Source organism: Pelophylax lessonae (genome assembly GCF_965119305.1).
Source record: "Pelophylax lessonae genome assembly, chromosome: 11".
Taxonomy (NCBI): Eukaryota; Metazoa; Chordata; class Amphibia; order Anura; family Ranidae; genus Pelophylax; species Pelophylax lessonae.
In genome coordinates, this window is record NC_138778.1 from 98,996,938 (window position 1) to 99,141,116 (window position 144,179).

Sequence of the window (144,179 nt, forward strand, 5' to 3'; positions counted from 1 at the left end):
GATCAAATGCGTTTTCTAATTTTTCATTTTTTTTCTTTGCAGCCTCCTAGGCTCTGATTTTGCTCCTCCACCACCAAATACAGTCTGTTTGTGCTGTTTGTGCCGTTAAGTAAGTGTTGGGAGGGCCTTGTGTGATGTTTGACCATATGCGTTTTCTAATTTTTTATTTGTTTCTTTGCAGCCTCTTAGACCCTTATTTTGATCCTCCACCACCACCACCAAATAGTCTGTTCCGTTAGTTAAGTGTTTTGAGGGCCTTGTGTGATGTTTTATCAAATGCATATTCTAATTTTTTATTTTTTTTCTTTGCAGCCTCCTAGGCTCTGATTTTGCTCCTTCACCACCAAATACAGTTTGTGCCGTTAGGTAAGTGTTTGGAGGGCCTCGTGTGATGTTTGACCATATGCGTTTTAAAATTTTTTATTTTTTTCTTTGCAGCCTCCTATGCTCTGATTTTGCTCCTCCACTCCTGCCACCACCACCACCAAATACAGTCTGTGCCGTTAGGTAAGTGTTTGTGGAGGGCCTCGTGTGATGTTTGATCAAATTAGTTTTCTAATTTTTTTCTTTGCAGCCTCCTAGGCTCTGATTTTCTCCTCCACCACCACCACTAAATACAGTCTGTGCCGTTAGGTAAGTGTTTGGAGGGCCTCGTGTGATGTTTGAAAATATGCGTTTTCATATTTTCTATTTGTTTGCAGCCTCCTAGGCTCTGAGTTTGCTCCTCCACCACCACCAAATACAGTCTGTGCCGTTAGGTAAGTGTTTGGAGGGCCTTGTGTGATTGATCAAATTCGTTTTCTAATTTTTTTTTCTTTGCAGCCTCCTAGGCTCTGATTTTGCTCCTCCACCACCACCACTAAATATAGTCTGTGCCGTTAGGTAAGTGTTTGTGGAGGGCCTCGTGTGATGTTTAACCATATGCGTTTTCTAATTTTTTATTTGTTTCTTTGCAGCCTCCTAGGCTCTGATTTTGATCCTCCACCACCACCCCCACAACCACCACCACCAAATACAGTCTGTTTGTGCTGTTGGGTAAGTGTTTGGAGGGCCTCGTGTGATGTTTGACCATATGCATTTTCTAATTTTTTATTTGTTTCTTTTCAGCCTCCTAGGCTCTGATTTTGCTCCTCCACCACCACCAAATACAGTCTGTTTGTGCCATTAGGTAAGTGTTTGGAGGGCCTCGTGTGCAGGTCCGGTGCAAGGATTTTTGACGCCCTAGGCGAAACCTCATTTTGCCGCCCCCTTGGCACTGCCCTGGCTCTGCCCCCTTGACTACACTCAGGGCCGGTACTAGACAAGAAAAAAAACAGTAAAACTAAATTATCTAAATTATCTAAATTAGGCATAAATGGGGAGGTCAACCTGTTAGTCCGTCAGTGTTTTTGTAGTATTTTACTGTGTGCCATCAGAAAGAGGGGGGTGAGACTTGGTGAGGACAGCCAGTCAGTGTGAGCAGTGTACGGGGAGGACAGCCAGTCAGTGAGCATTGTATGGTGAGGACAGCCAGTCAGTGAGCATTGTATGGTAAGGACAGCAAGTCAGTGAGCATTGTATGGTGAGGACAGTCAGTGAATGGTAATAAGTCAGCCAGTCAATGAGCAGTCTGCGGTGAGGACAGTCATTCAGTGAGCATTGTACGGGGAGGACAGTCAGTCAGTGAGCATTGTACGGGGAGGACAGCCAGTCAGTGAGCATTGTATGGTGAGGACAGCCAGTCAGTGAGCATTGTATGGTGAGGACAGCCAGTCAGTGAGCATTGTATGGTAAGGACAGCAAGTCAGTGAGCATTGTATGGTGAGGACAGTCAGTCAGTGAACGGTAAGAACAGTCAGCCAGTCGATGAGTAGTCTGCGGTGAGAACAGCCAGTCAGTGAGCAGTGTACGGTGGTGAGTCAGTCATGTGCAGGCGTGACATCATTGCTGTGCAGCCAATCAGGTGGCTGCAGCATGTGAACCTGAAAAGAACACTGGCAGAAGAGCTTTGTTCTAAGGTAAGTATATCATAATGTGCTAGTATGCAATGCATACTAGCACATTATGCATGGTCTTGCAGGGGGATTTAAAAAAAAGTGTTGTTTAGTAATGCTTTAAGACTTCAGAAAAGGTAAGCACTAAAAAAAAAAAAAAAAAAAAAACATCCTAACATGCATCAAGGGATTGCTGGGTGAATGGAACAGACCTCTACATTAAGTGGAGTGTTGGATATCACTGGAGCTCCTTACTTTACAAGAGCATCTGAAGTTCTAACACTTTGTCTACTGGAAGAACTGGACTATATCTTCAGGCAGCAATTCTGCAGCCTCCTGAACTTTCTTGTACCGAACAGCAGCCTGCTCTGTGTGTCTCCCCATCTGCTGTCACAAGGAGGGAGATCGGGTTGGGAGCAGAGGAGACACAGCCCCCACCAGGCAGAGAGGCGGGACTCTGCGATCACCAATAGGCTAGCCCCACTGCCTGCACATGACCACTACCATATGACCATAAATCATGATGATCACAGGACGCTCGCCGAGTCGCCACCCATTGCTGAGCTCAGACAACCGAGCCATCTCAGAGAGCGGCGATCGGAGCACAGAGGAGATGGTGTCATGTCCTGTGTGTATATAAGAACGGGCAGACGGGCGGCCAATTAGCCGCCCCTGCCTGATGGGTGCTCTAGGCAGGTGCCTACCTCGCCTATAGGTAGCGCCGGCCCTGCTTGTGTGATGTTTGACCATATGAGTTTTCTAATTTTTTATTTGTTTCTTTGCAGCCTCCTAGGCTCTGATTTTGATCCTCAAAAACCACCAAATACCGTCTGTTTGTGCCGTTAGGTAAGTGTTTGGAGGGCCTCGTGTGATGTTTGATCAAATGCGTTTTCTAATTTTTTATGTTTGTTTGCTTTCAACCACCTAGGCTCTGATTTTGCTCCTCCACCACCACCAAATACAGTCTAGGTGGTTTTTGAGGATTCTAGGCCCCGATACCATTTTTTCCAGAGAGGATGTAGATTTGGATGCTTTGCGCCAAGGTAGGATATTAACTTGGATGTCAATTGTGTGAGTTGTTGTGAAAACATGAACTACTATCCTATATGTGACATGAATAGACTTTTATACTTGGCCTTCCAATTGTCCTTTTTTCTTTTCCCCCAACCTGCAATTTGTTCATCTGTAGCACGGAACTCAGCCCCTCCACAGCCCATGCAGCTTGGCGACCCAGACGGACTCACGGGTGCTGACATCAGTGATGACCCTCCTCCTGGTAGGTCCCATATCGTACTGTGCCAAACAATGTAGATGTACATTTTATCCTTTCCAAGATAGCCCATATTGCTATGTCCTCTTTACAGAAGATCAGCAGCAGGGAACCCCCCAGTGCAGCAAGGCCTGGAGGAAGGTGTTGGTATGTATAGCAAATGTATCTTTTTAGGAATCTTATTAACCCAGTTAACGCACATGTCTTTTCTTTAGAAAGAGTATTGCCTTTTAGATGTTTACCCTGCAAAACACCATTGTCAGCATTAATGGGTGCCGTAATTAGTATTCAGACCATGCCTTCTTAACCTTTTGGGAGGGTTTTAGCAAGTGTCCTATGAACCCAGGAAAGCACTTTTGAATGTTTGGCCTCAATGCTTAATTCCTGAAGCTAGGAGGGAAATCTGGCCCTAATCATTACTGCCTAAGGTTATGTACTAAACCTGTATTCTTTGAAAAAAAAAAGTACATCAGGCCCCTCTTGAAGTAGCAGCTGGAGTTGGAGACAATTCTGCATCCAATGCTGGGGTATGTGATATAAGGGAACAAGGTGCACATGTAACATTTCAATGGTAGTAATGTTTTTGGGCTAGATGTGGCTTACATTGTCTGTGTTAAATTTGTGCAAGGACATTCTGACGATGCACCAGCACAACAAGAGTTAGATCTTGAACGTCAGGGAATTATTTTATAATTTGGGGTGCCACAAACGTGGCAAAAACATCTAGGACCTTTAAAGTCCGGGCAGTCTTCGATTTTCCAGGTCCAAATTCATGTGTGTCGTTTTGTTGGGTTGTCCTGTAGCCGATTGATGGCGAGATTTTAGACAACATATGTAGATGTTGAAAGTCATTGGTGTAGTAACAGACTTACCAAAACCAGAAGCAACCTACCACACCAGGGTTAATTAGGAACAGCTTCATGTCGAAATGGTTTTGCCTTTGTCATATTAGTCATACCAACATAATATGTACCCATTATCAGAAGTGTTGCTAGCTTGGATAATATTACAATGAACAAGTACTTATTAGAAGCACATCCAACTTAGAAAAGTTGGATGTGCTTCTAAGTTCTGCTTGGGGTGTTAAGTTGTCAAACTAATCTGAACTATTTAGTAATGATGTTTTATAAAGATTTGGTGTATTTCTTCTGATTTCAGGCAGCCACAACCTCAAACAATCCAGCACAAGTCACCACATATCTTCACAACCCTTGACCCACCACCAGCAGCATCAAGTAGCCTGGGTGCAGCAGCCAGAGCAGCAGCAGCAGCAACACCATCTTCTAATGGCACAATGTACCCAAAGTCTGAGGCTGGCACCGGAGCAGACTGTCCTTTTGGCCCAACAGTTGATGTCAGGAACTTTTCCAGGGTCCACTACACTGCATCAACCACCACCACCTTAATTTTATCTTTGTTTTATTGATTTGTGATATTTTTGTTAGTGATTGATACATGTGACCATTGGCCAATTTGTGGGGGCATTTTTTTGTTTAATTTGAGGGTGGTAGGATATGATTTCTTATTGTGATTTTTCAGTGATGCAATACAATTATTGGTTAATGTAGGTGTTTCTACACACGTGCTTCTCTATCTCCAAACATATGGTTACATTTCCATTTTCTAAACTCAATGTTCACATAATGACCCAAGAAAAGGTCTACCTTCACATCCAGCCTCAAAACAAGTCTCATGGATAACATAAACCAATTACTACATGCTAACAATTACAGACCACACCACTCAGAATCAACTAAACAACTACAACACACAAGAGATTATGTTTTATGACAAAATTAGTTTGTTTGGTGTACACATCTAAAGATTTTATATTCCTACATTTTGGAGTACAATAAATATTTTAGTTTAAAAATATATTATTTAAATATCTCAACTGCCAGAAACATTAGTTGCAACATCAAACCAAAACATGGCCCAAACTTCACTCCAATGGGGTGCAATTGTGAACAAAGGGCTCTTCGGGGTCAGGATCATCCCCCCACCGCCGCTCCAAGAGGGCTGTCTGAGCCGCACACCACCTCAGATGCCTACTGGCCACCTCCATGGTGAGGTGGGTGTGCCCTGGGTAGAAAAAAAAAATAATTTTGATGCAAAATGACCCTAACAAGGATTGTAATTAATGTGCCTCAACAAATATGCTTTTTAGTCTATTGGGTGGCTTTTCTCAACACTCTGAGGTCAAGGTTTACAACAGCAATTTATCATATTTGCTCCAAACTTCCACAGCAAATTGTTCAAAAGGTTACAGAAGATGGCTTGGAATATTATTAGCAGTTCCACCAAAGCTAAGCAAAAGGCTTTTCATGTCAACATAACCAATCATTTTGAAGAATGTAAGGTGTTGTGTTCAATTGATCAACACGAAACATGTGCACACAGCTATCTCTATCACCATTGGAATTTGTGTAGAGTTCTTTCCCTCTTACTGTCTATAGATTGAAACAGACACATAGTAGAGACTCACCACTTGGAATTTTTACAACGATTTGTGGCAGGGGTTGATCCTTCTTTGCCTCAGATGCCCTTTGCTCCATCACAGCTGTGTTGAGAGAAGAAAAAGTTTCTCAAGGAATGGACTCACACTAACTGTAGGTTAGGCAGTCACGAAAACACTCTAACACCCACTCCTTCCCCCTCCACACTTCCCTGAAAGTTTTATTTAGACATTGATACGGTGGTGATGCAGATTTGTACAGTGCAAGCTTCATTCTTCTGGGTGAAGCTTGTAGCCTTAAGGTTACGTACGCCATGCTTTTGTGCTGATTGTGTTTCTCAGATGTTTTTTTGTGCCTCAGCCCTGCCTGTTCAAAGTGTTGGGAACATCTCCTTTTTGGATGGCTGGGCAAAACTAATCAGGTTAGACTTACCCGCTCTAGCTTTTTTGGGACGAGAGAAGTCATGATCCTCCTCTTAAAATGGCCCCTCTAGGCACCTCCCTCCTGTTGATTGACCCCACAGCAGGCAGCTTGCTATGGAGGCATATGAGATGAAGCCAAGCACCCTGTGCCTGTGAACCAGCCTGGCCCCCCTCCCTTCCGATGGTCTCAATGATTTGGAGTGACAGCATCAGGAGGCAATCTTGGCATGCTGTCACCTCAGCTAAGGAGGAGGGGGGGAGTCCAGACCGGACAAGTGTTTGGGCGAAAATATGTCCAGTAAGAAAATGGTCCTGGTAAGTCTAAGGGGGAATATGCACACCTATCACTTGGAATACTAATGCATAGAATGCATTCACATAAAGAACCTGCTGCCTTTAGAACTACTTGAAGCCTGATTGGGGACATACACATGTAGCATTTCTCCACTTACTAAGTAGACACATTACAGCAAAAGCACAATTAACTTACCAACACCACGTTTTTTTGGGCCCACAGAGCCAGATGGCATTTGGTCATGAGAAGCTGCACCAAAATAACTCAAATTGTGAACTGGAATGTGTGACATTACCGGGGAAGAGCATTTCTTAACGGTTGTGAAACACACAATGCGTGTGGCTTGGCTTGTTGACTAAATCAGGACATTGAATTCTTTAGGGCCATGTTAAAGAACTTGAGGTCCAAAGCACTCCATTTCCTTTGTAGGGAAACTAACACAAATTTAGAGGAGGGGGGCTTGATAAAGCTTAGAAATACTAACATGTCCAGTAATGCTCCCCAATACTACCTTCCAAACAGGAAGGTTGGTCAGGAAACACTTGCTTAACCTTTATGTCACATGTAGCAAAACTGCACTTGCTTTGACTACAACTTAGATTATCACAGATACACATCATCCTAGCACACACAATACATGTGATAATCACATTTAATGTACTTACAGTCTAGTTCTGGGGAGACACACAACTGTGGAGTAAGCAGCCTCCACCCCTGGAGTGGGGGAGGATGAGGGAGATCCATCATAGGGTGATGGTGTTGGAGATCCTAGAAACACAAAGACAAGAATACAATCCTTGAACAACAGCTATTTTATAAAGGCACACAGAAAGTAGCCCGTAAACCTTGAAGGTAGTAGTTACAGTGGACTGGGTAAGCAGCGGCCCCTCTTCCCCAGTCCTCCACAACAAACATCCTCCATGTCAGCTGCTACATAACCCCAATGGCAAAATATATATATTACAGCCCTTATATTTACCAGGACACATTGAACACACAAACACATGTAGAATACTTACTTCCCATTTGAGGAGTGCTGATGTCCTCATGGAACGATTCCGCCTGGTCCTGCCCCGGTGCCAACCTACTTGGGCCTGCCTGCTCAGGCTCCTCTGTTGTGTTTTGTGGTTGATGTAGCTTCAGCGACAAACAATCATTCCTCTAATGCCCCATACACACGTGCAGATTATCTGCAGACTTTTGTCTGCAGACTTACCAAAACCATATAATATGAGGTCAAACCTAAACACTTTCAATTTGTATGCAATCCGGCAGGCCCTTGCACTACATAGAAAAGGTAAGTCTGCAGACAATCTGCACGTGTGTATGGGGCATAAGTTAGACCTAATACACAACACACCAGCACATCCACATTACTTACAGTGGGCCAGAGAAGGCTGAGCCTCCAGCTTCTCGTCACTGGTTTCTAAAAAAAAAAAAAAAACATCACAATTTACACACTTTTTATGGACACAAATAGGCACCAACCTCTCATCATGCTAGCACCATACTCAATGCCCCTACAGTTCAGAACATAGAAGTGCACTTACACCTATGAGATGCATTGACCATGTTTAGTAACAGGAGGCCAACATCCATTCACAATGGGTCCCCCCCCCCCCCAATATCATATGTTCACTCTGCAGTCACATTAGTCTGAGTTCCAGAAAGCGGATGATAAAGTTTGTTAATCTGCCCTTGATTGTACACATTGACCATGTAAAGTTTCATTTATGAACATCTAGCTAATTCACCATGGACACATCTACACACTTCTCAAGTATTCTACAATGACTTTAATTTGTCAATATTGCTTAGACACCTCCACTCCTGTCCTGAGTAGTTTGCTGTTACCATGCTACTCTAACACAGTTCCGCAGGGCCGCCATCAGACATTTTGGGGTCCCTTACACAGTTTTAGGCCTGGGCCCCCTGGTCCCCCCATCTCCCCCATCCCTAGACCTGACCATCTACATTCCCCTGGGCCCGGCCACTGGCAGTCCCACTGAGTCCAATTCCATGTCCTCCTCCTCCAGTCTCAGCTCCCCGATCCCATGTCCTTCTCCTCCTCCACCCCATGTGCTCTATCCCATGTCCTTCTCCTCCAGTCACTCCTCCAGTCACATGTCCTCTTCCTCCTCCAGTCCCATCCCCCCATCCCATGTCCTCCTCTTGCAGGAATTCCGAATCCAGGATAATTCAGCACAGACACAATGAACAGACACATTCAGCAGTGTATGAGCACAGCGTCATCCCAGGATCACACTATGGGGTTTTAACTCCTCCATAATTTAGCCACTTTGGAAACAAAGTGCTTACTTTATGTATACTTTTTATACGGAAGTAGAAATTCTAATAGGGTTATATCATTGCATGAGATTTCCCCTCACTTCCTGTCTTAGTGTCACCAGAACAGGAAGTGGGGGAATATTACTGTGGGGAAATAGCTTGCAATTGTTGCCTTATAATGTCCATATTATATATAAAAGGAAACAATTGCTGGCTATATCCCCACTGGGAGATTCCCTCACTTCCTGTCCCGGTGACACCAAGACAGGAAGTGAGGGGAAATCTCCTGCAATGATATAACCCTGTTAGATGTTCTAGTTATGTATAAAACTTAAGAATATGCAAAGCAAACATCTTTTTTTCCCATTTTGGCGAAATTATGGAATAATTAAAGAAACATAATTTTTTTGTCCCATGGCTTGCAGGAAAAACATTTTTGCTTGATTCCCCCATCAACACAGACAGGGAAACCCTCCTGCGGAGCCATTGTGTTCTCCCGGTGCCGCCCCTGCCAGGAAAACACAGTGATTATTGCTAGCGGGTACAAGAGCTGCTAGCGATAAGCATATGTAAAATCTGACAGACTGATCGATCAACTTGAGTACAACGTACAACCAATCAACTTGGGTACCTTCAGCCTGCCCATACATAGTTTAAATCTGCATTTCAAATGAATCAATCCCATTTACATCTAACACTCCATAAAGGAGAATGGAGGGTCTGATCAGGTCTGCGTGAAAAATGAACAGCCAGACCCAATCAGACGGCTCATGTTAAAAGGGACCTGAAAAGCAATCTGCAAGGATTGCTTTTCAGAGCATTGGCTAGTTTAGTGAACCTGGACTAATAACAGTCACTGTAATGCTACCCATACTGCTGTCCTTTTAACATGGTGACAAAAGCTGATACCAATGCTACACGTGTGTAAAGTTACTTTCACCCTGCTAAATGTACAAGTTCATAGCCCTTGCCCTGTTAATTACAGTCACTGTATTTACAACCTTATTGCTGTCTGTCTTCTAGCTAAATCTAGCAGCTTCAGTAGGAAACATTTCTTTTTAATCTCTCTTACCTCGATCTCTGCAGCAGGTTTTTTTTTTGCAGAGGAATTCAATCCCATCAGCAGAGGAAGCACCAGGCTGTGCAGTGATGGACAGTGCACCCTGTGTACCCATTGGCTAAGCAGGCAGCAGGAGGCGGATCAGCCTGCCTCCTGTTACCTCCTCAGCCAATGAGTAGCTGAAAGGCTCTTAAGTCCCTCCCTCATAACATCTCCCGAGTCCCAGCCCTGCCAGCTAGTTTACTATGCTTACTATGCATTTATCCTTCGGCGCTTCTCCTGCCTTATGTGTCACCTGGCTACTGTCTCCTGCACACTTCATGGATGCTGGGTCCGGGCCCCTACAGGCACTCGGGCCTCCTACATGTGTATGGGCTGCCCCCCCCCCCCCTGATGGAGGCCCTGCAGTTCAGCATGAAGTGTTAGATAACTACATACAAATACATAGTTGAAAACAAATGCAACCACATTATTAGTCCTGATCACTATTCACTAACCCCCATAAATTAGAAACATTTTAATTGTAGAAATGTCAAATATCTACTTACCATCCACAATTCTCAGCTGCTGTAGCGGCTAGCTTCCAGGTACCACGTACTGCAGTGTGGCCGTCCTCCTCCCCTTCTTCACCAAAAACACCACCGGGTGTCGTCTGTCCGCTTTGGCTAGAAGCAGAGGATAAATAGGAACCAAATTAAAGACTAATGTACATAGTAGTAATAAAGGTTGTGAAGAGACACTTACCCCTGCCTTTCCCACCTCCATTAGAGGGGGGGGGGGAATTGTTGCATACCTAAACACAGGCCCACCTATCCAAAAATTAGTCACCTATCTGGTCACAGGGACCAGCATTGCTGGAGCAGAGTGACGCCCCTAGCTGCCAGGGGAAGAACTCCTCCAGTGAGGCCGGGAGAAAGGGAAAGGAAAGACAGGTGCTGGTGGTAGGGGACTCAATTATTAGAAGGACAGACAGTGTAATCTGTGACAAAGACCGTGTGAGCCGAACAGTCTGTTGTTTGCCGGGCGCTCGGGTTCGGCACATCGCTGATCGGGTGAACAGATTATTGGGTGGGGCTGGGGAAGACCCAGCTGTCATGGTACACGTGGGTACCAATGACATAGGCAGAGGAAGACGGAGAGTCCTAAACGATTTCAGGGACTTAGGCGCTAAGTTGAGGACTAGGACCTCCAAGGTAGTATTTTCCGAAATGCTACCTGTACCTCGAGCCACACCAGAGAGGCAGCGGGAGATTAGGGAAGTTAACGAGTGGCTGAGGAGCTGGTGTAGTAAGGAGGGATTCGGGTTCCTGGAGAACTGGGCCGACTTCTAAGTCGGCCACCGGCTCTTTGGTAGGGACGGATTACACCTAAATGGGGTGGGTGCAGCCGTACTGGGTGAGAGGATGGCCAAAAAGTTAGAGGGGCTTTTAAACTAGGGAATGGGGGGGAGGGTACAGATGTAGAATTAGCCAGTGGAAAGCAAGTTTCAGAGGGCAGAAATGGGGGCATTAGCGGTAGGGTGTTCGGAGCTCCTATACCCAGGGTGGGTATGGGGAAAAATCAAGAGAGCAGCCTAAAAACATCAAAAGAGGTTATAGGTAACCGGTCAAAATTAAGAGGTTTGTATACCAATGCCAATAGCCTGGCCAACAAGATGGGAGAGCTGGAGCTGCTGATGTTTGAGGAGGACTTAGATTTTGTGGGGGTAACTGAGACTTGGTTTGACAGCTCCCATGACTGGATGGCGACCATTCAGGGGTATTCCCTTTATCGCAGAGATAGAGAAGGTAAAAAAGGGGGAGGGGTATGTTTGTATATTAAGAACAGTATACAGGTAAATATGAGGGATGATATTAATAATGGAGCTAAGGACGAGGCAGAATCCCTATGGGTAGAGCTTCAAAGGGAAGGCACAGTGGGGAAGGTAATATTGGGCGTATGCTATAGGCCCCCCAACCAGAGGGAGGAGGGTGAGGCGGACCTAATGTTACAGATAGGATTGGCAGCAAGGATGGGAAATGTCATTATAATGGGGGACTTTAATTATCCAGATATAGACTGGGCAGAAGGAACTGCGCACTCAGCCAAGGCTAGGCAGTTCCTAAATGTTTTGCAGGACAATTTCATGGGTCAGATGGTGAATGCACCGACAAGAAACAATGCGGTACTTGACCTACTGATTACCAACAATACAGACCTGCTCAAGGATATAGAAACACGAGACAACTTAGGAAACAGTGACCATAGGTCAATTGGTTTCAGTATTAATTACAGTAATAGGAAGCACAAGGGTAATATAAGGACACTGAATTTCAAAAGAGCCAATTTCCCTAAACTGCGCTCGCTGCTAGAAAATATCAAATGGAATAGAACCCTGGGAAGAAAGAACACAGAGGAAAAATGGGAGTGCTTCAAGAGCATACTTAACAAGGGGATTGGCCAGTGCATTCCAAAGGGAAATAAATTTAAAAGAGCAAAACTAAACCCTGGGTGGCTAAACTCCAACATAAAAATGTATATTAGTGCTAAAGAAAAGGCCTTCAAAAAATACAAGACTGAGGGGTCATTGGCAGCATTTAAGCATTACAAAGAGTGTAATAAGAAATGTAAAGATGAAATCAGGGCGGCTAAAATAGAACACGAGAGACATATAGCGGAGGAAAAAAATGAGCAGCAGTTCAGAAAGTGGGACTTTAAATGAGGCTCTGCCCAATGGGGCTAGGCACCTCCATCCCTATTCATAAGAATATGGGGGGATAGGGTAAAAAAGGATAATGAAAACGGGTACGTAAGGCAGTGGGCTTATATAAGGGTTATAAAGTAGATACATAATATAGTAGATACATAATAATATGCCAGTAATCATTGTACATTAGTAGAATATAACCGATTACCTAAAGGGGGTAATAAACAGGGGGAACGGTAAAAAAGGGGGGGAATTGGGACTTTAAATGAAGTGTGTGAGCAAGTGGTGGGTAATAAAAAAGTGTAAAGTCACTGGTAGAAAAAAACACATAGGTTTAATAATACATATAAATTGTATAACATTGCATTGATTGCATGGTACGTACATATAATGCTCAAAACTATAATACAATACAGGACATGATAAAGGCACATTAAGATAGTAAACAATGTACCTAAAATAAAAAATAGTCTATGTAAGCAATTGTAGAGTCCATATAGAGGGTATAGTAGATGCATCGATAATATGCTTGACGCGTTTCGTGGGCAATTCCACTTTATCAAGAGCAAGTGCATCATGGATATATATAATGGTAGATCAATACAAATGGTAAAATTTAAAAACATCCTGAAGTAGAGGTCCAGAGGGCTAGGACATCCCCGCCGGGAGCTGAGGGAGCCCCCCCAGTATCCAACATAGGGCACATCAATTGAACATCCCAGAAGGCAGAGAAATAAAGCCAAGATAAGTCATAGCGGAGGAGAGTAAAAAGAACCCCAAGAAGTTCTTTAAGTATATAAACAGTAAGAAAGCGAGGCCAGAACACATTGGCCCCATAAAAGATGACAAAGGAAATATGGCCACTGAGGACAGAGAAAAGGCGGAAGTGTTAAATAATTCCTTCTCTTCAGTCTTCACAAAAGAATCGGGGGGCTACACGAACCTTGCTTGTAAGGCCGAACTAAATAATACACCTCAGGAAGCGCTGCCATGGCTAACAGAAGATAGACTTAGCGCTAAGCTAGAGAAACTTAACATAAATAAATCCCCGGGACCGGATGGCTTGCACCCGAGGGTTCTTAATGAGCTCAGGCAGGTGATTGCCAGACCATTATTCTTGATCTTTAAGGATAGTTTACAGACGGGTATGGTGCCAGCTGATTGGAAAAAGCCAACGTGGTACCAATATTTAAAAAGGGGCCGAGATGTATCCCGGGTAACTATAGGCCGGTCAGCCTAACATCAGTAGTCTGCAAAATTTTGTAGGGGATGTTAAGGGACCACATACAAGACTTTAGCAATGAAAATGGTATTATAAGTAGTAATCAGCATGGATTCATGAAAAATCGTTCTTGCCAAACCAATCTATTAACCTTCTACATTTAAGTGAGCTGCCACCTAGATAAGGGAAAGCCTGTGGATGTGGTGTATCTGGACTTTGCAAAGGCCTTTGACACCGTTCCCCACAAACGCTTACTGTACAAACTAAGGAAGGTAGGTATGGACCATAAGGTGAGTACCTGGATAGAGAACTGGCTCCAGGGGAGAGTCCAGAGGGTGGTGATTAATGGGGAGTACTCGGATTGGGCAGGTGTGGAAAGTGGGGTCCCCCAGGGTTCTGTCCTGGGACCAATCCTGTTTAATTTATTCATAAATGATCTAGAGGAGGGGATATCTAGTACAATCTCAGTACTTGCAGATGATACTAAACTAGGCATGCCAATATCTTCTATGCAGGATGTGGAAACCTTGCAAGCGGACCTGAACAAAATAACGGGGTGGGCAACTACATGGCAGATGAGGTTTAATGTTGAAAAATGTAAAGTAATGCACCTGGGGGCCAGAAACCAGAAAGCAAGCTACTCACTAGGGGGGAACCTCTGGGTGAGTCTAAGATGGAAAAGGACTTGGGGGTACTGGTAGACAACAGGCTTGGCAGTGGCATGCAATGCCAAGCCGCTGTAAGCAAAGCCAACAGAATACTGGGATGTATAAAAAAGGGGATTCACTCCAGAATTAAAGAGATTATTCTCCCGCTCTACAAGACTCTGGTCCGGCCACATCTGGAGTATGCTGTCCAGTTCTGGTCACCGGTCCTCAGGAAGAATGTGCTGGAACTGGAGAAAGTCCAGAGAAGGGCAACAAAAATGATTAGGGGAATGGAGGACATCAGCTATGAGGATAGGCTACAAGCACTGAACCTATTCTCTCTGGAGAAGAGACGATTGAGGGGGGATATGATATCAATGTACAAATACTGTACTGGCGACCCTAGCATAAGGAACAAACTATTCAGAGAAAGGAGATACAATAAGACACGTGGCCACTCACTAAAACTAGAGGAAAGGCGGTTTAACCTTAAAGTGCGTAAGGGGTTCTTCACTGTTAGAGGAAAGGCGGTTTAACCTTAAAGTGCGTAAGGGGTTCTTCACTGTGAGAGCGGTAAGGATGTGGAATTCTCTTCCACAAGCAGTCGTATCAGCAGGAAGCATTGATAGTTTCAAAAAACTAGTAGATGGGCACCTTAGAGACAACAACATACAGGGGTATACGATGTACGGTTAAAAGCAAACACACACATCATAGGTTGAACTGGATGGACTGATGTCTTTTTTCAACCTCACTAACTATGTAACTATGTAACATGTAATGTATATTTTTACTTACCGGAGATTAGCTCCATAGCTTTTTGCAGAAGCCTGGGTGAGTGCCTCTTGGCATCACTCCAGGCCCGCTGCAGATCCACCAAAAGGGGCCGGAACTGGAATCCCCGCCGCAGCCTCATCCGGACACGACACATGATGGTGTGTTTTTGGTGAAGATGCATGTTCATCTTGTCATAACCCCAGAGGAGGAGGAGCTGTGGAAAGAGCAATGTATGTTTGAGTCAAACTATGTCCAAAAAAGTAAATTCTTCCAAAAACATGCTAGATCGTCTTTGAAATATTGTAGAACAAAGAATCCCATTTCGGGTGATACATATACATTGATGTCCAAATCTAGCTCCATGACATAGGTTTACCCACACTGGTGATTACCTCAACATGATGTTGCCATTGTCTCAATTGTCCATTCAATACCCACCTCAAAGTATCATAACAACATGTGGAGGCTAATGCCCCATACACACGTACCGATCGGCCGTCTTTTGTCCAGGGCTGTCGTGTCTGTTGAAAAATGCAAAAGACTGCACACGAATTTTGTCGGCCAACAACAGCCGACTGCAGAAGTGATGTCATGTGATGGTTAACTTTCCTTGTCTTTTTTCTTTTCTGAGCATGCCCAGTCTTGCAAATCTGCTGTCTGTCGGCCAAAATCTGTACTGACTGGCGAACAATCGGCCGTTCTGGTGTTGGCCAACAAAAATTTTAATGCTTGCGTGACAGATTCTGTTCGGCCGAAAATGCGCTGTCGGAAGCATCATACTAACAAGCCTACAATCGGCCGATCGGTCGTCGGCCGAATATTTACGACCGACAATCGGTACGTGCGTACGGGGCATTAGACACATCACCATGGCTAGTGTTTGGGGAGGGGGGGGGTGTTTTTTGGTAGCACATAGGCAGAAGCCACATTACTAATCTGACAAGCAGTAGAGTTTTGTTTGTGGGGGGTGTGGACAGGATCTAAGTACTTTAGTTATGTCTTACTTAAAGAGGAAGTAAACCCCGCTGATTGCCAACATCAAGGATGACGCGGGGTGCTGCCACTCGGATCCCTCTGCCATCAATGCCCAATTTGCGAGTTACTATGAGGACCTCTATCGCTCCCAGGTGGTTTACCCCCCGGAGCGCCTCGCGGCCTATCTTGACACCCTGGATTTTCCGCAACTGTCGGAGGCGGGTAGGGTCAAATTAGATGGCCCAATTTCCCTCACAGAACTGTCCAAGGCTATTGCGGCCCTGCAATCCGGTAAGGCCCCGGGCCCGGACGGGCTACCGGTGGAATTTTACAAGTCCAACTTGGACTTGGTGGCCTCGCGCCTTCATTCCCTGCTGCAAGGGGCCTTGGACTCGAATAGCTTACCCTGTTCTATGTCGGAGGCAGTCATTGTCGTTATACCCAAACCCGGAAAGGACCCCGAACGTTGTGCGTCGTATAGGCCGATTTCCCTCCTCAATGTGGATGCCAAGATTCTGGCGAAGGTTATGGCGCGACGCTTGAACTTGGTTATTCTGTCACTGATCCATGGGGACCAAACTGGTTTTATGCCGGGCAATGGGACAGACATCAACATACGTCGCCTTTATACCCACGTCTCTCATGCAGTGTTGTCGGACTCGGGTGGGGTCGTGGCCTCTCTGGACGCGGAGAAGGCCTTCGACTCTGTCGAGTGGGGTTATCTTTGGGAAGTCCTACGTCGCTTTGGCATTGGCCCGAAATTCATCTCCTGGGTGAGACTGCTCTATGCAGCCCCGCGCGCTAGGGTTCGCACTAATAGTTCCCTCTCCCCTCCATTTTTACTACATAGGGGGACTAGACAGGGCTGTCCGCTGTCCCCGGGTCTCTTTGCCCTGGCGATGGAGCCCCTGGCTATCCTCTTACAGTCCACCCCCGCTTTGGGGGGCTGCAGGCGGGCCCCCTAGTTGAACGGATTTCACTGTACGCTGACGATGCCCTTCTCTATCTCGGCGTTACAGATTTTTGAGCTGTTTGGCTCGTTCTCTGGGATACGCATTAACTGGGACAAATCCCTACTATTTTCCTTGTCGGCGGTTCCCCCTCCCTCCTCCCCTGATCTGCCTCTACAGTGGGTTACGAAATTTCGCTACTTGGGTATCGAAATACAGCGGGATGTCGCTAAATACTTGGAAGACAATGTTACTCCTATTTTGCAGCAACTGCAGCTCCGCTGCCAGACTTGGCGGTCGTTGCCTTTGACACCGGTGGGAAGGATTAATTTACTTAAAATTATTTTTCTACCTAAATTTCTTGAGAGGGAGGGTGATGGGAACCCTCCCAATTATATTGTGCCTTTATTGCAGATGTGGGAGATCTTCTGTTACTATGTACGTATGTTGTACCTTGCCCTTTTATTTGCCTATGATTTTGTCCACTGTGAACACAGCTCTGTACTTTTTTTGTAACTTGTTTTTGGAATTAATAAAAACGTTTCTGTTAAAAAAAAAAAGAGGAAGTAAACCCTCCTCTACAGTACCTATAGGTAAGGCTTACCTATAGGTACTGTAAATATCTCCTAAACATGCACCGTTTAGGAGTTATTTACCTTACATGCAGCCAGTGACGTCACTGGTGCATGCGCTCTGAAGGAACGGCCGCTCGTGCCGTTCCTTCAGAGCCCCGTGCCGTGACCGTCGGCTCCTGCGCGGGAATGACGTCACCGCGGCTCTGGCCAATCAGATGGCCGGATGCCGGGAGAAGGGTGACTGGACATGTCGCCCGTCATAGAACGAGCTCCTGCCGTCCCGCTCGCTTACCTCTAAGGTAAGTATTTGATAATGAGCTAGTATGCTATGCATACTAGCTCATTATGTCTTTCTCTTTCAGGATGGAAAGGAAAACAAAAAATTTTTGTTCGGTTTCCAACCTCTTTAACACAATACATACTCATTGACAGGAGGGAGGGACATTTGAAATGTTGAGGGCCAATGATAGGTGAACACACTTTTTTCAAAGATAAATCTTACATCTCAAAGTCTCAGAGACACAGAGATGAGTAAAGCCTTTAGGGGACTTCCCTGGAAAGTCTCAGAGACACAGAGATGAGTAAAGCCTTTAGGGGACTTCCCTGGAAAGTCTCAGAGACACAGAGATGAGTAAAGCCTTTAGGGGACTTCCCTGGAAGAATGCCCATGTCCAAGATATGGACACGCTTATTTAGGTTAGTAGGGACAAGGCGCCTAGAGATGTTAGGCTAACAGTTGGGATCAGGGAATCTCAGAGCTCCCCTCTAATCTATTTATTTAATTCCCAAAAGCAAAACAAGCAAGAAAGAGCACAATCTCTCTTGTTGCTTTCGAATGATGTTTAATTTTTGAGGTGTTTTATCATGTACATGCTAAAGTGCCTCTTGACACATCTTGGAATCTGTACCAATTTAATTTGTGGGATCACATGTTAGAGCTAACATTGAAGTCTCGAAACAAACATACGTTATTGATCAAGCTAATGATGTGTTGACACCCTTTTCCCACTGGGATGACTTGTGTGATTACTTAGGCCAATTATATTCAAATTGTATTGTGTATGGCCAGCCTAACAAATTTGGATCAATTTAATGTGGCAGAATTATCCACACTATCACAGTCTAATCACACATAATCCTTTTTTAAGGTCCACAGCAGAATTAGATGGCATAGTGGTTCACAGCAGTGCCATCTGATTCCAGTTCGATCTGTCAATTCCCAAAGCAATCTGATCTGGGGGTGTATTTAACTTGCAATGGACACCCCCATGGATTCACATATGGCAGTGTGAGATGCGTGTGCTAGGAATGTGATGCATTAACACGCTGGCAAATCACAGTGTTATCACATCAGTATCAGTTGCCGTTAGAGGTGATTTGTCCAATGCAATCCTTGAAATGAGTGATCACAAAAATCTGGACTGGTCATGTCTTCAATCTCAGGTGAACAAATTAGCTGCTGTCTGCACATCCATCTTATGATAGTGACTCTCAGACAAACCTGTGGACGGTGAGCTTGCAGTGTGTATGTATTTCTCCCCAACAAGATTTTCTAAATGTATTTAGGGAATATAATGTTTATAATCTTACATATATGAAAAGGGGCAATACATTTGTCTTTATCTAGACAGATTCCAAAGCGTCATGTCAATATGTAAATGATAATTGTGTAACATTTTGTCCAAAAGTAGAAACTAATATATATATATATATCTAAATATATCTAAAAATATATATATATATATTTATATTTATATATATATATATATATATATATATATATATATATATTTATATATATATATTTATATATATATATATATATATATATATATATATATATATATATATATATATATTTATTTATATATTTATATATATATTTTTATATATATATATATATATATATATTTATATTAAACAAAAAAGAAAGGAGGGAAATATCCATGTTGTGGGATAGAAAACATCAGGTGAAATTTCCCATTTATGGGAGGACTTTACTGGGCTAGTAGAGCATTGAGTGAGCAACAACGTAGTTTTAAAAAAAATTAGATTTTTATAAATGTAAAAAAGGGGGAAAAAAAACAGACACAATGCAAAAAGACACATAAAGACACATATAGCAGCATGTGGATTCATACATGAGAACATGAATCAATAATGGCAAGACTATCCATATTATTATACAGTTGCTTGGTTCGACGCGTTTCGCCAGAGAGATACACTGGCTTCTTCAGGAACAAGTATAATTAGGACAGAAAAACCTCTGATTAAAAAAGTTTAAGAGGGAGAAAAAAGAGAAAAACAATATGAGAACAGATATCAGTGTCCATCGTATATAAACTGTGTATTTTAGTATAAGTATACACAATATATCTCTTATGCCATTAAAACACAAAAAGGCGTTATATGAACTAGGTGAGCAAGTTGACAGTACACTTATCTATATTTGGTCAACTCGATAGGACCCATGGTGCCAGGTAAATCGACGGGAGCTGGGATGGGAACCCCTCCAAATGATCCTATTGAAAGGATCCACATATACCTCATCCGAGGTTAGGTAGATTGGACCTCTTCCATAGCTTCCCGGTGATACAAACTTATCACCAAGTACATATATTATGTTCCCTCATGAGGCACATGAGGGTACAGGTATCCAATATGATGACTTTAAGGGAGAATGCTGACAATTGCCCAGAGAACTCTGCAATGATATTAGGCAAATGGAAGGGAAGGGAGGAGAAGATAAAGGGAGAAAAGGGGGAAAAGGAACAAAGAAAAATAGGGCTTAATATATATATAGAGATATACCCCCAAAGTTATCTGATAATAAAGCCAGTATATACACCCCTAAAATCTCATATATGAGGCATAGGTAGTGTAACTGGATACATCCCATGTTATTTGGGGCAGCTGACTATACATAAATACCAAAGGGTATATTTAAAAAAATCATCAAGGTTAAGAGTAATCTGAATGTGGCCATAAAATTTAGATAGTCAAGTTCGCAAAAATAGAATTGAGCCCCAAAGACTGCTTACCTTCCCTGTATCTTTAATAGAGGTTCGGACGCCGGTCCCACGGCAGACCCTGCCGCTGCTGCCGGCGTCCTTGCCTCGTGGGCTATCAATGGGGAGAGGTCCCGCCGGAAGTGCGACGCTAGAAGCGTCACAACGTCACTTCTGGTGCGGGCGCATTACAGGTGCGTCACTTCCGGTGCGGCCGAAGATGGAATTGCAGCCGCCCGTGAGACGCACAAAGTATCCCATCACTGGGGGAGGACTGGGTGCAGAGAACCGCACCTTTCCTCTGCTTTGCGCCTGAATCTACCTGGAAGGAGGGGTTTGGAACCAACATAGCCCCACATCAGAAACTGGCACCATGGGTCCTAAAGCACAAGAACAGAGAGAAACAGAAAAGCAGATAATCAATTAATTACGATTAATATCCCACAAATATGATATATTGTAAGATGCCAAAAAACATATAATACAAATAAATACTTTTACAGAGAGAGCCCCAGAATTAGGGACTCGCAAAAAACATCTCACATTGGCATACAGCACCATTTAACATGCTTCAATTAAAGCAATAAAGTGGCCAATGATTTATTACAGTCTCAATTTGCAGAAGTACATATATAGTTGGGAAGCAGGAAGGATAGACTCTAGATTTGACATCTACCAAACAAAGGGGGGAAGGGAGGGGGGGAAAAGAAGAAAAAAAAAGAGGGGGAGGGGGGGAAGAAGAAAAAAAAAGAGATAAATAGAATAGTTTAAAGAAATGGTTTATAGGATATTGCTGTGTTCAAGCCTGGCCACTTTGTGGCTTGTTGGTTGAAGATCCATTTGGCTTCTTTTTGAAGAATAATTTTATCGGTGTTCCCACCCCGTGGGTTTGTGGTCACCACCTCCAATACTGAGAAAGAGACCATTTGTGGGTCAAAGCTATGGTTCAAGCCAACAGGTTTACATATAGGTGTATAAATGAGTCCCACCTCTAAATAATAAAAGTGGTCATTAATTCTTTGCCAGAATTTTCTTTTTGTCTTACCTATGTAAAACGCTCCACATTTACATGTGGCCAAGTACACAACTCCCTCAGTTTGGCAAGTAGCCGAGAATTTTGGTCAGAGAATTCCTCCTCTTGGTAGAGGGAGAGTGGTGCCCTCCCTTACCCACGGACATTGGTCACAGGATCCACATCTGTGAGTACCCAGTTCACTATCGGCCTCCGAAAGAGTCGGAGGCCGGTAGTGACTATGAACCAGGGAGTCACCTAATGATCTGGCCTTCCTGAAGACCAGTTCCGGTCTGGCTTGGACATACCTGGATATTGTGGGGTCTTCAGTTAAAAAGTGCCAATTTTTGGCCAGAATAGATCAAATCTCTTGGTGGTGAGAGTTAAAGGTGGTGATCATTTTTGTAGTTGCGGAGGGTTCCTGTCTCCTTGGAATGAAGATCAGGTCCTCCCTTTTCTGTAGTTTGGCTTTCTTATACGCGTTTTTGAGAACCCTCCCACTATACCCCCTCAACTTCAGACGGTCCTGTAGGGCTTTGGCTTCCCTTTCAAAGTCCTCCTCCTTGCCGCAATTGCGGCGGATCCTAAGATACTGGCAATAAGGAATATTCCGTACTAATGATCTCGGATGGCCGCTTTGATAATGGAGGATAGTGTTACCAGCTGTATTTTTGCGATACAGGGAAGAATACAGAGTACCATCCGGGGATAGGTGAATGTAGGTGTCAAGGAAGGGGATCACCATATTGCTGTGCTGCATTGTGAATTTTAGATTGAACTGATTGCTGGATATAAATTCCATGAATTCCATCAGCTGTTCACAAGAGCCAGTCCACACCACCAGGACGTCATCGATGTATCTTTTCCAAATCAGGACATGCTCAAACAGGGGTGACGCCTTCTCGTCCGAGAACAGGTAGCGCTCCCATCCCCCCAGGTACAGGTTGGCATTCGATGGGGCACAGGCAGTCCCCATCGCTACCCCCTGTACCTGGAGGAATGTCTCGTCATTGAAGATGAAAACATTTGAATGTAGAATGAATTCCAGAAGTTGTATAACAAAATCAGTTTGTGCCCAACTGGAGCGCTCCTGTTCTCGAAGGAACAAAGACGCCACCACTAGACCTTTGGCATGTGGCATTGAGGAATATAGTGCCTCAATATCAATTGCCACTAGCAATGACTGAGGGGGCACAGTGAGCCCCTCTATAACCTTCAGTAGTTCCACTGTGTCCTTCAAGTAAGAGGGCAAACTAGCCACCAGTGGGCGCAGCTGGCTACCGACATATCGGCTTGCCATCTCCGATATACTGCCGATACCAGATATAAATCGGACGTCCTGGTGGTGGGTTGGTTTTCTTGTGAATTTTAGGTATGGAATAAAAAAGTGGGTGTTATGGGCCACTTCACATATAGTTATTCGAATAATTCCTTATTGATAATGTTGTCACGAGCAGCATTGGAAATTAATGTATTAAATTCAGCATTTTTATTTGTAATCAGCGTCTCAGACACCTTGCAATACCACTCCTCATTGGAGAGGATGGCCCTGCACATATTCACATATTGATTGCGATCCAATGACGACCACATTGCCCCCATTATCAGAGGGTTTGATGACAATGTGGTCGTCATGGATCAAGAGCCTGCCTAAGTGGTGGGGACAAATTTGGTCTGATGGGGGAGGTTCTCAAAATCTTTAGCCGTTTGCTTCAAAAAAGCCCATACAGCTGGGCACGTTTGTAACTTTGGAAAATTCGTGGATTTTGCCCTGAACTGAGGTTCAGGGGCAGATACAGATTCCTCGTCGGAAGAGGACGACGAATCAGGATCATCTATTGGTCCTCCACTTTCATCGAGGAGCTGAATGAGTATTTTCAACATCTTGAAGTCATTTATTTTGAAACCTTTGTATGCATCCTCATGTGTTCCATCATTTGTACATTTACTTTTGTTTTTATCAAAAAGATACTTATACGTCAGGTTTCTGGGGAAAAGATGGAGATCTTTTGTTAATTCAAACTTGTTAAACCTCTCGAGTGGACAGAAGCCTAGCCCTAGTCTAAGGACGTTTAATTCGTCGTCAGTCAACTGACGTGAAGAAAGATTTACGACGTCTAGTCAGAGAGGGGAGGAGTTGGTTTTACCATGTAGGTGTCCAGCGTGCCCGTTTTCTTCTCTCCCAACACCTGCTGTCCATTCGGTACAGCCGGTGTTGGGATTGAGCCTAAAGGGGCATTATGAGATGCATATAGTTGTTTAGTTTTTGGTTTGGTCCCTGTATTCATGGACGGATGAGCAGGGTCTAATTCCATGTTAAACATAGAAATGAGCAGAGTCAATGTTCCAAGTCCATGCATATTTGGTTGACTCCTGTCTATATGGGAAAGCTGTTTCGGTTTTGGTGTTGTCTAATGAGGTGATACCGATCTCTTTTGGGCTTTCTCTTGTTGAAAATCCATTTGGTTTGATCCACCCCTAAGGGATGGTCTACCTTGTCTAGGTTTGCCCCTTTGTGCTTGATTCGCACTTTTATAGGAGGATGCTGAGGATGATAAGGAGGCCTCGGACTCTGTTCTAGTGATATTATTGTAGTGGTTAAAGCCACTCAAAAAATTCGGCCTGTTCTTTTTTTGCCAAGTATTTTTACTCCATTTATAGGCTGTACCACTTGCAAAAGCTAGTCTGTCTTTCATATATTTGAAATCCTTTTTGCCGATGATTTCCTTGTTAAACCGCTCTAAGAACTGAGTAAGTTCTTGTTCTTTTTTAATAAAGTCGGCATTTTGTGGTGATGGTTTATTAGTTTGGAGTAGGCTAATCTCCTTATCAACCTCTTCTAGATCCTTGAGGTATTTCCCTCTCAACAACTGCATCATTCTTGCTGAACAAGCAGTTAAATTTGTTTCCCATTGTTCACGGAAAACAGGGTCAGGAACTTCAAAGGAGGGAAAAACCTGGATGCGCAAACCAATTGGGTTGACTTCATCCCTTAGGTACTTGTCGAAATACCTGATGTGCTAACCCAAGTTGGACTTGCGCTCCATTAGTTTTTTAAGTTTTTGAAAGTATACCTCTATACTTATGATATATTGTAAGATGCCAAAAATTTTCTGGATTCTATCCAGCAGACATGTATAACATATGCCCCCATATTTGTGGGATATTAATCGTAATTCATTGATTATCTGCTTTTCTGTTTCTCTCTGTTCTTGTGCTTTAGGACCCATGGTGCCAGTTTCTGATGTGGGGCTATGTTGGTTCCAAACCCCTCCTTCCAGGTAGATTCGGGCGCAAAGCAGAGGAAAGGTGTGGTTCTCTGCACCCAGTCCTCTCCCAGTGATGGGATACTTCGTGCATCTCACGGGCAGCTGCAATTCCATCTTCGGCCGCACCGGAAGTGACGCACCTGTAATGCTCCTGCGCCGGAAGTGACGTTGTGACGCTTCTAGCATCGCACTTCCGGCGGGACCTCTCCCCATTTATAGCCCATGAGGCAAGGACGCCGGCAGCAGCGGCAGGGTCTGCCGTGGGACCGGCGTCCAAACCTCTATTAAAGATACAGGGAAGGTAAGCAGTCTTGGGGGCTCAATTCTATTTTTGCGAACTTGACTATCTAAATTTTATGGCCACATACAGATTACGCTTAACCTTGATGATTTTTTTTAAATATACCCTTTGGTATTTATGTATAGTCAGCTGCCCCAAATAACATGGAATGTATCCAGTTACACTACCTATGCCTCATATATGAGACTTTAGGGGTGTATATACTGGCTTTATTATCAGATAACTTTGGGGGTATATCTCTATATATACTAAGCCCTATTTTTCTTTGTTCCTTTTCCCCCTTTTCTCCCTTTATCTTCTCCTCCCTTCCCTTCCATTTGCCTAATATCATTGCAGAGTTCTCTGGGCAATTGTCAGCATTCCCCCTTAAAGTCATTATATTGGATACCTGCACCCTCATGTGCCGCATGAGGGAACATAATATATGTACTTGGTGATAAGTTTGTATCATCGGGGAAGCTATGGAAGAAGTTCAATCTACCTAACCTCGGATGAGGTATATGTGATCCTTTCAATAGGATCATTTGGAGGGGTTCCCATCCCAGCTCCCGTCGATTTACCTGGCACCATGGGTCCTATTGAGTTGACCAAATATAGATAAGTGTACTGTCAACTTGCTCACCTAGTTCATATAATGCCTTTTTGTGTTTTAATGGCGTAAGAGATATATTGTGTATACTTATACTAAAATACACAGTTTATATACGATGGATACTGATATCTGTTCTCATATTGTTTTTCTCTTTTTTCTCCCTCTTAAACTTTTTTAATCAGAGGTTTTTCTGTCCTAATTATACTGGTTCCTGAAGAAGCCAATGTATCTCTCTGGCGAAACGCGTCGAACCAAGCAACTGTATAATAATATGGATAGTCTTGCCATTATTGATTCATGTTCTCATGTATGAATCCACATGCTGCTATATGTGTCTTTATGTGTCTTTTTGCATTGTCTTTGTTTTTTTTTCCCCCCTTTTTTACATTAATAAAAATGAATTTTTTTTAAAACTACGTTGTTGCTCACTCAATGCTCTACTAGCCCAGTAAAGTCCTCCCATAAATGGGAAATTTCACCTGATGTTTTCTATCCCACAAACTCGGTGAACATGGATATTTCCCTCCTTTCTTTTTTGTTTAATGTTTTACTAATGAATGTGGGCTTGGTTGAGCAGTTCTATGACTGACTGTAGATCTTTTACTAAAATATATATATATCTAAATATATATATATCTAAAAATAGTGTCGTTTCCGGTTGCATTTAGCTATGTGAGCAAACGCTGTTTTTAATGTTAACGAATTCGAGGAAAATAGTCACCATACACAACCATTTAGCATGTCAAACAAACATAGCAAAAATAAATCAAAACATACATTTGTGGACACCAGAAAACTATAATAAACATTGATGGTGGTGTTCATGTGTATAAATAAATAAAAACAGGATACACAGCTCAAACATTTAACATGACATATTTTTGGCACAGCCTCCGCCGTATCCCACTGAAGCAACAGAATTGTAAAATTTTTGCAAAAACAAACTTTGTCGATGCATATGGTATAAATGTTGTACAAAGAACCAATAATCTTCAGATACATGTGCTGATTGACAAAACAATACACAATTATGTTAACACCAATAAATACTTACAGAGAGTCCAGTGGGCTATGTGTCTTTGTTATTTATGGAGGTGGGATTTTCTGTGTTGTCTATGTCATGTCCAAAGGCCCCCAAATGTTAAACATAAAGCATGTCCCACACACAAGATCTTTGACCTGTTGTCAGGCCAAATCTTTGCTCCTGTCTGAGTGGTCTTGCTCCTGTCTGAGTGGTCTTGATATAATCAAGGGAAACACACACCCAGTAATGGTAACTCCCATGCGAAAAATTAACTGTGTGTCCTGTGTGTTTTGGAGCATGCTCTGTTCAACAAAAAAGGGAAATAGAAACAAAGAGAGAGGAGAGAGAGAGACCTACAAAAAACCACATACATGTATGTATATGTGTATATATGTGATTTGAGAAATTTTTAGTTTCCATTTTACTCAACATTATTTCTAATGATTATATACAGGAGAGAGACAGAGAGAGAGAGAGACAGAGAGAGACTGAGAGAGAGAGAGATTAGGCTACGTTCACATCTTGGTGTGGTTGCTATTACAGGCATTATTTCTATGCGTTTTTGCAGGCGTTTGACAGGCATTTTCCTGGCCCACCTCACGTCAGCACACAACGGGTTAACACCTCCTCTGGAGCCCACAGGACCACCTCTTCCTAGCTAAATAAAAGACAGCCCCTCCCCCAGCTGAAGTGTTCTTCTTTTTTGGTCATGCTCCAGGCCACCTGTGGATTGCGGTTGGTAAGTGCTTTTCTGCAAGGATATCCCCCCCCTGCCGAACCTACCCCTCCATGTTCAGCCTCTCATGGTGCTGGGAGACCCAGAATGTTGAAAGTAAATCTTTCTAAAAACTGGGTGCCCTGTGTGCCGGGCTGCGGGCAAAATGATGCTTAAAGAGCATTGATATTGTACAGGTAGGGTATTATAAAAGCTCTGCAATGTCATCATTACCTCTCCCTTGAGTTTTTATTTTTCTTTCCTGTCTTGTATATGTAGTGCACCGCACTGCTCTCCCGGCTTTATTTTCAGTCTGAGAGCGGCTGTGAATGATGCCACAGCGAGCAGGGAGATGGGCAGCACAGGATGGTATCCGCCAGGCGCCAAACAATGGCGTAAACACTCTTGGAGGTCTGCAGAGGAAAGGATTTCTCTCCCTCTCCCTCTCTCTCTGCAGTCCTGCCAGGTAAGGACTTACTTGCTCACTGCTGCAGTATGTTCCAAGAGATGGGACGGTCTGACTGGTTTTGTCTCAGATCCTGTCTGCCTCTGGCTGTGCTGTACTATGCTGTGTATACCAGTGGGTTTGACGGTCTGACTGTTTTTGTCTCAGATCCGGTCTGGCTGTGCTATGCTGTGTATTCCGGTGGGTTTGACGGTCTGACTGGTTTTGTCTCAGATCCTGTCTCCCTCTGACTGTGCTGTCCTGGCTCCTGTGTTATGCTGTTTACCCCTGTGGGTTTGACGGTCTGACTGGTTTTGTCTTAAGCTGGATACACACTGTACAACTTTTTGGATTTCCTTTAGATTTACCTTCAACTATGTAGTGCATGGGCCTGCCTGATTGCAAATTGAAAGTGTTTAGATTTGATCTCATATTATATGGTTTTGGTAAATCTGGGGGGAAAAAATCTAGGGACAATTTGTATAGTGTGTATGGCCCATTAGACTCTGACTATGTCTGCTGTCTGCCTTGGGAAGTGTTGCTTGGGCTCACCTGCTGCTGCTTCTGAAGTAAGTGGATGAAGGCAAATGAGTCTTAAAGAAACAGCGTACATGTTTTTGGTGAGAGGTAATATATGATTTTGCTCTATATATTTTGTGCAAATATGAGCTTGCCACACCTGTTAGTGGCACCGAAGACTAGCAAAGGTAGGAGGGGGCAACGTGGGACATATTTTTAAAAGAGTGCTCAAGGACTGCAAAGAAAGAAGTTTTGCATGATTGTGGGAGCAGAGACCCTGAAAGCAAATGCTCCAAAAAACATAAGACCCGCCAACGATCTTCTCCTGCCCAGGACAAGCCATATCCAATGGAGTCCTCCACAGGGCGGCTTTCATGCTCCCCAAGCACCCCATGTGGCAATGGCTCCCATGCGTTTGGCAGCATGATAGAAAATGTCTTAGCCAGCTCAGGGTGCTTTGTGGGCCTGCATGCAGCTGCAGTGGCAGAAAAATGAGAATGCAGAGATGTGCAAACTTCTAAGCCCTTCTACCCCTAAACTTCTAAGCCCTGAGCTATAGCAGAAAGTACGCTGCAGATGCCTTACAACTACAAAAGCATGCAGATATTTCCAAGGGCCTTCTTTTCTTATGACACAGCGTAAAACGCTCATTAAGGAAGGATGGCAGAGACCTCTCCAGAAGACCAACTTACAGTAACAGGTTCTCTAAGCTTTATCCAAATAGGATGGCTGATGCATGTTTATGCACTGCGCTTCCAGGAGTGGATGCTGCCTTCTAACGTCTGGCACATCAAGTGTTTTTGCCTTTTTATAACTCAGTTGCCTTTATAGAAGACTTTAATCCCAGAGAGAAATTAGGAAATTATTGAAGATCCTATGGATGGCAAAGTGGACTTGTTCATATCAGATGCAATCCAGTACATTTTTATTCTGCTGCAAGAAGGCATGGACAGTGTTTAATTTCCTAGTTCACACCAGTGCAGTGCATTCTAGTGCAGGCAACAAAGTAAAAAATGTTACATTGTTTCTGTATTGAACACATCTGGAAAGTGGCAAAACGCATTGAGAATGCATTGGACTGCATCAAAAACACTTATGCAGAAACATATCTGGAACGCAGAAGTTGTGGTGATCTGGCAATCATGCTTGTAGAGATTCTATACAGTGACCGTTTTTCCTGTCAACCAGCAAGGTTTGGCACGGTTTCTGGAGGAGTTGAACCTGGCAGATAGCTTCTGGTTGATGCGTGGATAGACTTAGTACAAGCCTGGCACACTCTGCCACACCCATGAGAGCATTGTGATTACCTCACTGGAGGGCAGATATAAAGTCCACACAAGCCTTCAACACATTCTATAGTGGGAGGTTGTTTGGTCAAACACTGAACAACGCAATTAAAGTGAGTGACCGGAAGAAAAGATGGGAATGTGGCCGCATACTAGTATGAGAAGGCAGCCATCTTTGACTCAAGCCTATTGAACTTCAGAAGGGTGCAGGAGGCCAAGTCTTATAGGACAGGCCATAGATTTAACAGATCACATTGGAGGTGTCTCAGTTACTCTTAACATGAAAGTCCAGAGCAAGTTGCTAAGATGGCTGAAATGCCTTTTTGAAGGTGGGCTCAGATAGTCTTTCCCAGTATGGGCCATGAGGCCTGAGTGAAGTTGATGATTGTAGCTTCCTTCTGGAGGGTTTGGACAACAATCCTTAAAGACCAGTGGGTCCAGAAGACAGTTAAGTGGGAGTACAAGGGAAGATCCCAACGTTGACCACTGAATCAATTTCATTTATGACCAACAGATCTCAGAAGAGAGAATGTTTGGTTTGCAAGATTGTGTTTAAGAATTTATACTGCTACAAGACCATCATGCCAGGGATGCCCAAGACATAGAATCCTTTGGGTGCTTTTCTCCTTGGTTTTTCTAGTACTTAAGGCAGGAGCCTTCTGGTCGTTTTCAATTTCAAGGAATCGAATGTGTACACACACACACACACACACCAAGAGGTTCAAGATGGAGGCCATGCAGACAGTCACAGGGATAGTTCAGCTGGAAGACCAGTTAGTGTTAATTGACCTGCCGACTCGTACTCTCAGGTGCAGATCAAGGCCGCGCTCCAGAGGCATGTGGGAATTGCGGTGGCCAGATGTTCCTTCCAGTTCAGGTCTTTGCCCTTTACAGAAGTGGCACAGCCCCAGGAATCGTTTGAAAATCTTGTTGGCAGCGGTGGTACCTTGGGCCAGGTGGCACATGAGGTCATTTTTAATTTACCTTCTTTAGTCTATAAGCTGGGCTGTCTATGGATCAGAAAATCTTTGTGCCTATACAAATTCAGCAAGAACTGAAAATTTGGACATCGCTACTGTACTTTCAGGGCATGCCTCTCAGTCCAGGAGATATGATGATTCTGATGGTAGATCCCAGACTTTGGGGCTGAGGAGTACACAATCTGAAGAAACCAATGGAATGCAGACTCCCCAATTATCTGGAACTGAAGGTAACCTTTTCTAGCATTGCAAGCCTTTCAGTATCTACTTTAAAGGGGCCTGAGTGACGATGGTTGACAACAAGACAGCAGTAGCCTAGATTTCTTCACAGGGGACGCCAGAAGCCTTTTCCTGTTACATCTTGCAAACAGAATAATTTTGCTGGGCAGAGAGCCACTTACAGTTCGTTAACGGTGGCCTTCTTGCCAGGAAAGCAAAATCAACCAGTGGTTTGGTTAGGCAAAAGATTTTTCAACAAGTGCCTCAAACCAATATTGGCAAATAAGGCTTTCCAGCAGTAGTTCACAGGGAGACTACATTGAACATGCAGCTTCGGACATTTGCAACAGGATACCAATGCCAAGGCTCTGTCATATAAGATAGGTTCACAGTGCCATGGAATTTTGTGTTTGATCTTTGTCTCTTGCCGATGTCCTTGAATATAAAGATGCTTCTGAAAATTTGGACAGGACAAGTCCATGCCATATAAGTCACTTCCACCTACCGAGAAGGCCTTGACTTAGACTGCTCCCCAGATGTCGTCAGCACCACCAAACCCATTTCTGGTCAAATAAAATCTTTTTGGCAAGGTCAGTGACAGCACCCTAATCCAATGAGACTACTTTAACAGCCTGGCTATGGAATAGGCCAGACTAGAGGTGCAGGGATTCTCATCCAAGCTTGCTCAGACCTTGGTGTCCAGAGTACTGACCCTAAATACTACATATGAGAGGATATGAAATGTTTGTTTTGTTTGCTCAGCAAAAGCTTTCTCTCCTGTGTTCCCTGCTCTAACCAATATCCTGGACATTTTACAGTCAGCACTAGAGGTTGGTCTGGCATACAACTCCATTTAAGGTACAATTCTTCACCTCATCTTTCACAGGCTTCAAACTGGTGGAAGAGCCAGTTACCAGATGCTTTTTGCAGGCGACAATCTACAGTATACATGACCTTGAAGGAGATCCTTGTTCCATCTGTAGGACTTAGGCTTGGATCTGAGAGCACTAGGGCACCCTTTGCTCCAATAATTTAAATTCCATCAAAATTCCTCACAGAAAAACAAGTTCTTCTGCCAGTAACTACTTCAGACAGAAGGTTTGACAATTGCAACACTTTTCCTGCAGGGACCCTTTGTGTTCTTCCTTTTTTTCCAGAAAGAGTGATACTATGTTTATCTCCAGAGTTCAATTTTAAAGTGATATCCAGTTTCCAGCAAAACTGGGAAGAAGTCCCTCTGAGTTTCACACAAGAGTCACTGGATGCACAGCAGAAAGACTTCAGTTCCTTACACATGGGCAAGTTGCTGTGTACTTGGTCAAAGAGGAAAGTGGACAATTCTTCTCATTTAGCCATCAGGTCCTCAAGAGTCATCCACTGATGGACTTCTAGGGTGACTACATTGGCATGCTGGAAGTACGCTTTTCTGCACTGAAATAGTTGCAAGCTTATTTGACAAGAGGGGCGGTAGCCTTTGGGGCAATTGTGCCAGGATTTCTTGGAAGGTCATTGTAAGGCGGCTAGCTTGAAATTCTTGTGCGGCCTTCAACCCTACAAACGAGATGTGCAATCAGCAAGTTTGGGACTAGAGGGATTCATTCTTTTTGGCTTTAACAACTTTTCTTTGAGTGTCTCTTTTCAGGTGTTCTCTCCCGCCCTACATTCAGCTAGGGTATATCCCGTTGTGTGCTGACGTGAGGTGGGCCAGGAAAATGGAAAATTGTTATCATACTTACCGTAATCCTCACGTCAGCACAGGACTCCCTCCCTAGTGGCCTGTCGCAGGCTAGGTTATCAAACACTTCAGCTGGGGGAGGGGCTGTCTTTTATTTAGCTAGGAAGAGGTGGTCCTGTGGGCTCCAGAGGAGATGTTAACCCATTGTGTGCTGACGTGAGGATAGGCCAGGAAAGGAAAATTACGGTAAGTATGATAACAATTTTCCATTATCTTCAGGCGCATATATTAACCATATTATGGTGCATTTAGTGGGGAATGGCAGTTATGAGCTGGCAAGAGTATTATAAGAGTCATACATGCCATATTGAGTCTTTTCAAACGTGTTGTGGTACACGAACCACAGTAACAATACTGATATTTTCCCACCTATGGTAACAGGGTATGGGACTAGGCATATATGTGTGGATGTTTTGTGACAACATAAGCTATGAATCAGTGTGTGTGTATATATATATATATATATATAGAGATGAGATGAATCCAGCCTTTTTTGCTTATATATATATATATATATATATATATATATATATATATATATATATATATAAGCAAAAAAGGCTGGATTCATCTCTTTTTCATGGATAGTGTAGGACCCACTGATAATGGGGTACTTTGATGTAGTGGTGGGCTTGAGCACTATATGGCCATATGGTGGGACCAAATCCCCATTTTTATTTATGGATTGTCTTCAAATTTGGTAATTTCTTTTGCATGTGTGCGCTATTCTTTTTTAATATACATGTCTTTTGGTTCATAGCTGCACCAGCTTTAGAAATACATGGGTAGCAATTTGTTTTGCATAAAGATGTAAGGAGCGGTGGCTGGGACACAATATGTTAAAACGTTGTCTCCACTGTCCGCAGGGACGGTCATGAAGCCGGCTGTATCTGCACTTCCAGCTTCTGTCGAGGGGCGGGATTGAGCGTAGTGTTTCCGGTGTTTCCAGGCGTTCTGACGGACGGGTATGGAGACCAGCTACGTCAGCGCTTCCTGCTTCTGCCGAGGGGCGGTGTTGAGCGTAGTGTTTCCGGTGTCTCCAGCGCTCTGCCGGACGAGTATGGAGACCAGCGGAGGTTTGACTTCCGGCCGGCGCTAATTGATTGAACGATGGTACCGCCCAGTTCATCTTCCCAGAAGAGTATATATAGAAGAGGTGACGGTGCTGCGTGTTCACGCCCTCAGTTGAAGTCCGTGTCAACGAAACGTGTCAGGGCGTGAGCGCGCGGCTACCCTGGTAACCCCGTAGATCGTTTGGAGTCCCTACGTCACGCTATGTGAGTCTTGGCGCGAACCGGGAAGTCGGTGGCTGGATCACCTGGACAGTGCGGCTTAGTGGAGACAGCGTTGTCAGTAGAAAGATTGGGATATTACCTTCGGTGTACCATTCTGCTTAACAACATTTTATCCCATGTGAGTGCGATTTTAATTTTAATAAAAGTTTTGGTGTGTACATATTACGCTATGGGTCCCTGTCATTCTCTTTACATGTGAGAGAAGAGGAGGAGGCGCTGATTACTAATCTACCAGCTGGAGCTGAGGACAAACGTGGATCGCCATTATAGAGTGGAGGATCACTGATGTAAACAAAGCGCTTACCCCAAGTGTTAAGGGTACGTGTTCACTACATAGAGGGGGCACAGCGGTGTGGTGGAGGATCTGGGTGGCTGTTATAGGAACGACAAAGAAGATTTTCTGTCTTTATACAGCACCATGTTTATCTAGTTCCATCTAGTTCCATCAGGATATAACATTTTCTCTTCACCCCTGGTTCTGCATGACTTAGCCTTTATGAACTTTATGAACTTTGATGAACAATATATATGAAAGATCGACTTGCTAACTATATAGCTATATATTCACTGCCCTTATTATAAGGACTGTGTTTAGCGCTGCTAGTGCATATACGGGCTTCGCTCTTGTACGCACCCCTTTTTTTTTTTAAATCCTTCTTAGTGATACCTTTTTGTCAAACTGTAGATCCCTGAATAAATTTGAACGCTAATGTTGTGGCCAACCTTACCCCCCCCCCTTTTTTTTTCCTCTTTCAGTCCTTCTCTTTTTTCACCCACTTCTCTGTTTTCTCTCTCTTTTGCTTCCTTCTAGTTTACCTTCTCTGTTTTCTCTCTCTTTTGCTTCCTTCTAGTTTACCTTCCAGACTGTCTACCTTATGGGAACCCGGAAGGCACGTTATAGTTCCTCCTTGGGGTTTTACGTGTTTATTACATTCTATTTAGTTAAAGCAGTTACCATCATTGGTTTTATCTTAACCAAGCTGACTTTTCTTCTTGGTATTATCTACATGTTCTGCTGTTACGTAACTCAGTGATTGTTGAGTAAACACTCCCAAACTTGTTTATGACTATGTTACGTGATTTATCAATGTTGTATGTTCCTTTTATGTTATTACTGAGTATGTAACCTTATTTACTCAATAAAGCACCTTATTGTGGAAAAAAAAAAAAGTTTGCATATCTTTCATAAATTTAGGCCAGAATGTATGTTCCTACATTTCTTTTGGTAAAAATAGTAACACAAAAAAAGGGGGGCAGCCTGGTGGTCCAAAATAAAACCGACTACCTCAGCGAAGCCAGCCGTCTATTGGCGGATACAGAGACCTATATGAAACTAACCGGTGATCCGCTTCCTGCATACCAACAGGAACTTAAATCCCTGGTTGAGAACGCATGGCACCAAGGCGTTATTAATGACAAAGAAAATACATTTCTACTCCCAGGAGAATGTAGCACCCCTTATTTTTATCACCTTCCAAAGGTACATAAGTCACTTGTACAACCACCAGGGAGACCAATTGTGGCTAGTACTAACAGCTTTACTAGTGGAGTCTCCAAATACATTGACTTTTTTCTCCAGCCTTTGGTTTGCCAGTTACCCTCATACATCAGAGATTCCTCCCAAGTGCTTGACGCCTTGAAGTCCTACATGTGGGCTTCCCTCGATGTAACGTCACTATATACATCTATACCCCATGAAGTGGGACTCCAAGCCACAACACACTTTCTAACCCAATCAGGTTCCTTTAATTCAGTACAGTCTATCTTTTTAGTGGACTGCACTGAATTTTGTCTACGACATAATTACTTCTCCTATTTGGATCAATTCTATTTACAGATCAAGGGCACTGCCATGGGTGCCAACTTTGCCCCAGTGTATGCTAACTTGACAATGGGCCTATGGGAAGAACACTCCATCTGGAACAACAACCCTTTCGCTCGGTATATCGTCTACTATGTTCTTATTTGGAGTGGTGGTACAGACACTTTTGAGGCATTTGTGGCCCATTGTAACGCCAACCCGTTGGGGTTATCTTTCACATCAGTGATTGATTCCAGCGAGTTGGTGTTTCTGGACCTAGTGCTCTCCCATGAAGGCCCCACAATTACCAGTAAGAACCATATCAAACCCACCAGTGGTAATTCGTACTTGCATTTTGCAAGCTGTCACCATCCGGCATGGAAACGGAACATTCCGGGGGGCCAGTTTCACAGACTCCGGCGCAATTGCTCCAGGAAGGCATATTACTGTGATCAAGGTGCCAGGATGAGGGAGTGTTTCTTAGACAAGGGGTTTCCTTTGCCCCTCGTCGAGGAAGCATTCCAAACACACTTGGAGCCTGTAAAAACTCAAAAACGTAACAAAGCCGAAAACGTTAACGCGGTAAGATTCATAACTAGTTTCAATGATCAATATAGGGCTATATCACGGATCATTAAGAGACAATTTAACATCCTCCACCTTGACAACAGATTGGCCTCCGTTTTACCTCCCATGCCACAAGTTACTTACAAATGGGCACGTACAATTAAAAATATATTAGCCCCAAGTAAATTAAAATCTCAGGCTCGTGCCCCCTATGACATTAGGTTCTACTTTTATAATCGCACAGGAATTTTTCAGTGCAAGAAACGTGGGTGTTTGACGTGCCAATCAATAGTCCATGCTTGTACCTCTATAAATAACAGAGATAACACCTTTTCTGTCAAACAATTTATTACATGTTCTACTGAATATGTAATCTATGTGTTGAGGTGTCCGTGTGGGTTGGTTTACGTGGGACGCACCATGCAGACCCTACGTAAATGGATGGGGGAACACCGTCGACTTATCCAAAAGGGGTGCGACAAGCACAGCGTCCCACGTAATTTCTTGAAATTGCACAATAAGGATTTCAGAAAACTCGAAGTCATGGCAATTGAGAGTATCCCCAAGGGTACTTTGACTGAGAATGAACGTTTCTCTCTCCTATGCAAGAGAGAAACGTATTGGATCTACAAATTCAATTGCTTGACGCCTAATGGTCTCGATGAGGAGTTGGAGGTCAATTGTCTTGTCTGATTCTAATTCTGACACTGTTTCTGTTTTGCGTCTTCTGCCCCTTCTCTTCGCCCAAGAGAATTTTATTAGGGCATAATTTGATGGATTGATGTCTATATTTTACATATATGCTCAACAAGCTGGCTTGAGGCGTGTGAGTGTAGTTATTAACAATTTTTAGTATGATCATTTTATCAATTTTCTTATATATAAACTTCATGCTTTTATGTATGGAATTATGATGGACTGTTAAATTATTTATTTAATAATTCTTACTGCATTAATAATTTTTACTGCATTTCTATCGCCACCATGAAGCACTCTGGATCTCCCAGCATGGTCAGGGAATTTTAGATATTTGGGATTGCTTACATATTACATATACATTTGTGAATAGATCCCACCAATGTGTTAATATATATAATTATTATTATTTTTTATCATTTTTTTATTTTTTCACATTACTCAAAAATATTTATCCCCATACACTCTTTTATATATATATATATATATATATATATATATATATATATATATGCATCTTGTATATATATTTTCCTTTCTGTCTTTCCACATCTTCTTTTATTTTTATTTGTTGTTTTTTGATTCAGCTTTTGAGGGTTTTTATTGGCTAGTCGGCCCAATCCCACCCACAATTTTGGCTTCTTAAAGCCTCCAGTTGCCAATAGCCACAACTTGACAAAGCTACATCGTAGCGAAACATGTAGTTGTGGCAACGGGAGGCTCCAGAGAAGCAAGTGTACTGCTTTCCGCGTTCCTTCCGGCTTCCTGTCTGTCTCCGCGGCTGACTTCCGGCCCCCTTTTGTGACGTCATCTGAGTGCGGCTCCCGGTGTTCACGGCGGACACAGCGGGAGTCTAACACATCGGCTCCAGTCTCAGGAAGCGGCCGCACACTGGACCGTGTGAGCCTTCACAATCGAGGACCGCCTTGTTTCCATCCGAGAGTGCTCCCCTCCATCGGGATTTAGAGGTACTTGTGTCTCATGACCTCCATCAGGGACTTCTCATAGTATGGCTAGGAGATACAGAGGCTTTAAGGTACGGTTGGACAGTATATAATTTGTTTTAATTCATTCTGGATTTGCTCAATAAATTCTTAAAGACTACACATGTGAGCTTCGTTTGGGGTGTTTCTATTCTATTTATGCACGCCAGAGCGCCATCCTTTCTTTTTGTTTGAACTTTTGGTAAAAATAACCCACATCGGTGCATATTTAGTCTGTAGGAAAATGAAAGTGTCCATAAACTGATTTTTAAATATATAAACCAAAATCAGTCCTGATGTACTGCTGGTCTAATGCCAGGGCAATACAAATACCCCCAAATCACCACTTTTTGGAAAGTAGGCATTCCAAGATATTTAATTCCGAGGCATGGGGAGTTTTTTTAAGCTGTAATTTCGTCACAATTTTTTGGAAAATTATTATTTTTTTTTTACATACTGTCACCAGTGCAGTACAACATCATCATATACTGTAACTGGTGTGGCAGCGATCAGGGACACAGACTATTTTGTTTAATTTTACGATTATTTTTTTTACTTCCTATGATTGCTTATGATAGTGATAACGGTTATAAGCAACCATTTTTTTTTTAAATGAATCCATTCATCCAGTGCGTACTATTGTGACCCTGTGATTGGCCAGGTCTGTATCATGTGATTACTGTCACCCAGGGCCGGCGCTCCTGCTAGGCGAACTAGGCAGCTGCCTAGGGGCTCACTGCTGTCTAGACTTTGCAGAACCGCTGACTCAGATTGTGTCACTTAGTGTTCAATGAGTGACCCGTGCACCATCTGGAATGGATTAACATCATCATCCGGACCGCATCCGATCTGACTCCGCTGGCTCTACCTGTGGCCGCTCTCTCTCTCTCTGCTGCGGAGGCGGGCGGGAGCCCACACACACATCACTGGTTGCTAGAGCCATTTGGCGTCTAGCAACCAGTGACCTCACTTGTTCCTCCTCCACGCCGATGTGCCGCCGCCTCCCCGCCTACTCCAATTTGGCCCCGCCTCCACTCCACCCACTTCTTTCAGCGCGGTTAGCGCTGCAGATGCGTGCAGCACATGAGGACTCGAGGAGTATATTGAAAGGAAGGATCAGGCGCCTTAGGACTGGAGTTTAAGGTAAAATCTATATTTTGATGAAAACTCTCAGAAGTAACTTATCAGATGATGAAGCTGCTGACATCAGTGTTCAATGTCAACATGATGTGTGTACTGCTAGCATAATATGGGCACTGCGGTGTGATATGGACACTTTTGGTGTGATTTGAGTAGTGCTGGTGTGAATATGGCACGCTGATGTGGGCCCCTCCAATCAGATATGGTCACTTCTGTTGTCATACAGGTACCTCTGCTGTGACATAGGCACCTCCAATGTGATGTGCGCACCACTGGTGTCATATGGGCACCTTTGGTTTGATATAGGCACCAGTGGTGTGATATGGGTACCTCTGGTGTCATATGGGCACTTCTGGTGTTATATGTGCAACTATGGTGTGAAATGGGCAGCTACAATGGGATATGACGTCAGGACGAGATCGAAACCGAAAGCAGGGATTAGTGTTCACTGTCTCTGGGAAGGATTTAGAGATCTACTAATTGTTCTTCAGTGGGATCTGCCTTTGGGAGTTTGAGGCTATCTTGATCACTGTGAGAGCAGTGATCAATTGGATCTGGTAAGAGGCTTATTGCTGCATGTGGTGGAGGTGTAGGCTGCCCTGATTGCCCACTATGGTTTTCCATCTTTGTACACCATGGTGCTAACCGACATGGACTGATCATACACTGTAAACTTTATATCCATCTTTCAATATCGGCGCTGCATTTGTATTGTTTTATGATATGGGCACCTGTTGTGTCATCTGGGCACCACTGGTATGAAACAAACAACTTTAATGTACTATGGGCCAGGGGATGCCAGTGGGGGTGACAGAAAAGAGCACCTCTTGTTTGATATGAGCACTTTATGGGATATGGGCTCCTCCAGTGTGATATGGGCACCGCTAGTACGATATGTAAATCTATGATATGTTATCGGCACTGCAAGTACATAATTTGGGCACCCCTAGTGTGATTTGAGGCTCCTCTGGTGTAATATGTGCACCCCTAGTGTTATTTGGGCTGTGACACCCATAATGTAATATGGGCTTCTCTGGTGTTATATAGACTCCTCTGGTATGATATGGGCTCTTCTGGTGTGATATGTGCACCCCTAGAATGATATGGGCTCCTTTGGTGTGATTTGGGTGCTCCTAGTTTGATATCTGCACCCCTAGTAGGATTTGAGCTCCTCTTGTGTGATATGTGCACCCCTCATTTTATTTGTGGACCCTTAATGTATTATGGCCTTCTCTGGTGTGATATGGGCTCTTCTGATGTGATATGTGCACCCCTACTGTGATATAGACTCCTCGAGTGTGATATGGGCACTGTTGGTGTGATATGAGCAACCCTGTTTGATATGGGCTCTTCTGGTCTGATATGGGCACCCATAGTGTGATTTGGGCTCCTCTGGTGTAATATGTGCACCCCTAGTGTTATTTGGACACTTCTAGTGTAATATGGACTGCTCTGGTGTGATATGGGCTCCTCTGGTGTGATATGGGCTCCTCTGGTTCGAAATGTGCTTCCCTTAATGTAATATGGGCTCCTCTGGTGTAATTTGGGCATCCTAGTGTGATATGGGCACCACTAGTATGATTTGAGCTCTTGAGATATTAAATCCTTACACTTATAGAAACATGCTATTTACAGTGTAATGAATTTAACCACTTAAGCCCCGGAGGATTTGGTTGCTCAAAGACCAAGCCCTATTTTGGGGTTCGGCACTGCGTGACTTTAACGGACAATTGCGCGGTCGTGCGAAGCTGTACCTAAATGAAATTGACGTTCTTTTTTTCCCACAAACAGAGCTTTCTTTTGGTGGTATTTGATCACGTGTGCGATTTTTATTTTTTGCGCTATAAACAAAAAACCAGCGGCAATTTTGAAAAAATAACAATATTTTTCACATTTTTATATGAAATTCCCCCCTAAAAATGTAAAAATCAAAATTTTAACATTTTAGGACAATTTGTTTTCTGCTACATATTTTTGGTAAAAAAAAAACGCAATATGCGTAAAAATTATTGCGTTTACTAACTACGGGAAAGATTTATGTCATTTTTATTGTTTTTTTTTTTTTTAACTAGTAATGGCAGTGATCTGCGATTTTTTTTTTTTTTTTTTTTTTTTTTTTTTTTTTTTTGCGGGACTGCAACATTGCGGCGGACAGATGGGACCTCTGACTGACATTTTTGACACTTTTGGGGGTACCAGTGACATTACTACAGTAATCAGTGCTATAAATATGCACTGTTACTGTCAAAATGACACTGGCAGGGAAGGGGTTAACTTTATTGGTGATCAGTGGGTTAAATGTATCCCTAGAGGCGTGTTTCTAACTGGGGGGGGCGTAGCTAAACCACAGAGACATACGATCCTACATAGCAGGATCGTATAGTCTCTGCACTTACATCAGGGAGAATGACAGACGGCTGTGTTTACATCAGCCGTCTGCCTTTTTCCCTCTCCTGAGCGGGATCGCAAGTAGCTGGCGGACATCGGAGCCGCCGGTCACTTGCGTGGGGTTATTTACTATTGCCTTGTTAGCATCATGCCAGTATTTGTTTTCTTGTATAGTTCTGTCAGTTCAACAGGTTTCCCGTGATTTTTGACAGTGTCCAAATAAGTTGTATTAACAACATAATGAATAATGACAATACATATGATAGTTTTCACTATATACACTCTTGCATTATGATTTTTTTCATTGAAACTCTGCATTTGGCCCTTTCAAATATATTTTTCGGATGATTTCTGCCTCTATTGTGTCCCCAGTGTGGTCATCCCGGCACGGTCTGAGACGCCGCTTCACAGCGGCATACTCTATTGGCCAATTCGTCCATCATGCAATACTTCCTATCCAGGGAGTTGCTCTGACCAATGGGATCCGGTTACGTTATACGCTTCCGGTTTCCCCTCCCATGCTGGTGGAACGCAGACGCCGGCTCCGCCCACACTGCGTCATGCCGTTCTGACATGTGCAATTAGTTGGGGGCGGACCTGGCCCCGGCGATCCAGGAAGCACGGTGCACGCCAGCTGACAGTGTTATCTTCTAATTAGGGTACTATTTAACCGACCCATGGCGTTCCACAGCACACTTCGTGCTTGTTGGAAGCCATGAGGGTGTCGGTTACTGAAATCTTGCATCTAGAAGGTAAGATTGCTTTTTTGAAATCGGCTGCATATTATTGGTTAAGAGGATACCTCCTCAGGAGACAACAAGCTTAAATATATCTACAAATTTCTTAGTAGACCATTATGGTCTGTATAAACCCCCTGTTCAAAATTGTTCCCCCTAACAAGGAAACATTATGTTGAACTCCAATCATTCAACCTAAAGAATGCATTATATTGTTTTAAATGCAGCCGTTGAAGCATCCCGCCTTTTACACTCTGTTTTCTTTACACTTTCTCCAGTATTCCTTTAGCTCCTGTGCAGCTTTGGCGTCCACTAGATTGGACTTCAAAAAAACAAAAAGGAGAAGCGCTCTAAGTGTAGACAGTTTATTAATACATAAGAAGCAATGTGTGTAGTAACTCACAAGACATAAGTGAAAGTCAGGCTGTGTAACATCATCAGATCTTTAAACATCCTCTGGGGGGAGGGAGGTGGTGATGTCCACTCCAAAGCGCCGTCCGTGGCTGAGTTGATGTTTAATGGGAGGAAAGAAAGCCGGCAGCCTCCCGCCTCAGTGTACGATGAGCGTTCAGATGGAGGTGACCGACGGCTGCAAGGTTCCGTGGATGGATGGACGCTCTCCCGTCACCAGGGGTGGTGAGTACAAACAGCAAAGGAACGGCAGGCACGACGCGTTTCTGAGCATGCGCGGGGTCGATGTACCCGGCGCGCTCTTTCCTCAGGTGCTGGAGAGCCGTGGACTCTACAAGGTTTATATCTAGCTCAGTTAATTAGTGATTCACCGCAGCTGGAACAAAAGGGGAATGCCTCGGGATAAAAGGATTTAAAACCAGAGCTAAAAGCAACCAGTTAATTGAAGGACAACAACTTTAAAATCAATTATACTTGAACAATTAAAAGCATATGTTAAAGGTGGATTGTACTCGATTGGCTGGCCACAAATTCACATGTATGGGGCTGAAACAATGATTTCTCATAAGAATCAGAATATACCACAATGGATGATAGGAGATAATCAGTGATAATATTCAAAGTAAGACAAATGAGCATGAACTGATCATGACTCCTAAAAATAATAATAAAAATAAGAATAAAAATACAAATATATATGTACATGAAAAATCATAACTTAAATGAAATTATAAATGTTTAGAGGTGAAACACACTCTCAACCTATGGACACCAGGTATGTGGAAGGGGAAAAAGGGGGGCAAAAAAATTGTTGTGATGTTAATGTATTTATGACTAATAGTCCAAAAAGACATCATGTAATATAATAAATTATTATGACATGATGGAACATGCATCAAGCAGCACAATACACAATAAGTATCTATAAAAATCTATAACAACCTATAAATGTAAGGTATGTAAAAAAATGAATATTTCAAAATATATAAAAAAAAAAACAAAATATATATATATATATATATATATATATATATATATATATATATATATATATATATATATAAAAATGTAAGTACATACATATATGAGGAAACTATCTGGTTGAAAGGGTGTAAAAGGCTCAAATTAAAAGATCCATGTATGTAGATGGATAAAGGGAAAAAGAAAACTAATAAAGGCGACATATCATACAAGGGACCCAAGTCTTTATGTGATTGTTGACAAATAGATATGTCAAAATGAAGGATGTGTGTATATATATATATAAGGTTATCAAAAAAGGGGGGGGGAAAGAGAATAACCTATTGTGCTATTTGGGACAAAGGAGGAGGAGGAGGAAGAAAGGAACCTCAATTATAGATAGAAAATAGATGGATAGAAATAGCACAATAGGTTATTCTCTCCCCCCCCCCTTTTTTGATAACCTTATATATATATACACATCCTCCATTTTGACATCTCTATTTGTCAACAATCACATACAGACTTGGGTCCCTTGTATGATATGTCGCCTTTATTCGTTTTCTTTTTCCCTTTTTCCATCTACATACATGGATCTTTTAATTTGAGCCTTTTACACCCTTTCAACCAGATAGTTTCCTCATATATGTATGTACTTACATTTTTATATATATATATATATGCTTGCCGGCACCACTACCGATCAGGCAGAGAAAAAAATTCAATTCAGTAATCTTAAAAAGAAATCTGATCAGTATCCCGCAATCCAGATTGCCAACATTAATGCCTTTCTAAAAATTGTATCTAATGAAATTGAGAAAATTTATATTCTTTCTATTCCCCAGTCTAATGTTACCTTACAACAAAGAGAGGCAATTAACAAACTTTCGGCCAATAATTCCATGACCATTAAACAGGCAGACAAGGGCGGCAACCTTGTCGTCATGGACAATGTTCAATATGTCCAAATGTGTACCAACATTTTAAAAAATCTAAATTGGTACAGACGTATCACACCAGACATTGTACTCAAATACCACCAAGAGTTCTACCAACTAGTAGATTTAGCCTATCTAAATAACATAATTCCCAAACACACCTGGGAGTATATTCGCACCAAATTCCCTGTAACACCCACCTTTTATGGACTCCCTAAGGTGCATAAAAATCCCACGAATCCACCCGGAAGACCCATTATTTCGGGTGGTGGGTCAATTTCAGAGAACGCAAGTAGATTGATAGATACATTCCTCCAGTTTGCCATCATTTACTAAGGATACTATCCATTTTTTGAATAAAATTGAAAATGTCAACATTTCTCCGGAGGCATTCTTAGTCACCATAGACGTGGAAGCTTTGTACAGCTCGATACCTCATCATAGAGGTGTTGCAGCTGTACGACTCACCATCTCACGCAGTGGGCAACAAGATGCCTACAGTGAATTCATGCTTAAACTTCTACAATACATCCTCACTCATAATATCTTTACCTTCAATGGCTCCCACTACCTCCAGGTGCAGGGAGTAGCGATGGGGACATGTTGTGCCCCATCCTACGCGAACCTGTACCTGGGGGAGTGGGAGGAATTTTTTCTTAAGGATGAAGCATTATCTATACCGACCATATACATTTTTGGACTTGCTACATAGATGATGTCTTTTTAATCTGGGAGGGTCCCCTTGAATTACTACACACCTGTCTCGAGAGGATGAATAAAAATGACTTTAACCTCTCTTTCACGATGAATATGGATAATAACTGTATTACATTTCTTGATGTGGAAATCTCAAGAGGTGAGGGGGGTGTTCTGCACAGTGGGCTTTATCGCAAGCCCACTGCGGGCAACACCATTCTTCATGCGTCCAGTTTTCATCCAGAACCCCTCTTACAGTCTATCCCAATTGGGCAGTATTTGCGATTGAGGCGAAATTGCACTGACCTAAAAACATTTCAATCAGCAGCAGATGAACTCCGCAGTAGACTAACACGCAGAGGTTATTCCAAAACGTCCCTCAAGAGGGCCTATAAAAGAGCCATGTTGAGTGACAGACAAAAACTATTAGCCCCAAAAAATCGGGAAGAAAAAAACGATGGCAACAATCTGAGAATTATTACACCATATGCCTATCAACATTCAAAAATCAAACAAATAGTAACCAAACATTGGCATCTTTTGACATCAGACCCCATCTTAGGTCAATACCTTTCAGATCTGCCACGCTTTACTTTCAAAAAAGCACCAGCGCTTAGGGACAAATTAGTCCGAAGCGAATATCATGGTGACTCCTCCAATAACTGCTGCAAATACAGGGGGACCTTTATTTGCGGAAGCTGTAACTACTGGGGTTTCATGCTAACGCAAAAAAATCCAACTCTACCAAATGGTCAAAAATTCAAAGCAAAACATTTTGCCAATTGTCGCACATCTGGCATAATCTACTTGCTTCTCTGCGATTGTAACAGTTTTTACATAGGTAAAACCAAGTTGGAATTCTGGAGACGTGCTTACCGTCATATAAACAGCATGAAAAAATCTGATCCAGATCTCCCTCTTGGACGACATGTTGGTATGGTACATTTTGGCAAATTCCCAAAAGTCAAGTTTTTAATCTTGGATCGCATCCACCACAGCCCCAGGGGGGGAGACTGGAACAAGGGTCTCCTCCAGCTGGAGCTGAGGTGGATACACTTCCTTAGGGCAACTGAGCCCCCCGGCCTGAATGGCGTTTTATCCTTCAAACCATTTTTGGAGGGTTTCAGCTCTGGTGGAATGTAAATTTAATATTTATTTTCTTGCTCATAATATCTCTTTAAACTTTATATAAAGATTAATGTTGGTCACTATATCTGGCACTCCTAGGATCGGCCTCCTATTGTGACCCTAATGTGAACATAAATAGTGTATCTTATTTACTATTGCCTTGTTAGCATCATGCCAGTATTTGTTTTCTTGTATAGTTCTGTCAGTTCAACAGGTGTCCTGTGATTTTTGACAGTGTCCAAATAAGTTGTATTAACAACATAATGAATAATGACAATACATTTGATAGTTTTCACTATATACACTCTTGCATTATGATTTTTTTCATTGAAACTCTGCATTTGGCCCTTTCAAATATATTTTTCGGATGATTTCTGCCTCTATTGTGTCCCCAGTGTGGTCAACCCGGCACGGTCTGAGCGGCGTACTCTATTGGCCAATTCGTCCATCATGCAATACTTCCAATCCAGGAAGTTGCTCTGACCAATGGGATCAGGTTACATTATACGCTTCCGGTTTCCCCTCCCGTGCCGGTGGAACGCAGACAACGGCTCCGCCCAGACTGCGCCATGCCGTTCTGACATGCGCAATTAGTTGGGGGCGGACCTGGCCCCGGCGATCCAGGAAGCCCGTGGTGCACGCCAGCCGACAGTGTTATCTTCTAATTAAGGTACTATTTAACCGACTCATTGCGTTCCACAGCACACTTCGTGCTTGTTGGAAGCCATGAGGGTGTCGGTTACTGAAATCTTGCATCTAGAAGATAAGATTGCTTCTTTGAAATCGGCTGCATATTATTGGTTAAGAGGATACCTCCTCAGGAGATAACAAGCTTAAAATATGTCTACAAATTTCTTAGTAGACCATTATGGTCTCTATAAACCCCCTGTTCAAAATTGTTCCCCCTAACAAGGAAACATTATGTTGAACTCCAATAATTCAACCCAGGGCCGGACTGGCCATAGGGCAGACCGGGCATATGCCCGGTGGGCCGCCGAACGGCGCATGTCACTTCCGTGACTGTCCCGACTCCCTCCGAGTCCCGACCGAGGCAGCTGCTCGCTTGCCGCTGGCCTCTCCGCGGCCGCATATTCTTCTGGCCGGCCGGGTATGTATGTCCCAGGCTCCAAGTCCCCACTAAGCAGCCGGGCTGATGCTGAGCCCAGCGCCGCTCACTGCGGCCGGCTCCGCAGCCATCCAGCCTTCTCTAGTAGGCAGCTCAGGAGGGGTGGACCGTGCTATTGGATACGAGGGGTCAGGTGACTCATGACTGAAGGGGGTGGAGCTAGAGGGGACCCCTTCTGAGTTCTGCTTGATGTCGGGAAGCGACCAGCGCCGCACCACCCAAGGCCTGCCCTGCAAGGTAAGTGAAGTGACCCCCCCTCAGCACTGCTACTGACCCCCCTCATCGCTGCTACTGACCCCCTCTCAGCACTGCCACTAACCCCCACCCCACATCACTGCCACTGACCACCCCCTCAGCACTGCCACTGACCACCCCCCTCAGCACTGCTACTGACCCCCCTCAGCACTGCCACTAACCACCACCCCACAGCACTGCCACTGACCACCCCCCCCCTCAGCACTGACACTGATCCGATCTCCAGGCTTGTCACTGATCCAATCCCCCTACCCCAGCCCTGTCACTGATCCGAACCCCCCCCCAGGCCTGTCACTAATCCGATCCCCCTACCCCAGCCCTGTCACTGATCCGAACCCCCCCCCAGCCCTGTCACTGATCCGATCCCCCCCCCACCCAGCCCTGTCACTGATCTGATCCCCTCCCAGCCCTGCCACTGATCCGATCCCTCCCTCCCAGACCTGTCACTGATCCGATTCCCACCCCAGACCTGTCACTGATCCGATCCCCAGACCTGCTGTCACTGATCCGATCCCCAGTCCTGTCACTGATCCGATCCCCAGCCCTGCTGTCACTGATCCGATCCCCAGTCCTGTCACTGATCCGATCCCCAGTTCTGTCACTGATCCGATCCCCAGCCCTGTCACTGATCCGAACCCCCCCCCAGGCTTGTCACTAATCCGATCCCCCTACCCCAGCCCTGTCACTCATCCGAACTCCCCCCAGCCCTGTCACTGATCCGATCCCTCCCTCCCAGACCTGTCACTGATCCGATCCCTCCCTCCCAGACCTGTCACTGATCCAATTCCCCCCCCCCACCCCAGCCCTGTCACTGATCCGATCCCCAGCCCTGTCACTGATCCGATCCCCAGCCCTGTCACTGATCCGATTCCCCAGCCCTGTCACTGATCCGATCCCCAGCCCTGTCACTGATCCGAACCCCCCCCAGGCTTGTCACTAATCCGATCCCCCTACCCCAGCCCTGTCACTCATCCGAACCCCCCCCAGCCCTGTCACTGATCCGATCCCTCCCTCCCGGCCCTGTCACTGATCCGATTCCCCCTCCCAGCCCTGTCACTGATCCGATCCCCTCCCAGCCCTGCCACTGATCCGATCCCTCCCTCCCAGACCTCTCACTGATCCGATTTCCCCCCCCACCCCAGCCCTGCCACTGATCCGATCCCTCCCTCCCTCCCAGACCTGTCACTGATCCGATTTCCCCCCCCCCCACCCCAGACCTGTCACTGATCCCTCCCTCCCTCCCTCCCAGACCTGTCACTGATCCGATTTACCCCCCCCCCCACCCCAGCCCTGTCACTGATCTGATCCCCTCCCAGCCCTGCCACTGATCCGATCCCTCCCTCCCAGACCTGTCACTGATCCGATTTCCCCCCCACCCCAGACCTGTCACTGATCCGATCCCCAGTCTTGTCACTGATCCGATCCCCAGTCCTGTCACTGATCCGATCCCCAGTCCTGTCACTGATCCGATCCCCAGCCCTGTCACTGATCCGAACCCCCCCCAGGCTTGTCACTAATCCGATCCCCCTACCACAGCCCTGTCACTCATCCGAACCCCCCCCCCAGCCCTGTCACTGATCCGATCCCTCCCCTCCCAGTCCTGTCACTGATCCGATTCCCCCCCCCCCAGCCCTGTCACTTATCCGATCCCCTCCCAGCCCTGTCACTGATCCGATCCCCTCCCAGCCCTGCCACTGATTCGATCCCTCCCTCCCAGACCTGTCACTGATCCAATTTCCCCCCCCCCCACACCCCAGCCCTGTCACTGATCCGATCCCCTCCCAGCCCTGCCACTGATCCGATCCCTCCCTCTCAGACCTGTCACTGATCCGATTTCCCCCCCAACCCCAGCACTGCCACTGATTCCGATCCCTCCCTCCCAGACCTGTCACTGATCCGATTCCCCCCCCACCCCAGGCCTGTCACTGATCCGATCCCTCCCTCCCTCCCAGACCTGTCACTGATCCGATTCCCATCTCCCCAACCCTGTCACTCATCTGATCCCCCCAGCACTGCCACTGATCCCCCCAGCACTGCCATTGACCCCCCCAGCACTGCCACTGATCCCCCCAGTACTGTCATTGACCCCCCCAGCACTGCCACTGATCCCCCCAGTACTGTCATTGATCCCCCCCAGCACTGATACAATCCCTCCCCAGCGCTATCACTAATCCAACCACCCCCCCCCCCCCAGCACTGTCACTGATTACACCTCGCCCCTCCCCAGCCACCAATGGGTTAGTGCTAAAAATGTGCAGTAACCTCTAGCAATCAGAGAGCAGTGACTGTAGCAGGCTAAATAGAGCTAAAAGACATTGAGAAACTGGTAGCTGTCATTATTTGTAATTTGGTTTAAATAAAAAAAAAAAAAAAAAAAAGGCTGCTCAGTCTAAAATGCCCAGGCCTATTTTTTGTCCCAGTCCGGGCCTGATTCAACCTAAAGAATGCATAATATTGTTTTAAATGCAGCCGTTGAAGCATCCCGCCTTTTACACTCTTTTTTCTTTACACTTTCTCCAGTATTCTTTCAGCTCCTGTGCAGCTTTGGCGTCCACCTGATTGGACTTCGGTTGCCCACACTGAAGGACACCTGTCTGGCTCTATCCGTTATCCCATCTAGTGCATTTGAGGGATGTTTCTCTGACCCTTACAAAGAGTGGGACACTGCCAAGTTAATCAGGGCGAACTTGTTGATTTTAAAGTTTTTTGCAAGCATCACAAATTCCATACATGGTTAACCCTGTAAGTGCTCCAACAAATTATATTCCTGCAAAATATCTATTTGTATGAAGATTTTAATGTATACATACCATCATTTGTTGCATAAATATAACATGCAGTGGCGTACCAATGGGGGGGCCACTCACTGGGGGGTGTCAGCCGGTGTCCTGCCCGGTGTGTTCAGACAGATCCCGCAGTGTGAAGGCAGCTGCAGTGGCAGCTCCTTCAGTCCGTGCTGCTAGCGGGGGTGGAGCCGAGGCGGGAATAAGGGGGCGGAGCTGCGGCATGAATAAGGGGGTGGAGCCTCGGTGGGAAGAAGGGGGCGGGGCCTCGGCGGGAAGAAGGTGAGTGCCCATTACACAAGTGTGTGTGCTGGATAGGAGGGGGATGGGGCTACTGCATGTAGAGGAATTCATCTTTCTCTATTCTTCCTGCAGCTGCCTGCTAAATAACTGATTCTCCTCCTCTCCCTCCTGCAGGAAGAACAGGGAAAGATCAATTCATCTATATGCAGCTGCCCCATCCCCCTCATATACAACTTCTTTTGCTGGCCCCCCAGTGTTCTTAAGCCCCTCCAGTGCTCCTAATCCCCCCCTCAGTGCTCTCCACCCCCCTGGTTTTCCTTGCCCGCCCCCAAGTGCTCCCTGTCCCCCCCCCCCCAGTGCTCTCCACCCCCTGGTTTTCCCTGCCCGCCCCCCTAGTGCTCCCTGTCCCCCCCCAGTGCTCTCCACCCCCCTGGTTTTCCTTGCCCACCCCCCCCTAGTGCTCCCTGTCCCCCCAGTGCTCTCCACCCCCCTGATTTTCCCTGCCCACCCCCAAGTGCTCCCTGCCCCCCCCCAGTGCTCTCCACCCCGTTGATTTTCCCTGCCCGCCCCCCAAGTGCTCCCTGTCCCCCCAATGCTCTACACCCCCCTGATTTTCCCTGCCCACCCCCCCAAGTGCTCCCTGCCCCCCCCAGTGCTCTCCACCCCCTGATTTTCCCTGCTCGCCCCCCAAGTGCTCCCTGCCCCCCCCCCCCCAGTGCTCTCCACCCCCCTGATTTTCCCTGCCCGCCCCCCAAGTGCTCCCTGTCCCCCCCAGTGCTCTCCACCCCCTGCACCTTCCAACCCCCCTACAATGCTTTCCAAACCCCCTCTTAATTCTCTCCAGTCACCCCCCACCCCACCGTGCCCTTCAGCTCCTCCGGTGCTCTCTGCTTCGTCTGTGCTCTCCGCCCCCCCTAGTGCTCTTCTATCTTCTATCATGTCCTCAGTCTCTGAGCATCTCCTGTATAATGTCTGTAGTCTCTGACCAACTACTGTATCATGTCCTCAGTCTCTGACCATCTCCTGTATCATGTCTGCAGTCTCTGACCATCTACTGTATCATGTCTGCAGTCTCTGACCATCTACTGTACTAATGTTTGCAATCTCTGACCATCTCCTGTATCACGTCTGCAGTCTCTGGACCATCTACTGTATCATGTCTGCAGTCTCTGACCATCTACTGTATCATGTCTGCAGTTTCTGAGCATCTCCTGTATCATGTCTGCAGTCTCTGACCATCTACTGTATCATGTCTGCAGTCTCTGACCATCTCTTCTATCGTGTCCGCAGTCTCTGACCATCTACTGTATCATGTCTGCAGTCTCTGACCATCACTTGTATCACGTCTGCAGTCTCTGACCAACTACTGTATCATGTCCTCAGTCTCTGACCATCTACTGTATCATGTCCTCAGTCTTTGACCATCTCCTGTATCATGTCCTCAGTCTTTGACCATCTCCTGTATCATGTCCTCAGTCTCTGACCATCTCCTGTATCATGTCTGCAGTCTCTGACCATCTACTGTATCATGTCTGCAGTCTCTGACCATCTACTGTACTAATGTCTGCAGTCTCTGACCATCTCCTGTATCACGTCTGCAGTCTCTGACCATCTACTGTATCATGCCTGCAGTCTCTGACCATCTACTGTATCACGTCTGCAGTTTCTGAGCATCTCCTGTATCATGTCTGCAGTCTCTGACCATCTACTGTATCATGTCTGCAGTCTCTGACCATCACTTGTATCACGTCTGCAGTCTCTGACCAACTACTGTATCATGTCCTCAGTCTCTGACCATCTCCTGTATCATGTCCTCAGTCTCTGACCATCTCCTGTATCATGTCCTCAGTCTCTGACCATCTCCTGTATCATGTCTTCAGTCTCTGATCATCTACTGTATTATGTCCTCAGTCTCTGACCATCTCCTGTATCATATCTTCAGTCTCTGACCATCTCCTGTATCATGTCTGCAGTCTCTGGCCATCTTCTGTATCATGTCTGCAGTCTCTGACCATCTCCTGTATCACGTCTGCCGTCTCTGACCATCTACTGTATCATGTCCTCAGTCTCTGACCATCTACTGTATCATGTCTGCAGTCTCTGAGCATCTCCTGTATCATGTCTGCAGTCTCTGACCATCTACTGTATCCTGTCTGCAGTCTCTGACCATCTACTGTATCATATCTGCAGTCTCTGACCATCTACTGTATCATGTCTGCAGTCTCCGAGCATCTCCTGTATCATGTCTGCAGTCTCTGGCCATCTTCTGTATCATGTCTGCAGTCTCTGACCATCTCTTGTATCACGTCTGCCGTCTCTGCCCATCTACTGTATCATGTCTGCAGTCTCCGCCCATCTACTGTATCATGTCTGCAGTTTCTGAGCATCTCCTGTATCATGTCTGCAGTCTCTGACCATCTCCTGTATCATGTCTGCAGTCTCTGGCCATCTTCTGTATCATGTCTGCAGTCTCTGACCATCTCCTGTATCACGTCTTCCGTCTCTGACCATCTACTGTATCATGTCCTCAGTCTCTGACCATCTACTGTATCATGTCTGCAGTCTCTGAGCATCTCCTGTATCATGTCTGCAGTCTCTGACCATCTACTGTATCCTGTCTGCAGTCTCTGACCATCTCCTGTATCACGTCTGCAGCCTCCGCCCATCTACTGTATCATGTCTGCAGTCTCTGACCATCTACTGTATCATGTCCTCAGTCTCTGACCATCTACTGTATCATGTCTGCAGTCTCTGAGCTTTTCCTGTATCATGTCTGCAGTCTCTGACCATCTACTGTATCCTGTCTGCAGTCTCTGAGCATCTCCTGTATCATGTCTGCAGTCTCTGACCATCTACTGTATCATGTCTGCAGTCTCTGACCATCTACTGTACTAATGTCTGCAGTCTCTGACCATCTCCTGTATCACGTCTGCAGTCTCTGACCATCTACTGTATCACGTCTGCAGTTTCTGAGCATCTCCTGTATCATGTCTGCAGTCTCTGACCATCTACTGTATCATGTCTGCAGTCTCTGACCATCACTTGTATCACGTCTGCAGTCTCTGACCAACTACTGTATCATGTCCTCAGTCTCTGACCATCTCCTGTATCATGTCTGCAGTCTCTGAGCATCTCCTGTATCATGTCTGCAGTCTCTGAGCATCTCCTGTATCATGTCTGCAGTCTCTGACCATCTACTGTATCCTGTCTGCAGTCTCTGACCATCTACTGTATCATGTCTGCAGTCTCCGAGCATCTCCTGTATCATGTCTGCAGTCTCTGGCCATCTTCTGTATCATGTCTGCAGTCTCTGACCATCTCCTGTATCACGTCTGCCGTCTCTGACCATCTACTGTATCATGTCCTCAGTCTCTGACCATCTACTGTACTAATGTCTGCAGTCTCTGACCATCTCCTGTATCACGTCTGCAGTCTCCGCCCATCTACTGTATCATGTCTGCAGTCTCCGCCCATCTACTGTATCATGTCTGCAGTCTCCGAGCATCTCCTGTATCATGTCTGCAGTCTCTGGCCATCTTCTGTATCATGTCTGCAGTCTCTGACCATCTCCTGTATCACGTCTGCCGTCTCTGACCATCTACTGTATCATGTCCTCAGTCTCTGACCATCTACTGTACTAATGTCTGCAGTCTCTGACCATCTCCTGTATCACGTCTGCAGTCTCCGCCCATCTACTGTATCATGTCTGCAGTCTCCGCCCATCTACTGTATCATGTCTGCAGTTTCTGAGCATCTCCTGTATCATGTCTGCAGTCTCTGACCATCTCCTGTATCATGTCTGCAGTCTCTGGCCATCTTCTGTATCATGTCTGCAGTCTCTGACCATCTACTGTATCATGTCCTCAGTCTCTGACCATCTACGGTATCATGTCTGCAGTCTCTGAGCATCTCCTGTATCATGTCTGCAGTCTCTGACCATCTACTGTATCCTGTCTGCAGTCTCTGACCATCTCCTGTATCACGTCTGCAGTCTCCGCCCATCTACTGTATCATGTCTGCAGTCTCTGACCATCTACTGTATCATGTCCTCAGTCTCTGACCATCTACTGTATCATGTCTGCAGTCTCTGAGCTTTTCCTGTATCATGTCTGCAGTCTCTGACCATCTACTGTATCCTGTCTGCAGTCTCTGAGCATCTCCTGTATCATGTCTGCAGTCTCTGACCATCTACTGTATCATGTCTGCAGTCTCTGACCATCTACTGTACAAATGTCTGCAGTCTCTGACCATCTCCTGTATCACGTCTGCAGTCTCTGACCATCTACTGTATCACGTCTGCAGTTTCTGAGCATCTCCTGTATCATGTCTGCAGTCTCTGACCATCTACTGTATCATGTCTGCAGTCTCTGACCATCACTTGTATCACGTCTGCAGTCTCTGACCAACTACTGTATCATGTCCTCAGTCTCTGACCATCTCCTGTATCATGTCCTCAGTCTCTGACCATCTCCTGTATCATGTCCTCAGTCTCTGACCATCTCCTGTATCATGTCTTCAGTCTCTGATCATCTACTGTATTATGTCCTCAGTCTCTGACCATCTCCTGTATCATGTCTTCAGTCTCTGACCATCTCCTGTATCATGTCTGCAGTCTCTGGCCATCTTCTGTATCATGTCTGCAGTCTCTGACCATCTCCTGTATCACGTCTGCCGTCTCTGACCATCTACTGTATCATGTCCTCAGTCTCTGACCATCTACTGTATCATGTCTGCAGTCTCTGAGCATCTCCTGTATCATGTCTGCAGTCTCTGACCATCTACTGTATCCTGTCTGCAGTCTCTGACCATCTACTGTATCATGTCTGCAGTCTCGGACCATCTACTGTACCATGTCTGCAGTCTCCGAGCATCTCCTGTATCATGTCTGCAGTCTCTGGCCATCTTCTGTATCATGTCTGCAGTCTCTGACCATCTCCTGTATCACGTCTGCCGTCTCTGACCATCTACTGTATCATGTCCTCAGTCTCTGACCATCTACTGTACTAATGTCTGCAGTCTCTGACCATCTCCTGTATCACGTCTGCAGTCTCCGCCCATCTACTGTATCATGTCTGCAGTCTCTGACCATCTACTGTATCATGTCTGCAGTTTCTGAGCATCTCCTGTATCATGTCTGCAGTCTCTGACCATCTCCTGTATCATGTCTGCAGTCTCTGGCCATCTTCTTTATCATGTCTGCAGTCTCTGACCATCTCCTGTATCACGTCTGCCGTCTGACCATCTACGGTATCATGTCCTCAGTCTCTGACCATCTACTGTATCATGTCTGCAGTCTCTGAGCATCTCCTGTATCATGTCTGCAGTCTCTGACCATCTACTGTATCCTGTCTGCAGTCTCTGACCATCTCCTGTATCACGTCTGCAGTCTCCGCCCATCTACTGTATCATGTCTGCAGTCTCTGACCATCTTCTGTATCATGTCTGCAGTCTCTGACCATCTCCTGTATCACGTCTGCCGTCTCTGACCATCTACTGTATCATGTCCTCAGTCTCTGACCATCTACTGTATCATGTCTGCAGTCTCTGAGCATCTCCTGTATCATGTCTGCAGTCTCTGACCATCTACTGTATCCTGTCTGCAGTCTCTGACCATCTACTGTATCATGTCTGCAGTCTCTGACCATCTACTGTATCATGTCTGCAGTCTCTGAGCATCTCCTGTATCATGTCTGCAGTCTCTGACCATCTACTGTATCATGTCTGCAGTCTCTGACCATCTACTGTATCATGTCTGCAGTCTCTGATCATCTACTGTATCACGTCTGCCGTCTCTGACCATCTACTGTATCATGTCCTCAGTCTCTGACCATCTACTGTATCATGTCTGCAGTCTCTGAGCATCTCCTGTATCATGTCTGCAGTCTCTGACCATCTACTGTATCCTGTCTGCAGTCTCTGAGCATCTCCTGTATCATGTCTGCAGTCTCTGATCATCTACTGTATCATGTCTGCAGTCTCTGACCATCTACTGTACTAATGTCTGCAGTCTCTGACCATCTCCTGTATCACGTCTGCAGTCTCCGCCCATCTACTGTATCATGTCTGCAGTCTCTGACCATCTCCTGTATCATGTCTGCAGTTTCTGAGCATCTCCTGTATCATGTCTGCAGTCTCTGACCATCTACTGTATCATGTCTGCAGTCTCTGACCATCTCTTCTCTCATGTCCGCAGTCTCTGACCATCTACTGTATCATGTCTGCAGTCTCTGACCATCACTTGTATCACGTCTGCAGTCTCTGACCAACTACTGTATCATGTCCTCAGTCTCTGACCATCTACTGTATCATGTCTGCAGTCTCTGACCATCTACTATATCACGTCTGCAGTCTCTGACCATCTCCTGTATCATGTCCTCAGTCTCTTACCATCTCCTGTATCATGTCCTCAGTCTCTGACCATCTCCTGTATCATGTCCTCAGTCTCTGACCATCTCCTGTATCATGTCCTCAGTCTCTGACCATCTCCTATATCATGTCTGTAGTCTCTGACCATCTCCTGTATCATGTCCTCAGTCTCTGACCATCTCCTGTATCATGTCCTCAGTCTCTGACCATCTCCTATATCATGTCTGTAGTCTCTGACCATCTCCTGTATCATGTCTTCAGTCTTTGACCATCTCCTGTATCATGTCCTCAGTCTTTGACCATCTCCTATATCGTGTCCTCAGTCTCTGACCATCTCTTGTATCATGTCTGTCGTCTCTGACCATCTACTGTATCATGTCTTCAGTCTCGGACCATCTCCTGTATCATGTCTGCAGTCTCTGACCATCTCCTGTATCATGTCCTCAGTCTCTGACCATCTCCTGTATTATGTCTGCAGTCTCTGACCATCTCCTGTATCATGTCTGTAGTCTCTGACCATCTCCGGTATCATGTCTGTAGTCTCTGAATATCTCCTTTAGCAAGCCTCCAATCTCTTTCTCAAACGTAAACACATTGCTAATATTAGGTATCTATCTATGCTGAAGGTAGGACTGTGCAGGGGAGGCAGAGAGTGCAAAAGGGGGAACTGTGATAAGAGAGACGGAGGGCAGACTGCAAGGGGCACTGTGATGGGGGGCTGTGAAATGTGTGCAAAACATATTCTTGAAAACATTACAATTTTTTGTGGGTGTTTTTACATTTTAATGTTGGGGGGGGGGGGGGTGCCAGATATAGGATCCGCCCCTGGTGCCAAATGCTCTAGGTACGGCACTGATAACATGTACATACCATCTTTTGCATGATTCTATGATCATTTTTTTGTGTGGACAGAGCATTGTTCAGAACCACCCCTGAAGAAGAAGAATTTAATCTTCAAAACATGTTGGGTTTTGGGCTCTGGAACATATATGGTTGTAAACCGTGTTATTGATCGTTGCTTGCTGTTTTTAATGTAAATCCTATTATTTTTTGTACATTATTGCTTAATAAATATTTGAATACTAATTTTTCTATATATCTTAGTTTTTTGTGCCTAAAAAGTCCCAACCCAGGGGAACCCCCCCAATCTTTTATATTCTAAAGGGATGTGGCACTATATATAAGAACACTGGTCATGAGCAAATCTTTATTAACTGTGGGGGGGGGGGGGGGCATAGCTAATGATGTAACCACAGAGACATACGATCCTACATAGCAGGATCGTATAGTCTCTGCACTTACATCAGGAAGAATGACAGACGGCTGTGTTTACATCAGCCATCTGCCTTTCTCCCTCTCCTGAGCGGGATCGCAAGTAGCTGGCGGACATCGGAGCCGCCGGTCACTTGCGCGGGGTTGCCTGTGAACGAGCGGGGGCGGGCGCTCGCCCCCTACAGGCTCCTGGGCGAGCGACGTAGCCCTACGTCAGTTTTCCCAGGAGCGGCTGACTGCCGCAGTAAATATACTGACGGCGGTCAGCAAGTGGATAAAATGCTTATTTCATTAGGGTTCTTTCACAATGGCTTTCTGCCCGGCGGACTCCGTTTTGCTCAGCGGGGATCGATCCACCGATCCCTGCTGAATCCCTGCTGAGCAGGCAGATGACAGGTCGTCTCCGCCTACTTAGCAGAGACGGAGCTGTCAGATCCCCGCTCTCCTCTATGGGAGATCAGATGAAAACAAACCGCCTGTCTGCCTGTCTGTTTTCATCTGATCCTATCTGTTCCTCCAGACGGATGAAAAATAGTGTTTCCATCCGTCCGGATTTCAAGGACAGGATCAGGACAGAGAGCAGCGGGTTTCAATGGAAATGCCCCCGCTGACATCCGCTGCTCCATAGGAAAAAAAATTGACAGGGGTACCTGATCAGAACGCCCATGTGAAAGGGGCCTTCGAGATTTTAAAGGTTTGTTTTGTTAGGTTAATAAGATATTTAATGAAAAATTAAAAAAAAAAAAAAAATGAAATAAAAACATAGTGTTTGTTTACATTTAAAAGTGTTTAATTAAAAATATTTTAAAATGTTTGTGTGTGTGTATAATATATAAATAAAGAAAAGAAGGATACAGGCACCTCTGAGTGTAGACTTTTAAGTATATTTGATAAAACCACAATAAGTAAACTCACATTTTGGAAGACAATAAAAAGCACATTGTAGGTAGCAGGTGTCCGGTGGATCGCGCTGGTCCTCGCTGAGAATGGTCTTTACCCGTTTTTAGGGCTATGCAAGCCGGCTGGATGGTGGTATAAGCTTTTTCAAGCTTGAAAAGGAGCACACATTCATCCCTTGAGTGCACATGCTCTGAAGCAAGTCGCGAGCACGCCTGTGACATCATCATGACCAGTGCTGCAGTCCAGGGAGCACTCCTGCCCTCATTTTCGACTCTCCTCCATTATACCACCAATCAGCTGGCTTCCACAGCCGTAAGAGCAGCAAAGACTGCTCTCGACTCAGACCAGCGCAATCCACACATCACCGGACACCTGCTTCCTATGATGTGCTTTTTATTGTCTTCCAAAATGTGAGTTTACTTATTGTGGTTTTACCAAATATACTTAAAAGTCTACACTCAGAGGCACCTGTATCCTTTTCTTTGCATGTCTTGGAGATTGCTTCTGCTCCCCCTGGACTTGCAGCTGTATCCCTAAAAGACTAATTTCTAATGGACTTGTTTTTACAGTAGGATCACTTGCAATTGCGCCACAATATGGATGTGTGTGTATGTACACATACATACATGCATACACAAACAGTACACCCCTCACATTTTTGTAAATATTTTATTATCTTTTCATCTGACAACACTGAAGAAATGACACTTTGCTACAATGTAAAGTAGTGAGTGTACAGCTTGTATAACAGTGTAAATTTGATGTCCCCTCAAAATACCTCCACACACAGCCATTAATGTCTAAACTACTGGCAACAAAAGTGAGTACACCCCTAAGTGAAAATGTCCAAATTGGGCCCAGTTAGCCATTTTCCCTTCCGGTGTCTTGTGACATGTTAGTGTCACAAGGTCTCAGGTGTAAATGGGGAGCAGGGGTGTTAAATTTGGTGTTATCGCCAACTGTAACCGGAATCGATCCACAGCGCACACACAGCAAGGAGAGCTGTGAGCTGTGTGTGTGTGTGGAGGAGGAGCGGAGGAGCCGCACGTGCGGGGGAGAGTGGGGGGAAGCCGCACTAGGAAGCCGGGGGCCGGGTGCAGGAGGCAGGAGCCTCGGACCAGGGAGACAGTGCGGGGGACAGAGCAGCAGCAGCGGCGACAGTGCGGGGACAGAGCAGCAGCAGCGGGGACAGAGCAGCAGCAGCGGGGACAGAGCGGACCAGAGAGACAGTGCGGGGACAGAGCAGCAGCGGCTACAGAGCAGCAGCGGCGGAGACAAGGACCTGACAGGACCGGGACCAGACCGAGACCGAGGGACGTAAGTAGGAAACAACTGATCTGATCTGCTGGTAGGGGGGTGGGCTGGTGGGGGGACTACAAGTACAAACTACATACAAGTACAAAAACTACAAGCAATACTGGTTACTAAGGGGCTGCTATAGACTGAGAGGTGCTCTGCGACTGACCCACGGTGCTGAGTATCTTGCGACTGGTGGGTATCTTGCGACTGGTGGGTATCTTGCGACTGGTGGGTATCTTGCGACTGGTGAGTATCTTGCGACTGGTGAGTATCTTTGAGACTGGTGAGCATCTTTGCAACTGGTGTGGATCTATGCGACTGGTGAATATCTTTACGACTGGTGAATATCTTGCGACTGGTGGGTGAGTATCTTTGCGACTGGTGAGCATCTTGTGACTGGTGAGTATCTTTGCGACTGGTGGGTGAGTATCTTTGCGACTGGTGAGTATCTTTGTGACTGGTGAGTATCTTTGCGACCGGTGAGTATCTTTGCGACCGGTGAGTATCTTTGCGACTGGTGAGTATCTTTGCGACTGGTGAGTATCTTAGTGACTGGTTAGTATATTAGCGACTGGTGAGTACCCCAGGTTTAGTACTAGGGGAGACAGAGGTAGTGTAGGTAAGGAAGAGCAGGTCGTTAATATTATCCCCATAGAGTAGTGGGTAATAATGTTCCGACAGGATTGGTGATGCCACTCAGTGCACTTCTTGCTGCATGTATGCGTTCCTTGATGAACAAATCGAGGGCGAATACTGCTGTGCAAGATGTGAGCGACTTGTTGCTCTGGTAGACCAGATCCTGGACCTACAGAACACAGTGGCAACACTGCGTGGCATCAACAACCTGGAAAGGAGCTTGGACATTACCCATCAGGCGCTGGCAGGGGCCAGCATAGAGGAGGGAGGAATAGAGGAGACGCAAGCAGCAGAGGTACGCAGTTGGGTGACTTTTAGGAAGGGTAGAGGGGTGAGTGTCAGGGAGGCCAGTCCTGAGTTGGTACACCCTAACAAATTTGCCCCGAGTTGCAGGTTGAGGGGGATATCAGCTCAGGAGTGGCAGTGTTGTGGCAGGCATCCTCCCCCAGCTACCAGAAGAAGGGGGGCATTCACTCAGGAAAGGTTAGACAGGTTGTGGTAGTGGGGGACTCAATTATCAAGAGGACAGAGAGGGCAATCTGTAAAAAAGATCTCGGTAACCGAACAGTATGTTGTTTACCGGGCGCCCGCGTTCAGCACATCGCAGATCTGACAGACAGATTATTGTGCGGGGCTGGGGATGACCCAGTGGTCATGGTGCATGTGGGCACTAATGACAAAGTTAAAGGTAGGTGGAGGATCCTAAAGAACAATTTCAGGGACTTAGGTAATAGATTGAGGAAAAGGACCTCCAAGGTGGTTTTCTCTGAAATACTGCCTGTACCTCGAGCCACACCACAGAGGCAGAAGGAGATTAGGGAACTTAACAAGTGGCTGAGGAATTGGTGTAGGAAGCAGGGGTTTGGGTTCCTGGAGAACTGGGCTGACTTCTCAGTCGGCTACCGGCTCTTTAGTAAGGATGGGCTGCACCTTAATGGGGACGGTACAGCTCTTTTGGGGAGAAAGATGGCCACCAAGTTGGAGGGGCTTTTAACCACTTGCCGACCGCCGCACGACTATCTACGGCGGCGGTCAGCCCCTCACAGGCAAAGTGACGTAGGGCTACGTCACTAGCTTGTGAGGGTCTAGGGTGCGAGCGCGCGCCACCGGAGCCGCGCTCCCGCGTGGTCACGGACCCCCCCGCGCGTGTGACCGGCGGACCCGATGTCCGCCGGCCACTCTGCGATCGGCGGGGGAGAGGGAGAAAGTCAAGCAGCTTGTGTAAACAAGCTGCCTGTCATTCTCCCCTCTGTATGAGAGATGATCATATGGATCTACTATGTAGATCCGTTGATCACTCTGCATACAGCTGAAGCCACAGCCAATCACAGTTAGAATCACGCCCCTAGGGACACACACAGCCCCTCCCTCTCAAATAAAGTTAACTCCTTCACTACCAGTGTATTTTTACAGTAACAGTGCATATATATAGCACTGATTACTGTAGAAATGTCACTGGTAACCCCAAAAGTGTCAAAAATGTCAGTCAAGGATCCGATCTGTCCGCCGCAATGTCGCAGTACCGCAAAAAAAATCGCAGATCGCCGCCATTACGCGTTAAAAAAAACCAACAAAAATGACAAAAATCTTTCCCTTAGTTAGTAAACGCAATAACTTTTGCGCAAAGCAATCAAAATACGCTTTTTGCGATTTTTTTTTACCAAACATAGGTAGCATAAAACAAATTGGCCGAAAATGTTAAAAAATTTTGATTTTTACATTTTTTTTTGGGGAATTTCATATAAAAAAAAAAGGGGAAAATATTGCTATTTTTGCAAAATTTACGCTCTTTTTTTGTTTTTAGCGCATGATCAAAAAATCGCACAGGTGATCAAATACCGCCAAAAGAAAGCTCTGTTTGTGGGAAAAAAAGGACGCCAAATTCGTTTAGGTACAGCGTCGCACGACCGCGCAATTGTCCGTTAAAATCACGCAGTGCCGAATTGCAAAATACCCCCTGGTCAGGAAGGGGGTAAAATCTTCCGGGGCTTAAGTGGTTAAACTAGGAGACGGGGGGGAGGGAGGGCTCAGAAGTAGAATCAGTCAGGAGGGAGCAGAGGACTGAGGGCAGTTGTAGGGTCAGCAGCGACAGTAGGTCCACAACGTCAATTGGCAGGTCTGTGTGGGAAATTCTCAGACCAAACAGGAATAGACATAACCGCCAATCACGTTTAACTTCTGTAAAACTAAGAGGGGTATATGCTAATGCCAGGAGCCTAGCTAATAAAATGGATGTGTTGGAAATGTTAGTACATGAGGATGACATAGACCTTGTGGGAATAACAGAGACTTGGTTCGACCCCTCACATGACTGGCTGGCCAATATCCAAGGGTATTCGGTGTACCGGAAGGACAGGGTAGGAAAAAGAGGGGGAGGGGTATGTCTCTATGTCAAGAACAATATAAAGGTGATAGAAAGGAGTGACATTACGGATGGGATGAGCATGGATTTAGAATCTGTGTGGGTTGAACTCCATAGGGAAGGAGAAAAGGGGAAAGTAATTGTGGGGGTTTGCTATAGGCCACCTAACCAATTGGAGGAGGTAGAGCTGGAATTTTTAGCACTAATGGGTAAAGTGGCAAAATTGGGATCAGTCATCATATTGGGGGACTTCAATTATCCCGACATTGACTGGGATGAGGGGACTGCACAGAAGGCCCGTCTATTCACGGAAACCTTACAGGACAATTACATGTCTCAGTTGGTGGATTCTCCTACTAGAGGAAACGCAGTCCTGGATCTATTGATCACTAATGACCCAGACCTAATCTTGGAGGTAGGAGTCCAGGACAACCTGGGCTCTAGCGATCACAGGATGATCACATTTAGTATAAATAACAATATAACAAGTCTAGTGGGGAACATAAGAACCCTTAATTTCAGAAGGGCAAACTTTCCAAAATTATACTCCTTGATGGAAAGGGTAAACTGGGACCAAACCGTGGGATCACTGACCACAGAGGATAAATGGGAATGCTTTAGGAACATATTAAACAAACGCATCTTGCAGTGCATTCCTATGGGAAATAAATTTAGAAGAGACAAAGCCAAACCTGGCTGGCTAAACCGTAGCGTCAAAAAACTTATTAGGGGAAAAAAATTGGCCTTCAAGAAATATAAATCAGAGGGCACAGTATCGGCTTTCGAGCAATACAAGGAGGCAAATAAGAAAAGTAAACAAGAAATCAAGATGGCTAAAATCAACTTTGAGAGACAAATAGCGGAGGATAGTAAAAAAACCCAAAGAAATTCTTTAAATATATCAACAGCAAAAAAACTAGGGCAGAGCATATTGCACACATAATTAACAATGATGGGAGGATGGTTACAGAGGACACTGAAAAAGCAACCGTGCTGAATGCTTTTTTCTCGTCAGTCTTTACACAGGAAAAGGAGGGGTACACTGACCATGACTGTATGGGATACACTGACCATGACTGTATGGTTAGTAGTAATACACAGGACTTGCCACTATGGCTAACAGAGGGTGAAATCAGGGAAAGGATGGATAAACTTAACACAAACAAATCACCAGGCCCGGATGGCGTACATCTGAGAGTACTCAAGGAACTCAGTAAAGTTATATCTAGACCACTGTTCCTGATCTTTGCTGACAGTATTAGGACAGGAGATGTACCAGGGGATTGGAAGAAAGCTAACGTGATTCCGATATTCAAAAAGGGCCAGAGGCATATCCTGGGAAATTATAGGCCTGTCAGTCTGACATCAATAGTATGTAAACTACATAGACAACTTAAGCACTCCCAAGATAGTACAAATTATCTCCTTCAGGAAACAATAACGGTGAGCAAGAACACACAGACAGACATATCTATATATACTTTTTTTAGTTTTTGAGAGAGAGATACAATTGTCTTACCTAAAGATAATGTACGTTGTGGGTCACAGGGTCTTGCTAGCACATAACAGACATCCATCTATAACATCCAGCAGCCATATTGGCCATGTGCTCATTTCATAGCTGGCTCACAGGTGTGACAATTAGCGGCTGTTTATATATATATATATATCTGCGCATGTGCGAATTTGCGCGCTCAAAATGGAGAACGAACCACCAAACGCTTTAGATGGTGCGATGTTAGCCTTTATCGGTGCCCTGTTTCAGGAAGCCCTAGCACAGGAGGCAGCAGAAGGGGGAAGCAGGTGCTGGGGAAGCAGCTGCAGCAGCACCTCCAGTCCGTGTGCCCTTACCTCGCCAGCCACGCATTTTTGCTCCAAGGATATATTTGGACATGCTGCGCGATTCTGATGTCAGGAGGAAGTTCCGGCTCGAGCGAGGAACTATTATACACCAGAGAACAAAATTCAAGCGGACACATGCTGGCCACTTTGTATATCTTAGGGCGTGGTAGCTTCCAAGCCACTTCTGGAAGTATAATGGGCATTAGCCAGCCCACAGTTTCAAGGGTGTTCATGCTGGTCATTAATGCCATAGTGGATATAGTGCCCGATTTTATCCACTGGCCACAGAATGAAAATGAGTGGAATGAAGTGAAGTTGGGCTTCTACCTGCAGGCACACATGCCGCAAATCCTAGGGGCAATAGATGGCACCCACATAGCCATCAGGCCACCAAGGAGCCACGAAATCGAGTACCGGAACCGCAAGCAGTACCACTCCCTGAACGTCCAATTGGTGTGTGACGCCAAACAACGCATAATGAGTGCCAACACTGGTCACCCAGGGTCGTGCCATGATTCCAGGATGTTACGAAACAGTACTCTGTACCAGGAGTTTGAAAGTGGCCAAATGCCCGAAGGGTGGCTTAATGGTAAAGTATTTTGTCTTAACAACATAAACTGTAAGATTACATAGACATAGGAATAAGCTACATCGTTGTACACCCTGATTTAAGACAGAGTTGAGATGTTTCATATGAGTTTTTGCACACAGATGAGCAGGTTGTTTAGAAAAATGCATCATTGTCTCCCATTTTGAGGAGTCATCTAAAGTCACATGATATGAAGAACTAATGTATATTTTTTTTTTTCAGGGGATGCTGGTTACCCGCAGCTGACATGGCTGATGGCTCCAATCAGGTACCCCCAGGGCCGAGCAGAAATGAACTACAACAGGGCCTTGCGGAAAAGCCGGAGTATCATAGAGTTGACCATAGGTCTTCTCAAATCCCGGTTTCTGTGCTTGGCCCGGCCTGGGGGTGAACTCCTGTACTCTCCTGAAAAGGCTTCCAAGATCATCCTGGCGTGCTGCGTGTTGCACAACATGTGCGTTGCCTGGGATGAATCTTGGGAGCTGACGGAGGAGAGGGAGCCAGAGGTCCGTCAGCTGGCGGCCCCCAGGCAGCGGAGCACCGCTGCAGGTATGGCCACCCGGAATACCCTGGTTGCTAGCCACTTTACATGTAAGTACTGTAACCGGTCGAGATAGGGCATGTGTATTAATTTTCTAGTTAGCAGAGGTGCCACTCACAGGGTAATTCTCATCTGCCAATGACACTTGCCATTGTAGATAAAGTGTAGTCAACATTTGTAAACTGTGTTACTTGAGCAAGAACATGCACCTCTAACCATAAACATGTTGGTATTGTGAATAGTGGAAAGGGCTGAGAAGAGCTGGCAGGTGTTCAGTTGTGTCTATGCCACCTGTGAAGTTATTGATAACATGAACGGCTGCTTGGTATCTTATGGTGTCCTAATTTTTCAGAATCTGGACATCTTGGAATCATGGCATGTATCATGAGAAGCCTGTGGTGATGGGCTGTCTGACGTCACAGGTGTGTATTCAAATGTTTGCCTTAATGATTTCTGGTTTGTGTAAGTTGTGTGAAAATGTGTTATTTCACTCGTGATGTAGAAATTTAATGAAGTTCAGAATGAAGCAAACGGGCATTAAGATGTGATTTTCATAATGAAATGTCTTATCCTTTGGTTTATTTTTCCAGGAGTGGTACTGCTTGCGGTTGTAGCTGGTAGAAACCCACCTTCATGTACTCCACTCATCTGCATTTGTGGTCAGTGGATATTTGGTGAGGCACATGGCCAGAACTGGAATCAATGACCAACACGAACACCCTGGAACTTCCGAAGTGGCTTGGAAGCTGAACAGCAACCTGGCCATGCCTGTCCCCTATGAGCTGGTAGAGGTGCAGAATTGCTTCTTGACTCTGCATGAAGTTGGTGAAGATATCAGAATCCCGTATCCTTGCCTAATGTAGCCATGGAGCAAAGATCGTGGGCTGGCGCTGTAAAGGCACACGGACTGGAGACTGTCAATATTAGCTTGTGGCATCCCTCCTTATGCTGTAATTCCATAAACAATAAACACTTTTGAACGGAACATGTGTTTTTTTTTTTTTTTGGGTGGGTGGCTACAGACTAAAGGGCCATACACACTATAAGATTTTGAGAAGACTTTATCCTTCAGATTGACCTTTTCTATGTAGTGCAAGGGCCTGCCTGATTGCATACAAATTGAAAGTGTTTAGGTTTGACATGATATTATATGGTTTTGGGAAGTCTACAGGAAAAAGTCTTGCAAAAATCTTATAGTGTATGGCCCATTAAGCTGCCAAGGCCGGAGCTTTGCACTTTGCATGCTGCTTGTACTGGTAATGTGAGGGGTTGAAATGTAGGGTAGGGATGTGACAGTGTTGTGTTGAGGTGTGAGGCAAATGTAGTGTTGGACTATGAGGGTCTGTGTTGTTCAAATATGGAGAGAGTCCAATATCAGACACCTATGTTTATTGGTCCCGAAATTGTAAGAACCATGGTAAATGTGTAAAGAATTGCAGCTCCAGAAAACTAGGACCACACTCATAGAATAAAAAATTGTGTTGGTTCCATTAATGTGCTTGAAATTTGGGTAGAACACACCCCCCCCTTCCCTCCACCCACCCCCAAAATTAGATATTCTTTACAAAATCTATAAAATAAATGAGAGTTGAAAGAGATCCCAAGTGTAGTGATTTGAAATCATGACGTTGTTAACTGCAGTGAAGTTGCAAAGCACTTAGCTATTGTGCAGAATAGAGCTGTTTGCTGAAAATAAAGAAGTGTGTTAAGGCTAAAAAGCACATATAGCTAAAGTACTAAACGTTGTATGTAATCTCGGAAGAAGACCATGGGAAAATTGTGAGGTTTCATCTTGACCTGAAGTGGTGTAGAGTTTTGGTGACTTGCCTTTGCTACTTGGAATCATAAGATCGATTCTACCGACAGACGAGATGATAAAATCACTTAAGATGTTGTAAGTTTGCAAGCGCTTCTGGGTGTAACATTATTTAACAATATGTATGTAAATATGAAGTGGTGGCGCTGCTTATAAAGTGCAAATAGGTATATATAAATATATAAAAATATAAGATGTAGAAACACAGATGTGATTGAGGAATAAAAATATAAATAGTGGATATGTAAATAGTGCAACAATATGGTGAAAATTCAACATAAAATGGTATTGGGAATGTGTTAATATGGAATATGGAAAAATATAAAAATGTAAAATGAAATAAAATTGAAATATAAATAACCACCAATAGGGCGTAATATAAAGTGCAAAGTGCCACAATATATGGTTTATTTATATATATATATATTGGTGGTTATTTATATTTCAATTTTATTTCATTTTACATTTTTATATTTTTCCATATTCCATATTAACACATTCCCAATACCATTTTATGTTGAATTTTCACCATATTGTTGCACTATTTACATATCCACTATTTATATTTTTATTCCTCAATCACATCTGTGTTTCTACATCTTATATTTTTATATATTTATATATACCTATTTGCACTTTATAAGCAGCGCCACCACTTCATATTTACATACATATCTATATAGCCTTTTGGCTATATTTCAAGTGAGGCTGCAGCTTACCTGTGCACACATCTAATTTATCCTCTGACATCCTTAGCGCGGATTCATTTATACTCAATTATTTAACAATATATATGATCCAATCCGTTACATTTTAAAAATATAAAAAAAAAATAAATAAGTTGGTGGAGATGGTAAGCCTCGAACCTACAGCAGAGGGAGATGAATTACAGACGAGATGAGTGCACTAACCCACTAGACCACATCACTATGTGAAACCGATGTGAGCACAAAGACATAAGTATGCGAATTTGCGAAGACGTGATCGTAACTGAATACCGCTGACGGTGGAATTCATTGTTGCTGTCCAAATCGCCAGTGCGCAAGTTAATTGATTTTAAGGCGGCGAAACTTAAACAAGTCATAGGTGTCTGAAGCTGCAGTTTCTTTAAATCCGGCCGTGTGTTGCCCTGGGCTGAATGCTGCACTTCCATTGTCCACCAGCAGGTGTCTCCCAGAAGCCAGCATGCTTCTATGAGCACCCAAACTGTGTTCAGCTGCCAGGTGGCTATTTAAGGCTGCTCCGCCCTTTCCCACTGTTTCACTATTTTGAATGCCTCCTTGCTGCCTAACTGAGTGTCTGTGATCCTGATCCATCCTGTACCCCCTTTGCCTTATTCCTGCTCTCGGCCTAGTATCCAGTCCTGCTTGCCCTCTTCCTTGCTTCCCTGTTACCCTTGTCCCTTATATTGTATATATTTGTAGATAGTTGGTTCTTTAGTTATTGTGTCTTTGGGGTTGGGTTTTGTTTACTGCCATTTGCTTTGTTCACTTTTGCTGTGTGTTTGTTTTGTGGTTCACTATAAAAAATTTCACTATAAGGTTATCTATATTGTTTGGTCTCCGTTTAGATGTGTAGCTACATGTGTCTGGTCTCCTAGCTGCTGCTGAACCCTGACACCTGTGCTATGGCCTCCTCAAACAGGGCACCGATAAAGGCTAACATTGCACCTTCAAAAACGCTTGGGTTTTTGTTCTCCATTTTGAGTGTGGGAATTCGCACATGCGCAGATATATATAGAAATGGCCGGTAATTGCCACACCTGTGAGCCAGCTATAAAATGAGCACATGGCCAATATGGCTGATGGATGTGTTAGATAGATGGATGTTAGAGATGTTATCTGCTAGCAAGACCCTGTGACCCACAACGTCCATTATCTTTAGGTAAGACAATTGTATCTCTCAAAATATAGATAGATAGATCTGTCTGTGTGGTCTTGCTCACCGTTATTGTTTCCTGAAGGAGATAATTTGTATTTATCTTGGGTGTGCTTTAGTTGTCTATGGTGAATCCCCTCCAACCCACAATACCTTGGTAACCCCTCAAGTGTCTATTAAGCATTGTCAGTTGGCCCCATGTGCATGTGTTTTTGACATGTGTTTTCTCATGTTTGGAAGCTGGGAAGGTAAGGGGCAGGATTAGATGCCAAATCTAGACTGCACACCTTTACCAAAGACCCCATTTTTGCTTTCCTGCTAACTGTAATTTATTATGTGCACGTATGTAGGTCATGCGATTTCTCATGTATGTTTAATGTTTGCAGCCTCCTTTGGCCTCTAAAATCTTCCACCACTACCACCACCAAATAGACTTCATTTGTGCCGTTGGGTAAGTGTTTGGAGGGCCTCGTGTGATGTTTGACCATATGCGTCTTCTAATTTTTTATTTGTTTGCAGCCTTCCAGGCTCTGATTTTGATCCTCCACCACCACCACCACCAAATAGTCTGTGCCATTAGGTAAGTGTTTGGAGGGTCTCGTGTGATGTTTGATCAAATGCGTTTTCAATTTTTTTTTTTTTCTTTGTAGCCTCCTAGGCTCTGATTTGCTCCTCCACCACCACCAAATACAGTCTGTCTGTGCCGTTGGGTAAGTGTTTGGAGGGCCTCGTGTGATGTTTGACCATATGCGTTTTCAAATTTTTTATTTGTTTCTTTGCAGCCTCCTAGGCTCTGATTTTGATCCTCCACAACCACCACCACCAAATAGTCTGTTTGTGCCATTAGGTAAGTGTTTGGAGGGCCTCGTGTGACATTTGACCATATGAGTTTTCTAATTTATTTGTTTCTTTGCAGCCTCCTAGGCTCTGATTTTGCTCCTCCACCACCACCAAATACAGTCTGTTTGTTCCGTTAGGTAAGTGTTTGGAGGGCCTCGTGTGATGTTTGACCATATGCGTGTTTGACCATATGCGTGTTTGACCATATGCGTGTTTGACCATATGCGTGTTTGACCATATGCGTGTTTGACCATATGCGTGTTTGACCATATGCGTGTTTGACCATATGCGTGTTTGACCATATGCGTGTTTGACCATATGCGTGTTTGACCATATGCGTGTTTGACCATATGCGTGTTTGACCATATGCGTGTTTGACCATATGCGTGTTTGACCATATGCGTGTTTGACCATATGCGTGTTTGACCATATGCGTGTTTGACCATATGCGTGTTTGACCATATGCGTTTTTGACCATATGCGTTTTTGACCATATGCGTTTTTGACCATATGCGTTTTTGACCATATGCGTTTTTGACCATATGCGTTTTTGACCATATGCGTTTTTGACCATATGCGTTTTTGACCATATGCGTTTTTGACCATATGCGTTTTTGACCATATGCGTTTTTGACCATATGCGTTTTTGACCATATGCGTTTTTGACCATATGCGTTTTTGACCATATGCGTTTTTGACCATATGCGTTTTTGACCATATGCGTTTTTGACCATATGCGTTTTTGACCATATGCGTTTTTGACCATATGCGTTTTTGACCATATGCGTTTTTGACCATATGCGTTTTTGACCATATGCGTTTTCTAATTTATTTGTTTCTTTGCAGCCTCCTAGGCTCTGATTTTGATCCTCCACCACCACCAAATACAGTCTGTGCCGTTGGGTAAGTGTTTGGAGGGCCTCGTGTGATGTTTGACCATATGCGTTTTCTAATTTTTTTTTTCTTTGCAGCCTTCTAGGTTCTGATTTTGCTCCTCCACCACCACCAAATAGTCTGTTTGTGCCGTTGGGTAAGTGTTTGGAGGGCCTCGTGTGATGTTTGACCATATGCGTTTTCTAATTTTTTGTTTCTTTGCAGCCTCCTAGGCTCTGATTTTGCTCCTCCACCACCACCACCAAATACAGTCTGTGCTGTTAGGTAAGTGTTTGGAGGGCCTCGTGTGATGTTTGACCATATGCGGTTTCTAATTTTTTTATTTTTTTTCTCTGTGGCCTCCTAGGCTCTGATTTTGCTCCTCAACCACCACCACCAAATACCGTCTGTTTGTGCCGTTAGGTAAGTGTTTGGAGGGCCTCGTGTGATGTTTGACCATGTGCGTGTTCAAATTTTTTTTGTTTCTTTTCAGCCTCCTATGCTCAGATTTTGCTCCTCCACCCCTGCCACCTCCACCACCAAATACAGTCTGTTTGTGCCGTTAGGTAAGTGTTTGGAGGGCCTCGTGTGACATTTGACCATATGCGTTTTCTAATTTTTTGTTTCTTTGCAGCCTCCTAGGCTCTGATTTTGCTCCACCACCAAATACAGTCTGTGCCATTAGGTAAGTGTTTGGAGGTCCTCGTGTGATGTTTGACCATATGCTTTTTCTAATTTTTTATTTTTTTTCTTTGCAGCCTTCTAGGCTCTGATTTTGCTCCTCCACCACCACCAAATACAGTCTGTTTGTGCCGTTAGGTAAGTGTTTGGAGGGCCTCGTGTGATGTTTGACTATATGCGTTTTCTAATTTTTTATTTGTTTCTTTGCAGCCTCCTAGGCTTTTATTTTGCTCCACCACCACCACCACCAAATACAGTCTGTGCCATTAGGTAAGTGTTTGGAGGGCCTCGTGTGATGTTTGATCAAATGTGTTTTCTAATTTTTTATTTTCTTTGCAGCCTCCTAGGCTCTTATTTTGATCCACCACCAAATACAGTCTGTGCTGTTAGGTAAGTGTTTGGAGGGCCTCGTGTGATGTTTGACCATATGCGTTTTATAATTTTTTTATTTGTTTCTTTGCAGCCTCCTAGGCTCTTATTTTGATCCACCACCACCACCAAATACAGTCTGTGCCATTAGGTAAGTGTTTGGAGGGCCTCGTGTGATGTTTAATCAAATGCGGTTTCAAATTTTTTTTTTTTCTTTTTAGCCTTCTAGGCTCTGATTTGCTCCGCCACCACCAAATACAGTCTGTGCCGTTAGGTAAGTGTTTGGAGGGCTTCGTGTGATGTTTGACCATATGCGTTTTCAAATTTTTTATTTGTTGCTTTGCAGCCTCCTAGGCTCTGATTTTGATACTCCACCACCACCACCAAATAGTCTGTTTGTGCTGTTAGGTAAATGTTTGGAGGGCCTTGTGTTATGATTGACCATATGCGTTTTCTAATTTTTTATTTGTTTGCAGCCTCCTAGGCTCTGATTTTGATCCTCCACCACCACCACCAAATACAGTCTGTGCCATTAGGTAAGTGTTTGGAGGGCCTCGTGTGATGTTTGATCAAATGCGTTTTCAAATATTTTTTTTCTTTGTAGCCTCCTAGGCTCTGATTTGCTCCTCCACCACCACCACCAAATACAGTCTGTGCCGTTGGTTAAGTGTTTGGAGGGCCTCGTGTGATGTTTGACCATATGCGTTTTCTAATTTGTTTCTTTGCAGCCTCCTAGGCTCTGATTTTGATCCTCCACCACCACCAAATACAGTCTGTTTGTGCCGTTAGGTAAGTGTTTGGAGGGCCTCGTGTGATGTTTGATCAAATGCGTTTTCTAATTTATTTTCTTTGCAGCCTCCTAGGCTCTTATTTTGATCCACCACCACCAAATACAGTCTGTGCCATTAGGTAAGTGTTTGGAGGGTCTCGTGTGATGTTTGATCAAATGCGTTTTCAAATTTTTTTTTTCTTTGTAGCCTCCTAGGCTCTGATTTGCTCCACCACCACCACCAAATACAGTCTGTGCCATTAGGTAAGTGTTTGGAGGGTCTCGTGTGATGTTTGATCAAATGCGTTTTCAAATTTTTTTTTTCTTTGTAGCCTCCTAGGCTCTGATTTGCTCCACCACCACCACCAAATACAGTCTGTTTGTGCCGTTGGGTAAGTGTTTGGAGGGCCTCGTGTGATGTTTGACCATATGCTTTTTCTAATTTATTTGTTTCTTTGCAGCCTCCTAGGCTCTGATTTTGATCCTCCACCACCACCAAATACAGTCTGTTTGTTCCGTTAGGTAAGTGTTTGGAGGGCCTCGTGTGATGTTTGACCATATGCGTTTTCTAATTTTTTGTTTCTTTGCAGCCTCCTAGGCTCTGATTTTGCTCCACCACCACCACCAAATACAGTCTGTGCCATTAGGTAAGTGTTTGGAGGTCCTCGTGTGATGTTTGACCATATGCTTTTTCTAATTTTTTATTTTTTTTCTTTGCAGCCTTCTAGGCTCTGATTTTGCTCCTCCACCACCACCAAATACAGTCTGTTTGTGCCGTTAGGTAAGTGTTTGGAGGGCCTCGTGTGATGTTTGACCATATGCGTTTTCTAATTTTTTGTTTCTTTGCAGCCTCCTAGGCTCTGATTTTGCTCCACCACCACCACCAAATACAGTCTGTGCCATTAGGTAAGTGTTTGGAGGTCCTCGTGTGATGTTTGACCATATGCTTTTTCTAATTTTTTATTTTTTTTCTTTGCAGCCTTCTAGGCTCTGATTTTGCTCCTCCACCACCACCAAATACAGTCTGTTTGTGCCGTTAGGTAAGTGTTTGGAGGGCCTCGTGTGATGTTTGACTATATGCGTTTTCTAATTTTTTATTTGTTTCTTTGCAGCCTCCTAGGCTTTTATTTTGCTCCACCACCACCACCACCAAATACAGTCTGTGCCATTAGGTAAGTGTTTGGAGGGCCTCGTGTGATGTTTGATCAAATGTGTTTTCTAATTTTTTATTTTCTTTGCAGCCTCCTAGGCTCTTATTTTGATCCACCACCAAATACAGTCTGTGCTGTTAGGTAAGTGTTTGGAGGGCCTCGTGTGATGTTTGACCATATGCGTTTTATAATTTTTTTATTTGTTTCTTTGCAGCCTTCTAGGCTCTGATTTGCTCCACCACCACCACCAAATACAGTCTGTGCCGTTAGGTAAGTGTTTGGAGGGCTTCGTGTGATGTTTGACCATATGCGTTTTCAAATTTTTTATTTGTTGCTTTGCAGCCTCCTAGGCTCTGATTTTGATACTCCACCACCACCACCAAATAGTCTGTTTGTGCTGTTAGGTAAATGTTTGGAGGGCCTTGTGTTATGATTGACCATATGCGTTTTCTAATTTTTTATTTGTTTGCAGCCTCCTAGGCTCTGATTTTGATCCTCCACCACCACCACCAAATACAGTCTGTGCCATTAGGTAAGTGTTTGGAGGGCCTCGTGTGATGTTTGATCAAATGCGTTTTCAAATATTTTTTTTCTTTGTAGCCTCCTAGGCTCTGATTTGCTCCTCCACCACCACCACCAAATACAGTCTGTGCCGTTGGTTAAGTGTTTGGAGGGCCTCGTGTGATGTTTGACCATATGCGTTTTCTAATTTGTTTCTTTGCAGCCTCCTAGGCTCTGATTTTGATCCTCCACCACCACCAAATACAGTCTGTTTGTGCCGTTAGGTAAGTGTTTGGAGGGCCTCGTGTGATATTTGACCATATGCGTTTTATAATTTTTTATTTGTTTCTTTGCAGCCTCCTAGGCTCTTATTTTGATCCTCCACCACCACCACCAAATACAGTCTGTTTGTGCCGTTAGGTAAGTGTTTGGAGGGCCTCGTGTGATGTTTGATCAAATGCGTTTTCTAATTTATTTTCTTTGCAGCCTCCTAGGCTCTTATTTTGATCCACCACCACCAAATACAGTCTGTGCCATTAGGTAAGTGTTTGGAGGGTCTCATGTGATGTTTGATCAAATGCGTTTTCAAATTTTTTTTTCTTTGTAGCCTCCTAGGCTCTGATTTGCTCCACCACCACCACCAAATACAGTCTGTGCCGTTGGGTAAGTGTTTGGAGGGCCTCGTGTGATGTTTGACCATATGCGTTTTCTAATTTATTTGTTTCTTTGCAGCCTCCTAGGCTCTGATTTTGATCCTCCACCACCACCAAATACAGTCTGTTTGTTCCGTTAGGTAAGTGTTTGGAGGGCCTCGTGTGATGTTTGATCAAATGCGTTATCTAATTTTTTATTTCTCTATCGCTCATTGACAGACGTAGTCTTCTTGATTCTCAAGAGCTGGGTTATGTTGTCTCCGCAGGAGTAGGACTAGGCAGAAAGACAAAACGTTCTGGCTCCACCTTAGGGGCAGTCCCTGAGGGTATATCCTCCCTCTCTCTGCTACAGGGAATCAGTTTTTTTCTGTCTAGTGTATGTCCTCAGGTCACACCGGCCGCCATGTTTTTGGAGTCTTATGTCTCTTGTATGGGGGCGGCCATGTTTCATGAGCCCAGCTACCTCGTGGAGAGCTGGGAACGCCGGAAGGCGTACACAGGGGGCGGAGCCACGTCCTTCTACCCGGGAAAAAGCAACAGCTCCTTCCAGGCTGTAAAAGACAGACGCTGACTGCAGTTGGTTGGAAACTTCACTGCATCGGTTGGTGAGCCTTGGGGGTCCCTCTCTCTCTCTGTGGGGATCGAGAAGCAGGTACTCTGAGGGGCGCTATTGCGCTAGGGGGAGACACATAAAAAAAAAAAGAAAGTTTTTTTGTTTTTTCTGGCGAAGGTGTCCTGAATTAACATGGACCCTGCCACTCATGTATCTCCTCCGGATCCCCTCGAGGGGTCTGCAGGATCCTCCAGCACCCCACTGACGATTGAATCATTGTCAGCTATTATGGAAACTTTTGTGTCCCGGGTGGAAGTGGCTTGTCAGGGACAGGGCGCAAGAAAGCGACCCCCGCCTAACCCCTTATTATCTGAAACCTCGGATTCAGACTCTGAGCCTATTTCTGCAGTTGCAGGTACTTCATCTGGGATTGGTGTCTCGGGTACTGTCTCTTCAGACAGCGAGGAGGATGTTTCGGCATCAGCCATAGCCAGAGAGGAAGCGTTGGTAAACGCACTCATTGTATCTGTTCAAGAAACCTTAAGATTACAGGGTATTCCGTCGGAAATAGCTGAAACTGAAATCCCTTTTGGGACTAAAAAACGCATCAAAGTGGCGAAGGTTTTTCCATTGCCCAAATGTTTTGGCAATCCAATCGAAGAAGAATGGCGTCTGCCAAAACGCACTTTTACTATTTCTAAACGCATTAACAGGCGTTATCCGTTTGAGGACACCCTCATTAAGAAATGGACAGAACCACCTGTGGTGGATTCACCAATTGCTAGATTGAATAAAGCCACGGTTACTACTCTAGAAGACGCTCCGTCTTTTAAAGATCCAGTGGATCGCAAGATAGAAGCTATGTCTCGCACCATGTTTTCCTTGATTGGATCAGCTTTCAGACCTATAATAGCTATTGGTCTGGTTTCGCAGGCTGTAACTGAATGGACCAAGTGGTTACGCCGGGACTTAGAAGAGGTCCCTCAGGCGGTATCAGATTTGTTGGAACAAATGATACAGGGGTTACAGTTTGTGTGTGATGCGGCGTTAGACGCCACTCCATTATTGGTGCAAGCATCAGTCTCAGCAGTGGTTCTCAGGCGTACACTGTGGCTAAAAGCTTGGTTAGCCGACCAAGGTTCCAAAAAAGCATTGGCTAATATCCCCTTTTTAGGAGAGCGTCTATTTGGAGCCAACTTAGATGAGATCATTAAGGATCTCACGGGTGGAAAGAGCACCTTTTTACCGCAAAATTTTAAAGGTAAAGGAACTCGTCAAAGACGAGGGCCTTCTTTTTCTGCTCACAAGAGGTTTTTTCGTCCCGCGGGTGAAAAAATGAAGTCCTCCAAAGCTCCTTCAGGAGGCGTCAGGGGTCGTTGGTCGGGCAAGCAAAAGCCCGCCCCCTCCAGACCTGAAGATAAACCGTCCAAAGCCTGAAGGTGCGCCCCCACCCATAACTGGGGTGGGGGGACGTCTTCGCCGGTTCCCGGATCCATGGCTTTCCAGAATCCCGGACAAGTGGGTTTGCCAAGTCATAAGGTCAGGGTACAAGATCGAGTTTCGATCTCTCCCACCGGCGCGATTCTTCCCTTCCAATACTCGACTATCCCCGGATCGTTTAGAAGATCTGCGGAGAGCAGTCACAGATTTACTACAACAAGGAGTGGTAGTCCACGTTCCTTGGACAGAACGGTTTCAAGGGTTTTATTCAAACCTATTTACAATACCCAGGAAAGAGGGCAAAGTGCGTCCAATTCTGGACTTAAGGGCACTCAATTCTTTTGTCAACATAAGAAGATTCAGAATGGAGTCCATTCGCACAGTAGCAGCCTTCCTGCATCCAGGGGATGTCCTAGCGTCCATAGACATCAAGGACGCATATCTTCACATTCCCTTTTTCGCAGGACATCAGCGGTTTCTACGCTTTTCCGTAGAAGAGAACCACTATCAGTTTGTGGCGTTACCTTTCGGTCTCGCCACGGCTCCTCGGGTCTTCACGAAGGTGTTGGCCCCAATGTTGGCACTACTGCGCCAAAGAGGCATATCGATTCTTGGTTACCTAGACGATCTTCTGCTTCATGCAGAGTCTCCTCAGACCTTGCTACAAAACATAGAAATTACTATGATTTCTTTACAGGAATTCGGGTGGCTGGTGAACCAGCAAAAGTCATTTCTGGTTCCCACCCGGAGGCTCGAATATCTGGGTCAAATTCTAGACACAGTCAGGACAAGAGTTTTCCTTCCGGTAGGGAAACTCCGAAAGGTTCAATCAGCAGTCCAGTTGTTACTGTCCAACAGCTGGTCTTCCCTTCGGACTTGCATGAGGGTTCTGGGGTTGATGGTGGCTTCCTTCGAAGCAGTCCCATTTGCCCAGTCCCATACCCGAATTCTTCAGCAAGAGATTCTTCTCAGATGGAATCGGAATCCGGAATCCCTGGACAATCAGATCCGATTGAGCAAACAGACCAGAGAGTCTCTGGTCTGGTGGCTTCGGTCTCCGATGCTCAGCCAGGGAAAGTCATTTCTGCCAATATATTGGACGATAGTGACCACGGATGCCAGTCTATCCGGATGGGGAGGAATTCTCGGTCAGTTATCTGTCCAGGGACTTTGGTCCCCGGAAGAATCCAGGTTACCGATAAATGTATTGGAACTGAGAGCGATCAGACTTTGTCTGATTCACTGGACTGAGCAGCTCCAGGGCAGCCCGGTTCGGATCCAGTCGGACAATGCCACGGCCGTGGCTTATGTCAATCACCAGGGGGGCACCAAGAGTGTCCGAGCGGCCAAAGAAGTGGCTTGCATTCTTCGCTGGGCGGAACGATTTGTTCCAGCTATCTCTGCGGTGTTCATTCCGGGGGTGGAGAATTGGCAGGCAGATTATCTCAGCCGTCAGACTCTGGATCAGGGGGAATGGTCCCTCCATCCAGACGTTTTCCACCAGTTGTGCCTACGGTGGGGCACCCCGGATGTGGATCTGTTGGCATCACGATTCAACAGGAAAGTACAGAGATTCGTGGCTCGCTCCCGCGATCCTCTAGCAGAGACCGCAGACGCACTGATCGCCCCGTGGGGGCAATACCAGCTAATGTATGCCTTCTCTCCTCTCGCGTTACTGCCAAGACTTCTTCGCAGGATAGAGGAGGAAGGAATTCCAGTAATTCTGGTAGCTCCGGACTGGCCTCGTCGAGCTTGGTACGCCGACGTGGTCAGACTGGTGGCGGACGTCCCGTGGAGACTTCCTCTCAGGGAGGACCTACTGTCTCAGGGACCGATCTTCCATCCTGCTTTACGATCGCTGGCTTTAACGGCCTGGCTATTGAGACCCAGGTGCTGAAGGACAAGGGATTGTCAGCTTCAGTTATTCCTACTCTAGTTGAAGCAAGGAAAGCGACTTCCATGTGCGATGATAAATCTTTCCGGAAGTCCTACATTGCATGGTGTGAACCTTTGGGGTTCCGTCCACGGTCTTATTCGGTTAGTCGAATATTAGCTTTTCTGCAACAAGGGGTTGAGCAGAAACTGGCCTTGAGCACTATCAAGGGTCAGGTCTCAGCTTTAGCTATCTTCTTTCAGAAGCCTTTGGCTACTCATTCCTTGGTGCGGAATTTCATCCAGGGGGTGCGACATCTGGCTCCGCCAGTGCGTGCGCCGTTACCACCCTGGGATCTTAATTTAGTATTGTCGGTTCTTCAGAAACCTCCCTTTGAAGATATTAGGGAGATTCCTCTACCTACGTTGTCCCAGAAGGTGGCCTTCTTGGTGGCTATCACTTCTGCACGCAGGGTGTCAGAACTGGCCGCTTTATCTTGTCGTTCCCCATATCTGGTGGTTCATAGAGATAAGGTGGTTCTTCGTCCGAATCCATCCTTCCTACCAAAAGTGGTTTCAGAATTTCATTTAAATGAAGAAATTGTATTACCTTCCCTGTGTCCTAAGCCCAGTCATCCTCGGGAGTTTGCTTTACACTCCTTGGATGTGGTCCGGGCGATCAGGGTATACTTGAAAACGACAGACTCGTTTCGCAAGACGGATTCACTTTTTGTGATCCCGGATGGACCCAAAAAGGGGTTGCCTGCATCTGCCGCGACCATTTCCAAATGGATCAGACAAACGGTGGTATAGGCTTATTCTATTAAGGGTCGGGAGCCCCCGTTCCCTGTTAAGGCGCACTCCACTCGGGCGCTTAGTGCGTCATGGGCCTTTCGCCATCAGGCGTCAGTGGTCCAGGTGTGCAAGGCGGCTACCTGGTCGTCGGTGCATACCTTTACAAAACATTATAAAGTTGATGCAATGGCATCATCTGATGCCTTGTTTGGCCGCAAGGTTTTGCAGGCCGCCATTTGAGGAGACCAGTGGTCTGCCTCGAGGGTTTTTTCCGTTGGAAAATTTTCTTTTGAGTCTCATTCTTTGTTTATAATGAGCCTTTAAAACTTCTAGTTTGGCACCGGTTGGGCCTTCTAGATTGGATTTTGATTTTTGTCAATCCCACCCCTCATTTGTGGCACTGCTTCTGGATGTCCCAGCTCTTGAGAATCAAGAAGACTACGTCTGTCAATGAGCGATAGAGAAAAATGGATTTTTGTAAGATCTTACCGTAAAATCCTTTTCTCTTAAGCTCATTGACAGACGTAGTACCCGCCCCTCTATCATTGAGTTGGATTGGGTTAAATTCTCTGTTACTGCTTTAGACAGAACTGATTCCCTGTAGCAGAGAGAGGGAGGATATACCCTCAGGGACTGCCCCTAAGGTGGAGCCAGAACGTTTTGTCTTTCTGCCTAGTCCTACTCCTGCGGAGACAACATAACCCAGCTCTTGAGAATCAAGAAGACTACGTCTGTCAATGAGCTTAAGAGAAAAGGATTTTACGGTAAGATCTTACAAAAATCCATTTTTTCTTTGCAGCCTCCTAGGCTCTTATTTTGATCCACCACCACCACCAAATACAGTCTGTGCCATTAGGTAAGTGTTTGGAGGGCCTCGTGTGATGTTTGATCAAATGCGTTTTCAAATTTTTTTTTTTTTGTAGCCTCCTAGGCTCTGATTTGCTGCTCCTCCACCACCACCACCAAATACAGTCTGTTTGTGCCGTTGGGTAAGTGTTTGGAGGGCCTCGTGTGATGTTTGACCATATGCGTTTTCTAATTTGTTTCTTTGCAGCCTCCTAGGCTCTGATTTTGATCCTCCACCACCACCAAATACAGTCTGTTTGTTCCGTTAGGTAAGTGTTTGGAGGGCCTCGTGTGACATTTGACCATATGCGTTTTCTAATTTTTTGTTTCTTTGCAGCCTCCTAGGCTCTGATTTTGCTCCACCACCACCACCACCACCAAATACAGTCTGTGCCATTAGGTAAGTGTTTGGAGGGCCTCGTGTGATGTTTGACCATATGCTTTTTCTAATTTTTTATTTTTTTTCTTTGCAGCCTTCTAGGCTCTGATTTTGCTCCTCCACCACCACCAAATACAGTCTGTTTGTGCCGTTAGGTAAGTGTTTGGAGAACTCGTGTGATGTTTGACTATATGCGTTTTCTAATTTTTTATTTGTTTCCTTGCAGCCTCCTAGGCTCTTATTTTGCTCCACCACCACCACCTAATACAGTCTGTGCCATTAGGTAAGTGTTTGGAGGGCCTCGTGTGATGTTTGATCAAATGCGTTTTCTAATTTTTTATTTTCTTTGCAGCCTCCTAGGCTCTTATTTTGATCCACCACCACCAAATAGTCTGTTTGTGCTGTTAGGTAAGTGTTTGGAGGGCCTCGTGTGATGTTTGACCATATGCGTTTTCAAATTTTTTCTTTTTTTCATTGCAGCCTCCTAGGCTCTGATTTTGATCCTCCACCACCACCAAATACAGTCTGTGCCATTAGGTAAGTGTTTGGAGGGCCTCGTGTGATGTTTGATCAAATGCGTTTTCAAATATTTTTTTTCTTTGTAGCTTTCTAGGCTCTGATTTGCTCCTCCTCCACCACCACCAAATACAGTCTGTTTGTGCCGTTGGGTAAGTGTTTGGAGGGCCTCGTGTGATGTTTGACCATATGCGTTTTCTAATTTGTTTCTTTGCAGCCTCCTAGGCTCTGATTTTGATCCTCCACCACCACCAAATACAGTCTGTTTGTGCCGTTAGGTAAGTGTTTGGAGGGCCTCGTGTGATATTTGACCATATGCGTTTTATAATTTTTTATTTGTTTCTTTGCAGCCTCCTAGGCTCTTATTTTGATCCTCCACCACCACCACCAAATAGTCTGTTTGTGCCGTTAGGTAAGTGTTTGGAGGGCCTCGTGTGATGTTTGACCATATGCGTTTTCTAATTTTTTATTTTTCCTTGCAGCCTCCTAGGCTCTGATTTTGCTCCTCCACCACTACCACCAAATACCGTCTGTGCCGTTAGGTAAGTGTTTGGAGGGCCTCGTGTGATGTTTGACCATATGCGTTTTCTAATTTTTTGTTTCTTTGCAGCCTCCTAGGCTCTTATTTTGATCCTCCACCACCACCACCAAATAGTCTGTTTGTGCCGTTAGGTAAGTGTTTGGAGGGCCTCGTGTGATGTTTGACCATATGCGTTTTCTAATTTGTTTCTTTGCAGCCTCCTAGGCTCTGATTTTGATCCTCCACCACCACCAAATACAGTCTGTTTGTGCCGTTAGGTAAGTGTTTGGAGGGCCTCGTGTGATATTTGACCATATGCGTTTTATAATTTTTTATTTGTTTCTTTGCAGCCTCCTAGGCTCTGATTTTGCTCCTCCACCACCACCACCAAATAGTCTGTGCTGTTAGGTAAGTGTTTTGAGGGCCTCGTGTGATGTTTGACCATATGCGGTTTCTAATGTTTTATTTGTTACTTTTCAGCCTCCTAGGCTCTGATTTTGCTGCTCCTCCACCACCAAATAGACTGTATTTGGTGCACAAATAGACTGTGTTTGTGCCGTTAGGTAAGTGTTTGGAGGGCCTCGTGTGATGTTTGACCATATGCGTTTTCTAATTTTTTATTTGTTGATTTGCAGCCTCCTAGGCTCTTATTTTGATCCACCACCACCACCAAATACAGTCTGTGCCATTAGGTAAGTGTTTGGAGGGTCTCGTGTGATGTTTGATCAAATGCGTTTTCAAATATTTTTTTTCTTTGTAGCCTCCTAGGCTCTGATTTGCTCCTCCATCACCACCACCAAATACAGTCTGTGCCATTAGGTAAGTGTTTGGAGGGCCTCGTGTGATGTTTGACCATATGCTTTTTCAAATTTTTTTTTTTTTTTTTTATTTGCAGCTTTCTAGGCTCTGATTTTGCTCCTCCACCACCATCAAATACAGTCTGTTTGTGCCGTTAGGTAAGTGTTTGGAGGGCCTCGTGTGATGTTTGACCATATGCTTTTTCTAATTTTTTTTTTTTTTTCTTTGCAGCCTCCTAGGCTCTTATTTTGATCCACCACCACCAAATAGTCTGTTTGTGCTGTTAGGTAAGTGTTTGGAGGGCCTCGTGTGATGTTTGACCATATGCGTTTTCAAATTTTTTCTTTTTTTCATTGCAGCCTCCTAGGCTCTGATTTTGATCCTCCACCACCACCACCAAATACAGTCTGTGCCATTAGGTAAGTGTTTGGAGGGCCTCGTGTGATGTTTGATCAAATGCGTTTTCAAATATTTTTTTTCTTTGTAGCCTCCTAGGCTCTGATTTGCTCCTCCACCACCACCAAATACAGTCTGTTTGTGCCGTTGGGTAAGTGTTTGGAGGGCCTCGTGTGATGTTTGACTATATGCGTTTTCTAATTTATTTGTTTCTTTGCAGCCTCCTAGGCTCTGATTTTGATCCACCACCACCACCACATACAGTCTGTTTGTGCCGTTAGGTAAGTGTTTGGAGGGCCTCGTGTGATATTTGACCATTGACAGACGTAGTCCTCTTTGATTCACATCAATTGGGTTATGTTGCCTCCGCAGGAGTAGGACTAGGCAGAAAGAAAAAACGTTCTGGCTCCACCTTAGGGGCAGTCCCAGAGGGTATATCCTCCCTCTCTCTGCTACAGGGAATCAGTTTTTTTCTGTCTAGTCAGGAGTAAGGACCTAAGTTCCTTGCTGGGATCTCTGGTCCTGGCAAGATTTTTTTTAGAAAAAATATTTTTTTTAGGTAGTTTCTCCAGTTTTTTTCCTGTGAGATCTTCAAGCAAATTACGCCGGATCTGGGCGACGGGCTGGATGTTGAGATCCAGTGGTCACCCCAGCCGGCCTACGAGCGCGCGCAGACCATTGCATTGCGCTTGGTCGGCCGCGACACATTCAAGTAAGTATGCGGGGCCGGGCGACGGGCTGGATGTTGAGATCCAGTGGTCACCCCGGTTCAGCCTACGAGCGCGTGCAGACCCATTGAGTCCCATTGGAGGGACTGACCTTGCGAGTTAAAAGGTCTCGCTTGGACGCCAGGAACCAGAGAGTCAAGGCGTCCGGATTGGTCAACAACCCCCCACCCCGGTGGAGAGGGTATTGTGAAGAGAGGGTGCCTGTCGGTTCGGTATGGTGAGTAAATGTTTCCCTTTCCTCGTTATGAGGCATTTTGGAATACGGGCCCCTCCATACATGGTCAGAGTCTTTCTGACACTAAAAGTCCCCCGTGTAATACAGAATGTGTTCGGTGGGCAAGCGGACTTGGTTTGGGAGCTTACACTCTACCCAGCAGACTGCAGTATTACAGCAGACATAGGAGGTATAATCCTACCTTGATTGTAGTGGACCTCCTGCAGGTCGATAAACTGCCATTAGCGTGGTATGCAGGTGGATGTGCTGGGAAAACGCTATTCCGGCAATCCGCCGCCATTTCGCTGTAGACCAGGTACTCGAGTGTCCGCAGGTCATGCCGGCCGCCATTTTTTTGGAGTCTATTGTCTCCCGTATGGGGGCGGCCATGTTTGAAGAGCCCAGCTAACCTCGAGGAGAGAACGCCGTAAGGCGTACACAGGGGGCGGAGCCACTTCCTTCTACCCGGGAAAACGAGCACAGTTCTTCCCAGTCTGTAAGAGACAAACGCTGACTGCAGTTGTTAGGAAACTTCTCTGCATCGGGTGGTGAGCCTTGGGGGTCCCTCTCTCTCTCTGTGGGGGTCAAGAAGCAGGTACACTGAGGGGCGCTATTGCGCTAGGGGGATACAGATAAAAAAAAAAAAGTTTTTTTCTGGCAAAGTGTCCTGGGTCAACATGGACCCTGCCACTCGTGTATCTCCACCTGATCCCCTCGAGGTGTCTGCAGGATCCTCCAGCACCCCGCTTACGATTGAATCATTGTCAGCTATTATGGAGACCTTTGTGTCCAGGGTGGAAGTGGCTTGTCAGGGACAGGGCGCAAGAAAGCGACCCCCGCCTAACCCCATTTTATCTGAAACTTCGGATTCAGAATCTGAGCCTATTTCTGCAGTTGCAGGTACCTCATCTGGGATTGGTGTCTCGGGTACTGTCTCTTCAGACAGTGAGGAGGATGTTTCGGCATCAGCCATAGCCCGAGAGGAAGCGTTGGTAAACGCACTCATTGTATCTGTTCAAGAAACCTTAAGATTACAGGGTACTCCGTCGGAAGTAGCTGAGACTGAAATTCCCTTTAGGACTAAAAAACGCATCAAAGTGGCGAAGGTTTTTCCATTGCCCAAATGTTTTGGCAATCCGATCAAAGAAGAATGGAGTCTGCCAAAACGCACTTCTGCTATTTCCAAACGCATCAACAGGCGTTATCCGTTTGAGGAAGCCCTCATTAAGAAATGGACAGAACCACCTGTGGTGGATTCACCAATTTCTAGATTAAATAAAGCCACCTTTATTCCATTAGAAGACGCTCCGTCTTTTAAGGATGCGGTGGATCGCAAGATAGAAACTATGTCTCGCACCATGTTTTCCTTGATTGGATCAGCTTTCAGACCAATAATTGCTATTGGGCTGGTTTCGCAGACTGTAACTGAATGGACCAAATGGTTACGCCGAGACTTAGAAGAGGTCCCTCAGGCGGTATCAGATTTGTTGGAACAGATAATACAGGGGTTACAGTTTGTGTGTGATGCGGCGTTAGACGCCACTCCATTATTGGCGCGAGCATCAGTTTCAGCAGTGGTTCTCAGGCGTACACTGTGGCTAAAAGGTTGGTTAGCCGACCAAGGTTCCAAAAAAGCATTGGCTAATCTCCCCTTTTTAGGAGAGCGTTTATTTGGAGCCAACTTAGATGAGATCATTAAGGATCTCACGGGAGGAAAGAGCACCTTTTTACCGCAAAGTGCTAAGGGTAAAGTACCTCGTCAAAGACGGGGCCTTCTTTCTCCGCTCATAAAAAATGTTTTCGTCCCGCGGGTGAAAAAATGAAGTCTTCCAAAGCTCCTTCAGGAGGCTTCAGGGGACGTTGGTCGGGCAAGCAAAAGCCCGCCCCTTCCAGACCTGAAGATGAGTCTACTAAAGCCTGAAGGTGCGCCCCCACCCATAACTGGGGTGGGGGGGACGTCTTCGCCGGTTCCCGGATCCATGGCTCTCCAGAATCCCGGACAAGTGGGTTTGCAAAGTCATAAGGTCAGGGTACAAGATCGAGTTTCGATCTCTCCCACCGGCGCGATTCTTCCCTTCCAATATCAGACTATCCCCGGATCGTTTAGAAGATCTGCGGAGAGCAGTCACGGATTTACTACAACAAGGAGTGGTAGTCCACGTTCCTTGGACAGAACGCTTTCAGGGGTTTTATTCAAACCTATTTACAATACCCAGGAAAGAGGGCAAAGTGCGTCCAATTCTGGACTTAAGGGCACTCAATTCCTTTGTCAACATAAGAAAATTCAAAATGGAATCCATTCGCACAGTAGCGGCCTCCCTGCATTCAGGGGATGTCCTAGCATCCATAGACATCAAGGACGCCTATCTTCACATTCCCATTTACGCAGGACATCAGCGGTTTCTACGTTTTTCCGTAGAAGAGAACCACTATCAGTTTGCGGCGTTACCTTTCGGTCTCGCCACGCCTCCTCGGGTCTTCACGAAGGTGTTGGCCCCAATGTTGGCACTACTGCGCCAAAGAGGCATATCGATTCTAGGTTACCTAGACGATCTCCTGCTTCATGCAGAGTCTCCACAGACCCTGCTACAAAACCTAGAGATTACTATGATTTCTTTACAGGAATTCGGGTGGCTGGTGAACCAGCAAAAGTCATTTCTGGTTCCCACCCGGAGGCTCGAATATCTGGGTCTAATTCTAGACACATTCAGGACAAGAGTTTTCCTTCCGGTAGGGAAACTCCGGAAGATTCATTCAGCAGTCCAGTTGTTACTATCCAACAGCTGGTCTTCTCTTTGGACTTGCATGAGGGTTCTGGGGTTGATGGTGGCTTCCTTCGAAGCAGTCCCATTTGCCCAGTCCCATACCCGAATTCTTCAGGAAGAGATTCTTCTCAAATGGAATCGGAATCCGGAATCCCTGGACAATCGGATCCGATTGAGCAAACAGACCAGAGAGTCTCTGGTCTGGTGGCTTCGGTCTCCGATGCTCAGCCAGGGAAAGTCATTTCTGCCAATATATTGGACGATAGTGACCACGGACGCCAGTCTATCCGGATGGGGAGGAATTCTCGGTCAGTTATCCGTCCAGGGACTTTGGTCCCCGGAAGAATCCAGGTTACCGATAAATGTATTGGAACTGAGAGCGATCAGACTTTGTCTGATTCACTGGACCGAGCAGCTCCAGGGCAGCCCGGTTCGGATCCAGTCGGACAACGCCACGGCTGTGGCTTATGTCAATCACCAAGGGGGCACCAAGAGTGTCCGGGCGGCCAAGGAAGTGGCTTGCATTCTTCGCTGGGCGGAACGGTTTGTTCCAGCTATCTCTGCGGTGTTCATTCCGGGGGTGGAGAATTGGCAGGCAGATTATCTCAGCCGTCAGACTCTGGATCAGGGGGAATGGTCCCTCCATCCAGAAGTTTTCCACCAGTTGTGCCTACGTTGGGGCACCCCGGATGTGGATCTGTTGGCATCACGATTCAGCAGAAAAGTACAGAGATTTGTGGCTCGCTCCCGCGATCCTCTAGCAGAGACCGCAGACGCACTGGTCGCCCCGTGGGGGCAATACCAGCTAATGTATGCCTTCCCTCCTCTCGGGTTACTGCCAAGACTTCTTCGCAGGATAGAGGGGGAAGGAATTCCAGTAATCCTGGTAGCTCCGGACTGGCCTCGCCGAGCTTGGTACGCCGACTTGGTCAGACTGGTGGCGGACGTCCCGTGGCGACTTCCTCTCAGGGAGGACCTACTGTCTCAGGGACCGATCTTCCATCCTGCTTTACGATCGCTGGCTTTAACGGCCTGGCTATTGAGACCCAGGTGCTGAAGGACAAGGGATTGTCAGCTTCAGTTATTCCTACTCTAGTTAAAGCAAGGAAAGCGACTTCCAGAAAGATTTATCATCGCACATGGAAGTCCTACATTGCATGGTGTGAACCTCTGGGGTTCCACCCACGTTCTTATTCGGTTAGTCGAATATTAGCTTTTCTGCAACAAGGGGTTGAGCAGAAACTGGCCTTGAGCACTATCAAGGGTCAGGTCTCAGCATTAGCCATCTTCTTTCAGAAACCTTTGGCTACTCATTCCTTGGTGCGGAATTTCATCCAGGGGGTGCGACATCTGGCTCCGCCAGTGCGCGCGCCGTTACTACCCTGGGATCTTAATTTAGTATTGTCGGTTCTTCAGAAACCTCCCTTTGAAGATATTAGGGAGATTCCTTTACCTATGTTGTCCCAGAAGGTGGCCTTCTTGGTGGCTATTACTTCTGCACGCAGGGTGTCAGAACTGGCTGCATTATCTTGTCGTTCTCCATATCTGGTGGTTCATAGAGATAAGGTGGTTCTTCGTCCGAATCCATCCTTCCTACCAAAAGTGGTTTCAGAATTTCATCTGAATGAAGAAATTGTATTACCTTCCCTGTGTCCTAAGCCCAGTCATCCTCGGGAGTTTGCTTTACACTCCTTGGATGTGGTCCGGGCGATCAGGGTATACTTGAAAACGACACTCGTTTCGCAAGACGGATTCACTTTTTGTGGTCCCGGATGGACCCAAAAAGGGGTTGCCTGCATCTGCCGCGACTATTTCCAAATGGATCAGACAGACGGTGGTACAGGCTTATTCTATTAAGGGTCGGGAGCCCCCGTTCCCTGTTAAGGCGCATTCCACTCGGGCACTGAGTGCGTCATGGGCCTTTCGCCATCAGGCGTCAGTGGTCCAGGTGTGCAAGGCGGCTACCTGGTTGTCGGTGCATACCTTTACAAAACATTATAAAGTTGATGTAATGGCATCGTCTGATGCCTCGTTTGGCCGCAAGGTTTTGCAGGCCGCAATTTGAGGAGACCAGTGGTCTACCTCGAGGGTTTTTTTCCGTTGGAATTTTTATTTGAGTCTCATTCTTTGTTTATAATGAGCCTTTAAAACTTCTAGTTGGCACCGGTTGGGCCTTCTAGATTGGATTTTGATTTCTGTCAATCCCACCCCTCATTTGTGGCACTGGCACTGCTTCTGGATGTCCCAATTGATGTGAATCAAAGAGGACTACGTCTGTCAATGAGCGACAGAGAAAATTAGATTTTTGTAAGATCTTACCGTAAAATCCTTTTCTCTTAGCTCATTGACAGACGTAGTACCCGCCCCTCTATCATTGGGTTGGGTTAAATTCTCTGTTACTGCTTTATAACAGAACTGATTCCCTGTAGCAGAGAGAGGGAGGATATACCCTCTGGGACTGCCCCTAGGGTTGAGCCAGAACGTTTTTTCTTTCTGCCTAGTCCTACTCCTGCGGAGGCAACATAACCCAATTGATGTGAATCAAAGAGGACTACGTCTGTCAATGAGCTAAGAGAAAAGGATTTTACGGTAAGATCTTACAAAAATCCAATTTTTCTTTGCAGCCTCCTAGGCTCTGATTTTGCTCCTCCACCACCAAATACCGTCTGTTTGTGCCGTTAGGTAAGTGTTTGGAGGGCCTCGTGTGATGTTTGACCATATGCGGTTTCTAATTTTTTATTTTTCTTTTCAGCCTCCTAGGCTCTGATTTTGCTCCTCCTCCACCACCAACACCATATAGACTGTATTTGGTGCACAAATAGACTGTGTTTGTGCCGTTAGGTAAGTGTTTGGAGGGCCTCGTGTGATGTTTGACCATATGCGTTTTCTAATTTTTTATTTTTTTTCTTTGCAGCCTCCTAGGCTCTGATTTTGATCCTCCACCACCACCACCAAATACAGTCTGTGCCATTAGGTAAGTGTTTGGAGGGCCTCGTGTGATGTTTGATCAAATGCGTTTTCAAATTTTTTTTTCTTTGTAGCCTCCTAGGCTCTGATTTGCTGCTCCTCCACCACCACCACCAAATAGACTGTATTTGGTGCACAAATAGACTGTGTTTGTGCCGTTAGGTAAGTGTTTGGAGGGCCTCGTGTGATGTTTGACCATATGCGTTTTCTAATTTTTTTATTTTTTTCTCTGTGGCCTCCTAGGCTCTGATTTTGCTCCTCAACCACCACCACCAAATACCGTCTGTTTGTGCCGTTAGGTAAGTGTTTGGAGGGCCTCGTGTGATGTTTGACCATGTGCGTGTTCAAATTTTTTATTTGTTTCTTTTCAGCCTCCTATGCTCTGATTTTGCTCCTCCACCCCTGCCACCTCCACCACCAAATACAGTCTGTTTGTGCCGTTAGGTAAGTGTTTGGAGGGCCTCGTGTGATGTTTGAGCATATGCGTTTTCTAATTTTTTATTTCTTTGCAGCCTCCTAGGCTCTGATTTTGCTCCTCAACCCCTGCCACCTCCACCACCAAATACAGTCTGTGCCGTTAGGTAAGTGTTTGGAGGGCCTCGTGTGATGTTTGACCATATGCGTTTTCAAATTTTTTATTTGTTTCTTTGCAGCCTCCTAGGCTCTGATTTTGTCTTTCAAATATTTTATTGGAGATAAAAATGAAGATACAGACAGTCATTATTGACAACAAAAGAAAAGGTAATTGAACGTTATCATAACACAAGCTAGGTGAAACAACTTCAAGAATCAAGTAATAGAACGTACATGGCATTGAAGAACATGAGACATTTGTGCGGCTTAGCAATGAGTCACAATACCAAGATTACCTCAAGAAGGGTGGTACACCACTATGTCCTCCCGGGAGCCAAAGAACCTGGCGAGACCCTGACCGCAAGCACCCACGTGGGTTGCGACACATTTGGGGACCAGGTTGCCCGTCCAAATATGACAGGGCCCCTGCAGGAGAAAAGGGCCCTGTACCCATACCAAAATATATACTAGTGGGGTGCCGGCTCCACATGGAGGAACAGCAGTGCTTTAACTTGCAAAAGGATGTTGAGGTAAAACAAGAAGGTAGAAGGGGAGAGAAGGATCAGTAGAAAGAAGATAGTAGGGGAGAGGGAAGCAGAGAGTCACCGAGGGATTCATCCCAAACTGCAGGCCCGGGAGGATTACAGCTCAACTTGTAGGTAGCGCACCCAGGGATCCCAGGTAGCTTTGAATTTGTCCACTCGGTCCTGTAAATGGGCTACAATCTTTTCCTGGGACATTATCCAGGAAATCTTCTGTTTGGCAGAATTGAGGGAGACTGAGGATTTTTTCCAGGCTCTAGCCAGAGTGAACTTAGCGCCTAGGAGCATGAAGAACAGTAGGGTGGACAGATGTTTGGGGTATCTGTGAGGAAAATCGTGCAGGAAGGCCACTTGAGGGGTCTGCGGAATCTGGAGGCTTGTGACCAGTCGGAGTAAATGGAAAAATTTGTTCCAGAAGGAACGAATTTTGGGACATGACCACCATGTATGAAGAAAAGAGCCCTGATGTTCACACCCCCTGAAACATAGTGGGGAGGTGTTAGGGAACATAAGTGCCAGACGGGTCGGGACTAGATACCACCGGGCTAGTATTTTAACGTTCGCTTCAATGAGGGATATATTGAGTATGCCCTTGAAGGCTCTGTGGAAAATGCGGTACCATTCCTGCGGTGAGTATTCCACCTGCAAGTCACGTTCCCATATAAGTGCATAAGCCGGTTTATCGGGGGATTCCATCAGTGCAGAATAAATAATCGATATGCCCCCCCCTCAATTCAGCAGATTCAGAACACCACCGTTCGTATGGAGTCAAAATTGGGGGGATACGCTTGTCTGACCACATTGAGTGCAAGAAATGGGAAATTTGAAGAAACCGGAATTGTTCTGAGGCTGGCAACTTAAGCTTGGAGATGCAATGGGAGAGGGAGAGGGGGCCAGAGGGTGTGAGAAAGTGCCCAATTCGATATAGACCTTTGTTCGTCCACCATTGAAATGCCTTAATGTCATGCCCAGGTAAGAACAGGGGGTGGTGAAATAGGTGATTCAACGGTTTCATAGGCGAGACCAGTGAGTCGAGTTGATAGTTGTCTACATAATTTGATCGAGTGCGAGAGGGTGGGTGCTAGTATCGCTGGTTGCAGCTTGGGCGGGCACCAAGCGATATAGTCCGGTGTGTGGTGGGGGATCGCTTGCCTCTCTATTTGAATCCAGTCAGGTTTAGGTCCTCGTGTATAAATCAGAGAGAGTTGGGCCGCTTGATAATACTTCCAAAGATTGGGCAAAGCCAACCCGCCCCGTGTTCTTTGTCTAAATAAAATCGACCTCGAGCAGCGATAACCCTTTTTGTTCCAAACAAATTTGACTATACAGGATTGTAAGTCTAGTAAATGGCGTTTATTGATGGGGATGGGAAGAGATCTAAAAAAATATAAAATCCTCGGGAGGAGTGTCATCTTGATAGAGTTAATTCTACCTAGCCAGGAGAGATTGTGATGATCCCAGTTTGCTAGGTCAGCTTTCAGTTTTTTATATAAAGGAGGAGAATTGACCTGGTATAAGGTATCGATCGATGGGGTCAGAAGTACCCCCAAATAAGGGATCGAGGACTTACACCACAGAAAAGGAAAGAAAGGTTTCAAAGCTTCGAGGGAGGGAATTGGAATGGATATATTCAGTGCCATAGATTTAGAGAAATTTACCGTGAGGCCGGAGGCTAGGGAAAATTTACGAAGTAGGTGCAGAGCGTTGGGGATCGACGTGATAGGGGATGTCAAGAAAAGTAAAATATCGTCCGCAAAAAGCGCACATTTGTGTTCCGTCGGACCACATCGAACCCTGCGGATGTCTGGGTGGTGGCGAATCGCTATCGCTAGGGATTCCATTGCTATAGCAAAAATGAGAGGGGAAAGGGGGCAACCCTGTCGGGTGCCCCTCTTAATAGAAACAGAGTCGGAGTAGTGGCCTAAAATGCGGATTTGGGCCGAGGGGGTTGAATAGAGGGCCTGTAGAATGTTGAACTTGGTGCCAAAGCCCCATTTCCGAAGGGTCTCGAAGAGGTAGGGCCAAGAGAGCGAGTCAAAGGCGCCTTTTGTAAATCGAGGGATAGAATCAGAGCTTCTTGAGGGGAACCGCCGTCCCACCTGGAGTTGACCAGAGAAATGAGGTCTATAGCTCTCCTAATTTGGTCAGATCCCTGTCTCCCTGGGATAAATCCTGATTGGTCTTTATGAACATAATTACCAATGAAGGTGGAGAGTCTGTTGGAGAGGACCTTCGTTAAGATTTTTAAGTCTACGTTAATGAGAGAGATGGGTCTGTAGTTGCTTACATCGCTGTGGTCTTTGCCCGGTTTGGGAATGACCGAAATATATGCCAAGTTCAAAGTTCTCTCAACCGACTCACCATTCCGTAAAGCATTGTAAAACCTGCATAGATGGGGAGCTAAAGTAGGTCCAAAAGCCTTATAATAAATTGTGGAGAACCCATCAGGACCAGGAGCGGAGCACGTCCGCAAGGCCTTGATAACACTCAAGATTTCTAATTCGGAGATGGGGTACTGCAGTAATTCCCTATGTTCTCGGCTAAGGTTTGGAAGGGGTAAATCGTCCAGAAAGGACTGCGCTTCCCGGGAGGGAGAGGAAGAATTGTAGTCATACAATTTTGAGAAAAAGGAGTGAAATGATCGCAGAGCCTGTTGTGGATCTTGGGACAAGGTTCCCTGTGTCGTTCTAATTTTGGGAATTGTGAGGGATCGCTGTCTGGGGGACAGCTTGACTGCAAGCTTGGGGCCTATTTTGTCTGAGGAGGCATAAAATTTTGCTCCCGACCAGCGAAGCTGCTTCTCCGCCACAGTCGTTAGTGCTAAATTTAATCGAAGTCTGGATTCTTCCAGACGTGTTTTTGGAAGCTGGGGTAGGATCCTTTTTGTGGGATTTACTGAGTGCAAGAAACTCTGATTCTAATTTCACAAGATCAGCCCGTCTCTGGCGTTTAAGATTAGAGGTAATTTGAATTATTTTCCCCCTGATCACTGCCTTATGCGCTGCCCAAATGGTTTCAGGGGAGACCTCAGGAGTGACATTAGTAGAGAAGTATTCCTCCAGTTCCTTGGACAAAACCGCGCATTGCACGGGATCGCTCAAGAGAGCTTCGTTAAGACGCCACCTGAAAGTACCATCCTGAACGTGGGTGCGGTTTATTAATAAAACCATCGCATGGTCCGAGATAGGGGAGTCCCTGATAAAAGACTTCACCGTCTGAGGGAGACAAAGATATGGTCTATCCTCGACAAGACGTTATGTGGGGCTGAGAAGTGTGTATAGTCCTTGGCATTGGGGTTATGCTCCCGCCAGATATCTACCAGCCCCTCTGAGAAGAGCAACTTGGCAATCCGGGGTGCTCTGTCTGGGAGGGCGGCAGAAAGGATTACCTGGACGCGATTTGTCTAGGCTTTGGTCCAAGGCTATATTGGAATCCCCTCCCATGATTAGTATACCTTCGGCTTGGGGTAGGATATGTGTAGCTAGGTGTTGGAAGAAAAGTTTCTGACCTTTATTCGGGGCATAATAGGAGAGAAGGGAGTATTTGGTCCCCCCCACGTGTCCTATCAGCAACAAATACCTGCCCTCCTGGTCCTCAAATTTCCTTAGAAGGTCGAATTGGACGTGGCGTGCAAAAAAATCCCCACGCTAAATAAAATTGGGGGTATTTGGGGTGGACGAACAAAGGTCTATAAGAAGCCGGGAAATGAGTCTCTTGTGTGAGTGCAATATCAATGTGGTGAGAGTGGTATAGATTAAAAAGCTTACGTCTCTTAGTTGGGGAGTTAATCCCTTGGACATTGTGGGAAGAGATCTTCCAGGGACGAGTAGAGGTGACCGGTGGGTTCATCGTATCAGAAGAACGTAGAGTGCTGGAGGTGGAGCATAGCGATGAGTCTTGTGCAACTTGATGCAGGAAACCGAGTGTACACTGGGAGCTGATCCTCGAAGGCCTAAACCCTGTGGCGGAGAAATAAAAAATCCCCTGGTGACCGGAGGGGGGGGGGGAGGAGGGGAAGGGGAAAGAAACAAGAAGAGAAGAGAGGGAGAGAAGAGAAAGCCACATAAATATGAGTACATGCAAACAATAGTACCAAAAAATCCCAACTAGTGTTGAGCGAACACGGACTGTATTATTCGTGTTCGTACCGAATAATTGGATTTTTGTTACCCGAACACGAACACGGACACTTTACTGTATATTCGGGTAAAAATCCGTGTTTTTATTTCCAGGTTTTGCATGCTTTGGCGCTCTTTTTATGGCGGGCTTTCAACAGCCAATCAACAATCGTTTAACTGGTGTGCCTTAAGCCATCCCAGCCATGCCTGCAAATGTCTCAGTAGCTGTGATTGGCCGTCTGAAGCATGTGACCAAGTCTTTATAAGTTCGAGGCAGCCGCAGCGGCGTCATTATGCTGCTTAGATCAGGGACAGAGCACACATCAACCTGCTGGCTGCTGATTAGGGAAAGATAGGCAGGAAAAAAACATTTGTGTCCGGATAGAATTGAGGGACAGGTCGGAGTGTTTAGGCAGGGCGAGTTGTAGGCATTTTAGGGATAGTCTGCTGAATTATAGGGTCAGTGTGTTCTACAAACTACAATCGATATTGCTGTGTGGGGTGGGGTCTGCACTTAGTTCTCCTGATCTACGATCTCTTCTCAATCCTGTAAGGGACAGAGTCTGCTGAATTTTAGGGAAAGTGTGTTCTACAAACTACAATCGATATTGCTGTGTGGTGTGGGATAGGAGATAGGCAGGTGTCAGTGATCCACATCCATTTTTCTGTGTGGGCTGCAGTGAACACAATCTTTTTGGGGTGCAGTGAACACAATCTTTGTGGGGGTACAGTGAACACAATCTTTGTGGGGTGCAGTGAACACAATCTTTGTGGGGGTACAGTGAACACAATCTTTGTGGGGGTACAGTGAAGACAATCTTTGTGGGGTGCAGTGAAGACAATCCTTGTGGGGTGCAGTGAAGACAATCCTTGTGGGGTGCAGTGAAGACAATCCTTGTGGGGTGCAGTGAAGACAATCCTTGTGGGGTGCAGTGAAGACAATCCTTGTGGGGTGCAGTGAACAAAATCTTTGGGGGGTACAGTGAACAAAATCTTTGGGGGGTACAGTGAACACAATCTTTGTGGGGTGCAGTGAAGACAATCCTTTTGGAGTGCAGGAAACACAATCTTTGTGGGGTACAGTGAACACAATCTTTGTGGGGTACAGTGAACACAATCTTTGTGGGGTGCAGAGAAGACAATCCTTTTGGGGTGCAGTGAACACAATCTTTGTGGGGTACAGTGAACACAATCTTTGTGGGGTACAGTGAACACAATCTTTGTGGGGTACAGTGAACACAATCTCATACTTCTGAAGCTTTGAGGGTGCTGCCTGTTCTATACTCCTCCTCCTCATCCATCCTTTTAGGTGTACAAACAATAGTAATTGGGGCCTAGTGTGCTTCTGTACGTGTGAAAAACATACACTTTTTTTGATCATATTTCCTATTCCGTTCAATAAAAACCTTTGGGGCTCAATTAAATTGCGGAATAGTCTGTGTCGGTACGTGTGAGATCCACCTTTCCAAGTTTTTGGGGTTCATCTCATACTTCTGAAGATTTGAGGGTGCTGCCTGTTCCATACTCCTCTTCCTCATCCTCCCTTTAGGGTAGGAAAAAATTTAATCGGGCCTAGTCTGTGTACGTGTGAGATAGTTTTTTATCCTATTCCGCTATTCAATACACACCCTTTTGGTGTAAAAAACATTAAATTGCGGCATAGTTTGCATATTTGACTGTGAGATACACCCGTGCGATACTGTTGTTCTTTTGTTCCGCTATTCAATAGTTCTTTTGTTCCGCTATTCAATAAAGACCTTTCTAGGGCAAGATCTTAAATTTCAGAAATATGAGGAGAGCGTCAAATAGGGGCCGTGGCCTGGGTCGTGGTGGTGCTGCTGCTAGAGCTCCTGTTGCAAGGAGAGGACGTGGTCGATCTGTGCCAGCTACACGCACAAGTGAAACACCTTCCTCAAGTGTGAGTAGGCGACAGAACCTGCATCAGTATTTGGTAGGGCATCATACGCCCCTAGAAGTGATGAGGCCAGAACAAGTGGAGGCGATAGTAGATTGGTTTGCTGCTGACAGTGCCTCCAGTTCCTTCACATTGTCTCCCACCCAGTCTACTGCAGAAAGGTCACAGTTGGCACCTGCAGCCGATGTCCAACCGTCTTTCACCTCACCCCCTTGCAAATCAGGCAAGCAGTCTGAGCCCCAAGCCATACAGCAGTCTCTTCTTCTTTTTGATTACTCTGTCAGCAGGGTTTCTTAGGGCCATCCACCTAGCCCTGCCCCAGAAGTGGAAGAGATTGAGTGCAGCGATGCCCAACCACTTATTTCTCAAGATGAGTACATGCAAGGATCATCGCAGCACGTCTCCGATGATGACGAAACGCAGGTGCCAACTGCTGTGGCGTTCAGCATTGTGGAGACCGACAAGGAGGGCAGGGGTGAAGACTGGGTGGAAGATGATGTGGAGGACGATGAGGTCCTCGACCCCACATGGAATGAACGTCATGCAGGTGACCTGAGTAGTTTGGAGGAAGAGGCGGTGGTCGCACAGAGCCACCAGCACAGCAGAAGAGGGAGCAGGGTGCAGAAGCGGAGCGGCCGTGCCCTAGACACTACGCCCGCTACTGCCCAACGCAGCAAGGGAACGAGCGCACCAAAGTCAGCTCAAAGGAGTTCTCTAGCGTGGAAGTTCTTTAGAAAATGTGCTGATGACAGGACACGAGTGGTTTGCACCCTGTGCAATCAGAGCTTGAAGCGAGGCATAAACCTTCTCAACCTGAGCACAACCTGCATGATCAGGCATCTAAGTGCAAAGCACGAGCTGCAGTGGAGTACACACCTTCAAAACCAAGAAACGTCTCTGGCTCATCCTGCTTCCTCTTCTGCTGCAGTCTCGGCCGCTCCAGCCACATCTGTAGTGATACCGGCACCTGCCACCCCGCAAACAGACGATCTGTCAGCAACACCACCACCTGGGTCACCAACAACCATCTCCACAATGTCCCGTGGAAGCGTTCAGCTTTCCATCTCCCAAACACTTGAGAGGAAGAGGAAGTACCCCCCTACCCACCCGTGATCCCTGGCCCTGAATGCCAGCATTTCAAAATTATTGGCCTTTGAAATGCTGTCATTCCGTCTGGTGGAGACGCACAGTTTTAAAAACCTTATGTCGGTGGCTGTCCCACAGTATGTCGTGCCCAGCCGCCACTACTTTTCCAGGCAAGCCATCCCTTCCCTGCACAACCAAGTGGGGGAAAAAATCAGGTGTGCACTGAGCAACGCCATCTGTGCCAAGGTCCACCTAACTACCGATACGTGGACCAGTAAGCACGGTCAGGGGCGTTATATCTCCCTAACGGCACACTGGGTAAATGCAGTGGCGGATGGGCCTGAGGCGGATAGCAATTTGGCGCATGTCCTTCCACCACCGAGGATTGCAGGGCGCTTCAGTTTGCCTCCTGTTCCTAACTCCTCCTACTCCGCTTCCTCATCCTCTACCGCCGCCTCATCCGGACAGCGTAACACCTTCACCACCAACTTCAGCACGGCCAGGGGTAAACGACAGCAGGCAGTTTTACAACTTGCCTGTTTGGGGGACAAACCACACACCGCGCAGGAGTTGTGGAGGAGCATGGAACAGCAGACAAATGAGTGGTTGCTGCCAGCGAGCCTCAAGCCCGGCCTGGTGGTGTGCGATAACGGGAGAAATCTCATAGCAGCTCTGGGCCTAGCCGGTTTGACGCACATCCCTTGCCTGGCGCATGTGCTGAATTTGGTGGTGCAGAGGTTCCTTAAAAACTACCCCGATATGTCAGAGCTGCTGCAGAAAGTGCGGGCCGTTTGTGCGCACTTTCGGCGTTCTCACCCTGCTGCTGCTCGCCTGGCAGCGCTGCAGCGTAACTTCGGCCTTCCCGCTCACCGCCTCATATGTGACTTGCCCACAAGGTGGAACTCCACCTTACACATGCTGGAAAGACTGCGAGCAGCAGCAGGCCATAGTGGAGTTTCAGCTGCAGCACGCACGCACGCGTGAGTCGCTCTGCGGAACAGCACCACTTCACCACCAATAACTGGGCCTCCATGCGAGACCTGTGTGCCTTGTTGCGCTGTTTTGAGTACTCCACCAACATGGCCAGTGGCAATGACGCCGTTCTCAGCTTAACTATCCCACTTCTATGCCTCCTTGAAAAAACAATTCGGGCGATGATGGAAGAGGATGTGGCACAGGAGGAGGAGGAGGATGAAGAGGTAACATTTCCAAGGCTTTCAGGGCAGTCATTCGCAAGGGGCTCCGAGGGTGGGTTCCTGCACACACAAACGCCAGGGACACAATTGTCCAGCAGGGGCACAGTTCTGGAGGATGAGGAGGAGGAGGAGCTGGAGGAGGAGATGGAACCATGTTCACAGCAGGGTGGCACCCAGGCCAGCTCATGGCCATCACTGGTGCGTGGCTGGGGGGATACAGAGGACACGGACGATACACCTCCCACAGAGGACAGCCTTTCGTCGCCTCTGGGCAGCCTGGCACACGAGCGATTACATGCTGCAGTGTCTCCACAACGACCGCCGAGTTGCCCACATTCTAACTTGTGCTGATTACTGGGTGGCCACGCTGCTGGATCCCCGTTACAAGGACAACGTACCGTCCTTAATTCACTCACTGGAGCGCGATCGCAAGATGCGCGAGTACAAGCGCACGCTGGTAGACGCGATGCTGCTGGCATTCCCATCTGACAGCGGGGCCACAGTGGAAGCACAAGGAGGAGGAGGAGGTCGCCAACTCAACCAGGGCACCGCCAGCACCTCAGAAGGCAGGGTTAGCATGGCCGAAATGTGGAAAAGCTTTGTCAGCACGCCACAACAAACAGCAGCACCAGCAGCTCAGATGGAACGTCTTAGCAGGAGGCAGCATTTTACCAACATGGTGGAGCAGTATGTGTGCACACGCCTACATGTAGTGAATGAGGGGTCTGCCCCCTTCAACTTCTGGGTCTCCAAATTGGGCACATGGCCTGAGCTTGCCCTTTACTCCTTGGAGGTGCTGGCGTGCCCTGCAGCCAGTGTATTATCTGAACGGGTATTTAGCACGGCTGGGGGTGTTATAACAGACAAGCGCAGCCGCCTGTCCAGAGACAATGTGGACAAGCTCACGTTCATTAAAATGAACCAGGCATGGATCCCACGGGACTTTTCCGTACCTTGTGCAGAATAGCAATGGATACCGACCTTACCCAGCCATTGTTCCATTTTTGCTCTTTCTCACTCTTTTGGGGTGTACCCTCATTTAAAATTTGTGAAAAGAAGCAGTGTTGGCTACCTCGTCCTCCTCCTCCTCAGGGCCAGATTAACGTAGGGGCTATTGGAGCTGCAGCTCCATGCAGGCCCCTACCTTTTATATAGGCCCCGGGTTGGCCATATTCACTGTGACCGCTCTTCTGTCACTTGTAAACACAGAAGTCTGGCTTCTATGCTCGCTTCCCCAGGCAGCACCCTCAGAACCTCCCCACACAGTGCGAAGGCCGGACAAGGAGGGACAGTTGCCGATGCATGGATGTGTTTATGGGCTTCAGAGACAGCATCCCATGTTGAATTAGGCATGCATGGCTGCACCCTTCCTCCTCTGGGTGCATGCCAAGGCACGGCCCTTAAGGCCCTTCAAAATCCTCAGCACCAAGACCATGATGCTCTTAATCCGGCCCTGGTCGTCCTCCACCGCCGCTTCCACCTACACCGCCCATAGGTGTGCGCAGCCTATTGCATTAGGGTGTGCACCCCAAAGTTTAAATACACATGCATGTGTTTGCCTACATGTACATGGCCCCGATACATTACTCTCCCTGCTGGCAAAGAGAAATAGAGCAGAGCAGGTGCGAGGGAGATCTTTCCCATCTCCTCACTGGCAAACAGAGCGATAATGCTATGTGCCCTAGGTGATTAGGGTGTGCCCAGGTACACCAGGCACACCCTGTGCGCACGCCTATGACACCGCCACATCCACCACCACCTCAACCTCCCTCCTACTCCATATGGGCCTCGTCCTTCAGAGATGAAGAACATTGTTTTATTTTTCTGTTTTTTTTTTGTTGTTTTAAGTTATTTCCCTATCCACATTTGTTTGCAGAGCACTTGCCATGCTCTTAACTACGTTTTGCTGCCATTTGCAGCACTCTAGCCCTTTCCATTGGTGTTTTAGAGCCATTTTAGTGCCTTAAAGTTCGGGTCCCCATTGACTTCAATGGGGTTCGGTGTCCGGGAAAAGTTTGGTAAAAGTCCGGGACACGGACCCGGACTTTTTTTTAAAGTTCGGCCGAACCCGTCAAACGCGGACATCTAGGTGTCCGCTCAACCCTAATCCCAACCCAATTCAGGTGAGGTAAGCCAAACCTTAACTCAACCTGAAACCCAGAGATGCCCATGAGTGACAAAGGCATGAGTCCCCGACCGCGTGGGGGAAAAAGTCCCATGCAGAGAGGGAGTGAGGTGCAGCAGAGATCCTGCTACGGCTAGACACCCCAAAAAAGAGGATGATAGGTGCCGCCAAAAAACTGTTAAACAAACAAAAAAAAGAAAAGCAAAAAGGGGGAAAAAGACCCCCAAGCGAACAAATAAATTTTGGAGGGTAATAGGTGTCCCCAAAAAGGCTGTATATAGATCAAAAGTAGCAAAAGGAATAACACCCGTGAAAAAAGCATTAAATATTGAAAAAAACAGAAACAATTAAAAGTTCAACACATAGCAACCGAGAATGCCCCAAAGGGGAACAGTCAGGTCAAGTCTCAATGGGGATGGGCCCCAGAGACCATCAAACAGGTGTGAGTCCTGTTAAAAGTAGGAAAATGCCGGTCAGGAAAATCTTCAGGCTGGTCTAGCATCTTTGGCCCTCTTGAAATGTTGCAGCTGCCAGGTCGGTACCAGGGGGCTCTGAGGAGAGGGGCGTTTGAAGGAACCGGAGCTTCGTTGTGGGGCGGAAGTGGCAGGTTCCTGGGAGATGAAGCCAAGTTTCAAGAGGGTCTGTTCCCCTTCTGGGAGAGTCGAGAAACTGTAGGTCCTTTGCTGATGAAAAAAAGTGAGGCGAAAAGGAAAGGACCACCAATACTTAAGAGATTTTTGTTGCAGGACTTGGAGAAGCGGCTTAAGAGCCCGCCGTTTCTGAATAGTGGTGGGGGATAGATCCGCAAAAACTTGAATGGGGTGGCCTTGGATAGATAGTCGTTCTGAGTTTCTAGAGATCTTCATGACCGCCTCCTTGACTTTGTAAATCCCTGGGGGATCCGTCGGGGAGGGGGGGGCTCTGAGGGCCCTGTGAGCTCTATCAAGCTCAAGGCGGTATGGTGGAATGTCAGGGATCAAGTCCCGGATGAAAGAGGTGACAGCTTCATCAACGTTCTTAATACTCTCAGGTAGACCTCTTATACGAAAATATTATAGCGTCTGGATCTATTTTCAAGCTCATCAATTTTGGACAGGGCCGTGTCGAGTTGATCATGCAAATCCTGCATTCTGGCCGAGTTCTGGTTAACTTTAACTACAGTTTGGTCAGTTTTAAGCTCTATCGCCTCAATTCTAGATCCCAGGCTCTGTAGATCATTGTGAATGGCGGAAGTGATCTGGGAGGCCGTCTGTGCCAGACCCTGAGAGAGCATTTGAGAAAATGTACCCATGAGGTAAGAGAAGTCCTGATGGTTAGGAACAGGGAAAGGCTGTGATCCCTGTGGCAGGCTTGGGAGGTCTGGGTTGGCCCTAGCTGGGGACTGTGAGATTTCCTCCATGGTCCTCTCCAGGAGGGAGATCGTAGAGGCTGGGGACAGTATCTGTGGCAAGTCCAGTGGGGCAGAGACTGACCTGAGCTGCTGCTGGAGCGTGGAAGCGTCCGCAATGTCCTCCCCCTCATCGGATCCCGTGCTGTGAGGTGATGCGGCCGCCATCTTGGGGCTGTGGGGGCAGGGAGCCATCAGGTTGGAGCTTTGAGAACGGTCCCCACGAGCCTGGGAGTCGGGCATCGGGGTTCCCAAGAGGAGCGCTGGGTGACCGGGAGTTGATCGGTGCCAGGTGAAGGCGGAGACCTGCTCGTGTAGGCAGCGGGGCTGTCTATTGTGCCGCGGCGGGACGGAGCTCCCTGATCAAGCCTCCATTCAGGGAGCTGCCGCGCATGTGCCTCTAGGCTCTGATTTTGATACTCCACCACCATCACCAAATACCGTCTGTTTGTGCCGTTAGGTAAGTGTTTGGAGGGCCTCGTGTAAAGTTTGACCATATGCGTTTTCAAATTTTTTATTTGTTTCTTTTCAGCCTCCTATGCTCTGATTTTGCTCCTCCACCACCAAATACAGTCTGTTTGTGCCGTTAGGTAATTGTTTGGAGGGCCTCGTGTGATGTTTGACCATATGCGTTTTCTAATTTTTTATTTGTTGATTTGCAGCCTCCTAGGCTCTGATTTTGCTCCACCACCACCAAATAGTCTGTGCCGTTAGGTAAGTGTTTGGAGGGCCTCGTGTGATGTTTGATCAAATGCGTTTTCTAATTTTTTATTTTCTTTGCAGCCTCCTAGGCTCTTATTTTGATCCTCCACCACCACCACCAAATACAGTCTGTTTGTGCCGTTAGGTAAGTGTTTGGAGGGCCTCGTGTGATGTTTGACCATATGCGTTTTCTAAATTTTTATTTTCTTTGCAGCCTCCTAGGCTCTGATTTTGATCCTCCACCACCAAATAGTCTGTGCTGTTAGGTAAGTGTTTGGAGGGCCTCGTGTTATGTTTGACCATATGCGGTTTCTAATTTTTTATTTGTTTCTTTTCAGCCTCCTAGGCTCTGATTTTGCTCCTCAAACACCACCACCACCAAATATACTGTATTTGGTGCACAAATAGACTGTGTTTGTGCCGTTAGGTAAGTGTTTGGAGGGCCTCGTGTGATGTTTGACCATATGCGTTTTGACCATATGCGTTTTCTAATTTCTTATTTTTTTCTTTGCAGCCCCCTAGGCTCTGATTTTCCTCCTCCACCAAATACAGTCTGTGCCATTAGGTAAGTGTTTGGAGGGCCTCGTGTGATGTTTGACCATATGCATTTTCTAAATTTTTATTTTTTTTCTCTGTGGCCTCCTAGGCTCTGATTTTGCTCCTCAACCACCACCACCAAATACCGTCTGTGCCGTTAGGTAAGTGTTTGGAGGGCCTTGTGTGATGTTTGACCATGTGCGTTTTCTAATTTTTTATTTGTTTCTTTGCAGCCTCCTAGGCTCTGATTTTGATCCTCCACCACCACCAAATACAGTCTGTTTGTGCCGTTAGGTAAGTGTTTGGAGGGCCTTGTGTGATGTTTGACCATATGCGTTTTCTAATTTTTTATTTGTTTCTCTGCAGTCTCCTAGGCTCTGATTTTGCTCCTCCACCCCTGCCACCTCCACCACCAAATACAGTCTATGCCGTTAGGTAAGTGTTTGGAGGGCCTCGTGTGATTGACCATATGCGTTTTCAAATTTTTTATTTGTTCTTTGCAGCCTCCTAGGCTCTGATTTTGATCCTCCACCACCACCACCACCAAATACAGTCTATTTGTGCCCTTTGGGTAAGTGTTTGGAGGGCCTCGTGTGATGTTTGACCATATGCGTTTTCAAATTTTTTATTTCTTTGCAGCCTCCTAGGCTCTGATTTTGATCACCACCACCACCAAATACAGTCTGTGCCGTTAGGTAATTGTTTGGAGGGCCTCGTGTGATGTTTGACCATATGCATTTTCAAATTTTTTATTTGTTTCTTTGCAGTCTCCTAGGCTCTAATTTTGATCCTCCACCACCACCCCCACCAAATACAGTCTGTTTGTGCCGTTAGGTAAGTGTTTGGAGGGCCTCCTGTGATGTTTGACCATATGCATTTTCAAATTTTTTATTTGTTTCTTTGCAGCCTCCTAGGCTCTGATTTTGATCCTCCACCACCATCACCAAATACAGTCTGTGCCGTTAGGTAAGTGTTTGGAGGGCCTCGTGTGATGTTTGACCATATGCGTTTTGACCATATGCGTTTTCTAATTTTTTATTTTTTTCTTTGCAGCCCCCTAGGCTCTGATTTTCCTCCTCCACCAAATACAGTCTGTGCCGTTAGGTAAGTGTTTGGGGGGCCTTGTGTGATGTTTGACCATATGCGTTATCTAATTTTTTATTTGTTTCTTTGCAGCCTCCTAGGCTCTTATTTTGATCCTCCACCACCAAATACAGTCTGTGCCGTTAGGTAAGTGTTTGGAGGGCCTCGTGTGATGTTTGACCATATGCGTTTTCTAATTTTTTATTTCTTTGCAGCCTCCTAGGCTCTGATTTTGATCCACCACCAAATACAGTCTGTGCCGTTAGGTAAGTGTTTGGAGGGCCTCGTGTGATGTTTGACCATATGCGTTGTCTAATTTTCTCAAAAACGTCTTCCAGGACAGCCCATGATACCTTAGGGCTCCTCCCCCAGGGACAGGAAACACATTCCAAAATTTAAATTAAAGGCGGTCCCCCAGTCCTCACCTTCAGTATTTAGTGTTTCCTCCGGACAGGGGGTAACATGTTCCTGGAACTGAAGCTCCCGGTCTCCTGGACTGTCCTTGGAAAGACTTGGAAGATGCATCTCCTCTTGCCCAAAGCGGTACCCCTTAGTGCCGCAATAGGGGCTGACCGCTGTCTCCTGCTCTCTTCTCCTCTCGGCAGGACCACGGGTGTCGTCTGGTGGAACGCTGGGGAGTCCGCTCCGTTGGTCGGCAGGTTCCTTGGAGCAGGAGTGCTGTGTACCCGTGAACCGCCGACTTCGAAGGTAATTTTGAAGTTGGCGCCAAAAACGGAGGGGGCGTAACTCAGGCGCGTCCACTCTGGCCTCACAGGAAGTGACAGTGTCACTTCCGGCGCAGTGACGACATCCGCGGGCGCCGGAAACCCTCGTTCCAGTTTCCGAAGGCGCGAACAGAGTTCAAATGGGCGACCGATGTTAGGGGAAACAGCAGTTGCTGGGACCACCATACAGAGCGATGGACACCACGGCAGCAACCGCACAGGCGGCGGAAGTCGGCTCTGGCATCGGCACCTCTCAGGTAAGCAAGGGGGGAATGTACACCCTATTTGCAGGTACCTGTTAGGAACTCCGGTTTCCCCCCTTTTCTCTGTCTGTAAGGGCGGGGGTAAATAGAGCACCATTCCCTCTTTTCTGTCCACGAGGTGGAAAGGGAAAAGCGGGAGGAGGGGGGGGCACAGTATCCCTAAACTAAAACTGTAAAATTGTCTTTTATCTTATAGACCAAGGCTCAGGACAAAAACCCACCTCAGCCCCCCAAAAAGAAATGTGCTGCATGCGGAGCAAAATTGAGTTCCTCTTGGAACAAAACAGTGTGCCGGGCATGCATAGAAAATCTGGCCAGAGATGACCCTACAGTCTCTACCCAGAAAATGCTGTCTTCAGTGAGAGATGAACTAACAAATACGTTCAGTTCATTCAGAACTCTCATGGAAAAAATGCAGGCACCATCCCAGGTTCCCACCTCAGTTCAGGTCCCTGCATCCCTGACCAAACCATCATTAGGTTTTGAGGAGGAAGTATCATCTTCCCACTCCTCTACAGAGGGGTCAGGGGAGGAACCTAAAGAACATAATCCCCATGGTAACTCCAACTTTAAACTGAGCTTGGAGGATGTGGATGACCTACTCAAAGCGGTTTATGTCACTCTAGAAATTGAGGAGGAAAAAGTGCAGCTGTCTAAACATGACCTGATGTACACCAGTCATAAAAAGCAGGCTAGAGTGTTCCCTGTGCATAGCTCCCTGTTAGATACGATTAAACAGGAATGGAATTCACCTGATAAGAAACCTTTCTTTCCAAGAAACCTAAAAAGAAGGTATCCATTCGACAGTAAGGAGCAGCCCTGGAACAAAATCCCCAAGCTGGATTCTTCTCTTGCCAGAGTATCAAAGGGAACTGACTTGGCATTTGAGGATTCAGGGTCACTAAAAGACCCTATGGATAAGAAAAACGACACCACTTTACGTAGGGTTTGGGAAGCCTCTATTATGAGTTTAAAACCAGCCCTGGCATCCACCTGCATAGCTAGACACCTAGAGTTATGGCTATCCCAGATCCAAACACACTTATCTGCCGGAACTTCAAGAGAACAGATTATCAAGTCATTTCCACTCTTATACCAGGCAGTAGGATTCTTAGCGGATTCTTCAGCTGAAGCTGTAAGAATGGCGGCAAGAACCTCAGCCTTGGCTAATACAGCTAGACGAAGCCTATGGCTCAAGACATGGTCAGGGGATCTCACTTCTAAGTCACGCCTCTGTGGTCTTCCCTTCACAGGCGACCACCTCTTTGGCCCAGGCCTATCAGAGGCTCTGGAGCGTACAGCAGATAAAAAGAAGGGATTCCCAGAAAAGAAAAAGTACCCCTATGCCCCAAAGAATTTTCGTGGCAGGGGCAAACCGCAGAGATCCAACGAGACCCAGCAAGCTTTCAAGAAGCACTGGACTGGGCATAAAGGTAGGGGGAGGGGTAACATCCTGTTTAACCCTCCAACGCCCCAACAAGCCCCAATGACTCCCTTCTCAGGGTGGGAGGGAGATTAGGGGCCTTCCTCCCACAATGGAAGGAAATTACTTCCAGCCTCTTTATTCTGGACCTGGTAGGCAGAGGGCACAAACTGGAGTTTTGTCACCAACCTCCAGAAAGAACCCTGATTACAAGTCTGCCCAGGGATCCAGCCAAGGCCTCTGCCCTAAGTCTCCAGTTAGGGGACCTATTAGACCAAAAGGTGATAATCCCAGTCCCCAAAGAACAGGGAACAGGGTTTTATTCTCACATCTTTGTGATTCGGAAACCTTCAGGAAGTCATCGGCTGATCCTGAAATTAAGGAATCTGAACCTGTCTATAGCATACAAACGCTTTCGCATGGAATCAATATACTCCATAGGGAACCTATTGTACCCAGGGTGTTTCATGGCAACCCTGGATCTGAAAGATGCGTATTTTCACATCCCAATACACAAATCCTACCAGAAATTCCTGAGACTAGCAGTAAGGATAGGACTAGAAGTCAAACACTTCCAATTCCAGGCACTGCCCTTTGGGCTATCCTCAGCCCCACGGATCTTCACCAAAGTCCTAGGGGAGGCACTAGCCCCCCTAAGACTAAAATCCATCATGATCACCCCCTACTTGGACGACATCTTGGTAGTGGCAGAATCATACCAGAAGCTGAAAGCAGACCTCCTTATAGTTCAGGAATTCTTAACTTCTCTAGGCTGGATTATCAACAGGCAAAAGTCTTGCCTGATACCCTCGCAAAGGGTAACTTACCTCGGATACGAGATTTCCTCCCGAGATCAGATGATCTTCCTCCCTCAGTCCAAGATGGAGAAGATGAACCAGATGATGGCCTCCTTACAGACCAATTTATGGGTCTCTCTGAGGGACATCACAAGAGTAATAGGCTTGATGACCTCCTGTTTCCCAGCAGTCCCCTGGGCACGGTTCCAACAACGTCCACTCCAAAAATTCTTTCTAAAGAGTTGGGATGGACGGCCAAGTTCCTTGGAACAAAAAGTAAGGATTCCCACCAAGATAAAAAGAACTCTTTGGTGGTGGAGATCCTCTCTTCACCTATCAAAAGGGCTAAGCTGGTCCATCCAGGTGTCACAGAGGATCACCACGGATGCAAGCGCTTCCGGATGGGGGGCATATCTGCAGAACAAATGGGCGCAGGGAACATGGTCCCCATTACAAATAAAGACTTCATCAAACCAAAAAGAACTTATAGCGGTCCAAAAGGCCTTAGTTTTTTCAGGTAGAGGGAAGCCATCTACAGATCCAGTCAGACAATATAGCAACTGTAGCGTACCTGAACAAGCAGGGAGGTACTCGAAGTCAGGGTCTTCAAGCCATAGCACAGAAAATCTTTGTCTGGGCCGAACGGAATCTAACATCCATTTCGGCTATCCACTTGAAAGGGACGCAGAATTATCTGGCAGACCATCTCAGCCGCCACCAGGTGAATCAGGACAATTGGTCCCTCAACCCAGAGGTATTTATAAAGATCACAACCTCATGGGGTCTTCCAGTAGTGGACCTATTTGCTACTCAGTCAAACAGGAAAACAGAAAAAAAAATTTCTATAACCCAGGGGGATCAGGCGTTAGGCATCGACGCCTTTGCCTACCCCTGCAAAGTCAGACTCTGTTACGCATTCCCTCCGGTCAGATTGATCCCACAGGTTCTTCAGAAATTCATCCAGGAAGACAGAGATGATCCTGATAACCCCATACTGGCCCAAGAGGCCATGGTTTGCACGCCTTCAGGCTCTAGCAGCAAAACCTCCAATGACCTTACCCTGGAGAGCGGATCTATTAACACAAGGTCCAGTGGTCCATCCATTCATCAGGACCCTAAACCTGACGGCCTGGTATCTGAGGAACAAATACTAGGCTCTCAGGGGTTCTCAGTCAAAGTCATCCAAACATTGACCAGCTGTCGAAAGCCGGTCACTAGGAAAATGTATGCAAAAATTTGGAAGAAATTTCATTTTTGGATGATGGAGAATCAGACATTCCCCAGATATACCAACTATCTTAGATTTCTTTCAAGAAGGCATAGACAAAGGTCTCTCCCTTGGAACTTTGAAGGTACAGGCTGCCGCCCTTAGTGTCTTTCTTCAATTTTCCCTTAGAGAAGACCCAAATGTGAATAATTTTTTCAGAGCAATTGCCCGGACAAAGCCGACCGTGATTAAAACGTGTCCAGCTTGGAATCTATCCCTGGTACTTCAGGTTATGGTAACCAGTCCATTTGAACCCTTGGAAGATTTGTCAGCAAAAATGCTCACCCTAAAGACTTTATTTTTAGTAGCTATAACTTCAGCTAGAAGGGTTAGCGAATTACAGGCTCTCTCAATCAGAGAACCTTTTCTCAGGATCTTTGACAGGATTGTGCTAAAAACAGATCCAGGATTTTTGCCCAAGATAGTCTCCTCTTTTCATAGGACTCAGGACATAGTTCTTCCTTCCTTTTGCAATTTCCCGAACAACGATAAAGAAAAAGAATTTAGTTGTTTAGATGTCAGAAGAGCCCTTCTGAGATACCTGGAGGTGACTAAAACCTTCAGGAAAAGTGATACTTTATTTATACAGTTTTCCGGCTCCCATAAAGGGGAAAAAGCTTCTAAGGCAACCTTAGCTAGATGGATAAAACAGGCTATCACAGAAGCCTATCTAGTAAAGAAGGTAACTCCACCTTTCATTAAAGCACACTCTACTAGAGCTTTGTCCACGTCCTGGGCTGAAAGGGCCGGTGCCTCACCAGACCAGATCTGTAAGGCAGCTACCTGGTCTAACTTTTCGACCTTTGTTAGACACTATCGCCTGGACCTCCTCTCTTCTTAGGAACAGGCATTTGGTCGAAAGGTGCTCCAGGCAGTAGTCCCTCCCTAGACTGGTAAGTTCTTGCTCATCGTCTCATGGGCTGTCCTGGAAGACGTTTTTGAGAAAAGCGGAGTTATACTTACTGGTAACTCCTTTTCTAGTAGTCTTCCAGGACAGCCGGATTCCCACCCGGTTTATCAGGTATTATGTATAATGTATGATATGTGTGTATATATATATCTATATATGTATGTTTTACAGAATGTCCTACGGTTCTCATGAAATACTGAAGGTGAGGACTGGGGGACCGCCTTTTATTTTAATTTTGGAATGTTTCCTGTCCCTGAGGGAGGAGCCCTAAGGTCTCATGGGCTGTCCTGGAAGACTACTAGAAAAGGAGTTACCAGTAAGTATAACTCAGCTTTTTTATTTGTTTCTTTGCAGCCTCCTAGGCTCTTATTTTGATCCTCCACCACCACCACCAAATACAGTCTGTTTGTGCTGTTAGGTAAGTGTTTGGAGGGCCTCGTGTGATGTTTGACCATATGCGTTTCTAATTTTTTTTATTTGTTTCTTTGCAGCCTCCTAGGCTCTGATTTTGATCCTCCACCACCACCAAATACAGTCTGTTTGTGCCGTTAGGTAAGTGTTTGGAGGGCCTCGTGTGATGTTTGACCATATGCGTTTTCTATTTTTTTTATTTTTTTCTTTGCAGCCTCCTAGGCTCTGATTTTGATCCTCACCCACCATCACCAAATACAGTCTGTGCCGTTAGGTAAGTGTTTGGAGGGCCTCGTGTGATGTTTGACCATATGCGTTTTCTAATTTTTTTTATTTGTTTCTTTTCAGCCTCCTAGGCTCTGATTTTGCTCCTCCACCACCACCAAATACAGTCTGTGCCGTTAGGGAAGTATTTGGAGGGCCTCGTGTGATGTTTGACCAAATGCGTTTTCTAATTTTTTTTATTTGTTTCTTTGCAGCCTCCTAGGCTCTGATTTTGCTCCTCCTCCACCACCACCAAATACAGTCTGTGCAGTTAGGTAAGTGTTTGGAGGGCCCTGGTGATGTTTGACCATATGCGTTTTCTAATTTATTTGTTTTTTGCAGCCTCCTAGGCTCTGATTTTGATCCACCACCAAATACAGTCTGTTTGTGCCATTAGGTAAGTGTTTGGAGGGCCTCGTGTGATGTTTGACCATATGCGTTTTTCAAATTTTTTATTTTTCTTTGCAGCCTCCTAGGCTCTGATTTTGATCCTCCACCACCACCACCAAATACAGTCTGTGCCGTTAGGTAAGTGTTTGGAGGGCCTCGTGTGATGTTTGACCATATGTGTTTTCTAATTTTTTATTTGTTTCTTTGCAGCCTCCTAGGCTCTGATCTTGATCCACCACCACCACCACATACAGTCTGTGCCGTTTGGTAAGTGTTTGGAGGGCCTCGTGTTATGTTTGACCATATGCGGTTTCTAATTTTTTATTTTTCTTTTCAGCCTCCTAGAATCTGATTTTGCTCCTCAAACACCACCACCAAATATACTGTATTTGGTGCACAAATAGAGTGTGTTTGTGCCGTTAGGTAAGTGTTTGGAGGGCCTCGTGTGATGTTTGACCATATGTGTTTTCTAATTTTTTATTTTTTTTTCTCTGTGGCCTCCTAGGCTCTGATTTTGCTCCTCAACCACCACCACCAAATACCGTCTGTGCTGTTAGGTAAGTGTTTGGAGGGCCTTGTGTGATGTTTGACCATGTGCGTTTTCTAATTTTTTATTTGTTTCTTTGCAGTCTCCTAGGCTCTGATTTTGATCCTCCACCACAACCATCAAATAGTCTGTTTGTGCCATTAGGTAAGTGTTAGGAGGGCCTCGTGTAAAGTTTGACCATATGCGTTTTCAAATTTTTTATTTGTTTCTTTGCAGTCTCCTAGGCTCTGATTTTGCTCCTCCACCCCTGCCACCTCCACCACCAAATACAGTCTGTGCCGTTAGGTAAGTGTTTGGAGGGCCTCGTGTGATTGACCATATGAGTTTTCTAATTTTTTATTTGTTTCTTTGCAGTCTCCTAGGCTCTGATTTTGATGATCCACCACCACCACCAAATACAGTCTGTGCCGTTAGGTAAGTGTTTGGTGGGCCTCGTGTAATGTTTGACCATATGCGTTTTCTAATTTTTTATTTGTTTCTTTGCAGCCTCCTAGGCTCTGATTTTGATCCTCCACCACCACCAAATAGTTTGTTTGTGCCGTTAGGTAAGTAATTGGAGGGCCTCGTGTGATGTTTGACCATATGCGTTTTCTAATTTTTTTATTTGTTTCTTTGCAGCCTCCTAGGCTCTGATTTTGATCCTCCACCACCACCAAATACAGTCTGTTTGTGCTGTTAGGTAAGTGGAGGGCCTCGTGTGATGTTTGACCATATGGGTTTTCTAATTTTTTATTTGTTTCTTTGCAGCCTCCTAGGCTCTGATTTTGCACTTCCACCACCACCACATAGTCTGGTCGTGCTGTTAGGTAAGTGTTTGGAGGGCCCTGGTGATGTTTGACCATATGCGTTTTCTAATTTTGTATTTGTTTCTTTGCAGCCTCCTAGGCTCTGATTTTGCTCCTTCACCACCACCACCAAATACAGTCTGTGCCGTTAGGTGTTTGGAGGGCCTCGTGTGATGTTTGACCATATGCGTTTTCTAATTTTTTATTTTTTTATTTGCAGCCTCCTAGGCTCTGATTTTGATCCTCCACCACCACCACATACAGTCTGGTTGTGCCGTTAGGTAAGTGTTTGGAGGGCCTCGTGTGATGTTTGACCATATGCGTTTTCTAATTTTGTATTTGTTTCTTTGCAGCCTCCTAGGCTCTGATTTTGCTCCTCCACCACCACCACCAAATACAGTCTGTGCCGTTAGGTAAGTGTTTGATCAAACATCACACGAGGCCCTCCAAACACTTACCTAACGGCACAAACAGACTGTATTGTGTGGTGGTGGTGGAGGATCAAAATCAGAGCCTAGGGGGCTGCAAATAAAAAATTAGAAAACGCATTTGATCAAACATCACACGAGACCCTCCAAATGCGTTTTCTAATTTTTTATTTGTTTCTTTGCTGCCTCCTAGGCTCTGATTTTGATCCTCCACCACCACCACCAAATACAGTCTGTGCCGTTAGGTAAGTGTTTGGAGGGACTTGTGTGATGTTTGACCATATGCGTTTTCTAATTTTTTATTTGTTCATTTGCAGCCTCCTAGGCTCTTATTTTGATCCTCCACCACCAAATAGTCTTTGTGCGCCTTTAGGTAAGTGTTTGGAGGGACTTGTGTGATGTTTGACAATATGCGTTTTCTAATTTTATATTTTTTTTCTTTGCAGCCTCCTAGGCTCTGATTTTGCTCCTCCACCACCACCAAATACAGTCTGTGCCGTTAGGTAAGTGTTTGGAGGGCCTCGTGTGATTGACCATATACGTTTTGACCATATGCGTTTTCCAATTTTTTATTTCTTTGCAGCCTCCTAGGCTCTTATTTTGATCCTCCACCACCACCACACAATACAGTCTGTGCCTTTAGGTAAGTGTTTGCAGGGCCTCGTGTGATGTTTGACCATATGCGTTTTCTAATTTTTTTATTTGTTTCTTTGCATCCTCCTAGGCTCTGATTTTGATCCTCCACCACCACCAAATAAAGTGTGTTTGTGCCGTTAGGTAAGTGTTTGGAGGGCTTCGTGTGATGTTTGATAGTGATGTCGCGAACATAAAATTCGCCGTTCGCGAACATCGGCGAATGTTCGCGAACATTGCGAACCGCCATAGACTTTAATAGGCAGGCGAATTTTAAAACCCACAGGGACTCTTTCTGGCCACAATAGTAATGGAAAAGTTGTTTCAAGGGGACTAACACCTGGACTGTGGCATGCCGGAGGGGGATCCATGGCAAAACTCCCATGGAAAATTACGTAGTTGACGCAGAGTCGGGTTTTATTCCATAAAGGGCATAAATCACCTAAAATTCCTAAATTGTTTGGAATAACGTGCTTTAAAACATCCAGTGTGTGTATACGATCAGGTATGATGTTGTATCGATCAGGTAGTGTAAGTGTTACGCCCGCTTCACAGTGACAGACCAAACTCCCCGTTTAACGCACCGCAAACAACAGCAAACAGACCAGAACCGACCAAAATGGGACAGGAACTGGGCTTTAAGGGTTAGGTTTAGTGTTAGGGGCTAGGGTTAGGGTTACGGTGAGATACTTAGGGTTAGAGTTAGTAACCCTACCCCTCTAACCCTAAGCACTAAAAATAACCCTAACCCTAGCCCTAACCCTAATTCAAATTTTTTTTTTTCTGGTTCTGGACATGCTACAGAGCTGAAACTTCACAGGTACAGTTTTTAGACCCCCCAGACACTGAATCACACAAAAAAGTTCTTAAATTGTAATTTTTTGATAGAGAGCCAATTATTGGAAAAATAAAAAAAAATAAAAATAAAAAATTTCTTTGGATTTAGCATCTGGGGGGTCTAAAAAGTGTACCTGTGAAGTTTCAGCTCTGTAGCATGTCCGGAACCAGAAAAAAATTACGAATTAGTGTTAGGGCTAGGGTTAGGCTTAGGTTTAGGGTTAGGGTTATTTTTATGGCTAGGCTTAGAGGGTTAGGGTTAAGGTTAGAGGGTTAGGGTTAAGGTTAGAGGGTTAGGTTTAGTGTTAGGGGCTAGGGTTAGGGTTACGGTGAGATACTTAGGGTTAGTTAGTAGCCCTACCCCTACGCCTCTAACTCTAACCCTAACCCTCTAACCCTAAGCACTAAAAATAACCCTAACCTTAGCCTTGACCCTAACCCTAACCCTAGCCCTAACCCTAATTCTATTTTTTTTCTGGTTCTGGACATGCTACAGAGCTGAAACTTCACAGGTACGCTTTTTAGACCCCCCCCAGACACTAATCCAAAAAAAGTCATGCCTGCCACCGTATATATCAGTGGTGGGCGGGCAGTGGCACTGCAGTGGGCACAGTACACTCTGTGGACCTGACAGTCACTGGCAGCCCAGGCAACTGCAATATTAAAAAATATATATTTTTTTCAATTTGCAACAAGATGCTGTGCCACCGTATATATATCAGTGGTGGGCAGTGCACTGCAGTGGGTACAGTGCACTCTGTGGACCTGACACAGCACTCACTGCAATTATGACAGAGGAAAAAAAAAATATTTTTTAAAATGCAAGGTACTGTGCCTGTGCCACCCGAAATGAGTGTGGTGTGCACACAGTACAGTCTGTGGCCTCTCACACACAGCGGGCAGGCAACTGCAGTGTACAATAGATAGAGATATATATATATATATATATATATATATATATATATATATATATATATATATATATATATATATATATATATATATATATATATATATAATATATAAAAATCCTCAATTACCAGCCCTTAAAAGGGCTTTTGGGGACACTAGACATATATATATATAAATATAAAAAAATTACACAAATACCAGCCCTTAGAAGGGCTTTTTGGGGTGCTGTCAGGATGCTGTCCTTACAGCAGTAGTGGACCAAGAACACGGACTAGCGAGACCAGGAACACTGACTAACAACTGTCCCTAGCTTAACAGCAGCAGCAGCTCTCCCTGCTCTCACTAACACACACTGCTTCAGAATGATCTAAGATGGATGCTGCCCTTGCTTATTTATAGGAGGTGGGAGGGTGTGGGAGGGAGGTATGCTGATTGGCTGGAAATGTGCCTGCTGACTGTGAAGTTTAGGGTCAAAGTTTGCCTCAATGATGTATTATAGGGGGCGGACCGAACATCGCATATGTTCGCCCGCAACGGCGAACGCGAACATGCTAAGTTCGCCGGGAGCTGTCCTCCGGCGAACAGTTCGGTACACCTCTAATGTTTGACCATATGCGTTTTCTAATTTTTTATTTGTTTCTTTGCAGCCTCCAAGGCTCTTATTTTGATCCTCCACCACCAAATACAGTCTGTGCCGCTAGGTAAGTGTTTGGAGGGCCTCGTGTGATGTTTGACCGTATGCGTTTTCTAATTTTTTATTTTTTTTATTTGCAGCCTACTAGGCTCTGATTTTGACCCTTGACCACCACCACCACAACACAATACAGTCTGTTTGTGCCGTTAGGTAAGTGTTTGCAGGGCCTCGTGTGATGTTTGACCATATGCGTTTTCTAATTTTTATTTGTTTCTTTGCAGCCTCCTAGGCTCTGATTTTGATCCAACACCACCACCACCAAATACAGTCTGTCTGTGCCGTTAGGTAAGTGTTTGGAGGGCCTCGTGTGATGTTTGACCATATGCGTTTTCTAATTTTTTATTTGTTTCTTTGCAGCCTCCTAGGCTCTGATTTTGCTCCTCCACCACCACCAAATAGTCTGTGCCGTTAGGTAAGTGTTTGGAGGGCCTCGTGTGATGTTTGACCATATGCGTTTTCTAATTTTTTATTTGTTTCTTTGCAGCCTCCTAGGCTCTGATTTTGCTCCTCCACCACCCCCAAATACAGTCTGTGCCGTTAGGTAAGTGTTTGGAGGGCCTCGTGTGATGTTTGACCATATGCGTTTTCTAATTTTTTATTCTTTTTTCTTTGCAGCCTCCTAGGTTCTGATTTTGATCCTCCACCAAATACAGTTTGTTTGTGCCGTTAGGTAAGTGTTTGGAGGGCCTCGTGTGATGTTTGACCATATGCGTTTTCTAATTTTTTGTTTCTTTTCAGCCTCCTAGGCTCTGATTTTGCTCCTCCACCACCACCAAATAGTCTGTGCCGTTAGGTAAGTGTTTGGAGGGCCTCGTGTGATGTTTGACCATATGCGTTTTCTAATTTTTTATTTGTTTCTTTGCAGCCTCCTAGGCTCTGATTTTGCTCCTCCACCACCAAATACAGTCTGTTTGTGCCGTTAGGTAAGTTTTTGGAGGGCCTCGTGTGATGTTTGACCATATGCATTTTCTAATTTTTTATTTGTTTCTTTGCAGCCTCCTAGCCAACGAGGCAATTACAAAATGCTAGCTTTTTATTTTTAATGATTTGGTCCACTTCTGCTGAGTACCACAGTGGTCTCTTTCTTTTTTTGCTTTTACTGACAAGTCTAATGCAATTTTCTGTTGCCTTCAATAATGCACCTTTTAAGTAGTCCCATTTCTCCTGGACTCCATGTAATCCGTTCCAGTCTGATAAGGACTCATGACTAATTTCATTTTTGAAAAGTCTGTTTTTCTAAAATTTAAAACTTTTGTTTGTGTGGTGTGACTCTTTCACAGTTCTTATATTAAACCACACTGACTGGTGATCACTAGATCCCAAGGTTTCGCCTACAATGACATCATATACCAAATCCCCATTTGTGAATACCAAATCCAAAATGGCCTCCCTCCGGGTTGGCTCCTCGACCACTTGTTGCAGAGACAACCCCAGTAGGGAATTTAGAATATCTGTACTCCTGGTAGAACTTGCTATTTTGGTTTTCCAGTTTATATCTGGAAGATTGAAATCTCCTATAATAACTTCTCCTTTCATTGTCATTTTAGCTATTTCTTCAACTAGTAGATCATCTAGTTCTTTAACTTGACCAGGTGGTCTATATATCACACCTACACGAGTTACTGCATGATTAGCAAACTGCAACGTAACCCAAACTGACTCTATGTTGGCCTCACCAACTTTTATTAGGTTAGATTTAATACTATCTTTCACATACAGGGCCACTCCTCCTCCTTTCTTGCCTTCTCTTTCTCTTCTGTATAAAGAGTATCCTGGTATGGTTATGTCCCAGTCATTTCTTTCATTAAACCATGTCTCCGTAACAGCCACTAAATCTACATTCTCAGATGCCATTATTGACCCAAGTTCATTGATTTTTTTACCTAAACTGCGAGCATTTGTAGACAGGACTCTGAGCTTATCATTTCTTAACCTCTGTGCTTCTGACCTGTTCTGGCATTGTTTCGGGGGCAATTAGACTCTTGTATTTTCACTCTTTTGCCCCCCCTCCCTAGTTTAAATACTCTTTCGCAAATTCTTGGAGTTCACTAAGTACATTTGTTCCTTTGAGAGAAAGATGCAAACCATCTTTTTTGTACAGTTCCTTTCTATTCCAAGTAGAGCTATCATGAGAAACAAAGCCAAATCCTTGCTCTTGACACCATTTACTAAGCCATATGTTGAACTCCTTTATGCGCCTCTGCCTATCATTCTGAACATTATGCACAGCCAGAACTTCAGAAAATGAAATGGTGGATGCAAAATGCTGTACGTCATTACCAAGTGTGATAAAAGATTTTTTCACCTCTGACACTTCATTGCAAGCCAGGTCATTTGTCCCTAGATGGACAAGAACATCCACGTCCCCTTCCTGCTTTGCTTGCTTAACAATATTAATAATAAGTCTTCTATCTCACCTAGCAGTAGCACCAGGGAGATATCTCACAAAACCATTTTCTTTAAGCTCCACACTTCTTATGATGGAATCACCCAGCAACAGCTGCTTTCTTTGAGACTTCACTTTATATTTTTTGTCCTTGGCTGCAGTCTTGCATACATTAGACATAGGAGTCGATGGTTTCTCACCCTCTGTGCTTGAGACTATATGCGTTTTCTAATTTTTTATTTTTCTTTGCAGCCTCCTAGGCTCTGATTTTGCTCCTCCACCAAATAGTCTGTTTGTGCCGTTAGGTGAGTGTTTGGAGGGCCTCGTGTGATGTTTGACCATATGCGTTTTCTAATTTTTTATTTTTTTCTTTGCAGCCTCCTAGGCTCTGATTTTGCTCCTCCACCACCACCAAATACAGTCTGTTTGTGCCATTAGATAAGTGTTTGGAGGGCCTCGTGTGATGTTTGAGCATATGCGTTTAATAATTTTTTTATTTGTCTCTTTGCAGCCTCCTAGGCTCTGATTTTGCTCCTCCACCCCCGCCACCTCCACCACCAAATACAGTCTGTGCTGTTAGGTAAGTGTTTGGAGGGCCTCGTGTGATGTTTGACCATATGCGTTTTCTAATTTTTTTTTATTTTTCTTTGCAGCCTCCTAGGCTCTGATTTTGATCCACCACCACCAAATACAGTCTGTGCCATTGGGTAAGTGTTTGGAGGGCCTCGTGTGATGTTTGACCATATGCGTTTTCTAATTTTTTATTTGTTTCTTTGCAGCCTCCTAGGCTCTGATTTTGATCCTCCACCACCAAATACAGTCTGTGCCATTAGGTTAGTGTTTGGAGGGCCTCGTGTGATGTTTGACCATATGCGTTTTCTAATTTTTTATTTCTTTGCAGCCTCCTAGGCTTTGATTTTGATCCTCCACCACCACCACCAAATACAGTCTGTGCCATTAGGTAAGTGTTTGGAGGGCCTCGTGTGATGTTTGACCATATGCGTTTTCTAATTTTTTATTTGTTTCTTTGCAGTCTCCTAGGCTCTGATTTTGCTCCTCCACTCCCGCCACCTCCACCACCTAATACAGTCTGTTTGTGCCGTTAGGTAAGTGTTTGGAGGGCCCTGGTGATGTTTGACCTTATGCTTTTTCTAATTTTTTATTTGTTTCTTTGCAGCCTCCTAAGCTCTTATGTTGATCTTTCAGCACCAAATAGTCTGTGCCGTTAGGGAAGTGTTTGGAGGGCCTCGTGTGATGTTTGACCATATGCGTTTTCTATTTGTTTCTTTGCAGCCTCCTAGGCTCTGATTTTGATCCTCCACCACCACTACCACCAAATACAGTCTGTGCCGTTGGGTAAGTGTTTGGAGGGCCTCGTGTGATGTTTGACCATATGCGTTTAATAATTTTTTATTTCTTTGCAGCCTCCTAGGCTCTGATTTTGATCCTCCACCAACACCACCACCAAATACAGTCTGTTTGTGCCGTTAGGTAAGTGTTTGCAGGGCCTCGTGTGATTTTTGACCATATGCGTTTTCTTATTTTTAATTTTTTTTATTTGCAGCCTCCTAGGCTCTGATTTTGCTCCTCCACCACCAAATAGTCTGTGCCGTTAGGTAAGTGTTTGCAGGGCCTCGTGTGATGTTTGACCATATGCGTTTTCTTATTTTTTCTTTTTTTCTTTGCAGCCTCCTAGGCTCTGATTTTGATCCTCCACCACCATATACAGTGTTTGTGCCATTAGGTAAGTGTTTGGAGGGCCTCGTGTGCAGGTCCGGTGCAAGGATTTTTGACGCCCTAGGCGAAACCTTATTTTGCCGCCCCCTTGGCACTGCCCTGGCTCCGCCCCCTTGACTACACTCAGGGCCGGTGCTAGACAAGAAAAAAAACAGTAAAACTAAATTATCTAAATTAGGCATAATTGGGGAGGGCAACCTGTTAGTCCGTTAGTGTTTTTTGTATTATTTTACTGTGTGCCATCAGAAAGAGGGGGGGTGAGACTTGGTGAGGACAGCCAGTCAGTGTGAGCAGTGTACGGGGAGGACAGTCAGTGAGCATTGTACGGGGAGGACAGCCAGTCTCTGAGCATTGTATGGTGAGGACAGTCAGTCAGTGAACGGTAAGAACAGTCAGCCAGTCGATGAGCAGTCTGCGGTGAGGACAGCCAGTCAGTGAGCATTGTATGGTGAGGACAGCCAGTCAGTGAGCATTGTATGGTGAGGACAGCCAGTCAGTGAGCATTGTATGGTGAGGACAGCCAGTCAGTGAGAATTGTATGGTGAGGACAGCCAGTCAGTGAGCATTGTACGTGGAGGACAGTCAGTCAGTGAGCATTGTATGGTGAGGACAGTCAGTCAGTGAACGGTAAGAACATTCAGCCAGTTGATGAGTAGTCTGCGGTGAGGACAGCCAGTCAGTGAGCAGTGTACGGTGGTGAGTCAGTCATGTGCAGGCGTGAAATCATTGCTGAGCAGCCAATCAGGTGGCTGCAGCATGTGAACCTGAAAAGAACACTGGCGGAAGAGCTTTGTTCTAAGGTAAGTATATCATAATGTGCTAGTAAGCCATGCATACTAGCACATTATGCATGGTCTTGCAGGGGATTTAAAAAAAGTGTGGTTTACTAATGCTTTAAGACTTCAGAAAAGGTAAGCACTAAAAAAAAAAAACATCCTAACATGCATCAAGGGATTCCTGGGTGAATGGAACAGACCTCTAAATTAAGTGAAGTGTTAGAACTTCAGATGCTCTTGTAAAGAAAGGAGCTCCAGTGATATCCAACACTTTGACTACTGGAAGAAGAACTGGACTATTTCTTCAGGCAGCAATTCTGCTGCCTCCTGAACTTTTTCTTGTACCGAACAGCAGCCTGCTCTGTGTGTCTCCCATCTGCTGTCACAGACTGTCACAAGGAGGGAGATCGGGTCGGGAGCAGAGGAGACACAGCCCCCACCAGGCAGAGAGGCGGGACTCTGCGATCACCAATAGGCTAGCCCCACTGCCTGCACATGACCCCTACCACATGACCATAAATCGTGATGATCACAGGACGCTCGCCGAGTCGCCACCCATTTCTGAGCTCAGACAACCGAGCCAGCGCAGAGAGCGGTGATCGGAGCACAGAGGAGATGGTGTCATGTCCAGTGTGTATATAAAGACGGGCGGCCAATTAGCCGCCCCTGCCTGATGGGTGCTCTAGGCAGGCGCCTATCTCGCCTATAGGTAGCGCCGGCCCTGCTCGTGTGATGTTTGACCATATGCGTTTTCTAATTTTTAATTTGTTTCTTTGCAGCCTCCTAGGCTCTGATTTTGCTCCTCCACCACCACCACCAAATACAGTCTGTTTCTGCCGTTAGGTAAGTGTTTAGATGGCCTCTTGTGATGTTTGACCATATGCCTTTTCTAATTTTTTATTTGTTTCTTTGCAGCCTCCTAGGCTCTGATTTTGCTCCTCCACCACCACCACCAAATACAGTCTGTTTCTGCCGTTAGGTAAGTGTTTAGATGGCCTCTTGTGATGTTTGACCATATGCCTTTTCTAATTTTTTATTTGTTTCTTTGCAGCCTCCTAGGCTCTGATTTTGCTGCTCCACCACCACCAAATAGTCTGTTTGTGCCGTTAGGTAAGTGTTTGGAGGGCCTCGTGTGATGTTTGACCATATTCTTTTTCTAATTTTTTATTTGTTTCTTTGCAGTCTCCTAGGCTCCTATTTTGATCCTCCACCACACAATACAGTCTGTGCCGTTAGGTAAGTGTTTGCAGGGCCTCGTGTGATTTTTGACCATATGCGTTTTCTTTTTTTATTTGTTTCTTTGCAGCCTCCTAGGCTCTGTATTTGGTGGTGGAGGATCAAAATCAGTCTGTTTGTGCCATTAGGTAAGTGTTTGGAGGGCCTCGTGTGATGTTTGACCATATGCGTTTTCTAATTTTTTTGTTTCTTTGCAGCCTCCTAGGCTCTGATTTTGCTCCTCCACCACCACCAAATACAGTCTGTGCCGTTGGGTAAGTGTTTGGAGGGCCTCGTGTGATGTTTGACCATATGCGTTTTCTATTTTTTTCTTTGCAGCCTCCTAGGCTCTGATTTTGATCCTCCACCACCAAATACAGTCTGTTTGTGCCATTAGGTAAGTGTTTGGAGGGCCTCATGTGATGTTTGACCATATGCGTTTTCTAATTTTTTATTTTTCTTTGCAGCCTCCTAGGCTCTCATTTTGCTCCTCCACCACCACCAAATACAGTCTGTTTGTGCCGTTAGGTAAGTGTTTGGAGGGCCTCGTGTGATGATTGACCATATGCGTTTTCTAATTTTTTATTTGTTTCTTTGCAGCCTCCTAGGCTCTGATTTTGCTCCTTCACCACCAACACCACCACCACCAAATACAGTCTGTGCCGTTAGGTAAGTGTTTGGAGGGCCTCGTGTGATGATTGACCATATGCATTTTCTAATTTTTTATTTGTTTCTTTGCAGCCTCCTAGGCTCTGATTTTGCTCCTCCACCACCACCACCAAATACAGTCTGTTTCTGCCGTTAGGTAAGTGTTTAGATGGCCTCTTGTGATGTTTGACCATATGCCTTTTCTAATTTTTTATTTGTTTCTTTGCAGCCTCCTAGGCTCTGATTTTGCTGCTCCACCACCACCAAATACAGTCTGTTTGTGCCATTAGGTAAGTGTTTGGAGGGCCTCGTGTGATGTTTGACCATATGCGTTTTCTATTTTTTTCTTTGCAGCCTCCTAGGCTCTGATTTTGATCCTCCACCACCAAATACAGTCTGTTTGTGCCATTAGGTAAGTGTTTGGAGGGCCTCATGTGATGTTTGACCATATGCGTTTTCTAATTTTTTATTTTTCTTTGCAGCCTCCTAGGCTCTCATTTTGCTCCTCCACCACCACCAAATACAGTCTGTTTGTGCCGTTAGGTAAGTGTTTGGAGGGCCTCGTGTGATGATTGACCATATGCGTTTTCTAATTTTTTATTTGTTTCTTTGCAGCCTCCTAGGCTCTGATTTTGCTCCTTCACCACCAACACCACCACCACCAAATACAGTCTGTGCCGTTAGGTAAGTGTTTGGAGGGCCTCGTGTGATGATTGACCATATGCATTTTCTAATTTTTTATTTGTTTCTTTGCAGCCTCCTAGGCTCTGATTTTGCTCCTCCACCACCACCACCAAATACAGTCTGTTTCTGCCGTTAGGTAAGTGTTTAGATGGCCTCTTGTGATGTTTGACCATATGCCTTTTCTAATTTTTTATTTGTTTCTTTGCAGCCTCCTAGGCTCTGATTTTGCTGCTCCACCACCACCAAATACAGTCTGTTTGTGCCATTAGGTAAGTGTTTGGAGGGCCTTGTGTGCAGGGCCGGTGCAAAGATTTTTGACGCCCTAGGCGAAACCTCATTTTCCCGCCCCCTTGGCACCGCCATGGCTCCGCCCCCTTGACTACACTCAGGGCCGGTGCTAGAAAAGAAAAAACAGTAAAACTAAATGATCTAAATGAGGCATAAATGGGGAGGGCAACCTGTTAGTCCGTTAGTGTTTTTTGTTTTGTTTTTCTAATGGCACTTTTTATGTATTTTACTGTGTGCCATCAGAAAGAGGGGGGTGAGTCTTGGTAAAGAACAGCCAGTCAGTGTGAGCATTGTACGGGGAGGACAGTCAGTCAGTGAGCATTGTACGGGGAGGACAGTCAGTCAGTGAGCATTGTACGGGGAGGACAGTCAGTCAGTGAGCATTGTACGGGGAGGACAGTCAGTCAGTGAACGGTAAGAACAGTCAGCCAGTCGATGAGCAGTCTGCGGTAGGGACAGCCAGTCAGTGAGCAGTTTACGGTGGTGAGTCATGTGCAGGCGTGACATTGCTGAGCAGCCAATCAGGTGGCTGCAGCATGTGAACCTGAGAAGAACACTGGCGGAAGAGCTTTGTTCTAAGGTAAGTATATCATAATGTGCTAGTATGCAATGCATACTAGCACATTATGCATGGTCTTGCAGGGGGTTTAAAAAGTGTGGTTTACTAATGCTTTAAGACTTCAGAAAAGGTAAGCACTAAAAAAAAATGCATCAAGGGATTCCTGGGTGAATGGAACAGACCTCTACATTAAGTGAAGTGTTGGATATCACTGGAGCTCCTTACTTTACAAGAGCATCTGAAGTTCTAACACTTTGTCTACTGGAAGAAGAACTGGACTATTTCTTCAGGCAGCAACTCTGCAGCCTCCTGAACTTTTTCTTGTACCGAACAGCAGCCTGCTCTGTGTGTCTCCCATCTGCTGTCAGACTGTCACAAGGAGGGAGATCGGGTCGGGAGCAGAGGAGACACAGCCCCCACCAGGCAGAGAGGCGGGACTCTGCGATCACCAATAGGCTAGCCCCACTGCCTGCACATGACCCCTACCACATGACCATAAATCATGATGATCACAGGACGCTCGCCGAGTCGCCACCCATTGCTGAGCTCAGACAACCGAGCCAGCTCAGAGCGGCGATCGGAGCACAGAGGAGATGGTGTCATGTCCAGTGTGTATATAAGAACGGGCAGACGGGCGGCCAATTAGCCGTCCCTGCCTGATGGGTGCTCTAGGCAGGCGCCTACCTCGCCTATAGGTAGCGCCGGCCCTGCTCGTGTGATGTTTTGACCATATGCGTTTTCTAATTTTTTATTTGTTTCTTTGCAGCCTCCTAGGCTCTGATTTTGATCCTCGACCATCACCACATACAGTCTGTGCTGTTAGGTAAGTGTTTGGAGGGCTTCGTGTGATGTTTGATAGTGATGTCGCGAACATAAAATTCGCCGTTCGCGAACATCGGCGAATGTTCGAACATTGCGAACCGCCATAGACTTTAATAGGCAGGCGAATTTTAAAACCCACAGGGACTCTTTCTGGCCACAATAGTAATGGAAAAGTTGTTTCAAGGGGACTAACACCTGGACTGTGGCATGCCGGAGGGGGATCCATGGCAAAACTCCCATGGAAAATTACGTAGTTGACGCAGAGTCGGGTTTTATTCCATAAAGGGCATAAATCACCTAAAATTCCTAAATTGTTTGGAATAACGTGCTTTAAAACATCCAGTGTGTGTATACGATCAGGTATGATGTTGTATCGATCAGGTAGTGTAAGGGTTACGCCCGCTTCACAGTGACAGACCAAACTCCCCGTTTAACGCACCGCAAACAACCGCAAACAGACCAGAACCGACCAAAATGGGACAGGAACTGGGCTTTAAGGGTTAGGTTTAGTGTTAGGGGCTAGGGTTAGGGTTACGGTGAGATACTTAAGGTTAGGGTTAGTAACCCTACCCCTACCCCTCTAACCCTAAGCACTAAAAATAACCCTAACCCTAGCCCTAACCCTAATTCAAATTTTTTTTTTTCTGGTTCTGGACATGCTACAGAGCTGAAACTTCACAGGTACACTTTTTAGACCCCCCCAGACACTGAATCACACAAAAAAAGTTCTTAAAAATTGTAATTTTTTGATAGAGAGCCAATTATTGGAAAAATTAAAAAAAAATAAAAAATTTCTTTGGATTTAGCATCTGGGGGGGTCTAAAAAGTGTACCTGTGAAGATTCAGCTCTGTAGCATGTCCGGAACCAGAAAAAAATACGAATTAGTGTTAGGGCTAGGGTTAGGCTTAGGTTTAGGGTTATTTTATGGCTAGGCTTAGAGGGTTAGGGTTAAGGTTAGAGGGTTAGGGTTAAGGTTGGAGGGTTAGGGTTAAGGTTAGAGGGTTAGGGTTAAGGTTAGAGGGTTAGGGTTAAGGTTAGAGGGTTAGGGTTAAGGTTAGAGGGTTAGGGTTAAGGTTAGAGGGTTAGGGTTAAGGTTAGAGGGTTAGGGTTAAGGTTAGAGGGTTAGGGTTAAGGTTAGAGGGTTAGGGTTAAGGTTAGAGGGTTAGGGTTAAGGTTAGAGGGTTAGGGTTAAGGTTAGGGTTATGGTTAGAGGGTTAGGGTTATGGTTAGAGGGTTAGGGTTATGGTTAGAGGGTTAGGGTTATGGTTAGAGGGTTAGGGTTATGGTTAGAGGGTTAGGGTTATGGTTAGAGGGTTAGGGTTATGGTTAGAGGGTTAGGGTTATGGTTAGAGGGTTAGGGTTATGGTTAGAGGGTTAGGGTTATGGTTAGAGGGTTAGGGTTAGAGGGTTAGGGTTAGAGGGTTATGGTTAGAGGGTTATGGTTAGAGGGTTATGGTTAGAGGGTTATGGTTAGAGGGTTATGGTTAGAGGGTTATGGTTAGAGGGTTATGGTTAGAGGGTTATGGTTAGAGGGTTAGAGGGTTATGGTTAGAGGGTTATGGTTAGAGGGTTATGGTTAGAGGGTTATGGTTAGAGGGTTATGGTTAGAGGGTTATGGTTAGAGGGTTAGAGGGTTATGGTTAGAGGGTTAGAGGGTTATGGTTAGAGGGTTAGAGGGTTATGGTTAGAGGGTTAGAGGGTTATGGTTAGAGGGTTAGAGGGTTATGGTTAGAGGGTTAGAGGGTTATGGTTAGAGGGTTAGAGGGTTATGGTTAGAGGGTTAGAGGGTTATGGTTAGAGGGTTAGGGTTATGGTTAGAGGGTTAGGGTTATGGTTAGAGGGTTATGGTTAGAGGGTTATGGTTAGAGGGTTAGAGGGTTATGGTTAGAGGGTTATGGTTAGAGGGTTATGGTTAGAGGGTTATGGTTAGAGGGTTATGGTTAGAGGGTTATGGTTAGAGGGTTATGGTTAGAGGGTTATGGTTAGAGGGTTATGGTTAGAGGGTTATGGTTAGAGGGTTATGGTTAGAGGGTTATGGTTAGAGGGTTATGGTTAGAGGGTTATGGTTAGAGGGTTATGGTTAGAGGGTTATGGTTAGAGGGTTATGGTTAGAGGGTTATGGTTAGAGGGTTATGGTTAGAGGGTTATGGTTAGAGGGTTATGGTTAGAGGGTTATGGTTAGAGGGTTATGGTTAGAGGGTTATGGTTAGAGGGTTATGGTTAGAGGGTTAGAGGGTTATGGTTAGAGGGTTAGAGGGTTATGGTTAGAGGGTTAGAGGGTTATGGTTAGAGGGTTAGGGTTAGTGTTAGAGGGTTAGGGTTAGGGTTACGGTGAGATACTTAGGGTTAGTTAGTAGCCCTACCCCTACGCCTCTAACTCTAACCCTAACCCTCTAACCCTAAGCACTAAAAATAACCCTAATCTTAGCCCGGACCCTAACCCTAGCCCTAACTCTATTTTTTTTCTGGTTCTGGACATGCTACAGAGCTGAAACTTCACAGGTACGCTTTTTAGACCCCCCAGACAATAAATACAAAAATCTTTTTTTAAGGTTTTTTTTTTTTTCCAATAATTGGCTCTCTATCAAAAATGGCCATTTTTAAGAACTTTTTTGTGTGATTTAGTGTCTAGGGGGTCTAAAAAGTGCACCTGTGAAGTTTCAGCTCTGTAGCATGTCCAGAACCATTTTTCAGTAGAGCAGGGATGGTGGGAACCCCTTTTACACCTATATGATCTTTTTTTCTGGTTCTGGACATGCTGCAGAGCTGAAACTTCACAGGTACGCTTTTTAGACCCCCCCAGACACTAATCCAAAAAAAGTCATGCCTGCCACCGTATATATCAGTGGTGGGTGGGCAGTGGCACTGCAGTGGGCACAGTACACTCTGTGGACCTGACAGTCACTGGCAGCCCAGGCAACTGCAATATTAAAAAATATTTTTTTTTTTCAATTTGCAACAAGATGCTGTGCCACCATATATATATATATATATATATATATATATATATATATATATATATATATATCTATATCTATATCTATATATATATATATATATATATATATATATATATATATATATATATATATATATATATATATATCAGTGGTGGGCAGTGCACTGCAGTGGGTACAGTGCACTCTGTGGACCTGACACAGCACTCACTGCAATTATGACAGAGGAAAAAAAATATTTTTTAAAATGCAAGGTACTGTGCCTGTGCCACCCGAAATGAGTGTGGTGGGTCTGTGGCCTCTCACACACAGCGGGCAGGCAACTGCAGTGTACAATAGATATAGATATATATATATATTAAAAAAAATCCTCAATTACCAGCCCTTTTCGGGACACTATATATATATATATATATATATATATATATATATATATATATATATATATATATATATATATATATATAAAAATTACACAAATACCAGCCCTTAGAAGGGCTTTTTGGGGTGCTGTCAGGATGCTGTCCTTACAGCAGTAGTGGACCAAGAACACGGACTAGCAAGACCAGGAACACTGACTAACAACTGTCCCTAGCTTAACAGCAGCAGCAGCTCTCCCTGCTCTCACTAATAGGGATGATCGAACTTTTGAAAAGTTCGGTTCGACCAGAACACCCGAACTTCACGAAAGTTCGGTTCGGATTTCAGAACCCCATTGAAATCAATGGGACCCGAACTTCTGTAATCAAAAAACACCATTTTTAAGCCCTAAAACCCAATAAATGCCCCTAAAAAGTGCCTAGGGTTCTGGGTCATGCCCCAGGGACTATTAATCACACAAAAAAAAGTTCTTAAAAATTGTCGTTTTTGATAGCCAATTATTGAAAAAATAAAAAAAAAAAAAAAAGAGATTTCTTTGGATTTAGTGTCTGGGGGGTCTAAAAGTTGTACCTGTGAAGTTTCAGCTCTGTAGCATGTCCAGAACCAGAATTACAGCATACCAAACCTTCAAAAATGACTTTTTTGCTTAACCGCACCTTTCTTTTGCTCCTAATCAACGGCTCAGCCAATGTGTATGATGGGGACATAATGCAGTGCACTGGGAACAAGATTAGAGGTTTTTTTGGAAAAAGGTGCTGTCTCTTTAAATGTGCATATAATTAACGGGTGTATTTCCACAATGGGGCTTTTATTACCAAATGTTTCAAGAAGTCCAAAGATGTATGTAATTGCACTTTATTTCATGTAAAATGGTGTTTGGTGCACTTTAACTTGAAATTTCACAAGAAACAGACATATATGCACGGATACATTGAGGGTTAGGGGTAGGGGCCACAATGTAGTGCAGAGTGAACAAGATTAGAGATGTTTTGGATGAATACTGTTGTCTCTTGACTTTGAATAGAAGTAAAGGATGCTTAAAAATTGGGCATTTGGTGGTGCGGACGATGCCTTGACACCATATCCCTATGAAAGTGCTGGTAATGAAAGCAATAATTGCCTTTGTAAGGAAAAAAATTACAATGATATGCATCTGTGTGACAGGTGCGCAAAAATTGTTGTTTGGGTGTTGGCGGAGCCATACCACTGTAAGCCCAAAGAGCTGGTGTTGAAGAAGGCGTAAAAATTATGAAGGTGTGCACCTGTGGAACAGGTGCGCAAACATGGTAGTTTTGGTGTTGGCGGAGCCTCCCCACCATAACCCCAAAGAGCTGGCTTTGAAGGAGGCCCAAAAATTGTAAAGGTGTGCACCTGTGGAACAGGTTCGCAAACATGGTAGTTTTTGTTTAGCATAGCCTCCCCACCTTAACCCCAAAGAGCTGGTGTTGAAGGAGGCCCAAAAATTGTAAAGGTGTGCACCTGTGGAACAGGTTCGCAAACATGGTAGTTTTTGTTTAGCATAGCCTCCCCACCTTAACCCCAAAGAGCTGGTGTTGAAGGAGGCCCAAAAATTGTAAAGGTGTGCACCTGTGGAACAGGTGCGCAAACATTGTCGTTTTTGTTTTAGCATAGCCTCCCCACCTTAACCCCAAAGAGCTGGCGTTGAAGGAGGCCCAAAAATTGTAAAGGTGTGCACCTGTGGAACAGGTGCGCAAACATTGTCGTTTTTGTTTTAGCATAGCCTCCCCACCTTAACCCCAAAGAGCTGGTGTTGAAGGAGGCCCAAAAATTGTAAAGGTGTGCACCTGTGGAACAGGTGCGCAAACATTGTCGTTTTTGTCATAACCAAAATGAGGTTCTGTGAACGTAAAGAGAATGAGAGGAGGGTTTGAGGGTGGCACCATGGTCCAGGCTTAAACTGAGGCTCAACTGCCACATCACAACGATAGCCTAGTCTACAAGGTCTGCATCAGGTGCATCAAAGCTTGATATCCACGACTGATTCATCTTAATGAATGTCAAACGGTCGACTGAGTCGGTGGAGAGTCTAGTTCGATGGTCTGTGACGAATCCTCCTGCTGCGCTGAATGCCCGTTCCGATAGGACACTGGAAGCAGGGCAGGCCAACAACTCCATGGCATACTGGGCCAGTTCTGGCCAGTGGTCTAATCTTAAGACCCAGTATGCCAGTGGATCGGATTCGTCACATGAAAAGCCCTCTGTGTCACTTTGTGCCCTCACGTAATCGTCCACCATGTGATGCAGACGCTGTCGATGCGATGTGGCAGCTGAGAGGCCTGGGCGGTGAGGACTAAAAAAAGACCGAAAGGCATCCGTCAACCGCACGCCTTCTCCAACGCTCCTCTCGTGACCACCAGTAGAATCCATGGTAGGTTGTCCCCGCCCCTGCACCCTACGGGAGTCGGGGAACATGTTCACCAGATTCCTCTTGAGACTGTCCTCAAGGGATTTGATCCTGTGGACTCTATGGGTGGATGGGAAAAGCTCCGAGACTTTACACTTGTACCGGGGGTCAAGTAGGGTGGCCAACCAATAGTGGTTAGTCTCTTTAATGGCCTTGATTCTGGGGTCCTTTCGCAGGCTCTGGAGCATGATGTTTCCCATGCGTCGCAAATTAGCGAAGGCCTGAGAAGCTGACTCCTCGGGGTCACTCATAACGACATTATCTTCAACGGGCTCCTCCTCCTCCCAGCCACGTACTACTCCAAAGTGTCCCGAGGGAGTCAAACTAGGCCTTGCAGATTGCCGCATGTCTTCCTCCTCCTCCTCCTCAAACCCTGCAAAAGTTCCCGCAGAATCGTCCTCCTCCTCCTCTTCCACCCCTGGATCCTGCTCGGGCCTCTGGGAGCTAGGCATAATGGGGTCAGGATTCTCAGGATAAAGGGGGCCTTGAGAGGCAAGGAAGTCCTCCTCTTCCTCCTGCTGCTCTGCCTCCAGTGCCCTGTCCATAATGCCACGCAGAGTGTGCTCCAACAAAAACAGTACCGGTAGGGTGTCACTGATGCATGCGCTGTCCCGGCTGACCATCCTTGTGGCCTCCTCAAATGGCGAGAGGACAGCGCATGCATCCTTAATCAAAAGCCACTGCCGTGGTGAAAAGAAGCCCAGGCGCGCAGAGCCAGTGCTGGTGCCGTACTCGCATAGGTATTCATTGAGGGCCCTCTGCTGCGTGTACAGGCGCTGCAGCATAGCCAAGGTGGAGTTCCAGCGGGTGGGCATGTCACAGATGAGGCGGTGTACCGGCAGGTGAAACTCGCGCTGCACTTCGGCCAAACGTGCAGTGGCACTGTACGACCGCCTGAAGTGACTGCACACCCTTCTTGCCATCCTTAGCACATCCTGCATTCCCGGGTACGAGTTCAAAAACCGCTGTACCACGAGATTCAGGACATGCGCCAGGCATGGCACATGGGTTAACTTTCCCTGACGAAGGGCGGCCAGGAGGTTTGACCCATTATCAGTAACCACCATCCCTGGCTGCAGCTGGCGTGGTGTCAACCACCTCTGGGCCTGTGCCTGCAGAGCCCCAAGAATCTGAGGGGCAGTGTGCTGCCTGTCCCCTAGACACACAAGCTGCAGCACTGCGTGACACCTTTTGGCCTGAGACATAGAATAGCCCTTTGAACGTTTACGTGGTATCTCATCATATTCAAAGGACCATTCTGCAGAGGAGGGCATGGAGGAGGTAGAGGAGGAGGAGCAGGAGGGGGTAGAAGTGATCGATCTACCCGGATCAGCGACACCACCAGCTGTTTGCAGACGTGGGGGCAACACTGGCTGCAGCACCGAGCCCTGGCTACAATCCCTTCCACTGGCAAGCAGTGTCACCCAGTGAGCAGTGACAGAAATGTACCGTCCCTGCCCATGTTTGCTTGACCAAGTGTCAGCCGTCAAGTGTATCTTACGGCTGACTGACTTGGCCAGGGATGACACTACATTGCCTTCCACATGTTGGTATAGGGATGGCAGGGCCTTACGGGAAAAGTAATGCCGACTTGGCACCTGCCACTGTGGAACTGCACATTTTGCGAAGTCACGGAAGGGAGCAGACTCTACCAGGTTAAATGGTAATAGTTGCAGAGCCAGTAGTTTAGCCAAACTACTGTTTAGACGCTGGGCATGTGGGTGGCGGGGAGTATACATTTTTTTTCGTTCCAGCATGTGTGGAATCGAAATTTGGCATCTAGATGATACAGCTGGTGGTGTGCTGGAGGTAGATGCGACACTGCCTGCTATATCATCATCCCTGCCAGTGGAGGCTGCCAACAGGTGACGAGTGACTATAGCAGGGCCAGGAACAGACTGATGTGCAGGTGGAGCAGGTGGAGCAGATGGAGCATGAGGAGGAGCGCGAGGAGAACTAGGAGGCCGACTGACCAATCTTTGGCCCTTTTGTGGGTTCTTTAAATGCTCCTGCCAACGGGCCGAGTGGTGGGTTGTCAAATGCCTGTTTAGGCAGCTTGTACCCAGGTGGTTGACATTTTTGCCACGTTTTATACCCTTCTTACAAATCTTGCAGATCGCAACTGTTTTATCTGCATGGGATGTCTCAAAAAAGGCCCAGCAAGATGAGGTGTGTATAGTGGCCCGGGAGACAACAGGTGCGGCCTTAGATGGAGTAGGCCGTCTGCTCTCCCCTCTTGCTTGCTCTGCCTCCTCCTCAACCTCAGACCCAACATCTGACTCCATCAAAGACTGAGCATCAGGCCTGGCCTGGGAGACAACAGGTGCGGCCTTAGATGGAGCGGGCCGTCTGCTCTCCCCTCTTGTTTGCTCTGCCTCCTCCTCAACCTCAGACCCAACATCTGATTCTATCAAAGACTGAGCATCAGGCCTGGCCTGGGAGACAACAGGTGCGGCCTTAGATGGAGCGGGCCGTCTGCTCTCCCCTCTTGTTTGCTCTGCCTCCTCCTCAAACTCAGACCCAACATCAGACTCCATAAAGGACTGAGCATCAGGCTGGAGTAGATGGCCGACACTGTGGTCAAACAGCTCAGCTGACTCCTCTGCCATGTCTGAAATTGGGTCTAAGGGAGGACATGAGGTGGACATGGACTCATCTGTATTTGTTCTGACAACTGCAGAAGACTGACCACTTTTCTCTGCCTGGGTCACTGTAGTTGCAGATGATGCCGATGATGAGGGTTTGTTCATATAGTCCACCACCTCCTGTACATACTGTGGACGTATAGCTTGGCCACTGCCGGAGAACAATCCAAATGGTGGCCTGGCTGAGGACTGACCACCACGTCCACCCCTGCCTCTAGACACCCTAGAAGCTGTGCCCCTTTCCGCAGCAGGGCCACGTATGCCTTTTCTTGGTCTACCAGGCATATTTGTCACTGATGCGTTGGCAACTGTGTGCGGTGAAAAACGCACACTGCTATGCGACCCACAGTTGTCGCTGGATACAGCACAGCAGTTGCGGTTCACGCACAGTAGCAAAGCCTTTTGCACAGTGGACCTAACGCTTTGAACAACAGGCGTTAGGTTGTCACTGATGCGTTGGCAACTGTGTGCGGTGAAAAACGCACACTGCTATGCGACCCACAGTTCTCGCTGGATACAGCACAGCAGTTGCGTGTCACGCACAGTTGCAAAGGCTTTTGTACAGTGCACCTAACGCTTTGAACAACAGGCGTTAAGTTGTCACTGATGCGTTGGCAACTGTGTGCGGTGAAAAACGCACACTGCTATGCGACCCACAGTTGTCGCTGGATACAGCACAGCAGTTGCGGTTCACGCACAGTAGCAAAGCCTTTTGCACAGTGGACCTAACGCTTTGAACAACAGGCGTTAGGTTGTCACTGATGCGTTGGCAACTGTGTGCGGTGAAAAACGCACACTGCTATGCGACCCACAGTTGTCGCTGGATACAGCACAGCAGTTGCGTGTCACGCACAGTTGCAAAGGCTTTTGTACAGTGCACCTAACGCTTTGAACAACAGGCGTTAAGTTGTCACTGTATTTTGCTGCCTAGCAAGCACGTATACCTGCTGTGATACAGCAGCACTGTGCCACGTGCTCACTAAACAGAACCCTCACACTTTCCCTACAGAAACTAAATTTTCAAATCTAACTAATGTAGTACAAAGTTCCCTAACTACACTAGATATCCCTTTCCACTAAATAGAAAGCTCCATACAGCAGAAGACTGACACTGTCCCTTAAGTTTTTTTTTTTTTTTTTTTTTTTTTTTAACTCTAAGAACCAGCACAATCGCTGTATCTAACTACACTGGCTGTAAGCTAAATACAATTCTGCTATATGGAGCTTTAGAACCACTCGATATGTAGGAAATGTAGTGTAGCAAGCAGGAGTCAGACAGAACTGCTTCAACTCTCTTCAACAGGCTCTGGATAACTGTGCTAGGGGTTAGGCGGGGCCATCTTATATAGTGTGGGGCGTATTCACTCCTGATTGGCCTCTGGTCCCCGTAGTCACTCCAATCACGTTCCTAGGAGACTCCTGCCCCCTCATTGGCTTTTGCAGACGTTTCTGGGCCAATCACGGGCTTTTAAAGCCCAGTTCCTGTCCCAGTGCATTTTGGGCGGTTCTGGTGGCCGAATACCGAACTTTTGCCGCAAAAAGTTCGGTATTCGGCCGAATATCGAACATCCAATGTTCGGGTCGAACCGATGGTCGACCCGAACCGTTCGATCATCCCTACTCACTAACACACTGCTTCAGAATGATCTAAGATGGATGCTGCCCTTGCTTATTTATAGGAGGTGGGAGGGAGGTATGCTGATTGGCTGGAAATGTGCCTGCTGACTGTGAAGTTCAGGGTCAAAGTTTGCCTCAATGATGTATTATAGGGGGCGGACCGAACATCGCATATGTTCGCCCACAGCGGCGAACGCGAACATGCTAAGTTCGCCGGGAACTGTCCGCCGGCGAACAGTTCGGTACACCTCTAATGTTTGACCATATGCGTTTTCTAATTTTTTATTTGTTTCTTTGCAGCCTCCTAGGCTCTGATTTTGCTCCTCCACCACCACCAAATAGTCTGTCTGTGCCATTAGGTAAGTGTTTGGAGGGTCTCGTGTGATGATTGACCATATGCGTTTTGACTAGGGATGCACCGAATGTTCGGCAACCGAAAACTATTCGGCCGAAAATAGCAAAAAAGCACTTTCGGCCGAATAAGTAAAAAGGCCGAATAAATTAGTGCCGAACAATAGGGCTGAACGATAGTCGATATGATATCGACTATCGTTCTGTGGCCGTAGGCGATATTCATATCGCCAAGATCACTATATTTACATAGGCAGGGGGAAGGGACTAGGAGGAGGACAGGAGGACTCAGACTTCCGTGTTAGGCAGGGGAAGCCGGGACACTTCAGCTGTGAGCATACATACATTACTCACTCGTGCACTGCAGCCCGCCCCACACATTCAGTGAGTCTTACTCTCCTCCCTAGTTTTTTCAATGGCACATTCAGGGAGCCAATCACGCCATGATTAGCTGCACAGCGAACCAATCACGCGTGCCTGCACACCTGATTGGTTCCGCTGTGCCACTACTCACGGCGTGATTGGCTTCCTGAATGTGCCATTGAAAAAACTAGGGAGGAGAGTAAGACTCACTGAATGTGTGGGGAGGGCTGCAGTGCACGAGTGAGTAATGTATGTATGCGGCTGTGCTCCTTTCCAGGCTCCTACTAGTCCACCTCCAGCCTCCTACTACCACCACTATGAGAGACTGTCACTGTATAATCTGATCGAGTCCACACTGACTGACTGTCACTGAGTAATTGATGTTACCATATTAACCCTGACCTGCCCAGTGTCCTGTATCTGCAATTAAAATTTACAAGGCTGCCTGCATGCTTCCTGATTTCCATTCCCAGCATCCTTCCCAATTCCTACAGTGTCACTAACATTAACCCTATGGTACAAGGCTGCAGTGTGCACTGAATCCCATTCCCTACAGTAACATTTAGGGAGAGAGACCTGAGAGGACAAGAGAGAGACAGACCTGAGAGGACAAGAGAGAAGACAAAAAATTGGCAAAATAAATGGAAAAAATGCGAAACACCGCGTTCGGTATTCGGCCTTCGGCCAAGCATTTCATTATTATTTGGCTTCGGCCAAGAATTTCATTTCGGTGCATCCCTAGTTTTGACCATATGCGTTTTCTAATTTTGTATTTGTTTCTTTGCAGCCTCCAAGGCTCTTATTTTGATCCACCACCACCAAATACAGTCTGTGCCGTTAGGTAAGTGTTTGGAGGGCCTCGTGTGATGTTTGACCATATGCGTTTTCTAATTTTTTATTTGTTTCTTTGCAGCCTTCTAGGCTCTGGCCGGACTTTAAAGGTCCTAGATGGGACCACCACCACCAAATACAGTCTTTGATTTTCCAGGTCCAAATTCATGTGTGTTGTTTTGTTGGGTTGTCCTGTAGCCGATTGATGGCGAGATTTTAGACAACATACGTAGATGTTGAAAGTCATTGGTGTAGTAACAGACTTACCAAAACCAGAAACAACCTACCACACCAGGGTTAATTGGGAACAGCTTCATGTCGAAACGGTTTTGCCTTTGTCATATTAGTCATACCAACATAATATGTACCCATTATCAGAACTAGCTTGGATAATATTACAATGAACAAGTACTTAGAAAAGTTGGATGTGCTTCTAATAAGTTCTGCTTGGGGTGTTAAGTTGTCAAACTAATCTGAACTATTTAGTAATGATGTTTTATAAAGATTTGGTGTATTTCTTCTGATTTCAGGCAGCCACAACATCAAACAATCCAGCACAAGTTACCACATATCTTCACAACCCTTGACCCACCAGCAGCATCAAGTAGCCTAGGTGCAGCAGCATCAAGTAGCCTAGGTGCAGCAGCCGCAGCCAGAGCTTCAGCAGCCAGAGCTTCAGCAGCAGCAGCCACAGCCAGAGCTTCAGCAGCAGCAGCCACAGCCAGAGCTTCAGCAGCCACAGCCAGAGCTTCAGCAGCAGCAGCCACAGCCAGAGCTTCAGCAGCAGCAGCCACAGCCAGAGCTTCAGCAGCAGCAGCCACAGCCAGAGCTTCAGCAGCAGCAGCCACAGCCAGAGCTTCAGCAGCAGCAGCCACAGCCAGAGCTTCAGCAGCAGCAGCCACAGCCAGAGCTTCAGCAGCAGCAGCCACAGCCAGAGCTTCAGCAGCAGCAGCCACAGCCAGAGCTTCAGCAGCCACAGCCACAGCCAGAGCTTCAGCAGCAGCCACAGCCACAGCCAGAGCTTCAGCAGCAGCCACAGCCAGAGCTTCAGCAGCAGCCACAGCCAGAGCTTCAGCAGCAGCCGCAGCCACAGCCAGAGCTTCAGCAGCAGCCGCAGCCACAGCCAGAGCTTCAGCAGCAGCCGCAGCCACAGCCAGAGCTTCAGCAGCAGCCACAGCCAGAGCTTCAGCAGCAGCCGCAGCCACAGCCAGAGCTTCAGCAGCAGCCGCAGCCACAGCCAGAGCTTCAGCAGCAGCAGCAGCCACAGTCACAACACCTTCTTCTAATGGCACAATGTACCCAAAGTCTGAGGCTGACACCGGAGCAGACTGTCCTTTTGGCCCAACAGTTGATGTCAGGAACTTTTCCAGGGTCCACCACACCGCATCAACCACCACCACCTTAATTTGATCTTTGTTTTATTGATTTGTGATATTTTTGTTTGTGATTGATAAAGTTGAAGGTGGCAGCATATGATTTCTTATTGTGATTTTTTTGGTGATGCAATACAATTATTGGTATTGCATAATGATTTGGAGTGACAGCATCAGGAGGCAATCTTGGCATGCTGTCACCTCAGCTAAGGAGGAGGGGGGGAGTCCAGACCGGACAAGTGTTTGGGCGAAAATATGTCCAGTAAGAAAATGGTCCTGGTAAGTCTAAGGGGGAATATGCACACCTATCACTTGGAATACTAATGCATAGAATGCATTCACATAAAGAACCTGCTGCCTTTAGAACTACTTGAAGCCTGATAGGGGACATACACATGTAGCATTTTTCCACTTACTAAGTAGACACATTACAGCAAAAGCACACATAACTTACCATCCCCACGGTTTTTTGGGCCCACAGAGCCAGATGGCATTTGGTCATGAGAAGCTGCACCAAAATAATGCAAATTGTGAACTGGAATGTGTGACATTACCGGGGAAGAGCATCTCTTAACAGTTGTGAAACACAAAATGCGTGTGGCTTGGCTTGTTGACTAAATCAGGACATTAAATTCTTTAGGGCCATGTTAGGAATTGGAGTGCTTTGGACCTCGAGTTCTTTTTGTAGGGAAACTAACAAATTTAGAGGAGGGTGGCTTGATAAAGCTTAGAAATACTAACATTTCCAGTAATGCTCCCCAATATCACCTTCCAAACAGGAAGGTTGGTCAGGAAACACTATTGCTTAACCTTCATGTCACATGTAGTAAAACTGCACTTGCTTTGACTACAACTTAGATTATCACAGATACACATCATCCTAGCACACACAATACATGTGATAATCACATTTAATGTACTTACAGTCTAGTTCTGGGGAGACACACAACTGTGGAGTAAGCAGCCTCCACCCCTGGAGTGGGGGAGGATGAGGGAGACCCATCATAGGGTGATGGTGTTGGAGATCCTAGAAACACAAAGACAAGAATACAATCCTTGAACAACAGCTATTTTATAAAGGCACACAGAAAGTAGCCCGTAAACCTTGAAGGTAGTAGTTGTTGTGGAGGACTGGGGAAGAGGGGCCGCTGCTTACCCAGTCCACTGTAAACATCCTCCATGTCAGCTGCTACATAACCCCAATGGCAAAATATATATATTACAGCCCCAATGGCAAAATATATATATTACAGCCCTTATATTTACCAGGACACATTGAACACACAAACACATGTAGAATACTTACTTCCCATTTGAGGAGTGCTGATGTCCTCATGGAACGATTCCGCCTGGTCCTGCCCCGGTGCCAACCTACTTGGGCCTGCCTGCTCAGGCTCCTCTGTTGTGTTTTGTGGTTGATGTAGCTTCAGCGACAAACAATCATTCCTCTAAGTTAGACCTAATACACAACACACCAGCACATCCACATTACTTACAGTGGGCCGGAGAAGGCTGAGCCTCCAGCTCCTCGTCACTGGTTTCTAAAAAAAAAAAAAAAAAAAAAAAAAAACATCACAATTTACACACTATTTATGGACACAAATAGGCACCAACCTCTCATCATGCTAGCACCATACTCAATGCCCCTACAATTCAGAACATAGAAGTGCACTTACACCAATGAGATGCATTGACCATGTTTAGTAACAGGAGGCCAACATCCATTCACAATGGGCGCCCCCCCCCCCCCAATATCATATGTTCACTCTGCAGTCACATTAGTCTGAGTTCCAGAAAGCGGATGATAAAGTTTGTTAATCTGCCCTTGATTGCAGATGTGTCCATGGTGAATTAGCTAGATGTTCATAAATGAAACTTTACATGGTCAATGTGTACACACTTCTCAAGTATTCTACAATGACTTTAATTTGTCAATATTGCTTAGACACCGCCACTCCTGTCCTGAGAAGTTTGCTGTTACCATGCTGCTCTAACACAGTTCCGCAGGGTCGCCATCAGACATTTTGGGGCCCCTTACACAGTTTTAGGCCTGGTCCCCCCATCTCCCCCGTCCCTAGACCTGACCATCTACATTCCCCTGGGCCCGGCCACTGGCAGTCCCACTGAGTCCAATTCCATGTCCTCCTCCTCCAGTCTTAGCTCCCCGATCCCATGTCCTTCTCCTCCTCCACCCCATGTGCTCTATCCCATGTCCTTCTCCTCCAGTCACTCCTCCAGTCACATGTCGTCCTCCTCCAGTTACATGTCCTCTTCCTCCTCCAGTCCCATCCCATGTCCTCCTCTTGCAGGAATTCAGAATCCAGGATAATTCAGCACACACACAATGAACAGACACATTCAGCAGTGTATGAGCACAGCGTCATATCCCAGGATCACACTATGGGGTTTTAACTCCTCCATAATTTAGCCACTTTGGAAACAAAGTGCTTACTTTATGTATACTTTTTATACGGAAGTAGAATTTCTAATAGGGTTATATCATTGCATGAGATTTCCCCTCACTTCCTGACCTGGTGTCACCAGAACAGGAAGTGGGGAATATTACTGTGTGGAAATAGCTTGCAATTGTTGCCTTATAATGTCCATATTATATATAAAAGGAAACAATTGCTGGCTATATCCCCACCGGGAGATTCCCTCACTTCCTGTCCCAGTGACACCAAGACAGGGTTAGATCATTGCAGGAGATTTCCCCTCACTTCCTGTTAAGTTTTATACATAACTAGAACATCTAAGAATATACAAAGCAAACATCTTTTTTTTCCCATTTTGGCGAAATTATGGAATAATTAAAGAAACATAATTTTTTTGTCCCATGGCTTGCAGGAAAAATATTTTTGCTTGATTCCCCCATCAACACAGACAGGGAAACCCTCCTGCGGAGCCATTGTGTTCTCCCAGTGCCGCCCCTGCCAGGAAAACACAGTGATTATTGCTAGCGGCTACAAGAGCTGCTAGCGATAAGCATATGTAAAATCTGACAGACTGATCGATCAACTTGAGTACAACGTACAACCAATCAACTTGGGTACCTTCAGCCTGCCCATACATAGTTTAAATCTGCATTTCAAATGAATCAATCCCATTTACATCTAACACTCCATAAAGGAGAATGGAGGGTCTGATCAGGTCTGCGTGAAAAATGAACAGCCAGACCCAATCAGATGGCTCATGTTAAAAGGGACATGAAAAGCAATCTGCACGGATTGCTTTTCAGAGCATTGGCTAGTTTAGTGAACCTGGTAATAACAGTCACTGTAATGCTACCCATACTGCTGTCCTTTTTAACATGGTGACAAAAGATGATACCAATGCTACACGTGTGTAAAGTTACTTTCACCCTGCTAAATGTACAAGTTCATAGTCCTTGCCCTGTTAATTACAGTCACTGTATTTACAACCTTATTGCTGTCTGTCTTCTAGCTAAATCTAGCAGCTTCAGTAGGAAACATTTCTTTTTAATCTCTCTTACCTCGATCTCTGCAGCAGGTTTTTTTTTGCAGAGGAATTCAATCCCATCAGCATAGGAAGCACCAGGCTGTGCAGTGATGGACAGTGCACCCTGTGTACCCATTGGCTAAGGAGGCAGCAGGAGGCGGATCAGCCTGCCTCCTGTTACCTCCTCAGCCAATGAGTAGCTGAAAGGCTCTTAAGTCCCTCCCTCATAACATCTCCCGAGTCCCAGCCCTGCCAGCTAGTTTACTGTGCTTACTATGCATTTATCCTTCGGCGCTTCTCCTGCCTTATGTGTCACCTGGCTACTGTCTCCTGCACACTTCATGGATGCCGGGTCCGGGCCCCTACAGGCACTCGGGCCCCCTACATGTGTATCGGCTGTCCCCCCTGATGGAGGCCCTGCAGTTCAGCATGAAGTGTTAGATAACTACATACAAATACATAGTGATCAGGACTAATAATGTGGTTGCATTTGTTTTCAACTAATAGGGATGATCGAACTTTTGAAAAGTTCAGTTCGGCCAGAACATCCGAACTTCCCGAAAGTTCAGCCCGGATTTCAGAACCCCATTGAAATCAATGGGACCCGAACTTCGGTAATCAAAAAAACACAATTTTTAAGCCCTAAAACCCAATAAATGAATAAATGCCCCTAAAAAGTGCCTAGGGTTCTGGGTCATGCCCCATTAACTATTAATCACACAAAAAAAAAGTTCTTAATTGTCATTTTTGATAAAAAAGCCAATTATTGAAAAAATTAAAAAAAAAAAAAGAGGTTTTTTGATTTTGGATTTCGTATCTGGGGGGTCTAAAAAGTGTACCTGTGAAGTTTCAGCTCTGTAGAATGTCCAGAATCATTAAAAATAGCTAAATACACTAATACAAACAATCTTTTTTTTTTGTGTGTGAGGAAAGGGATATCTAGTGTAGTTAGGTGCTATTTTTCACTATTAGCTTCAAAAATTTAGTTTCTGTAGGGAAAGTGTTAAGTGTAAGGGGACCGTAGTGTAGTGTAGGGTTAACTGACAGTGACTGCTATGGAAGGGTGACAAAACCCTTCCAAAGCAGGGTGACCGCTATAGAGAAATGATCATTTCTCTGAGTTGCTTCGGCACAG